Genomic DNA, 144,179 nt, shown 5'->3' with positions numbered 1-144,179 from the left:
TTTGTGCGCCTCTCTTCTGTGTCACTCACTGTAACCATTTCTGAATGTCTCCCATTCAGGCGCCTTAAAAGAGGGGCTCTGATTGGCTGAGGCTGTCACTATGTATTGTAGAATCCTCCTGCCTGGGCAGAGCTCTGGTGCCAACTGTTTTAGAGGTGATGCGCTAGATAATAGATAGCTGCTTTCTGCCACATACTGATGCCTAGTGTAGGGCTCATACAAAGCCAATAATTGATGTGTTAAAAAATCTTCAGGTCTTTGCCCTAAAGGGGATCCTGTTCGATGCTACTCAAAACATTTTATGTTGCATTCATTCATTTTTTCCTTTAAGACTCTAGTTAAGTTGCTTTATCTCATTTATTCTCCATTTGTAAGGCCTTCATGGATTTCGGTCTGAACAATTTCATACTTACCACATAATCCTTAACGCCGAAGATGATCAAATGTGTCATCTTTGAATACGAACACTCTTTCTTTGTAAAACACAACAATGATAATTATAATTGAGTTCCTTCTCTACCACACATTTTACATACATTCCTCTCTCATTTAATTGTCACAACCTCAATACAAGGTAGATATGATTAACCTCATTTTGCAGGTGAAGAAAGTCCTAAAGAGATTAAATAACTTGTTTATAGTCATAGAACTAAGATTTCAACTCAACTCTGATTCCAAAGCTCATGCAATTTCTTCTTTACTCGTGGTGCCTTTCAAGTCTCTTATTCCAGCCTCTTTTTTTTTTTAAATTATTTTTTATTTTTTACAGTAGGTCCTTGTTGGTTATCTACTTTAAATATTGCGGTGTGGATATGTCAATTCCAAACTCCCAATTTATCCTTCCCCCAACCCTTCCACCCGGGTAACCATAAGTTCATTCTCTAAGTCTGTGAGGCTGTTTCTGTTTCATAAATAAGTTCATTTGTATCATTTTTTTTAGATTCCCCATACACATGATATCCTATGGTATTTGTCTCTCTCTGTGTGACTTACTTCACTTAGTATGATAATCTTCAGGTCCAACCATGTTGCTGCAAGTGATGTTATTACATTCTTTTTAATGGCTGAGTAATATTCCATTGTATTATATACCACATCTTCTTCATCCATTCATCTGTCAGTGGACATTTAGGTTGTTTCCATGTCTTGGCTATTGTAAACCATGCTGCAGTGGACATCAGGGTGCACTTATCCTTTCAAACAATGTTTTTCTCTGGGTATATGCCCAGGAGTGGGAATGCTGGATCATGTGGTAGCTCTATTTTTTGTTTTTTAAGCAACCTCCATACTGTTCTCCATTGTGGCTGTACCTTTTTACATTCCCACCAACAGCTGGTAAGAGGCTTCCCTTTCCTCCACACCCTCTTCAGCATTTATTGTTTGTAGATTTTTTGGTGATGGCCATTCTAACTGGCATGAGGTGATATCTCATTGCAGTTGTGATTTGCATTTCTCTAATAGTTAGCAATGTTGACCTTCTTTTAATGTGCCTCTTAGCCATCTGTATGTCTTCTTTGGAGAAATGTCTATTTAGGTCTTCTGCCCATTTTTTGACTGGCTTGTTTGTTTTTTGGATATTGAGGTGCATGAGCTGTTTATAAATTTCAGAGACTAATCCCTTGTCAGCCGCATCATTTGCAAATATTTTTTCCCATTCTGTAGGTTGTCTTTTTGTTTTGTTTGTGGTTTGCTTTGCCATGCAAAAGCTTTTGAGTTTAATTAGGTCCCATTTGTTTATTTTTGTTTTTATTTCCATTACTCTGGGAGATGGGTTGAAAAAGATATTGCTGTGATTTATGTCCAGCCTCTTTTATTTATCTTTCATTTTCTCTAATTTCTTCCGAGATTTTTTTATTGTATTATTATATCAGAATATATGCAGTGCTATAATTATACAGCAAAAGTTCTTGAGATCTTGACTCAGTTGAATAATAGTTCATATATATGTTTTTTGTGTTTTCACTCATTTCTTGATTTAAATTTTAGTGCAAAAATATTCATTATATATTTTATCTCCCCTTCTACCTGAATCTTTAACCTACTTCCTTTTACCCCTATAGGACAACTGGGTAAATGCTTCCAGGAAAAATTCTGTTTTAACCTTGCTGGTGGCATGTACCCAACCACCTCCAGCTCCAAACTACTCTTACTGTCCACAAGGCTGTATGAATCTTTGGAACTTCTGGATATTTTTAGAGTCTTGATCATTTTGCCTGTGATAGCAGTGAAACCAGGCCTAACTGAGAGGTAATAAGAGGAGGCTGGTTTTACCACAGAAAGGTCATCCTAACATTACATTTTATCATCCCTTCAGGAGATGCTAGGGTAGAAGATGGGGAAGGTTTAAGGTGAGACATAGGCTCCCCAGCTGACAGCTATTCACTGGTTATCATTCTTTTAAATATCTTTAGAAACCTAACTCAAACTGGCTTAATTGGGGTGGGGGGGAAGAAAAAGAACAAAAAGAGAATTTCGTGTAACTGAAAAAAAGGTCAGCTGATAGGGCTTGAACCAGAAGCTTAAAGAATGTCTTAAGATGCATTATGTCTAACTCTGTGCACTGCTTCTGGCTGTGGGGGATTTACTTTAAGCAAAGTATCTCTGTGTGTGATGGAGATCCAGGGTTAAATCCTCTGAGCCCCAGATTCAGAGAAAAGAGAGAACTTTTCTCCCCCCAAATGCAAACAAAAGTCTGGTTCCAATTGGTCTGTATCACTTGTGTATCAACGAGCAAAATGCTGTAGCCAAAGGGTTGGGCTATTTTGATGGGCTTAAGCTGGCACTTCTCTTTGCCTCTCTTCTTAGTTTGCATTGTATTTAAAAGGGGCAGCAATATGCAAAATACACAAAGGCCACGTAGCTACCCTGAGAAACAACCTTAACTTAAAATCTCTTTTAAGGTTCTCTCTCAGGGCAGGAACATGACCTTTTTATAGAAAGGTCACTATGGGCCCCACCAGGGAACAAATCTTGGGAGGAAAGTTTGACCTGGGCTCAACAGTAGGACATGGAGGTTGGTGGCTAAACTTTAGAAGGTCCTCTTAACTTCTAGATGCTTTGGAGACAATGGTTGAGCCAGTGGGTATGAACGAATAGCTGTACCCTAGAGCCTGAAATGGACTAAATTGTGTCTTCCATCAAATTCTATGAAGTCCTAATACCCAGTACCTCAGAATGTGGCCTTATTTGTAAATAAGGTCAATGCAAATGTAATTCATTAAGATGAGGTCGTACTGGCATAGGGTAGCCTTTAATTCAATATGACTGGTGTCCTTATAAAAAGAAGAAATTTAGAAATGGATGCACACATAGAGAGATGTTATACATGTGAAGACTGGAGTTATGCAATCACAAGTCAGAGAACTACCAGGCCTGGAAAAGATTCTTCCTTAGAGCCTTCAGAGGGAGCACAGCCCTGCCGTCCCCTTGATTACAGACTTCTGACCTTCATAACTGTGAAAAAATGCATTTCTAAGCCACCCAGTTTTATGGCAGCCACAAGAAACTAAGACAGAAGCCAAAGTTCGGGCACCTCTGTGACCTGTGAGAGACTGAGATTTAGAATCAGTGGGTATCACTGCATCAGGGGATAAAGGTCCTGTGACCTATGCAGGACTGGTGCTTAACAGATACATCATGAGACAGTAAGAAAATCTGTGGTAACTGTGGGTTGACCATTTCCATCTGGTGTTTGAAAAATGGATGGCTTCTTTTACAATTAATTAAGAGGGAAGGTGATTATATAGGATTATATTAATAATTGGAAAAATGCATTTCTTTATTCATCAAATAATTTTTGAATATCTAATATGAACCAAACACTGTTCTAGGTCCCGAGAATGTAGATGAACAAGATAGATGAGGTTTCTGCTCTGGTGGTGCTTAAGACATGGAACCCTATTTCCTCAGTAAGCTGTAAGGTAGGTGGTAAGTTACCTGGGTCCTTCTGACTCCATATAGATGACAGGCCAAGAGAATTGTAATAATCTAGCAAGCCTAGTCATAAGACTTCAATCATAGAGGTATGTGTTTGAAATTAAAATCTGATTTGAAAAAACATGAATGCTGCACAGACTGTGAGGAACAACACTGGCTATTGTGAATGAATGTACATATAGCTCAGATTTTCAGCACAAGATGATCATCCAAGAAACTTTTTGAGTGTGATACTGGGAATTTTACTCCTTTGGCAAAAACCAAACCAAAATGCGTTAACATTACAGCAGAACATTCATATAAAAAATAAACATTAATACCACGTACTACTGCATATCACTTAGGGGATAAAATACAAAAACAAGTGATTAAAGTTATAGTAGATTGATGAATAAAATACTTTTGAAGAAGGTAATATGTACATGCTAAATATGGTTTAATTGTTTTAAGTAAACAATTCCTGATGTAAGGAAGTCTTGCAATCCAGATGATTATGTTTGGATTTATGGATTACCAAAGTGTAAAAATTTATATATTTGAACATTTGGGGAATTTTTGTCCAGTAGATAATAGAACTAATAATATGATGTTTTGATATTCCCACTATGGCTTAAAGTTCAGTGATGCACTAGAAAGACTCGCCAGACTCAGTAGCAGGTTATACTGATGGATAAGGTTTGTTACAGCAATGAATACAGAGTCAAAACAGCAGCGGGGAAAAGTGCTGCATTGGTGGAATACAGTTAAGCTAGGAGGGGCTTCTGAATCTTTCCTCATCTAAGACCACACAGGATGTGCTTTCTCTCTGGCGGAGAACTGTAGTGACACTCGGGCAGTGTCTATGCCCAGGAAAGCCCGTTCAAGTCTCAGGGTCTGAGGCTTTCATAGTGTGCTGACCACATAGGCTTATCCTGCTACTCAAACAGCCATGGAAACTGAAACTCAGAACCCCAACAGTGAACACAGGCACACCTTATCAACCTTGATATTTGTGCAAGGCAACGTGACAAGCTGGTATAGGATGATGCATCAGTCCAGATGAAAACAACAAAATCATCAATCACTGGCATAAAGAACATCCCGAGGGCCACATTCCCAGGGGTTGGCCAAGGGTCAATCATGGTTCCAGGTTCCCTTGGAGGCACTCAAAGAGTAAGCAACCAGATCTGTGTCAACTTGTTCCTCATATGTCGTCATATACATATACCGAGAGATAACTAATAATAATGCTGGAAATGTAAATTTAAAAAAACAAATTTTAGTAAAAGATCTCTTTAAAATTATTAATTTTAGGCTACAATGAAATGCTAGCCTGTATGTAATAACACTTAACAGACGTACATTTGAAAACTTTGTGTAAAACACAATTGGAAAATCACCACCAAAAAGCAAATAGTGGCACTATGCAATGATCTTTTAGAAATTATTGATGCATTAATAGATTCTAGAATACAAGCAAGAATAACATTTGAATAACATTTGAAAAAAATGTTATTAAATTTATTTTATCTGTTTTAATTTTACACGATATTTTAAGTGAAATTAGTGTTATAAGTAAAACAAGGCAAGAAACAAAATTCAGTGTAATAAAGACTTTGAAATCATCAAAGGCACTAAGAAAGTCTTTGAAGAAAAATTTAAAAGTTGTGTTTATGAAAAATGAATGACTGATAATAAATAAATGACATAGTGCATTGATATTAATGCCAACTTTACATAGAAAACACTAGAAATACTAAGATTTATCTCAACTGTAACTCACAAGTTCTGTCCCATCTAAAACTAAATTTCGAAATCAATTCTTTTCCAGCATTGAATATAACAGCACTAGTTTTAAAAGAAAGGGTCACTGAATCAAAAGAATATCATGACTTTATTGATGGCCAATGACCAAAAGAATTTGCAGAACTACACTATATGTAAACACTTCCAATTTAAATGGAATGCTGATCACAGTAAGGAAGGTGCTATTGATGGGCAGCCATGTATAGTTTTCTTTGGAAAATTTTTTTTAAGTCTTGTAATAGAGCAAAAAAAATTGAGTTGTATTTGGCATACAACATTATAGAAGCTTAAGGTGTACAATACTGGTTTGATGCATTTATATTGCCTAATACATTAAAATTTTGAAGGATAATTTTCTGGATGCATTTCTGAAAACTTTCTTTTATTATTACAGAATATACGTAACTTTGCCAAAACTGGTCAGCAGTGAAGAATATGGCTCCTCAAAATTAAAATTAATTAAAAGTGACAATGTCTACAATGTCACATGAATGTCCAATCTAGTAACCGTTTCTGTATGAGAAAGATATTGGAGCAAGTAAGCATTGACACTATCAAAAAGAATTTCTTTTTTTGAAAGGAATATATGTAATAATTTTATAATAAATCATTATATTCTACTAGGACTTTGAGTCCCTCCTTATTGCAAATAAAATTTAGATTTTATGTTAATTGACTTTATTTGCATAAGATATACGGAATGACTTCATGGTTTTTTGGGACTATTATCATCCCTTCCTCTACCCTCTGGTCCTCACCTCCTATATCCATAACCTTGGCAGCTCCAACTTAATTCTCTGATGGGCCTAATCTTTCAAACTAAACAGGGTAGGGTTTTCTTCAGCAAAATTCCTAGAAAATAAAGAAGTTCAAGAGTAGCTTTGTGGGGCTTCCCTGGTGGCGCAGTGGTTAAGAATCTGCCTGCCAATGCAGGGGACATGGGTTCCATCCCTGCTCCAGGAAGATCCCACATGCCGCGGAGCAACTAAGCTCATGTGCCACAACTATTGAGCCTGTGCTCTAGAACCTGTGAGCCACAACTATTGAGCCCGTGTGCCACAACTACTGAAGCCCATGCGCCTAGAGCCCGTGCTCCACAACAAGAGAAGCCACGGCAATGAGAAGCCCGCACACCACAATGAAGAGTAGCCCCTGCTCGCCACAACTAGAAAAAGCCCGTGCGCAACAACAAAGACCCAACACAACCAATAAGTAAATAAATAAATAATTTTAAAAAAAGAGGAGACCATGTAACAACTACTTAGATTCATTCATGCATAGGCACGTGCACGCACACACACACGCGCACACACACACAATCATCCTGATAAGAGTAGTTTTGTGTTTGTTGATAGCTGGGGGCAGTGCAGAAGAATATATCCCCTAGGAATCAGAGCCTTTACTTTTTCCCAAAAAGTGGCAATAGGGTGGAAAGATTTATTTCTTCTTTTCATTCTGGTATAAACAGCACTGCCGATTATCATGGAACCAAAATATTTAGCTTCTCTTGCTAACAAAATACCATCAAAACAACAGAAAAGCTGCAAGAATATGGTAGAAAAGGGATGCCATCAATGGAACAGAAATTTCAAGGGTACCATTAATGGAACAGAAATTTCAAGGGTACCATTAATGGAACAGAAATTTCCTAAAAGAAATCAGATGGGCTTATATTGATGAAACGCTTAGTGAAGAGAAGCCACAAACCAAAAGAGATGTAGCTGTGAGAAAGGACATTCACAGAGATTGGAGCTGAATTTCCTAATAGTGCCTTGGGGGAAACGACAGCTCCCAGCTTCTCTGGATTGGATTAGGTACAGCAAAGGTCATGAAAGAACCCAGGACGGGGTAGTCATCTCAACCCACTCCCCCACTCCCCTGAGAGACTGAATATGTATGTGACTGGGTCACAGATATTACAGCATGGACGCATCCCCCACCTTCCTTCCCATGACCTTCTGAGGAGGACTCTGAAGGGGACTGCTGCTCTCTTGGGCCTTTTTGGTATTGATCAAAGTAATGGATGAGAAGATTTGGCAGGTGCTGAAAGAGAGGCAGTTTTCCATTGGAAAGAGCATGAGCCTACAGAATAAATCGTAAAGTGAAGAAAGGGGACAAGATGCCTAGTGGGAAAAAAGAAGCCATGTGGCAATGTCACAGTGGCCCTCAGTGAATTTCCAATCCGAGACTGCAAGGAATGCCCAGCTGTTTGCCTTCTGTAATAACATCCATATTCTAGAAGCTCTTCCTAGTAAGTAGAGACTGAGTTTCCCAAAGCATTACATATTTTTTATTTGTTTATAGTTATCATTTTCAAATTTTGTCACCATAATAAACTGGGTTTATAGAAAAATATAAGAATTCACTGCTTATTAAAAAAGGAGGCAGGAACCTAAATGATCCTCAATCAAATATATTTTATGACTGAATTATTTCAAGAGATCGAAATTAAAACTTCAGTAAAGACTTTCCATTATCTTCTCCTATTGTATGGTTATTGAAACAAGCAAACAGGTAAATGGGGAATATCTTGGAAATCAAGACTGTTCCTAGAAAATAATTTAGAAGTTTTCATTCAGATTTGCCTTAAGAAGGAAATAATAAGAGCTAATTTTCATTGAACACATATTACGTGCTAGGCACTGTTCTCAGCACTTCCATTTTATAGATGAGAAAGCAAAGACCCAGAGAGCTTAAGTCACTTGCCAAGGTCACACAAGAAATAGCACAGTCAGCGTTCTTAGTCACTACACCAAATTGTAAACTTCTTTCAGGAAGAAAAAGAAACCTTCTCCTCCCATGACAACTCGAATAAAATTCAAAAAACGAACCAAAGCAAAAGCAAAAACAAAGCCTTTGCCATTCATCGACCAAAATTTCATTTTGTAAAATACTGTAGTAACTTTACCAATAGATGGCAATATTGACTGGAAAAAGTCTGTCTAGCAAGCTACAAATGATCCTTACAGAAAATTCTGGCACTAAAGCAACAAGCAGATTTTTATGGCTTTTTCAAAGAGGATTTTTGCTTTTGTTTATATAGTGACACTGTTGTTTTATTATTATATGATTTTTCTCCAACTTTCAAACATTAAATTTAGACTTGGCACAAAGGAAAATTCTAGAAACTTGAAATTCACAAGATTTCTGAAGTAGCACTTTGGTTGGACTCATTTTATCAGAGAGAAACAGTGCAGACACGAAAACAGAAACTAAGTATGTACATATGTCATTTCAAAAACTTAAATATTTATTTTTATCTTATTTACTTGAAATGAGAAGCAAAACACATTTTCCCCAAAATTGAAGAACTATAAAGTTACAGGTTTTAAAGGCTAGAGGATAATTAAATTTTAAATCCCTTCATTATTCCAGATTTACTGAGGTGAAGCACCACAATTTAATAAAATCATGTAATAGAATATCCCTTAAATCATTTGTCTTACATAAGTGTTGTTTATAAATATTTACTTGCTTGATTTTCCAGTGGTATTTGATTTTATTCAACCTATGTTTTCTACTAATAGTAGTTAAAATCACTTTGTATTGAACAAATGTCAACATTGCTATAAATGCTGAATATTAGAGGAAACTTCCCCAAGGAGCTTTGTCGTAGGGCTCAAATAGTAATCTATATGGAATTACCTGCTGTTATGGAATTACCTGCTGTCACGATTTTTTAAATCATGAACAACTTTAGACAGGGAATATCTCCTTTGACATAAGACTAATTTGGTTTTTTTTAGCCTATTATACCTATTTTGAGGTTAATCTTTCTGGGGTTTTCATTACCTCTGTTGGTGCCACCAAATAATAAACTTGCACAGAGACTTGTCAGTTTCTAACACAGATGATAGAAACCAATGTTCTACCATCAAGGAACTTATGTTAGGATTGGTTTATATAAAAGCTAATATTTAAATTAACTGTAAGGCATACTTGCTGTTATCGTGGCTTTATACTGACTGCTTTAAGTGATACTCTAATCTTCTCAATAAACTTATGAAACTAGTGCTAATTTACATGAAGTGACTAGTGAATTGGCTTGATATCAGAAGAGCAGAATATTTTGACCTTGGACATGGGTATGAAATTCCTTCCTCGGTTGCCAAGAAATGACAGTTGGATAATTAGTGATTGTTTATGGTTTAGAATCAAACTGATTTTATCCATTGAAGAAAATTCATTGAACAACCACTATAGGCTGATACTATGTTATAAATTAGTTAAGAGATGTGAAATGAGTGTCTGCCCACAAGGGACATATACTTTGGTTGTATCAATCCCTAATTTAAATGGCACCTACTGAGGAGCCTCTGACCTCTCTCTGATTCTTAATAAATTTCTTAAGAACAGAGAAGTATAGGGGCTTCCCTGGTGGTGCACTGGTTAAGAATCTACCTGCCAATGCAAGGGACATGGATTCAATCCCTAGTCCAGGAAGATCCCATAAGCTGCAGAGCAACTAAGCCTGTGAGCCACAACTACTGAGCCTGTGCTCTAGAGCCCATGAGCCACAACAATTGAGCCCACGTGCCACAACTACGGAAGCCCAAGCACCTAGAGCCTGTGATCCGCAACAAGAGAAGCACCGCAATAAGCCCGAGCACTGCAATGAAGAGTAGCCCCTGCTCTCTGCAACTAGAGGAAGCCCACACACAGCAACAAAGACTCAATGCAGCCAAATAATTAACTTTTTTTAAAAAAGAGAGAAGTATATGGGGAAAGAAAGAAATATGTGAAAGCTCACAACACTGAAAATTAAGATTCTAAGACAAATTTTCTTAACTCTAATGGGTAACCTGGGTGGAAACGCCTAGCCCACACTGTGACACAAGAAACTGCACAACCCTAATATCTTTCAAACCATCAGCTCCTGGCCCAGAAATGCAAGGACTGAACTAAAAAGAAAACCAGGCATCTCTCCCTTCCTTCTGTGGCTGCTGCTTTTGTAAACTGCCAAATTGCCATTTCCACCTCCATCCACCAGATCCATGCTCCTTTTAGTACCTTTCTTCTTATATCCAGTTTAGGGACGGCAACTTAAGGAAGACAATTGGACAAGAAGAAGGGAAGGCATTGAGTCTGGAGATATGTCATTTCCATAACTAAAGTGTTATAGTCAGAGAATGTCAGCTCTGGAGGGAATCATTTTTCATATTCTCTTTGTGTTCAGTGTCAGAAAACTGGTAGAGAGGACAGGATAAAATTCCATCAGCGCCACAGAACAAAGCCAGATGAATGTAATTTGTTAGCTGCTAGAATTTGGGGTAGGAGCTGAGTATACCAACCAATTAAAAATTACAAATTTAAAGACAAATTTTAGCTAGCATCCAATTGTCAGAAAGTAACACTAGAGGCATCCATCCACCCAATTTGGTAGAGTCTATATAAGGTTAGTTATCCCCATCGACTATGAATATGCAAGTAAACAAATGAGAAAGCAAGGTGTATCCATTAGCTAGTACTGCATAACAAACAACCACAGAATCTTAGTGACATGCAACAATTAATATTTATTCCCAGGGATTTGTGGATCAGCTAGGGATGGCCAATCTAGGCTGGACTCAGTTGGATGTATCCCTTCATAGAGGTAAACATTTTTTAATAATAATCTAACCTAGTATATACACAAAGTATAGAGATTTTGAAAATGTATTACAGAACAAGAGACTTGAGGGACCTCCCTGGTGGTCCAGTGGTTAAGAATCCACCTTCCAGAGCAGGGGACATGGGTTCCATCCCGGGTTGGGGAACTAAGATCCCACATGCTGTGAGGCAACTAATTCCGCACCGCAACTACTGAGGCTGCAGGCCACAACTAAAGAGAAGCCAGCACATCACAACAAGGAGCCCACGTGCCACAGAGGAGGATCCCAAACACCGCAACAAAGATCCCGTGTACCGCAACGAAGACCCAATGCAGCCAAAAATAAAATATGTTAAAAAAAAAAGAACAAGAGACTCGAAAAAAGAGACTCATGATATTGAAAATTTTAAAAAGAGGAAACCTATAAAAATGATTGATTACAGAACCCGGAAGAAAAACTGAGAAAACTGTTTGAAATTTTCAGTAAGATTCAAAACGACATGGCCTGTAAGAAATAAGACCAGAAAGTTATAAGGAGAGAAAAGGGTAAAATTGAAAAGAAAAAAATACGCTAAGACAATGAAAGTAGAAAGACAGTGAAACACTTTATAATTTGGCAGGGGGTGCACTGTGTGGCATGTGGATCCCTGGTCAGGGATCAAACCCGTGCCCCCTGCAGTGGAAGCACAGAGTCTTAACCACTGGACCACCAGGGAGGTCTGTGAAACACTTTAAATGAGCTTAAAAATGCAGAAACACTTGAAAAATTCACATTGGAAGCAGACTTGTTATTAATAAAATCCAACCAGTGATGTGTAGAAGCGTTTTTACAATGCTGGAAAGGTATTAGAAGATAGACATTCATGTTATGAAATTAAGGCTTCCCAGGTTGGGGGGGGTGGGGTAGGGTGAATTCTAAAGCAACTGAAACAAGCAATAATTATACACATTATTGGGAAAAAAAAAAAGTTTCCTGAGTTGCGTCACTGCCTTTCAGCCAAAGGCCACCAGGAACACAGTTGTCAAACAAGTTTACTTTTATCAACTTATTGCAGTGAAGGAAAACACACACACCATGGGGAACTGTGGTAAGAGGATATGAGAAAAGACTTTAGGATTTGGGCTTGTGTTAGGTGATTTTCAGGAGAGTTCAAGGAAGTCAGGTATTCCTCTGGATTTGATGCTGCCAGAAAAAAAGAATTCTATGTTTGGGCATTTATTCATTTCCTAGGGTTGCCATAACAAAGAACCACAAAATGGGTGCCTTAAATGAGAGAAATTTATGATCTCAGGGTTCTGGAGGCTGGAAGTTCAAGATCAAGGTGTTGGCAGGGCCATGCTCCCTCTGAAGGCACTGGGGAAAGCTCTGTTCAGACCTCTCTCCTGGCTTCTCCCTTGGTCTGTGGTAATGTAATACCAATCTCTACATGATGTTCTCCCTGTGTGCATATTTGTGTCCAAATTTCCCATGCCTAAAAGGAAACCAGGGACTTCCCGGGTGGCACAGTGCTTAAGAATCTGCTTGCCAATGCAGGGGACATGGGTTTGATCTCTGGTCCGGGAAGATCCCACATGCTGCAACTAAGTCTGTGAGCCACAGCTACTGAAACTCGCATGCCCAGAGCCCATGCTCGGCAACAAGAGAAGCCACCACAATGAGAAGCCTGTGCACTGCAACAAAGAGTAGCTCCTGCTCACCACAGCTAGAGTAAGCCACGTGCAGCAAAGCAGACCCAATGCAGCCAAAAATAAATACATAAATTGAAAAAAATAAATAAATTAAATAAATTAAAAAAAAAAAGGGAAACCAGTCACATTGGATTAGGGGCTCATTCTACTTCATCATGATCCCATCTAAACTTAACCATTTCCATGTGCAATAATCACTTTTCTAAACAAGGTCATGTTCTGAGGTACTGGGGGCTAGGAGCTGAAAAACAGGTATCTTAGTGAATCTTATCTAGAAAGAGAGAAAACAACAGGGCTGTAATTAGTAAAGAGGCAGCAGTCACTTCTACAAACCAGGGTAGGGGGATGTTCGGTCTTTTTTGTGGTTTGGAGAACATTTATGTGTTTGGCTGTGCTCAGGCATGATTACTTCGTGAACCTGTTTTTGTCCTGAAACATCATGGTCACAGATGGCCTTGTTTGGTGTTGATGTTCTGTGACATTGTTTTTGTTCAAGAGAAAAAGACAAAACTTAGCTATGAGTGCTAGCAAAACCAAGACCTAATTGATAGTACCAAGTCAGCTCCTTGCTACCAGCGGCTGCTTTTCTCACTCTCAGTCTACAGTTTTGAGGAAGGGCAGATGAAATTAGGTCACAGGACGTTAACCCATGATTTGCAAATCTTCACCATGGCTGAAATTTTGCTGATTAGGGGGTTTTCCAGAGAACAGAGTCCCTATATTCTGTCTTTGAACTGTTTAAGACGTCAAACTTAGTTCTTACATAATTCTCCTTTGTGTGGAGTTCTTTTTCATTCCTCCCCAAAAATGCCAATTTTACCCTAGTTTAAAAATTGCCAGTAGAAAGACAAACTAGATAATGCACTTTCAAAATATATGAAGTAGTCAATCCCTGTATTTTGTATAGAGAGAAAGGCTGACTCCATTCCATGGGAAGTCAATGGCAGAGAGCTATACTTACATGTCCCTTAGATATATGGAGCTTTCAAAACCCCATATATTTTTGTTGCATTAAAGAAATTCTGAATTTCTGTGATAGGGAGAATTGTTTCTAGTGTTACAGCATGGGGAAGGGGTAGATGCTGGGTTTGGTCATTGTTGAGAAACTTTTAGGTCAAAACTGTGCAAAGCTCCAGATTTATCTGTAGCCAAAAGATATATAAATCTATTCGAAATCAGGATCAGGAGAATGAGTTTTATTTTATTACTAAGTGCTGAATCTACTGCTTCATCTTGTTTCAGCTATAGATTAAATAAAAATATAATTTTGAACAGACATTCTCTGGTTTGATCAGGAGATTTATCAACATGGGACATTTTAGGAACAATGGGAGAGTGTAGGATTAAAGGACATTCATAATCAAGACATTGTTTCTAGAGTAAATTTCATTGTTATTATTGCATTGTACTTAGTATTCCCTTAAAATATGTAACTAGGGTGAACTTCATCAAACGCTGAAAATCAGTTCCCGGGCTTCTTCATTTATGTCGTATTCCTTTCACATTATTGCTGACAAAGGACCTGGTACCTCTTTAGTAAGACGTAAAATGATGGCTCTTCTGTTTAATCCCACATGCTTCCTCCGATCCCTCCTCCCCAACCCACTAAGGAAGTTCTGTAAAGGACTTTCCAAAAGCCAAACTACTTTTCAATCTTCTATTACGTACTTCTGTAGCTAATGAATTTAAATTCTAAAAACCAAAGCAAGATTCTGTAAATTCTAACCTTGATCACCCCCTTTCCTTCTGGGTTGAATAACTTTTTATCAGCAATTGGTATGTGATTTCAAAATTGATAGATTCATTTTACCATTGAGCTGAATTAAATACAATAGCGATGGTAAATATTCTGCAATAAAAGTTTTTAAATCGTAATATAATCTAATCCTTAAAATAAGCAGTTTTGTGCTCTGTAAGAGTAATGCTGAGTAGTGTGATGTACCTGAAAGAATATGTCCTTGGTTCAGATTAGGCTTTCATCCTTTACGGCTTCTATGGCCTTAGATAATTTTTCAGATACTCAATTTCCTCATCTATAAAGTGGGGATATAAAGATAGTTTGTGAGGATCCAATGAGACAGTGGATGCCAGACATCCAATATTACATTTTAGTTTTCTGCTTTTCTTCTTCTTCGTTTACGTAAGTATGGACTCGTTATACTAATCCTGTAACAGAATACACTTAAATAGTGCCCATTGTACTAAGCACTGTGAAATATACGTTTCATTCAAGTAGTCAAAGTTCATGTAAAGGAAGGGGATAGAAAGGTGCCTGAATTCTGCTCTCTCGTCTTTTTGCCTAAGCTTTCCTATGTTCTCGTTCCTTCCTTTTCCAGGCTGAGCCTCCTCTTACTGTCTCGATGGGGGTCCTGTGGAGCCCATGAGTTCTTGGCCGTCAGCCCATCCTCTGGTGGAATGGTTCCACCATCCTCGTGATGTCCCGCACATTTTTTTAATAGAGTGGACCATAATTAAGTTGCCCTGTTTTTATTTCAAATGGAGAAAATTTTTTTTAAAGCAACAACTATTATCAACAGACATTTCTGTTTTTTAAAGGATATTTTTAAAAAATTTTTCTTTGGTTTTTTAAGGTCTTTATTGAATTTGTTATAATATTGCTTCTGTTTTATGCTTTGGTATTTGGGCCACAAGACATGTGGGATCTTAACTCCCCGACCAGGGATCGAACTTGTACCCCCTGCAATGGAAGTTGAGTCTCAACGACTGGACCACCAGGAAGTCCCTTTAAAGCATATTTTAATACCAAAAATAGTTAGAAGAGCATAATCTCAGAATAAAGGAAAGCCATTTAAATTGAGTGACTACCTTCATGAAAAACTCTCTGGATGGTTTTTATTTTTCTTATTGGTTTCAGTCTGGGTCCAGAGGCTGGCTTTTAAATTTTCCTTCTTTTTTTCATTGTCTTCTCCTTCACCTTCTTTTTTCTTTCTCTCCCCTATGTCTTATAGGCTCATCTAACTCAAAATTTCCAAGGTAGGATTGGTTTGACTTGTGTTCAAAGATGTCATTAAGAACTTGCATCTCTCCTTTCGTTAGTCTAGCTGCGTAAATCTGACACCCCTCCGCATTCGCAAGATTGTAGCAGATGCTATCTGGGTGACCTGTTTCTTCATCCACATCCAGGGAGAAAGCCTGTTCACCATTGTATTTATCATTATATTTTGCTGCTGGCCTTCCTGGCAGCAGAACTATCCTGAAAGTCATATTGAGTCAGACATATCTTTCAACGGGCAACTACCTGTATCACCAGAAAGCCCATTCTGAAGAAGAATATTAAGAATTAGCTATTTTGGGGACTTCCTGGTGGCCCAGTGGTTAAGAATCCACCTGGCAATGCAGCAGACGCAGGTTTGATATCTGGGCCGGGAAAATCCCACATGCTGTGGAGCAACTAAGCCTGTGTGCCGCAGCTACTGAAGCCCGCATGCCTACAGCCCAAGCTCCACAACAAGAGAAGCCCGCACACCATAACGAAGAGTAGCCCCCGCTTGCCACAACTAGAGAAAGCCTCCTCTAGCAATGAAGACCCAATGCAGCCAATAAATAAATACATAAATAATTTTTTTTAAAGAATTAACTATTTTGTAACTGGCCAGAGTCCCATCTTTCCAAAAAAGACTTCTTTCTGAGAAGGTACAACACCTGAGTTTCTGTGCTAAACTTTCAGTGACGCATTCAGGGAAGGACAAGTTAAACTTTATGTTATCTTTCTTCTCCTTTATCGATGAAGAATTTTAAACCAATTCACCAAAAATGCCTATTCTTTAAATTGAAAATGTTGTTTTAACAAGATGAAGAGAATAAATTTTAGAATATTTATTTGCATTTTATTCTTAATTCTGTAAGAAACCTGAGGAATGAGAGTTGCTTTTCCTCCTCTCACATCCTAAGAAACTAAATTCCATGTGCTCCATGGCTTCAGGGATATTTTTTATTGCAGAAAAGAGGTGGAAGGCACTCAGAATAAGCCCTTCCCTGCCCCACCAGCCCTTCTATTCTGGAAGTATAGCCCATTGAGAGTGTAGGAGCCAGGACTGGCCAGACAAGGATGCTGGGGGTATTAGTTCCAGAGCCTGAGGAGGAACGGGTAGTTTGGGGTCTGTGATGGATGGGTGCCTGAGCCCCAAGAGGCTAAGACATCTCTTAGGAAGTGGCTCAAAACTGGTAGAGGAACTGAATACTGATGCCATGGGGAGTCCACTTACTCTTTTTCTTGATGATTCCTCCCATATGAAGAGACCTCCATAGGAGTCAAACACCTGACCTCTCTCCATTCATAACTCTTGGTCCCCCAGGGGAGGAGAAGCAAAAGCTCTGATGAATGAGTTAGGAGAAGGAATTAGGCCTGCACATCCCAGGTCTTCTCCATTTTTCTTTGCTCTGTTCTACTATCAGTTTTCCAGGATTTGCCCCACTGGAGGCAAACTGCAATTGCCCGGAGCAGCCGTGGCTGGGTGGGTGAACCAGTCCAACTGGGTGGGTGAACCAGTCTAACTAGATGGGTGAACCAGTCTAGCTCTAGAGTTTTAGTATTAGCAAACCATTTGGCCATTTTCCTCAACATAGTTCTATCAGTATCTAAAGTGGTATTTTGATCTCCATCTGTACTATTCCTGAACTTAAGCAGAGGGCAAAAGGGGATGCTACGTATTAACCCCTTCAGACACCAACGACTAAGAGTCATAACCTTGGGCACCTAGGTCACAGATCTTCCTGTCCACTTTGAATAACCATTCATTCCCATATTCAGCAAACTTTAACTGACTATCCCCCATGTGCTAGGCAGAGTTCTCAGCAGTGGGAATGTAACAGGTGGGTATCTCAACCATGGCGACAATGTGGTGAAGACTAGAAACTTTTCTATGTTGACTCACCATGTGAGTCTTCAGATCCTCAATGATACTCCCCCAAGCATGGCTGATGTATTTAATTTAGAACAAATAATACAATCTTTCCCACATGTAAGTACTGTAGATCATATTCATAACTGCTGCTAATAATAATTTAAGTTTATCTGGAAAGGGTAGCTGTTATTGAGAGATTTGGAGCATAGGATGGGAAGGGGAAAGCTAGGGCCTTCCCTCAAACTATGTGACAGCTACATGGACAGTGTAAAAGTTGATCATCTTTTTGCACAAAACTATTACTTCAGGAAAAAAATCCTAAACTCTAGTAAATTAGGTTTAAAGAGAGGAAGGTTGAATGTTAAAAAAATAATAATAAAATAAAAAAAATGTAGCATTCTGTTCTCTCTGTACAAAAATTGTTAAAATTATTGTACAGAGAAAGAAATCAAAAAATGCTAATTTAATGGCTGTCAGATTTAATGTAATCTCTAAATAGCTAGTTAGGCAAAATACCATATTTCTGAGGAATGACTATTAATTAATATGACAGAATAAAAACCAAAAGTTTATCTTCCTCAAGACCTTTGAAAAATGCATTGCAGTCCCTATTCCCTCACTTATTTCAGAATCTCCAAGGAAAAAGACTTGAAGATGCTAAAAGCATAAAGATTATTCTTATTGTCACTTCTAATTCTTATTTTTGACTTGGGCCAAATGCCAAAAGCATTTAAAATTTTTTCCATTTTCTTCTCATTCACCATAATATTTGCCAAACCCAAAAGGGGAGTGTGAGAAATAGCTTTAGTTAAGATTTTTTTTTTTAATATGTGGTAAAAAAAAAAAAAAAAAAAGACATATGACTATGCCAGTTTCTACCATGCACTAATCACAGAACGTTGGGTTTAATTTGCATAGTAGCTGTTGTACAGCTTGTTCCTTGGCGAGTAGCTCTTGCTCTCAGCAAAGTCGTGAAGTGGGCAAACACTCTTCTGGTCCAAACTTCTTATGCCCTGGGCCCCACTCCACCCCTATTCCACTGTGGTCTCTCTATTTTCCTACTAGGGAATTCCAAATTTAGGGTTACTGGATTTCCCCAAGCAAATTTCGATTTTAAGGATATGCAAATAGGAAATGCAAATGAGCAGTGTGAGCTAGACGATGGCTAGATAATCCTGCACCTATGTCTGTATATATGAGATCACACTGAGCCGTATTTGTTTGTTTGCACATCTGATGCTCCCACTGGACTAAGAATTGTGCAGCACAGGCTCCTTATTCACATTTGTAAGCTTTGTCTCTAGCTCGGGTCATGGCACACAGTAAGTAATCAATTTACTTCTGATGAACTCGTGATGAATGAATGTTCTCACATTTGCACACTTTGACAATATATATTCTGTCTTAATTCACCTCAACCGCTACCTCTAATTCCAATTACATCTTTCCTCAAAAAGTACATTTTAAAATTGGATCTGAGTAAGAAAATGGAAATGTAACTCCCACGGAGTGTAAGCAGAAAGCAGCTTTATCTTCCTCTTGGTCACCTTTGAAACTTGCCCTGGTTGAGGTGGGGGCTGGGGAGGATTTCTTCTCTGCCTGTTGAATAAAATTTAAGGAAGATCCTAAGAATCTTATAATAACTCTTAGAAAATTAAAAAAAAGAAGAAGACGTCTAGTTATTTCTAATTATAGTAACAGCTTTATTTCAATATGAATATTTTTTGTTCCATGTATAGTAAGAACTCCAAACTTACTAAGTATAGGCTTTTTCTTTACCAGCTCAGGCTGCCTGGGGCTGGAGACTTGCGTTGGGAAGGAGGAGCATGGCCAGTTTCTTCTATTTCCTTGAGCTTCATTCCTCCCCTCTACCAGCAGATCTGGGGCTCTAATTGAGGATGGGTGATGGAGGCTCCAAGATGACTTTTTTCTTGGAGTGCACCTGAGGGTTCTTCAGAAGCCCCTCATGAGACTTCACATCGCCCCATCCGCTGACATAGGTGATGCATTTCCCAACTGAATGGTTGTGACAGCCCCTACTCTCAGCACCAGATCCAGGGAGCTTCTCTTGCCATGAGACTGATGCAATTGCCTCACTGGGCTGCTCTCTTGTGTAGGTTTCCTTCTGGATGGATTAAGTTACAATCCTCTCTGTCTACTTGGTCCACAAAATATCCTTGGGTACGCCACCTGTCCCCACCACAGTCTTCATTCCTTTCCCTTTATTCACACGTGCCTTCAGCAAAGCCTTTAAGCTTTATCTTCCTATGTATGACCCAAACACGCTCCCGAACACTAAGAAACACTCACCAAATTTTCCAAGTGTGTCTCTGAAACCCTTCTCACTAGGCTTGAGTAAAGAGGAAGTAGGCTTCTACTTTCCATATGTCTGGCTTCTGGGAAGGAAAAGAGACTCAGCTTGACAGCATTTTTTTCAGAGGAACTCCCTCTTCAATCTTAACTTCTTACCCCCTTTGGTGGATGTTAAGATGGGAGGGTCACAGAAACAGCTTTTGATTACCTTCCTTGCTAGCCTCACATAGGAGATGCAGCACCTCACTTAAGAATGTGGGAACATTTGTAATCTATTATTACATGAGGCTGTCAGAATTGAGAGCAGAAGTGTCCTATTTTAACATCCTTTACAAACACAAAAGACAGAGTTCACAGTCACCTATTGTTTCAAACCCAGACTCTTTAAAATAAAGGGGTTAGGTTTCTGGTTCAAAATGTTAAGTGAGTGTATAGATTATGAATAAAGAAATACAGATAGGAAGAAACAGGCAATGAGATTTTGACTGATTTATGGAATACGGCAAGAAGACTGGAGACTGAATGTCAGGCCATTCTGTGCGCCCTCAGGAGAAGGCAACAGGAGAAGTGGCAGCTGTTCTTTGCAAGCTCTGGGGAGGCTAAGTTCAGCGTCAGCGGGCCCAGGGCAGGAGCAGCAGGCAGCAGGCGGCATTCATTGGAAGGCTTTCTGCAGAACGTGGAGCTGGAGGCTGCCTTCCCATCTGTCTTTCCTAACCTCACACTTAACAAGCCACTGGCCAATACTGTCTTTAACACTTGGGGGGTGGAGGCGGGGAGAAGAAAGCATGTGGTATCTAAAGAAAGGGATGACCTATCACACTGGGTTTAGGGCTCCAAGAGTGGATACTAGCACATTAGAGTGAAGCCCTAGCCTTTTTGCCAACAAAATTAGCCTATGTGTTCCCTACAGGGCTTCCACCCCAAAGTAAACCCTATCATTCAGTGCATGTGTGTGCATACACACACACACACACACACACACATACACACACACACACCCCTCCTCCATAACATGCTGGTTTCAAGAATAGCCTGGTTGGGAGAACAGACCTACTCAGTGCTTTTGGAAACCATGACAACCACTTCATTAATCAGTCTAACCCCTCATACAGAAACAGGAAAGGACAACCAAAGACCACCAGACCACAGCCAAAGAGATCTGGGCAGACCCCAGAGGCTGTCTGCAGTGGAAGCAGGGAGGACCCCAGTCTCTCACATCTTGTAGAGGGACCTGCTTGATCTGGGGAACAGCTGAACACATGGTGGGGCACCCTAGCAGGGACCCCCTGATTCGTTTTGCTCGTTTCGTATCAAGTGAGCGTGACAGTGATCTTGGATGTGAAAAATAAACATTTTGGCCTGGAGTACTGAGAAGTCTGAGCTTAGGAGCTGGTTATTAGGAATCTTCTGGGTAATGCTAGCTGTCCACATCTGGAGACTTTTAGGGGCTGCTAAGTGAGAAGTTGAATTTGCCTACCAGGCCCCCACCCCGGTGGGGGCAGGCAGAGCCCTTGATTACAGAGGAGACTTCAGGCTCTGCCCTGCGAGGAGTGAACCACCAGGCTCAGCTAGCTTGTTGCCAGGTAACCAAGAGCAGCTCCCCAAAATTAGTCATCAAAAGAGAAGGACCAGGAGGAATAAACAGAATGACTAATTCTGGAGAAATCAAAGTTTACTCAGGGAAACAAAGAGAATTGAAAAAAAAAAAGACCTTATTGTGCCCACCACCCTCCCACAGGAACAGTACCCACCTACTCGCCTTCAGAGTAGAAGAGCTGAATTGTCAAAGCCGACTCACTTGAATCACAGATCTCATCTAGCACCAACCTTCACTAACAACTGAAAGACTACAGGCAAGAAACAGGCACAGATGTGGCACTTCTTTTGGGAAGAGCCTCAATCTGTCAGACACAGCTTTTTAAAATGCCTCTCCCCCCCCCCCCCCCCATTAGAATGCATTTTGTTTTCAGATTTCTTAACAAGGGACATGGCAGAGTTGTGCGTTGTCCATCACGCAACCAGTCGTGCTGCATAATTCCATACGTTTCAGGCTTATTTACAATAAGCAATCTTAACCTGTTACCTTTTCCTCCCTGGGATTCATTTTAAGTTTGGCTGAGATGTATCCTCAATATTTTTTTTCAGAGGGCAAATGGTAGAACATCATCTGAGATATGCATGTCCGAGAATGCATTATTTTGCCTCACATCGGAGTAATGGTGTAGACTGTCACCTAGCTCTAGGTTGTCTTAATCGGCCGCCTTGACACCTGGCAGCTCTCTCTCTCTCTGTGACAGTAAATATCATCAACATATTTACAAGGAAGTCTTGTCAAGGTCAACCACCCCCCTCCCATGCCCCTCTGTTGGGAATAGGCCACATTCCTGCTCCAAACCTTTCCTTCCCAACCATCAACCTTCTTCTTACTATAAACTATCTATGCTCCCGTCTAAGGCCAACCTTCCCCCCGGTGCATCAGAGCCTGTGCTCCCTTATCTATTAAAGGTTATTGCTCCAGCTGTTGTCCCCTTTCTGTCCTGCATAACTTTATTTTTTGCTTTCTCTATTGGATCACTGCTACCAGCACACAAACGTGCAATAACTTCTCACACCTTAAATAATCTCTCTCTTTTGATCCTGCGTCCTCGTCCAACTACTGCCCCAGTTTTTTGTTTTGTTTTGTTTTTCCGGTTTCTCTTAATAGAAAAACTCCTCATAGAGCTGTCCACAGTTCCTGACTCTAGTCCCTCTCCTTCCAATCTCCATGAACCTATTTGAACCTATTCCAAATAGGCTTTTATCCTCATGATTCTACCCAAACTGCTCTTGCCAAGGTCACAATGATCACATGCTACTAAGTCCAGCAGGGGAATGATCAGTCCACATCTTCCTTGACTCATTAGCAAAAAAACCATAACTTTAACATGACTGACTGCTCTCCTCTCTGAAACACACCCTTCACTGGACATTCAGGGCATCACACTATTGTGATGTGGACATATCTACTTCACATCTCCATCATGGGCCTCTTACTCTCAGGGAGAACAAACGAAGATGAGGAAATCTTTCAGAGCAGAAATTAATGGAAAAAATGTTTAAAAATAAAAACTGTGTGTGATTGAGACCTGAGATGCAGCAGACAGACTCTAGTGTAGCTCCCTTCATGATCCCCCTCCTGGTGTTCAACACTCTGGTATAACCCCTCCCATTGAGTGTGGGCTGGACTCGTCACGTTCTTCTAGTGAATTGGCTATGGTAAAGGTGATGGGGTATCACTTTTGTGACTACATTAACTTACTCAAGACCTTTCCTTGTTAGAAGACTAGTGCTAGGGATTGTATCTCCCCAGCTGGCTTTGAAAAAGAGAACAGCCACATTGGGAGGTGCGTGTGGCAAGAATCTGAGAGGGGCTTCTAGGATTTGAAGATGGCCTTCAGTCAACAACCCCCAATAAGCCAGGGCTCTGAGTTCAACAGCGTCAGGGAAATGAATTCTACCAAACTTGGAAGCAGATTCTTCCCCAGTCAAGCCTCCATTTGAGACTGCAGAACATTTGACGTGATTGCTGCCTTTCAATATCTTGAGCAGAAAAACCAGCTAAGCTGTGCCAGACTTCTGTCCATGGAAACAATGGGATGGTATATGTGTTTTGTTTTAAGCTGCTGTTTAAGCTGTGATAATTTGTCATGAACCAGTACATAGGAATACATGTAGATTAAATGAAAATCTGGTCAATGGGAGATCCAGAAATAGAAATAGAGAATATAAAGGAAAGAAAATAATAAATGAAATAATACAAGAATATTTCTGAAATATAAAGAAAAATTTAACTACTTAGACTGAAAACTGTTGTGAGGGATTAATAAGCAGGGAGAAAAAAGATTCATACCAAAATATAAAATTTCAGAATACCAAGGATAAATAAAAGAGCTCAAAAGATTTTGAGAGAGAGGAAGAAAAAATATCTCAGTTTCTCTAAAAGGAAAGAAAATCAAGTGGGCATCCTATTGCTGGATGCCTTCAAAGTTCTTATTTTAACCTAGTTATATACTAACCCACATCATTACTCCAACAAAGTAATGTTTTAAAGGCAAAACAAAAGTATTCTGAGACATGCAAAGCTCAGAAAGTTTTCTACTATTTACCTTTTTAGGAAAAAAAAGTATTCTGGATATACTTCAAGAAATCTCAAAATGAATCAAAAGAAAGTATAAGGTCAAGAAAGAGGACTAACCCATGATGAAGATTATGCAGTGGACTTGGAAAACAACCTGTTCAAATTAAAACAAGAAATCAAAGAATGTCAGTGAATTCACCTTGACAAATATCATTAAGAAGCTGGATGACCTTAGTGAGAAGGTAAAGGCATATGCTTCTTTTAGGAAAACATAAAGGCAATTACAAGCTAAAAGAAAAACAAACATCTATAAGAAATTCAAGTTTCAAAGATGGTATATATAAAACATGGTATAATTCTGAGCAACTGATAGAGCATAAAACAACAATTTATTTGATTTTAAATTTGGACATTTTTTTTTTCTCCTAGTGTCACAGCTTTTAGTGACATATGAAAAATTTCTTTACGTAGCTTGTCTCATCACTTCACTTAGTTCTATAGCAAATAATATACTCATAATCATCTTGTTGTACACGTTGTATGGTGAATACTAGTTTTTTAAATCAATCTATATGTTACCAAGGCTGTTGCCCCAGAATCACACCCCTGCCCCTCCCTTGAATGGAAACCAATTACTCTTACCTAAGTTTCAGGAGGAAGCTGCAAAGAGAAAAAAAAAAAAAAACAAGAACTGGTTAGAACTACCTAGGCCCAAGATGGTGGAAGATTTAACTTCCAATGGACCTTGAGCCTCATTATATGCTCCTTGTAATCCATTAGCATGCTCAATGACACACCCACCAGCACCTTGACAGTAGACACTTGCCATGACAACAACTGTAAAAGCCCATACAAGGACTGAAAAAGAGAGTTGCACCAATTCTGGGTCCAAACTACACCTCTGTTCTTGGTTAGTCATGAATACTCCTACTCTTTTCAGATGCCTCCTTTTTACTTCGACTCTCCTATACATTTGCTTTCTCCACCCGAATTGTGATGAGAAGCTGATTTGTGAACTAGGTTTCTGCTTCTCCGTTTTTTGACCATTGAGTAAAGCTTGTGCTGTTGAAGTCTCAGCCTTGGTTTCATTATTGGTGGCACGAATCTGATTGGAAAAAGAACCTCCCTGGCTGAGACAAGGGGTCTCAACCCCAGCTAGGACCCCCACATGGGTCCAGTTGACCAATTCAGTAACACATAGACAAATCATGAATACACTAATTAGAGCTGAAGATACTAAAAACATAGATGCTATAAATATTGAGAATGTAAAAATTCATTTGGTTATACAATTTGGGAGGTGCTCTAGTGAGAATTGCAGGCCTGTGGAAAAATCCCATAGGAGAACTGAAAATAACTACAATGAATTGGGAGGAAAGAAGAGAGTTGAGGAGATTTGTGTAAGTGAAGGAGCCAGTGGGGACTGAAATGCACGCTGCACTCTGCTCACAAACTCCTGTGCGTGAGAGGGACAGCTTGAGGTGACTCCCCCCTCTGCTTTGCTCCAGGACCCGGTAAGGAGAGGAGAAGCAGCCCCTCTGGGTGAACCCAGAATCTGTTCCTCTGAGATTCTGCCAGCCCTGCCCCCACATGCTCAAGACTGTGAAGATGCTGGAATCAGGGAGTGCTGCTTCTCTAGGTGTGGAATCACAAAGCCCCCATCCCCTCCCCAGTTCTGGAGGGGATCTCTCCCTTACAGTCACTTAGCTCTTTTCATTCCCGAGCACTGACTCCATTGGCTCTCCCTCTCAGGCAGTGCAATTCCCCTGGATCAGCCCAGGCCCAGGCGACACAAAAGCCAAGAGGAGGGGTGTCTTCTGGGTGCCTGGCAACCGCTACTTCCTGCTGTGCCACACAAAGCAGGCTGGCTGGGAACAGTGGGGCCTGGCTATCTTCTGGAATGGGGGAGGTAAACACACCCGAGCAGCAAGACACAAACTGCTGTGTGCAAAGAAGCGTATCATTCTCCTCTCTCTCCTACCTTCCCACATAATCTGAAAGTCTCTGAAAAGAAAGCACTATTCCCTGGTTTGTCATCCCTCTGAGAGGACCAGGTCTACGTTTCCCAGGATGTTAGCTTCCCCACTGGAAGCAGCTTACCAGTCTGTGAGAGATCGTCCCTAGATCTACTCAGGACTACTAGGCTAGGAGCCTGGGTCTGCAGCCTGTGGACAGGGAGGCAACTCCCCAACTCACTATGCATCTCAGGCTTAGAATTTTCTTAGTCTGGTGAGGCCCCTAACAAACCTCAAATTTGGGGGAGCAATGTTTGTCTTAAAGGCAGCCGGAGAGGAGGAGAGTCAATTTTCGACAAACCCAGATCTGGTCCCCTAACTGGGGACGGGGCACTCTTCTTCCTCATTATTCTTCCTTCTTTTCGGGGGACCCCTGTAGTGTGGAGTAAAGGGAAAACTGCAATAGCCAGCTGAGCCTAATCTCTTTTTTTTAATTAATTAATTTATTTATTGGCTGTGTTGGGTCTTCCTTGCTGCAAGTGGGCTTTCTCTAGTGGTGGCAAGCGGGGGCTACTCTTTGTTGCAGCGCACGACAAAGATCAATTTCTAATTTTTTACTGTGTGGAGCGACCCCGCTCCCTGCTTCCCTCCCTGACTTGCCAAGATCACCGCAAACACACCCCAGTTTCCTCTGTGCAGCTGTTTGGTCATTCCTGGGGGCGGTCTACCCTAAGAGAAGCAAACGCTGGACAGTTGGGCTTTCCGAAACCCTTAGGGTCTTGCTCTGGATCTTCCCACATTGGGCTAAGCAGGGCTCCTGGTCTCCACTGGGACCACTGGGGGCTTCCTCCACATTGTGGTCCCTTCACTTGGGTTCTGGGCCATTCCTTCAAGGACCAGGGAAGAACCATGTCTCTTGGATGGGCTCCCAAAGCAGAGGGCACTCTCTATGCCTCAGCACCCCCTCCCAGGAGGCCCAGGAGAGGATGCTACACCGTGCTCCCTGAAGCCTGCATGAAGGCAGTCAGGGCTTTTCATTGCTGTGGTATATTCCCATTGGTCACAGCAGGCAAGATACGGCCCGCTGAAGTCAACCCATCCATGTCTGGCTCCTGTTTTCTGGGACGTAAGCAATCGCCCCCTAGTCTCTCTCCTCCCCCTTTCTTTCACCTGATTCAGTGGATAGGAGAACATTTGCGGAGGGGGAGGGAGGGAACACAGGGTCCAGTGGGGGTGAGTATGCAGCAGCATTTGAGGCATTCAGCTGTGCATGTGCACATGTCTGGTTTAAATGAGCAAGTTCTGAGCTGCACGTGTCTAAATCTCCCAGGCCAGATGCTTCTGTACCAAAGTCTCTAATTCCAGCTTAAGTACAGACCCCAGCCTTTTCAGCAGCCTTCAGGAGGGGGTCTAAGGGAACGGACCTGCAGCATACTCTGATTTTCAGTGGACCCTAAATCCTTTTCTAAAGTTCTCAGACATTGAGGCTCCATGTCTGAAGAAAGGTTTCTCCAAGCAGAGTCCCAGTTGTATCCACCCCCCAAAATTCATATATTGGGGTCCTAACCCCCAGGACCTTAGCATGTGACCTTATTGGAAATAGAGACTTTACAGATGTCATTAGTTAAGGAGGTCATCCTGGAGTAGGAGGGTGTCCTTATGAAAAGACTGATGTCCTTATAAAAAGAGGACATTTGGACACAGACACACACAGGGAGAATGCCATGTGAAGACAGACGTTATGCATGGCCTGCTGATACCTTGATCTCAGACGTCTAGCCTCCAGAACTATGAGACAATAAATGTCTGTGTTTAAGCCACCCAGTTTGTCGTACTTTGTTACAGCAGTTTTGTTAGTTTGCTAACAAATACATCTGGGATATTTCATCAATTGATATCACTTGTGGCCTAGGAAATCTGTCACCGTGGCATCTACTTAATGCTCCCACTCTTCTCAGCCTGGGACCTACAGTCACTTACTTCCTGATTGATTTCCACAGTGGGCTCCCCTGCCCCCCCCCCGCCACCCCAACCAATTTCAACAGCTTAGCCTGTAACGCAGACTGTCTGGCCAGGCTAGAAGACACTGGGGTTGCTCTTGTTTTTCTAGGAAAGATTAATTTTTAAAAGAAATTCAGAATCTGAGATAGGCCTCAAAGATCTCCAACGACATCCTTCCCTTTTATGATGTTTTCCTGGGTTATGTAGCAAAATAGATCTCTTCAGTAAACTTAGACAAGGCCATCTTTGTGTTCTCTTTCTGGCTTTTTTGGTGAACACCTAGCCTAATGTCTACACAGGAGTTTTGAAGCATTTAATAGGTTTTCTTTTTTTTTTTTTTTTTTAAGTATTAGTCCAAAATCCACTGTTTCCCCCAATCAACAGTGACTTATAAAATTCCTCACTCAGCCCTGTTGACCAATTCTCCAAAAGAGTCAATGCCTTGTCAAAAAAAAATCAAAGGCAAAGGCCTCCAATTTTATGGGTTGTAATCAGCCATGAATTATTGGACAAAAATTTAAATAAATCCTGGAACTCTTTTTCTCATGTAGTTGTTATGAATTTCATTCTACATCACAGGGCGTAAGAAATGTCACATTTTTCAAATGCTTATAAATCAACTCTATAAACCCAACTTGGCAGAACACTCAGTCTCAGTCATCTAGGGGCTCTTTCTCTCCCAGGTTGGATGAATGATGTGGCGTTTTCACATGGTTCACAGTGTTGAGAAGGACCCTCCAGTCACTGGTCAACAACAATCACTGAGGAGCCCTTTACCTTGTAAGCCCTGTAGTCCCTTTATGGGATGGTTTCGATGCTTTGGTGCCACACTTGGACCTAGAGATCTTTGCTGAAGTGGTAGTTATGGCCCTTTCAAGTGCACCAGGTAGTCATTATGACCCTGGCCCTGGCACCCCTCTGGGGGCCTATGGAGGAGACATTAGGAATCCTCACCCATCGGGGCACCACCAAACCCTCTGTCTCTTCCCCAAATTCTCAAAACCCCTTTTGTTGAGGGTTGCTTCTGACTCTTGAGGCCTGTTCTGAATTAAAGAGTACCACTCACCCCTGCCCCCCACATTCATGTCTTTTCTGGACCCTCAGAATGTGACCTTATGTGATAATAGGGTTTTTGCAAATATAATTAGTTAATATGAGGTTATATTGGAGTAGGGTGGGCCTTAATCCAATATGACTGGCATCCTTGTGAGAAGAGCGGAAGAGGACACAGACATAAAAGGAGAAGGCCAAGAAGAGAAGGAAGAGATTGAAATGCTGTATCTACAAGCTAAGGAACACCAAGGATTGCCAGCCATCACCAGATGCTGCAAGAGGCAAGCAGTTCTTCCTTAGAGTCCTCAGAGACAGCATGGTCCTGCCAACACCTTGAATTCAGACTTCTGGCCTCCAGAGCTTTGAGAGAATATATTTCTGCTGCTTGAAGCCACCCAGTTTGCACCGTGTTCCAGGACCCCTAAGAAACTCAGAGAAGCCCCAGGCAGTGGCCCATCTTCCTGCTGTCTGCTGGGCCGTCCAGCATCATCCCCCTCCCTCAGCAGGGACTTTAGCAAATCATAAACCAGCAGGAGGTCACTGCTGCTTCCAGTCTGCTGCTTAACAACCCCGAGTCAGGGCACTCCAAGCCCTGCTTCCCTCTGGGAGCCCAGGTGGGGATGGGCCAGAGGTGGGGACGTGCTCAATACCTTCATAGATCGTCCATATGAACTTCATACAAAATTTCTAAAACTGATGGAAAAAGATGAATGACTCTTTAGATAGGAGTCTTTCCATCTCCATGTATACTCAGACCCTATGTGTCTGATATCATCACCCACCCCTGAACAGCTCAAACTCAGACATAAGCACACACAAAAAATGGCTTCAGCCACTGAAAAGAGCTCTCACAGATGCACGTTGTTCACCAGAGGAGCAGCAGAATTCCCCCTCCCTTTATCAGGAGCTGAGCCTATTTACTTATACAGATGCTTGGGGGGGGGGGTGGATGGTATCTGTTTTCCTTCAGCCTGAGGTTCCTTCCTAGGCTGCGAGTGGGGAGTGGAGGTGAAAAGAGCACGGTACAGGTACGGGAAAGAGGGTGAGGAGCCACAGCCCCTCAGGCCTCCCTGGAACTCAGTGACGGGTCAGCGTCAGAATTTACAGAGGAGAGAAGCTGGCCTAGGGGCCCTCAGGCAGCCCTGCTTTCCTGTCCCCGCCTTTGTCCGGAGAACGTGCACAGACCGTGAGCTCAACCCTCCGGAGGGAGCTGAGGCCAGCCCCAGCCCCACGGTTGCTGCATCTGTAGGCAGCACAGACACAAAAATTACAGCCCCGGGGCTCAGGTCTGGCCCCAGGCTAACTTCCTGCTTCCTGTTCCAGGAGCCAGCTCCTCCTCCCACCACCGAGCCTCCAGCAGGAATTCCTGGGGCACCTGCCTCTCCCTCATTCCTGAACCTTCTTCCCCAAAGTCCTAAAGAAAGGACTTTTCCCTCCAAGCCCACTCAGTCTCATCCCTGACCTCCAAGTTTTCATTTTCGTTTCCTAGATCTGCCTCTTCTCAGGATGACTGTGGGAATTTCCACTTGCTTCCTGAAGTTGCATCCTTAGAGGGGCTGACCTCCTCTGACCCCAGCAAGACAATGGAATCCATACACACAGGACAGTGTTGGCACGGTTCCCCAGGCCAAAGTTAACCTAGTCTTGTACCACACAACCTGTGAGACATTCCCAGACCAGTTCAGATTGAGTTTGGTCAAATCTAGTTCAGTTGTACTAAAAAAAAAAAAACACTTTATTTTTAAGAGTCAGTTTAGGTTCACAGCAAAATTGAGCAGAGGGTACAAAGATTTCCCATACTCCCCCAGTTCCCACTATCACATCCTCCACCAGACTGGTACCTTTGTTACAATTTATGAACCTACGTTGACTCACCATTTTCATCCCAAGTCCACGGTTTACATTAGGGTTCACTCTCGGTAAACAAGGCACATTCCATAGGTTTCGACAAATGTGCAAAGATGTATCCACCATGACAGTATCATACAGAGCAGTGTCACTGCCCGGAAATTCTTCTGTGCTCCGCCTGTTCATCGCTCCCTCCCCCTAATTCCTGGCAACCAGTGATCTTTTTATATCTCCATAGTTTACCTTTTCCAGAATGTCAAGTAGTTGGAATCACACAGAAAGTCGCCTTTTTAGATGGCTTCTTTCACTTGGTAATATGCACTGAGGGTGCCTCCATATCTTTTCATGACTCGGGGGTTCTAGTTGCTTTTTTTTTTTTTAATTAATTTATTTATTTTATTTAGTTATTGGCTGCGTTGGGTCTTCGTTGCTGCACACAGGCTTTCTCTAGTTGCTGTGAGCAGGGACTACTCTTCATTGTGGTGTGCGGGCTCCTCATTGTAGTGGCTTCTCTTGTTGTGGAGCACAGGCCCTAGGCACGTGGGCTTCAATAGTTGTGGCACATGGGCTCAGTAGTTGTGACTCACAGGCTCTAGAGCACAGGCTCAACAGTTGTGGCGCACGGGCTTAGTTGCTCTGTGGCATGTGGAATCTTCCCAGGGCAGGGCTTGAAACTATGTCCCCTGCATTGGCAGGTGGATTCTTTACCACTGTGCCACCTAGGAAGTCCTTTTTTTTTTTTTTTTTACAATTTTTCCAATATGAGATGGGCATTGGGCCTGCCTGCTCCTCCTGCCAACTTCAGGTCTCAAGTTCCAACTCATGCAAACCTCCCTCCTTCTTTTCATCTATCATCAATCTATTTCAGAACAAGAATTCAGACATGAGAAAATTGCCACAAAAGATGCACATTAATGTGGTTATGTGGTTATTTGAACTTAAAAATGAGTTGAAATATTTCCTGGTGGAAACTAAGTTGCTATTTGACTGTTTGATTTGACACTGAGGCTTATCACGGTATATGACAGATGTTATCCACAGATTGAATCTATAGTTCCTTGTTTTTAATGAATATATTTAAAGAATATATACTTCTACAGTAGAAGACATAGACTTTGCAAATATTTAAATTTATGGTAAAACATTTAGATGTCAGCTTAAAAATGTATGAAGTACAGAATTTTTCAAGAGTTTTCCTTTTTTTTCTTTTCTTTTTTTAAATTTGTGTATTTATTGGCTGTGTTGGGTCTTCATTTTTGTGCAGGGGCTTTCTCTAGGTGCAGCAAGCAGGGGCTACTCTTCGTTGTGGTGCACAGACTTCTCACTGCCGTGGCTTCTCTTGTTGCAGAGCACAGGCTCTAGGCACATGGGCTTCAGTAGCTGTGGCTCGTCGGCTCTAGAGCTCAGGTTCAGCAGCTGTGGTGTACGGGCATTGTTATTCCGTGGCATGTGGGATCTTCATGGACAAGGAATCAAACCTGTGTCCCCAGCATTGGCAGGCAGACTCAACCACTGTGCCACCAGGGAAGTCCCCCAATTTTTTTTGTAATGTACTAGAGCAGAAATATTTGAGGGGTATCAACTAGAAGCAATTGTGTGAAAGAGCAAAATTGGCTTCATATTTTTGCCCATCAGTTACTCTTCAGGACATCATCGTACGACAATGCAATACTCTCATTACCCAGAATAATCCAGAAAATATTTCATCTTCTTCCTACTCTCTCAGAAGTTTCGTCAAAAAATTTGATTACCTAATTCCCTGACCGTAGCAAACTTGGCCATTCTATGTGGTTTTTTCTTCCTCTCTCTTTTTTTTAAGATCTTTTATTGAGATACAATTGACATACAATAAACTGCATATATTTAAAGTGTACAATTTGATATTTTTTTCGTATTAGTAATGTGTATATGGTAATCCCAATCTCCCAATTCATCCCACCCCAACCCTTCCCACCCTCCCTCACCACCCCCCTCACCCTCTCTCTCTGTAGTCTCTTTTTCTTTGTGTTTTTTAATTGCCCTCCATGGTGTTTAAATGTTTCACCATATAGAGTAGGAAATGCAAAGAATATATCTGAGAGAATAAGGAAGAAGAAAATTATATTTACTAAGGCTTAGTGCCAGGAAAGAGATGGAGGGACTAGAAACTGCCTCATGAATGTTCTTTCCTAAAGAAATTCTAAAATGTTTCATTCATTGTGAGCCACACTCAGGATAATGACACTTTCAGATCTTTTTTTTAATTAATTAATTTATTTTTATAAATTTATTTATTTTATTTATTTTTTTGTCTGCCTTGGGTCTTCACTGCTGTGTGAGGGCCTTCTCTCATTGCGGAGACCAGGGGCTACTCTTCATTGTGGTGCGCAGGCTTCTCAGTGTGGTGGCTTCTCTCGCAGAGCGTGGGCTCTAGCCTCACGGGCTTCAGTAGTTGTAGCATGTGGGGTCAGTACTTGTGGCACATTTAATATTTCCGTTTTTTTTCTTTTTTTAAATTTATTTATTGGCTGTGTTGGGTTTTCATTTTTGTGCAAGGGCTTTCTATATTTGTGGCTCACAGGCTTAATATTTGTGGCTCACAGGCTCTAGAGCGCAGGCTCAATAGTTGTGGCACACAGGCTTAGTTTCTCCGCAGCATGTGGGATCTTCCTGGACCAGGGATTGAACCCATGTCCCCTGCACTGGCAGGCAGATTCTTAACCACTGTGCCACCAGGGAAGTCCTGACACTTTTAGAACTTAAGAATACTATTAGAATTTCCTTTCTAAGAGTGAATACCTTTTGTGCTCAAGATAGCTTCAAGTGGTAGATTCTGTGATCTAGATTCTTCCTCAGATCTCAGAACAAGTAAGAATGACATAAGAATTCTGGAGACAGGGACTTCCCTGGTGGTACAGTGGTTGAGACTCCGTGCTCCCAATGCTGGGGGCCTGGGTTCAATTCCTGGTCAGAGAACTGCATCCTGTATGTCGCCACTAAGAGTACGCATGCCACAACTAAAAGTTTACATGCCGCAACTAAAGATCCCACATGCTGCAACTAAAAAAAAAAGATCCTGCATGCCGCAGGGAAGATCCCACGTGCCACAACTAAAGAGCCGGAGCAGCCAAATAAATAAATAAGTAAATATTAAACAAAAAAGAATTCTGGAGACAGTGAAAATTATATGAACCCAAGGAGCCCCTTTATGACTATAAAGCAAAGTGTCCTTATGAAATAGTTATCTGGGTCTGGAAAACTGGGAAAAAATGGCTGTCCTATGTGAGAAGAAGAAAGAAGCCTCAATCAAAGGCTTCATTCTCTGAGAGTCACATCTAGAGAGGAAGAATGTTAGAGTTAAAATGAAGGTCAGGCACAGGTGCAATGAATGTAGTTAGATCAACTGGGAAGGTCTTGGGTTCTTGCACAAGAGGGCCTTGTTCATTCTTCTACATCGTCACTGTGCATTGGGCCAGGTGTATAGTAAGCACATAATGAATATTTGAGGACGGGTGGATGAGTTTTTGAATGAACGCCCATGTTCCCTTTACACCAGGCAGGCAGGCAGCACGAGGAGCTACCAGAGCCACAAAACTGCACAGAGCAGTTAACAAAAGCAACTCCCCGGATCCACGTGGTGCTCTCTCTTTTCCCAGTAGACACTGGCAGCTGCTGTTGCGGTCTCCTGCTCCCTAGCCCCCTTGCAGCTGGAAACCTGCTATTCCCTCTATCTATCAAAAGGGGGCAGCAGAGAGGAGCTAATTCAGGTACCAGGCCCCCGGTAAGCAAAACCCACACCACTTCCAGTATTTTAATGCAGATTGCCCAAACTGTGTCCTCCTATAAGTTCATGTTTTTTTTAAACTTATTTTTATGAATAAATTAAGGATTAAAATGAAAGAAGGGAGAAATCTACCTTAAAATTATTTCATGTCTATACTGAAAATTTTCTTAAATATAAAATGTTTTTTGGTGTCCCAAGTACAACACATAATATGGGGAATTTCTCAAGCTTTCGGGCCGATGAAAGAGCCCCTGCATTTTGTAATTCCTCAGAATGTCTGTTAACAACTCAAAGCTCCGTGGAAGATGAATTAGGAAGTGCTGTCCTAGCCAGTTCATTCCTGTCCTACTGCCGAAGTTGATTCTCTCCGCTTCAAGGTATCAACTCTCTTTACCAACAGGGAAAGAAGGACAGGGACATTGACCCCTGCCATTTCATGGAGTAAACACTCTAAAGATGGGGCCTGAAAGATATAGATATACCCCCAATCCTTTATATTCTTGGTGCTCTCTCTTCTCCCCTTCTCTCCTATAGTAAGACCAGCCTCCAAATTTGTCCGAGAGTTAAAGATCTCACTAGGGGCCTCCAGTTGGGTGTGTGGCTCTGTGAAATGTTGAGTCAGGTCATGCTATTGTAGAGGCTAGAGATTCGTGGACCTTTCTGGTTTATCCCCACTGTATCAGTTGCCAGTCTAATGTCATATGCTGCTTGCATCCTTATTTAGAAAGAGAGCCTGCTCTGAATGGATAAACAACTAGACTGAGCACTAACTTGATTCTCTTCCACAGTGGCTATTGCTGTTGCATTAGAAAGTAAATTATACGCACATAGCACCTGAACAGTTTTCAAAGTGCTTTCAAATATTTTCTCTGATTTTATCTTAACTAAAATCTTTGAGAGAGTTTATGTTAGGGAATCTTTGGGCTCTGGTCAACATTAGCCAAAAATAAATTTGTTGCTGGGCTTTGAAGTGGTTTATAGGACTGTAGAAAAAAATAGGAAGAATGAAATCTTGGGAGAAACCAGAAAGTTCTGGAGAAACAGGTAATAAGTAACAGTGGGCAGTGCTTTCTGTTCTGCCGTCAGGAATGACTGATTGTTCCACCCAGGTATTGACCTTGTGTCACCTTTCAAGTCTCACATTCCAGGGAGAGGACATCTAATTGTCATGGCAGGTGGTTACAAGCCTACCCCTTGGCTAGTGGGTGGTGCACATTAGTTGGCAGGTCCACCAAAATGGCATGTCATTTCCCAACAGGAAATTACAAGGATTTTGCCAAGAGAAGGGAGCTTGACTGCAGGGCAAAAAAAAAAAAATAGTAGCTTTAGGCAAAGCAAGTATATGTTTAGAGATAAGGAAAGAGCCAAGATGGGTTATTTGAAATGGCCTAAAGTCATATGGATAATAAACAAAAGATACGTTAGAATTTATATGATCTTACTCTTAAATCGGTATTTTTCTAGTATTATCTATATGTCCATGGAGCCCGTGGGTGCAAAACAGCTATCATTTACTGAGGATCACTATGGTCAGATATTTTTCTAAATACTTTCTTTACATTAATGTATTTAATCCTTACAGGAATCCTATGAGATGGGTGCTATTATCCCATTTTAGAGATGAGGAAACTGAGGCATAAAGGACTTCCAGAGTCAGTAAGTGGTGCAGCCCGAATTAAAACCAAGACTAGTCCAAGAACCTACTTTCAAAATGATGCTGTAATGAAACAACATGAGATCAATTTGAAGTTTTATTCTTTACACCCTCTTCTCCATCCTTTTCTTTTGCATTTCTTTCTGCAGATATTTAGTGAGTGACTCAAGGTTTCAGACACCATGCTGGACTCTGGAGAAGTGGCAGTGAACAGGTGGTCACAACTTGCCCTCACAGTGGTTACAGTCTAGTGGGGAGACCAGGTTAGGAAATCACCACAGTGCTCCACGCTTCCCCCTAAACCTGTGCTGCACTCTGTGCCACGGGAGCAGAGACAGGGGTCCTGGGCCAGGCCCGGGGAGGGGAGGAGAGAGAAGACTGAAGCATCTGGCAGGGGCGATGCGGAGGGAGTGGGGAGGGAGGGAAAAGATCATACCACAAGTATAAGACAAAGCCTGACCTCATAGAAAGCCAAAAGCCAAGACCATTCTCTTGGGGCCTGCGTTCCACCTCTCTGCTTCACTCTATGATTTTTCATTCTCTTGCTCTCTTTCTGCCAAGCTTTCTCTTATTTTGCACATCTCCTTTGCTCCCTCTACCATAACTCTGGCTTGCACAAACTTTGGCCTGCTATGGCTCTGACCCCCAGCCTTACTTCACATCAACCCAAACATTCACCCACCATTGGTATAAACAGTTGAGTGGCCCTCTCAACCTCCATTCCGCCCTCCTTTCTTGTTGGGCAGATTAGAAAACTATATTTCCCAGACTTCTTAGCAATCGGGCTCTAGATATCAGTTAGAAGCATCTGCAAGAAGGTAGGTATGATGGGGAGGCTATTTTCTCTGCCTCTTTGAGGAGTTTCTGCTAGCCTATGAGATCAGGCGGATATGAGATTTTCCTGAGGCAGCGTTCGACAGCTATGGCCTCTTGGAGAATGCAATTGTGGGGGTAGTTGTGTTTAAATCTGAATCCTAGATTTAAACAATACATCTTGAACTCATTGCTCCATTAGGTGGCCTTAGCTATAGGAGCTCAGCTGACATGTCCGCTCTGTATTATTCTGGAAGTCATTTCTGAATGCTTGGAATCTGATCTTTCAGGCCTTCCAATGATTTTATAAGCCCCCAATTCCCGTGTTAAATTCCTTCCTGCTTAAAATTCCTACACAGAACTCTGACTGATATACAACCAGCCTCTAATTTAATTTCGAGAGAGAAGACGCTCAAAGAGAGGATCCTGGCCCATCCTTTTGGTTCCCTGATCATGAGAACTCTATTCCTGCTTTAGTCGGTTGTGAGCAACCACAGTGAGAAGTGAGACAAGAGTGCCTAAAAGGGGATGAGGTCAAGGAGGCACTGATCGGCTGGCCCACCGTAGAGTCCAAGAAGGGACTACATTACAGAGCTTCGAGTTAAGAAGCAGCAGGAGGTGGGTCCAGGGAAGTCAACTGGAGCCAGACCAGGCTGGGCAATTAGGTCTCATTAAGACATTTAGACCAACTCTAAGAACAGCTGGAAGCTGGTGAAAGGTTTAAAACAACCGGATCCACTTAAGGGTCTAGATTTTAGAGAAAAGCCTTGGCTGTAGTATGGAAAATGGGATTTGGGGACCAGAATGCAGGCAGGGAGACCTGTTAGAGGTCATTGCAGCTGTTCACATGGGAGGTGGGGAGGTAGTCTGGATTTAGATAGTGACAGTGGGGATGGGAAGAAGGGAACGGATCTGAGAGATTTTTAGCAAATATAGTCATCTGGGAAGACCTCGACTTCCCAACCATATTCATAGGGTCATATTCAACTTTCGTGGGACCAGAAGTTTATTGGGGTGCTCCAATCTTTAAAAATAGAAATATACAATTGTTTCAATATTTATTGAGATCAATTACAAATGTTTAAAAAGCTGCCAAGTATTACGAATATCACACGATCCAGAAATTACCCAACACATCTCTATAATACTTTTTTCCCTCTGGTTTTTTCATAACAGGAGTTTTTTGGTGATATTTCTTTCTACAGAGAGAAGAGAAAGAAACCAATCTGCTCTCTAACATGGGCCTCCTCCATGACCCACATACTCATGGCACTGGGAGCCGTATGACACAGACATAGGACATTGATAGACAGCCTCCAGTCCTGAGCCCCTTCGTCATCGTGCCACATGAGCAATAATGTGGAAAATGTGCAGTGTGAGTTGGCACAGTAAGTAAGCAAGAGAATTCCTGGGAGTCCTTCCTTTACCAGGAGAGATAGCAAGAGCTTAACTACTCACCAAAGTGCCTGAGAGTCATCTAATGAAACCCAAACCAAATATTTTTCCCACTTAACTGCCCCAAGCCAGATCCCAAATATTCCATGACCGCGCGTATACACCTACACAAGGAAAATGTGACAAAAGGTTATCAGGGTCAGAGTGCAAAGAGCTGGTGGTCTCCACTGATTGCAGGTAAATATTTTACTTTTGCAAATTTTATAAAAATATATGATCAATGTATTGCTGCCCACCCACCCACTCCCAAGCCCTTGGAAGGGCCCATGTGAGCAAGGGGCCCTGAAGCTTATACATTGCTAGCTTTGTGATTGACCTGCCTCTGCACACGTCAAAAAGGACTCAGCTAGATGAGTTCAGGAACCAACTCCAACCTGGAGACTCTGCAGTCGAAAAGCATTCCCAAAGTCCTGCTCTGAGCTGACCTAGCCGCCCCTGGGCACGTGCCTCACAGTGTCTATCCAGCAACCTTGAACACAGGGACATAGTGGCCAGAACCATTACACCATTTTGCCAGAACAGAAACATCAAATCCTGTTGCTTCTGCCAATCCTGTTGCTTCTTCCAAATGCTGCCAGCTTCTGATGCAAATCTGGGGTGTGTAATCTGTTAGGCAGAGCCTGGCCCTAGGTGTAAAGGAAGCTACAAGAAGGGTCTTTCCAAGTTCTGTGTGGGGTACAGTCAATTTTTTACGCAGTGCCCTTCTCATTGACCAGCAGATAGGAGACAAGTAACAAAGGTGGACCAGTCTTTCAAGACAATAAAGACTGCTTTTATCACATAGAATTGGGTAATTTTTTCTGTCTTTATGGCATAAAAAGGATAACCTAAAGGAAAGGCTTAGTCATTGAACAACTTTCTGTGGATACCTCCATCCAAAGAGCGTGGTAATAGTACTGAGGAAAATTTAAAAACTGGAAATAATTCATTTGGAAAAACAGGTAATAGAATAGAGAAGAGTACTCATTTTGTACATTTGTAGCCATACAAAAGCAGATGTAAGCCAAACTAATAGATAAGACCTTGAAATTTAGACGAAAATTATAATTTGAACAGCCCCATTAATTGCCCAAATGCATCTTTGTGCAAATTACATTGTAACTTTGATTTTCTGGAAAACTTGTTTTATAAATAAATAAACTTCTGTCTAAATGAATGGGAACGGCCCACCTATAGTTGTACAATGTATGAATTGCACAACAGTGTATGGCAACCCTAAATTTGAAGAACTTTTCTTCAAATATACATTAGATATACAGTAAATTAGTAGTACAGTATTATAACAATGTTAAAAAAATATTTTTTCAGAAATACTTTTTACACATGATTTACCCATGATTAGGATTAGTCTAAATTCCTTATACAATCTAAGATTACCATCTCAATGTATTTGTTATTTTCAATTTTTCCAAGTTCCCTTGTAGTCTCTACCAATATGCATATATATTTTTAAAAATTATTATAATGGTAATCAGCATGCAATCTTTGACTCTGATTTTTCCATTTAAAATAATAGAAATAATATTTTATTACACTGCTCTATTGTCTTTCTTTTAACAACTTATTTTATAATTTTATATCATGTGAACATATAATGAATTTAACCATACTTCTTTTGTAATGTGAGAAACTTTAATCAATGTTATGATTAGTAATATTCTACACATCAAAAAAAGTTATATTGAAAACATTTAGAAAAATGAGTCATTTGGATAGTATAAGCATGTAAAATAATAAATATTGTTCCAAAAAACTGATATCAAGATGAATATTTTACTGGAGTATGGCTAATAAAGACCTGAATTTGTATCTGGATATTTTTTATCTAAAGATTGTATTTCCCCATTTGTGTTTATGCTATAACGAACCATTTTAGGATAAAGGTACATTCCACATAAACACAGGGCAACGGGATGCACCACAGAGAAGCAACAGGGTGTAGCGGAAAGCATGTGAGTTTTGGAATCAAATGGACTTGGACTGCTGTGCTTTGAAATGTTATGTTCTGCAAAAGGATTTGTGCAAAAATTGCTCGTAACAGCTTTATTTACAATAGCCAAAACAAAACAGTCCAGGTGCCCGTCAGTAGGAAAATGGATAAACAAGCTGTGGTATATTTACCCATGGAATACTAGTCAGCAATAAACAGAATAAACTACTAATACACACAAACATAAGGATGAATGTCAGAATTATACTCAGTGAAAGAAGATTTACACTTGAGTAGTTACTCTGATTCCATTCTATGAGGAGCTAGAACAGGGAAAAGTAACCCATGTGGAAAAAATCAGAACATTGGTTGCTTCTAAGGATTAAGATGGAATTTACTTAGAAAAGACATAAAGGAACTTTCTGGATGATAGTCATGTTCTGTAACTTAGTAGAGGTTTGGAGGGTACATATGTATGTGCTTTTCTGAATTTATGTAATGGTACCCTTGGGATTTGTTTGGAAAATGTTTCAAAGTAAAGAAAAAAACCAAACAGAACCTAAACAAGTATTCGACTCTAGTTAATGATACACATACCAAAGTATTCCAACTTGCTTTGAAATGCATAAAAACTAAGATGGATCAATGGATGGATAAAGAGATTAAAACACAGATACACAGATGAAAGAACGAGCATAGTAAAATGTTGAGTATAGAATCTAGGTTTTCCTGTATGATTGAACAGTTTCAGGAGGAAACATTGGAAAGTGCTTCTTTTTTTTAAATCTGGGACATGTTTGATAAACCTCTCCGTTTCCATTTCTGCGAAATGAAAGTAATAGTGTTTACTTCACAAAGTTGTTGCGAGGTTTCAGAAAAATGGCCATAAAAATAGGCCTGGTATATACATAGCAGAGGTCCACAGCCTTGTGGAGCTATTTGCCTTCTCTTTCATCCTCTCTTATTTGTCTTGTCAGTTTATAAGCCAAAATATATATTTTTGGATTTGGTAGCATTGCCTATGAGCAGGTGCTCTGAAATACTAGGTAGCAAGATTATTGGAATTATGGGAAATGAACTGTCCATCTCCTGATTATATATTCCTTAAGTGGAGGAATAGCTTTTAACAATAGTAGTGGCTCAGACTCTATTAAGGAGGGACAGCCTGTGGTGATACTTGCTCTAAAGAGAGTACCAGAAAGGAGAGAAAGGACAAAGTGTTATAGACCATCATCAAATGGGTTTTTAAAAACTACATGTTTTTTCGGCTCACTAAAAGCTCCATTTGTGAGCACTCACTTATTTATTTATTTTGCTTGTAGAAATTTTAATGGAATGAAGTGAGGAAAAGGACTTTGTTCATACCCTTCAGCTCTGGCTGCCCATCATCTCTCTTCCCAAAGTAGTTTGCAGGGTAGGTTCTTCCATACACTGTAATTCATTCATTCATTCATTCATTCATTCATTTATTTATTTTTGGCTGCTTCCGGTCTTAGTTGCTGCGGGTGGGCTTCTCTCTAGTTGTGGTGCACGGGCTTAGTTGCCCCGCAGCATGTGGGATCTTAGTTCCCTGACCAGGGATGGAACCCATGTCCCTGGCATTGGAAGGAGGATTCTTAACCACTGACTGCCCGGGAAGTCCCTGCACTCTTATTTTACATGGATTTATTGAGGGTCTGCTGCATGCCTGGCACTGTGCTAAGAGCCGGAGACACAGAGATGGAGGAGCGCCCAGGACAGACATAGGCGCCCGCCCTCGTGGAATTTATATTCTAGTCATGCTAAAGTTAGTCGGATTTACAGGGACCAGTGTGTTAGCCAGCAAGCATTTGCTGAGTATCTACTCTGTGCCGACACTTGGAATATTCACGATGAACCAAAGAGACATGGAGCACTCTGTCATGGAGCCTGCTCTCCAGCAGAAAAAGGCAGATTTAATCAAATCACTGCATGTGACTATAATAAAACTGTAACATGATAAGTGTGTAAAATACTGTGAAGGAGAAGTACCGGGTTCTTCAGGAAACTTCGGCAGGAGAATAGTCCCCATCAGCTTGAGTGAAAAGAATTTTTCTCCTAAACTTTTCTTTGAGTTTAAGAGAGTAAATTGAGCATAGAATAGAGCTTGGGAGAGCCAGTGGCCTCCATCGGGTCCACAGTGGATTGAAGAACAGAATTAGGGGCACCAGGAGCCGGGTGCTCAGTCACACTGTGTGCCTGTTCCTTTGGATTTCTCCTTGGTTTACGCCTTAGGAGCTTCCTGTGTGGTTCGGCTACAGAAAACAAAGTGAGCATCGTTGAGCTGCTCTTCACCATAGTAAGGGATTCTGGAATTAGCTTTACCTTCTACTTGGTCAAAGATTACAGCAAACACCCCAACATGTCCATGGTGCCGGGAAGCTGCTGGAGACACAGGGCCTGAAATCATTAAGCAAAGCAATTATACAGCTGATCCATTGCAAGAACGTGTCCCCCAACTGAGGTCATTTAATTCCCAGCAGAGAGAAGATAGAAGCCGAGAGAATACAGAGAGCTGATGAGAAATAGGTGTGTCTTGCAGATAAAAGCTGTTGCTCCTACAATGATAACACACCCTGGGAACAAATAAAAACCAAAACATTGGGGCTTCTCTGGTGGCCCAGTGGTTAAGAATCCACCTGCCAATGCAGGGCACACGGGTTTGAGCCCTGGTCCTGGAAGATCCCACATGCCTCGGAGTGACTAAGCCCATGCACTTCAACTACTGAGCCTGCACTCTAGAGCCTGCAAGCCACAACTACTGAGCCTGAGTGCCACAACTGCTGAAGCTCATGCGCCTAGAGCCTGTGCTCCGCAACAAGAGAAGCCACTACAACGAAAAGCCTGTGTGCCTCAATAAAGAGTAGCCCCCGCTCACAGCAACTAGAGAAAGCCTGCATGCAGCAACGAAGACCCAATGTAGCCAAAAAAGTAAAAAATAAATAAATAATTTCTTAAAAACATATTCTTAAAAATTAAACAACAACAACAACAACAACAAAGCATCATGGCACCACACATTCTTTAGTGGGGACAAGTTGATCTGTTGGAGTTTGAACTACTCACCTCTGAATCAGAAGAAGGCTGGGCTATGCTTGAAGAATTGCCATTTTCTAACGCTAGCAGCAGACATAGAACAAGTACATAATAAATACTAGTTGAATCGTTACAGGTTTGTTTCCATTTGCTGCCTGATTCCCTGAAGAATAAGAAAGATACAGAAATAGTCAGTGATAAGCAAAAGAAATGTACAAATGATACCTTAATTTAGAGCTGTGTTAGAATCCAGCCAAAATGCCGGAAGTGAGTTCTGCATAGCTCAGCTTCTACCTATACAAGCAGAAACTCGTTTCTCTGTCTAGAGGAATGACTAGGATCAAAAGCTGCATTTCAGGGCATCTTCTTAAGGTCAAGAAGGGCTGAAAGTGACTGAAACCAAGAAAATCACAAAAGGACAAGGCTGGGAGGTTGGGGACATAGGAGAGTTATGGCACTAGACCACCTGGCTTCCTGGTCTCAGCTCTGCCACTGACTAGCTGTGATTTTGAGGCAAGTTACTTTGCTTCCATTTTCTGCCCTGTAATATGGATATGTGCCTCACAAGATTTTTTGTTGTTGTTGTTGTTTGTCTGTTTTTTTCCCCCTAAAAGAATCATTTGAGGGGCTTCCTAGGTGGCACAATGGTTGAGAATCTGCCTGCCAATACAGGGGACACGGGTTTGATCCCTGCTCCAGGAAGTTCCCACATGCCGCGGAGCAACTAAGCCCGTGTGCCACAGCTGTCGAGCCTGCGCTTTAGAGCCCGTGAGCCACAACTATTTGAGCCCATGTGCTGCAACTACTGAAGCCCACACCCCTAGAGCCCGTGCTCTGCAACAAGAGAAGCCACGGCAATGAGGAACCCGCACACCACAACAAAGAGTAGCCCCCACTCACCGCAACTAAAAAGAAAGCCCACACACAGCAAAAAAGACCCAACACAGCCAATAAAATAAATAAATAAATAAATTTATAAAAAAATAAAAAAATAAAAATAAAAAGCATCACTACCAGAATCATAAAAAAAAAAAAAGAATCCTTTGAGTTAATGCCTTTAGCATAATTTCAGGCACGTGATAAGAGCTCCATAAATTTTAGTTTCCACTCCTAATTATTTTCTAAAATGATCCCAGTTTCTTCTCTAAGCTTTTTCAAGAAACATGGTTTGATAAAAATCAGTATATAACTAAAGGTAAAATGTCATAACTCTGTAAGAACTTTTATAGAAATATATTTACAAATTGGAAGAAAAAAAATCTTCCTTGTCAGGCACTGATTTTGTTTCAGATTGGATGACACCACAGCCACACCATGGACCATTCAGTCTGGCTTCTCAGAAATACCCCTCTTCCTACAATCAGGTTGTCAGGCGACCTGACAGAAGATTCAGGCCTGGTTCCTCCCTTCAAGACAATTATGTGTAAATAAACTGGATTACTTTGCTGCAACCTCAGGGTACAAAAAGTCCAGAGAACCTGTGCATTCTGAGTTTGTGTTTGCTTGGTCTCAGGCCTTGATTTTTCTGACAGGCCTTTAGAAAGGGAGAGTATATATGGTACTCACCTAGGACAAAATCAGGTTGAAACAGTGAAGAAGCTTCATGCTTTGTTGAATTTGCTAAGTGTCAGACTTTTGGAATAACAGTCTTGCTGAAAAATAGACACACTTTTCCTTCTGGTATGTCTTTGCATAAGTTCTTCCTCCCTCTGCAAGATTAACTAATACCATCTGTGAGTATTCTGGGCCCTCACTCTCAGCTTGCGCTTGCATCTGCCTGTTCCTTTTCTCTGCCTCTTTTCAAAGGTGCGGGAATACAAGAGCTTCCCCCCAGCTAAGGGCCAAACACTGTCAGAGCTCTGGTTCCCAAGCCTTGAAGTCTTTTGCTTCCAACTCTGCATCTGAAGGCAAAAAACAATCCTCCGGAGATTCGGCCCTCCCACTGCTTGTGATAGGCTGCTTGGAATAGCAACAGCCTGTGTCACCGAAAAGGGCAAAGCTTTCGGAAATAGAAACAAAGTTGGTCACAAATCACATTGGCTTTGCCCGAAGTTTTTTCTTTCACCTTTCTTTAGCATGAGACCATGGGGAAAGTGACCGCTCGTGTCAGTGGGGGAAGTCGGGGTGGTTTGGTGCCCAGGGAACGACTGTAACTTCTACGTGACCATGGTACCTGTTGAAAACGCAGAGGGCCCCAGTCTGCTGAAACCGCAGGGGCGAGCGGCCGAGACTGATGGCAGCGACAGAGCCAGCGGCGGCCGGCATCCTCCCTGGGCGAGAGGTAAAGCGAGGCAGCCGGGCTCGGGGACCGCGAGAGGAGCGAGCTGGGCGCATGTTCTCACTCGTGTGCGTGTGTGTGTACGTGTGTGTGTGTGTACACGTGAGGGTGCTAGGTGCCTGGAGACAAGGGGACAGGATCTGCTGGGAGGAGTGACAAGGAGCTCTAATGTGAAGACTGAAGTCCCACTACTCTTAAGCCGGCTCCCCTCCGCTGTGTTGACCCTATGATGTATAAATCTTTTTCATTTGGAGAAATTGACTGGCAAGATAATCACACGTGTAAACACACCCCCACACACCCCCACAGGCACACACTTTTTCATTTATTGTCACAAATGGATAATCTGTAACAACTGCACATTGTAACCACCATTTAAAAAATTAGCATCTTAAGGAGGCTTCATAAAATTATTAGTTATATAATCAATAAACACAACTTTCTTTTTAAGTTCCCAGCGTCTGTTTGTAATGAATTTGAGCATTATTTACAGCCTGAAACCTCTGCTTGGTTGCTCCTGCTTTCTTTGAAAATGGCTTTTCAGACTGAGGTTTGTTTAATGCTTTTCCTCCTGGAGGTGAAATTTGGAAAAGTTTTAATTCATTTCAGTTATCTTTGCTAAACCAAATGCCTTTCTTCACTCCCACATTTACAATTTTCACAAATGCACTGCACACTTTTAGTTGCCTCTTCCTATTCAGTTAATTTTCTCTCAAAGGAATAGAAACTAATCATAATATGAAATGAAATCAAACACAAATAATGCCTTCCTTCCCACTGCTTCCCTTAGCTCTGCTCCGAGCCTCTCATCGTATGATACGTTCCCAGGCCGTATACTAGAATTTCATGCATAACCAAAAACACTAAATGACATGAAAGGCATCTTACCTTTCACCTGTTAACATACTTATCTTTGCATGGCAGGTTTGTCTGATCTTGGAAATGAATACACAACCCCTCTCAAGGAGGCACTGAGCAGCCCTTCCTTGGGCATTGAGAAGCTCTCCTTCTCCCCTGCCCTCTCCCCGCTCAGCCTACCCTTGCTTCCCTCTTTCTAGTCAAGACTGAACGTCTGGGGTCACCTTACATTATGGCTCAGCCCTCTCTTCAGCAGAGCTGCCGCTTCTCTAAGGGTGATCTTTAGTTCCTAAGTCTAAGAGCAGACAAAGGTAACTTGCATGGGGGAGGGGCGGTGAAGAGAAAGAGTGGCAAAGTTCTTTCTCTGAATTCCTGCAAGATTGAGCTGTAGGGTGAGCTGAGGTGGTGATATCGACAAAGGGTTAACTATATAGAGTCAGTGATAAATGTTCACAAAGAAGACGAAAAGAAACTTTGTCCTGGAGGGGACTCCAAGGTAACAATCAAGAATGGACTATTAATTTTGATATGTCTTTGAAAGCACGGTGTAACTACTCGTAATAGGTTAAAGTGCCCAAATTACAGTGATCCCAAAGGAAGGTAACATGTATGTGTGCTTGTAAAGGTTGAATACACACACAAAATTCAATTTAAAGTGCAACTGTTTATGCTGTTGAAAAGAAATGATAAATAAATAAGTACCATAAATTATCTTTTACAGAAGATGCACAAAGAAATGATCTTTATGCAGAAGAGGAAACCTAAATGTTTTCCTTAAATCCTTAGTGAGTACAGTGGGTACTCACTGATGGGTGCTATATGTTGTTTATATTCATACAAATATAAACCTTTTGTTATTACTTTTGTAAATTTTCCTAAATTGTCTTTAACATTCTTGGTACCCAAAGGCAATTACACAGATCTATATGTCATGAATGTGTGGGACGGACTTCCTCTATGGTTTTGACAAGTTGCTTCACTTCTCCTGTTGGGATTGTATTTTTGTATGATTCACGAAGATCTTGAGATTGAATGAAATAGTCAACTTCTTTACATTTTAAACTTCCATAGTTTCATCCAGGAAGTTCTGAGTATTTAAAATATGCTTAATAATTATCCTACGTTTCCTGCATTTGATGGTAGCAAGTTGTGTTCCTAGGTGAAAAAATTAATGTGCAAAGAGGAATGAGTTACACAACCCAGGACAAGGTCATTAAGACATTTGAGGTACTGAAAAATGAAGCAAAATGAAAACCCTAAGCTCTTTGATTGCACCCCCTTCATGCTATTGTGCAGAATGAAAAGCGTTGGAAGGTTTTCCTTGGCCAACCTCTCTGAAGTGGAAAGAATGCTTTGTTTCAATGGCTAGAAGCTAAGGAATTTAAATTCGTTTTCAAGAAGCTATGGGTCAAAGTGGGTACATTTTTCAGTGTTCGTAGACATGTTATAATTGACCTTATAGAGCAGGGTTGAGAGTTCAATTCGAAATCTTGGTACCTAGAGCTAACAACAGATATAGGTGAAGTAAGAAACATGGACGGCTGGGGCGTCTCACACCAGGAGAACGTGAGTCCAGAAGATGTGTGATTGGCTCAGGTTCATGAAATGGCTGGTGCAAAGCTGACCCTGGCAGCCTCTGGCCCAGGGGGCCTGCTCCTGCATCTCAGGAGCTGGGTCTCCCAGGCTCTTCTAATTCATGATTCAGACAACTGGCTAGGAGGAGGGTTTCCAAAAGGTCAAACACGAAGAACAATATTCACTGTATGAGTGCAGGTTCTCCGCGCTGCAGATCCAGCTGCCAAATGCACAGGAACCCAGATCACTAGAACCAGGCTCATTGAACCAGCTGAAAGCGCTGCACTTCGTCCCCTCCAAGATCCTCTAAACCCCAGAGGCCATAGTCTGAGATTTAAGAAATGCACACTTCTGCTAATAAGGTGAATACCCTGTAGTAATTGTTCTCAAACTTGTTTACGAAAAGCAGTGAACTCCTTTTTGCAAATGGAAGCTGAGTAGGTGGTCAATGTGTAGGACTGGTAAACGTGGCACCTCCTTAGTGGAAAGGGTGGGGAGGTGGAGAAAGAAAGACCTGCAGCCTGGCTGCTTCCCTGCTCCCCTCTCATCCCTTGTGGCCCCGAGCTGGCTCCTGGGTCAGAATCAAATTAGCAGACCTCAGGTCCGTCACTACTCTGGTTATGCAGGCCATGTTTTTGAGGTTAGGGTTTATTTACTGTGCTCCTACTGTGAGCCTTGGGCGCTCAGGATTAGTCTAAACCAGACCCTCTTGAATTGAGTCAGGTCTGGCCTTCTCAGGCAGCCCCAGGGGAAGTCTACTTTAAGACAGACCGAGGAGACTTCGGGGAACAAACTTATCACCGGGGAAGAGAAGGTCAGACCGACCAGCTTGACCTGATAGCAGAGCTTTGGCTGTGAGACCAACAGACCAATCACTTTGGGGAGACCCCAGACCGTGGCCATTCCCATTTTTCCAAGCTTTCCATACATTAAAAAGTGACATCTGAAGCTAATATAATGTTGTAAATCAACTATACTTAAAAAAAAAGCATAGAAAAAATGTTAATAAAATATATACAGTATGTAAGCATCAAAAGAAAAAGTAACAAAACCCTTGACAAAAATTGTGTCCTTAAAAATGTATGTTTAACAAATTGATGGCAATTAACAACAGCAAAAAACATGTTGTGTAGCTTGATATTCCCAAGGAAATGACAGCATTTATAGACATTTGAATTTATGAGGGACCATAGACTTTTTTGACTGGAAATAAGACCAGATTTAAAGATAAACATCTCCCCGTTCTCTTCAATCAGCTTATCTCTGGGGCTGTGCATGTAACCTCACTTGGAAATCATATCAAAAGTCTAAATTTGAGGCTTTTTTGTGACAGTGAGGCCTGGGCAAATGGCTTCTCTAGGATCCAGGAAGGGAGGAGGCTCTAATCCAACGTGGTGGGAACTGTTTCAGCACCAACTCTGGGTGGCCTTTGGCTCACGCAGCAGGGCTCTTTTCCCCTTTAAGATCGCGTCACCTAGAGAGAGCAGAGAGACTGCTGCTCGCCACAAGCCACCTCTAGGCTTTAGCAGCGGACATGTGTTGGTGAGAGCCTGTGGTGGCAGGGCCTGGCAGACAAGGGCCATTGGCCCAGAGGGCCTGAATGAGCCAGCAAACACCACTGTGCCTTGTCAGCTGCAGTTGGCACTCGCCACTGGCACTTGCCATCTGCCTTTACAAGGATGAAACCTTGTGCTGTTGCAGCTGCTGGTGGTCAGTAGCCCCCTGAAAGGAGCTCACGGTGGAGAGCTGAAATGAGGCACCCTGTGCTCTGGGGAAAACTGGCAGAACAGGTCTTCCGTTAGTCAGATATTTTCAGGAATAGATTTTATGAGCCCCATTCTTGTACCTCCTCATAGCTAGAAAAACACTAAAATCCCTCATGGTGATGACTGCTCCTCGTGACTGGCAGAAACCTTCTGCAAAGAAATATGTGCTCCATTGCATGTACTGCCCCTTCCCCAAAATCACATGTACACTGACCTTCCCTCCTGCCTTGTCGGAGCAGTTTCGCAGAGCTATCTGGGATGCTGTCTCCCAGGCTACAGTCTTCATTTGGCCCCCAATAAAACTGAACTCACAACTCTCACATCGTGCGTTTTTTGTAAGTCTACAGCCTGAACAGGTTTTATAGCCAATGTCTATTCGGATAGGTCAGTGCCTTTATCCAGTTGTTAAATATTTTAAACACCACCCTTCTGTCTGGTAAGATTGCCAGCAGAACCCGAGCAGCTGCATTCTTAGGAACAAGCCTGGTGGTAGCTGGTAGGACCCTTCTGTGATCCCTCAGGTATGTTCTTTGCGAATTCTCAAGGAGGTGCTTTTTCTTGGTCTAGACCTTGTAGTAGCTGATAAAAACAGAACTCAAAACACAATGAGTGCCCCTCGGAGCCGCCTGCGGAAACTCCAGTTTACATGTATGTATCAGTGGTGAATTAGCCAATATTAAAATGCAGTTCTTAATTGCTGTAGATGTGTGGGATGGTGCTTTTCATTCAAGAATAGTTAGTTCTTGAATCTGGTTTCATAGCATCATCTCACTAGGAGGAACTGAAGTACTATTTAGCCTCAGGGTTCAAAAAATTCTAAAAGCTCCAAACCGGCCTCCATTAGTGTGGAATCAGCTTGGGCTTTTAAAGGTTCGAAGCAGCTTTTTCTTCAGGTTGTATGAGCAAGAAATGGTTTTCTAAGATTCTTAAATTGAACGAAGTTTGGGGTTCCCAGTTTCAGTTTTCTTCTCACGAACAGTCTTCCCTAAGAGGATGAGTTACCTCCATAAAAGTACAGCAAGTCAAGGTGGTGAGAAAGGAGAGACGTTGAAAGGAGCTTCTTCCCAAGGTGCTACTGGACCAAATACCAAAGGAGGATACTTTCCCGTCCCATCTTCCACAGAAAGTACCCAATCTCTGGGACTTCCCCGGTGGGCCAGTGGTTAGGACTCTGCACGTCCACTGTTGAGGGCCCGAGTTCAACACCTGGTCAGGAAACGAAGATCCCACAAGCTGCACAGCACAGCCACAACCACCACCACCACAACAACAAAAGCCACGGGACCTGAAATCCCACCTAGCATCTCCCAGCTGAAATATTGAACAATTATATGACCTCCATAGTAGATCATAAATTCACATGAGTTTGTTTTCTATTTTATTTTGTTTGTTTTGGCTCCTTGGTGTCCCTGTTCTTCCTGCCTTGCAGCATGTTCATTTGTGTGCTTGCAAAATGGCTGTGCCTCAGTGACACACTAATTTTTCTATGCAATTTAGGTAGAAGTAATAAGACTAAAATAATTTATCACATTATTCTCATTTTAGGAGTTTTCATTCTTTTTGAACATGACTCACTTTATGCTGTTCTACTGAAATATCAGGGAGAAAATCACAGTCCTTTGTTTGACGTCTAAGGAGGATTTTTTCCCCTTACGTAAATCAAGTGTTATTTAACTTTAGACTGTTAAATTGTGCTTCCCTTGGAAGTCATTGTTTCTCAGAAACATTCATGACACAGATCTACGTGGCATTATTAGGCTCTGGTGTTGTTAGCTGGGTCTGTATTATTTTATTTATATTTTTATTATTATTTTTATAATGTGTTGTTCCTGCATACACCTGTTTCCACACACTTTGTGGAAGCTGGGGGCCACGTGCAATGCTCATTTAGATGTGGCATCTCCACCTCAGATGTGTGAGGCTTTTTAAGAATAGGGGAGGGACTTCCCTGGCAGTCCAGTGGTTAAGACTCTGCCCTCCACTGCAGGGGCAAGGGTTTGATCCCTGGTCAGGGAACTAAAAATCCTGCATGCCATGTGGCACGGCCAAAAAATAAAACTGAAATAAATAAAATAAAATAGAGAAGTTAAAAAAAGAGAATAGGGGGAAAAGTTATAATCTTAATCAGTTGATATCGTGAAAGAACATCCTTAAGCTAATGAATGTTTCGTTTCTGTGGGGAAATAAAATTGTGGAAAGCCCAAGGCAAAATCACAGGAAGGATTTTTCATGATGTAAGTCCAATTGTGTAGGTATTGCCAAAAACAAAGGAATTCAAGAATTTATGAAATGGCAGAATTGTTACACTAGAAACAGGGTATCATTTTACTTCCTTTGCTCTCAGTAAGAGACTGTTTCAAAGTTATACTTCCCTGTTATGGAGATTTCCCCCCATAGATTCAGACTAAACAAATCTTTGTTGAATGATTTTTGTGGGCAACTAAATGAGGTAAAATTACCTCCAGTTCACAGATAAGGAAACTGAGGCTAGGAGAGGATTAGCTAACATTTACCAAGCACCAGCATGCACCAGCCACTCTTCCATCACATGTATTCTAACAACTTTGAGATATGTAATATTATCTTTATTTTAGGAATGAGGAAGCAGAGAAACAGAAAGATTAAGAGACATGTCAGGGTCTAGCTGGTAACTAACCAGGCACTCTGACTCCAGACTGCTCCTTCAGCATTGACACAAGGTACCTCTGGGAGACAAACAAAGTGACTTGCTCCATGTAGCATGGATAACAGCCCAGAGATCTGAACCTCAGTATCCTAAATTGAAGCCAGGGTTTTGCCCACTTGAATGATAATATCATCTAGCACTGATGTCTCTACTTCCTGCTCTCTTCCGTGATCTGATCTGTGAATTTGGGTACCCATTATACTCATTTCAGAACTTTACTGCATTCTGTTTTAGCTATTCCCTAATTTTCCATGTGACATGTCTTTTTCTATAAGGTAAATTCCCAGATAAAATATATATTCTTGTACCTATCAGAGCTCTGGAGCTAACTGCAAGTGTCTAGAAAGTAGCTCATAGGAGGTAGGAATTATGCCTTTTCCTCTGTATTTTCATCAGGGATCATGTGCACATGGCATAAGTACCGCCATCTTCTAACCTAGGAAATGTGTCAGCATCATGCTTGGATTGACCACCGTGCTGGTTGCACTGTCCATCCAGATGAACCTGTCTGCCATCTGTGTCCAAGACAGTACATGCTTAATTGTTAAATCCGTGAATGAGTGAAGAAGTGTTTGTTGAGCTGAACTAAAGAGCATTTAATTTTGCAGTACTTATTGATCACCTACTGTGTGAGAGGCACAGTGCCGGATGCTTCCAGGGTGAAAAGAAAAAGATATCTAAGACATTATCTGGGTCCGTAAGTTTACCAACTCATCAGAGAGATAAGAATCTAAATAATGACAAGACAATGGTTTAGCAAATATTGAGCGTCTCCTAGAAATCAGATATGATGCTAGACCCTGGGTCCAAGGGTGAACCAGAGACATCCATGTGATGCAGATGCTTATTACCAATTGATGATGAGAGAGAAGAGATCAGGAAGCGAACAGTGGAGGAGGTGACCCGACACGGTAGAGTACAGAGGGCAGCTCAGCCAGTTTTTGAAGGATCCTGGAAGACAGCATGGAGAAGGTAATTCAAGAAAGTATCTCTGAGGCCAATAGATGTACAGAGAACATTCTAAGCAGAGAAAATAGCTTGTATACAAGTGTGGAAAAGAGAGAGTGCAACATTCCGGAAACTATAAATATTTTTGTCTGATGAAAGTCAGAGTTCAGAGTGGGAGAAGGAGGATTATGAAAGAATCTGAAGATGTAAGGAGGGGTCGTGTTATGAAACCTCTGCTTGATAAGTATCGTGAGAGGAGGAGTTCTTAGGAAGAGATCCTATTGGTTTACAGAAATCAAGAAAAGTTTCTGAAAGTGATGATAGTGGTGACAGAATTAAGGAGCCTTGGAAAACTCCACCTGCATGGCTGTAAACCCTTCAGCTCTGTGGGATCACCGTTCTTTTACTATTTAAATGAAAATAGCTCCAGCCCCCATAAAGTTAAACCCACATGCCCTCTGCCTTGCTCCCCTGCCCTTTGCCCATCCTCAAACACACCTGGGATACCGGTACACCTTGGGAGTCTTGTGGTTTCTAATCACTTTTTGCACCAACTTCCTGTGTCCCCTGGATTCTTGCCCTTCAGTTCAAACTGCAGCGGCTCTTTTCTCTTATCCCTGCTCCAATCCATGCATGGGTGACAGCCCTTTTCCTTCATATAGTCACATCCCATCCACACAAGTTCTTTGTCGATTCTTACTGACAATTCGAAGAGGGCTATGGTGCAATTAAATATTAGGTGGGCTCGTTCATAAAATTCTCCTGTCAAATCCACCACAGGGAATTTCTTGTAAATCAACTCTTCTGAAAGCTACAGGCCTCTTGTACTATTGTTCCCTTGTCTCCACCGCTCCCCCCCCCCCCCACAACCTGGCCAACTCTCCTGACCTTTTCTTTCATTTCTCTTATTTCTGGGTTTTGTTGGCCATTCTCTTTTGTTATATGTCTCTCTCTCTCTCTCTTTCTCACATACACACACACACACACACACACACACACACACACACGAAAATTCTTGCTTCTTGGCCTTTTCTCCTCTTCTCCCTCTAGTCCACCTCTGTTTTATTAACATGACCCACGGGCTTTCCCCTTAACCCTGAGGTGGCCATCCAGGTATTCATTTTTAGTAAATAAAGCGCTTTCCCTAAGAACTTTACATCCACAGGCTTTACAATATTCTTTTGTCCCCATTTCATTTCCTTAATAAAAGAATATTTAAAGCACTGGGGGTGATTCTCAACCATATGTGAATACCTAGACTCCTTTTTAAATAGAAAAACAACTTCAAATTCTCACATAATTGTCTTCACAGTTTTATATTTATTGATTAGAAAATATAGAATGACAGAAAGCTACTCTGCATTCACTCGCGCTTTGAATTAAAACCTTTTTTTAAATCATATCTACGTGTGCATGACATCTTGAAGTACAGATATGTATGTTCCTATTTCTCCCAATGGTTAAGAACCATTGATGGGATGAAGATCCTTTCTGAAGACTTTGCCAATTTTCAAATTCCCCTCGCTCACCACAACTCACACACGTTGAGAATCTCTGAGATGTCAGAGGCCTCTGGGTAAAATGGCTGCTGGTTTGTTCTCAAGACTCACCCCCTCTTAACTGTCTATTGAAAATGCCCTTGAAAAGATGCAAAGATGCAAAATTACAATAGCATTAAAGCCAGGTATATTCATCCATGAGTTAGAACTTACCCCTAAATAGAATGCAAATGTGGGCCTAATGTATAAACTAGGGCAGTAATATTTTAGCGTTCCACAGACTCTCACTCAGCACCTCTAATGAGAGAATTTTCATCAATCAAAGGATGACATCTCCACAGATGGCCCCCAGAACTGCTTTTTCAGAGGGTCAGATGATTTTGCTCCATAGTCCAGTTCTTCCCCCCCATCCTGTCACCATCACTTCTCTTTCTATATCTCTTAAGGGCTATAATTTCCAAGATTTCAGCAACTCTAGCGGAACAGAAAAGACAGTAGCTTGTTGCATTCTAGAATGTGAAAACAGTGTTAAGGAGAGACAGCCCAGATGAGCTGCTGGCCTGGTACATTCTAAAAGTTGTAGTTTTGCATGTACTGTTTTTGACAAGCAAAAAATGACAGTCTGCTTTAAACAATGCAGAGATGATATCCCCTGTTCATAGTCAGGGGACCAAAAAGTGGAAGCAAAAAAAAAAAAAAAAAAAAAAATCCTTTCTCAGCCCAGTGGGGTCACACCAGAAAAATAACTTCTGGACATCAGAAATTTGGCTAGCAGCTGTGCATATCAACTGCTCCTTCAAGTCCAGCTAAGAGAGTTTCCAACTGCAACTGGGTGGCTAGACGAAGGTGTGTCAGACACTGAAAACCCCAACTCCCTTCTTATTTCTTTGTCTTTTCCATCTGGGGAACTGGAAGATTCAGATAGTCTCTCTTGCAGTCAAGTTTAACTATGGAACTCACTGGTTCTTGTCAACGAGACATTAGGGTAAGTCTTTGTTTTCCTCAACCTTTTTAAGGCCTGTGGCTGAGTCCAAAAATTAAACTGACAAAGACAGATGGACAGAAAAGCATCCACATTTATTTCATATAATTTTATGTGACATGGGAACCTTCATAAGGAAATGAAGACCCCCCCAAAATGAGTATTAAGCCTGAGTATTTTTATGCTAGATTTGATGAACAGTGGACAGGTATGAAAATATGACAGGTCAAGGAGTATGAGGTAAGTGTAGTAAACCAGAGAAAACTTAGCAAGGCTATTTGTTCAAATTTTTCTTGGTGCCCCTTTAAGGATGCTCTTTTCCTCTGGGTATAACAGAGAGCACCTCTCACATGAGGGTTTTACAACCTGCTTCAGGGAGGAAGGGCGTGGGGGAGGCTAGAACCACCTTCCTGCATCTGGCATTTTCTCAAATTTCTTTAGCTTAAAACATTCACTATACCAAGGGGCTGTATTTTGGGGTAGCAAGTCCTGAACCCCATCATCTTCCAAGGTGCTTCTGGAAAGTTTCTTCCCTGATAAAAGGAAAGAGGCACATGGGGATAACCCCTTGCCCCAAGCCTTCTCCCATTGCCTCCTGCCTTTGAATCTTGTTGTGAGAGCACCTAATATCTGGAGCGGTGACAGCCACCTTGCACATATGGTGACAGATTGGGGACAAAAGTCAACCCTCTGAAGAGACACGAACAGAAGGATGGATAGAGTGTGAATCCTTGGAGACACCAAATGCAACTTGGTCTTCTCACAAAATAGACAATAAATGCCCTTGTTTTTTAAGTTTGGTGTTTCCTGCAGTCAAAAATATCAGAACTGATTTGGGGGCTGGGTAAAGAGAATGTGGCAATCTGGTTATTTTTAAGTATATTTTAAATATAAAGGCAAAGCATGCATTTTAAGATTTCTCTTTACAGGACACAAATACATTTTGGACAGCATCTGATTTCTGTTCTCTATAATTTTAGAAAAATGGACTCTGTGAAAAAAGAGATGGAGGACAACATCTGGTGATAAGAGTAAACTGAGGTGAAGATGGAGCCAGCTGAGATCAGAGATGCTAATAGACTAATATAAGATGTGTAAAGTGTCAGAGTCTAAAACTGCAAGAGCAGAATTATTATCTGAAATCTGTGATGCGGAGGATAAATGAGAGAAGCTATTCTAGGATGCACATAAAAAGAACAAGAAGATAGAGATGAGAAAAGAAATGAATAAATTTAACTAACATATAAATAATTATTCCAAGACAAATGGGGAGGAAAAAAAAAAAAACCCAGAATACTAGAGGAAATCTTTTCTGAGTAGGAGAAAACCAGTAGCAAAACAAATTTAGAAGAAACAAGTCCTCAGACTTGTCCTGGTGAAAGTTTCAAATTGAAAGAAAGATGAAAGAGAGGAAGGAAAGAAAGAAAAGAATGAAAGTCCAACAAGGGATCAGGCAGAAAAGGAGAGTTAACAACAGAGCAAAATGCAGGGAAGTGCTCTTATTCTCCCTCTTTACACCTCCCTAGCCAATAGAATTTGGAGATTAGTTTCAGAAAATTGTGTCTGTGAAAGTACTACCCGGGGTTGAAAAACTAAAAAGGAAAGAAAGCAAAGTTCCTACTTTTTTGTCCTAGAAAGTCCAAACAATAGGTGAAGAGGAAGGCCACATTTTCTGTCGTTCAGAGCTTTACTGCGTGTTCAAGAGAGGACGGGGGTACGGGGACGAGGTGGGGGGGAGAGCGGTCAGAGAGAGGATAGTGCCCGATGTTGACCACCACAGGGCGTACCGCACATGGTCCAAGGCCGAGGCAGCATCTGGAAACTTTAACAGCTGTTGGAAACACCACAACACCACAGTCTTCTCATACCTTCTGTGCATGTGAGGGAGCTTTCTAATCAAGCCAGCGCTCCCCTTCTTGGGCATCCAATAGCCTCTGTGGAGCTCTGGCATCAGGCCCTGTGTGGGAAACACTCCTGCCTCTCTAGGAGCTCCCAATCTAAGCAGGAGACAGACTACATATAACCCAGGGTGCCGTGAGACAAAGTCTGGAAGGAGAAGAGAGATTAATGCTAACCACAGAGAGGGGATCTGGAAGGTTTTGTAGGGGGGTTGGATATTCGAGCTGGATCTTCAAAGACGATTGGGCTTCCCCAGGCTGTGAAGCAGGGAGGCCAGCCTTGCCGCGAGGGACAAGAGCATGAAGAGAAGCACAAGTCCGGGAAAGGGCAGGCATTTTCCAGGAACAGCCAGTGGTGCAGAAAGCCTGGAGAACTGGTACCTTGAGCCTGTTGTTGGGACCTGAAACCCTGGTCCCCAGAAAGGAGACTGCTAAACATGGAACCCGAGTGACTCGTGACCAAGCCTCGTGCATGGGGCTGACGTTAAATAAAGCATAAATTTATGAGTGACAGTGAAACTTTAGAGTCCCGCCGTGGTGCTACATTAACTAATAACAGTGCTGAAAGCGCTATAGAAATGCTGATAGCATGCTGTTCAGATGCTAAGCATTTGTGTAGATATAAAGTTCCAGGTGCTAACCCTCAAGTAATACTAGGTATTAACCTTAGTTTGTGGACCAACCATGGGGAAGAGTGGACTGAGGATTGGCATTTACAGTGCTGTTACCAGTCATTCATTCATTTATCCACTCAGCAGATATTTCTTGAGGACTGATCTTGTGCCAAAGACTAGAGATAAGAATACAGATGTAAAGAAAACAGGGTTCTTGCCTTGAAAGTCTTTCTGTGTAAGAGGGGAAGACAAACAGGTCAATAAATGAGTGACAATAATATGCCTTCACGTATCTGAAACCCCACATTCCGTGCACAGCAGGAGTGCAGCGGAGCTGGGAGTGGGGCAGCAGAAGGTGGCAAAGCAGGGTGGTCACCATGGGGGAGGTGGCACTTGAGATGACTCTTGAATGATGGGTTGGAATTAAAGGTATTCAGGGAAAAGGAGCAGAGAAGGGGGAGAACAAATGCTAAGACCATTTGTGGGCCACTGCAGGTTTTTCTCAAGCAAAACATGAAGTAGGAGGTCTTTAAATGTGTGAAGCCTTCACAGTTTGTCAGGCTGTATAATGACTTGGCTACCTGCCAAGGAAAAAAAAGATAAAAAAAACCTATGTATGCATGCTGCTTTCCAGTCTGTGGTAGGAGTCAGTCCTCCGGCAAGTGTTTGTTGTGTGTCCATTATGTAGCTACCCTATAATAGGCACATGGGGAAGAAAGGAAAGAAGAAAGTAGGCAGAAACTCAAATAGTGTGAAAAATGGAGTGTTTCGTGTGCGCGCCAGTTAAGTTGTGGTTTCATTTGAGTCACCGTGAGCAGTAGACAATGCAGCTATTGTTGAGAAAGCGTCTGCAGCCTCCTAGCCTGGGGGGGGTGCCCGTCCTTTGTGCCCTGGATGTGGGTCTCAGTGCTCATTTGCATAAAGGCTCTGAGTTGTGATCATATCTTCAATAGGAACAGTTTTACTTTATGATCTTATTAAGGAATTATCATCACATCAAAAGGAACATGGCTGGTCTAACAAAGCAGCCAGACCCTGAGGGTAGGCATGACCTAGCGGCCTGTGGGTACCAGTTGCAAGTTTCTAGGTAGTTTCTATTTCTGTGATGTCCACAAAAGACTGAGAATTCCCTGTGGCACCTTTGAGGGGACACAGGGATGTAAAGAAGGGCCCTCGTGAATCAAGACCATGAGCAAAATGGCCAGGAATGCTGAACCTCACCATGAACTTTAAGTGCAGACTGACTTCAGGGCTGGATGTTTATTGAAAAGACTCTAATTATGATTCCTCACCCTCTCCTCTCCTGGAGCGCTGGCTGCTTCTCCTCAGTCCACCCAGCCGCCCCAGACTCTGCCATTCACGTTTAGGCAGACATCCTCTCTCTTTCCTCCCGTTGTCTGCCAGAGTTCTTGGAAAAGTCATCTCTACTTTCTGGCATCCATAGGATAACATCCTGCTTTTATCATCATCAACCAAAAAGTAAACACAGGGAAAAAAAACCCCAAACCCACTCTATGTCTTTCTTCATTTTATTTATATAGTAAAATAGCACCAGGAAAATTTCCTGTGGGGAAGTCCTAAGGCGTCACAGGGTTAAGATCTTGGAAGCACTAGGGTCTAGCCTTCCACATTGAATTAGAATTCCAAATCCTGAATGGGGAGCTTGAGGACTGTAATGGAATCTCAGTGATATTAAGCAGCAGTTGTAGGATGAGCGGGGAAGCTGGTTTAAGGCAGTAGCCCTTAAAGTATATAATGGAGAAGACATATTCTTCAAATAAAATTCAGAAAATGAAGACCTTAGCTTAATTCTGTAGCATATAACCGGTGTTGGTATCCCCCTGCCCCATGTGAGTATAGAGTCATAGAATGTCCTAGTGCAACTCTTTAAGCTTTTGAAGGGAAATTGCCTAGATAGATGACAGATAGATAGATGACAGATAGATAGATAGATAGATAGATGATAGATATTGTGATATATAATTTTTTAAAACTTGTACATTTGTAAAGAGAATTTTTTGTCAGTTCACATGGAGACAATTTTATTATATCTCTAAAGGATTATAGTCAGTGCTAGCTGCTGGGTCTCAAGAGGGACATTGGCAAACCGGGATGGTTTCCAGACCCTTTGCATACATCCCAGTGCGTAAGTGTCCTATGAACCCTGAATAAAAGAATTAAGCATATGAAGCTAAGTCCAGAAAGCAGAAGAAAAAGCTGGGTCTCTCTTCTGTCAGGGGATATTTCCCCCAGATCACAAGAAGCTGGCTTTGGGACTTGCACCACCCCCATTCCCCTTCCTCTTTAATCCACCGCCTTGACTCTCTCTACAGTAGGATAACAGAGCATCAAAGGAAGGAACTCTTGTATCTCAAGGGGGTCTTTCTTTTGCAGGGAAGCACTATTTCCCATCCAACAAAAGGGGGAAACCAGGAAGGGGAAGGACAAGGACAAGATGGCAAAGACCATCTTCTGCTACTCACACAGTTCTGGCATCTTTTCCCCCATGTCCTTGACTCAGTATCCCCATGCCACCCTCTGTCTCTCTAAATCCCCTCTGGGATGCCTCACTCAACCTGCCTCCCAAGTGCATCATTCTCCAGAGTCACTTCTTTCTCCAGTCTGAATATTAGAGACCAGTTGCCAAAGCACACACCCTAATCAACACATCAAACTTAGATAAAATGAACAATGACAAGAAGAGATATGGAGCAATACTATTCTTATCCAAATGTGAGCATCTGATTCAAATTTCCTTGTGGTAGAAGAATTTGTTGCTGAGGATTTCAAGGTCACATGGGAAAAGAGAATTTGTGGAAACTGAGGGCATGAGAGTACTTCAAAGTCATTTTGCATGTGAAAATTAAAAGAGTATATAATAAATAATAGAAAATAGAGATATCACTAGAATGTTAAGTTTCTTAGGGGGCAAGAACCACATCTGTTTTGTTTCATTGTGATACATATAGAGAGATATCTGTACATATATACAGATGTCTCCCAGGACCTAGGGAAATGCCTGCTGTGTAATGACGTTAAATATTTGTTTTCTGACTAGCTGGATAAATTGCTGATGTAGTTTCAATTTAATGGTTTGTGTTCACAATACTCATACATCAACTTTATTTTATTGTGGATTATTGCATTTTTATTTATTTATGTATTTGAATTAATTTTTTGGCTGTGTTGTGTCTTTGTTGCTGTGCTCAGGCTTTCTCTAGTTGTGGCAAGCAGAGGCTACTCTTCATTGTGGTGCATGGGCTTCTCATTGTGGTGGCTTCTCTTGTTGCAGAGCACGGGCTCTAGGTGCATGAGTTTCAGTAGTTGTGGCACATGGTTCAATAGTTGTGGCTCACAGGCTCTAGAGCGCAGGCTCAGTAGTTGTGGCGCATGGGCTTAGTTGCTCCACGGCACGTGGGATCTTCCCGGACCAGGGACTGAACCCGTGTCCCCTGCATTGGCAGGCAGATTCTTAACCACCACGCCACCAGGGAAGTCCCCACTACCTGATATTTTAATCTGAACATCTTATAGGAAAAACAAATAAACCATTTTAGTAAGTCTAACGTGGAACTTTTGATTTTCGCTTCCCCTTCACTCCCACCCACAGCCAGGTCCCTTCCCCCTCTTCCCAAGGTCAGTCTGTGGCCCATATAGTACAGGAGCCTGCATACAGGATACTGGATGTTGTAAAATCACCCCAGTGGCTGCTCAACCAGGCAGCCATCTTGGATTCTGACCCGCTTCCTTACGCTCCGATGCCAATTCGTGAGCAAGTGTCATTTTACCTCCAAATGAACCCTAGAATCTGTCTGCTTGTCATCAGTTCCACCCCTCACAGCCAAACGTAAGCTGGCACAGTCTCTTGTCAAGACTGAGGTGACAAACTATGCCCCTACGATCAGTCTTGCCTCTTGAAGAACTCGTCTCTACACAAAAGCGAGGAGCTCAGAATGCCTTCCCTCTTACTGCTCAGCGGCCATGGACCCCACTGTACTGGGAATACAATAAAAAGTTGTCCCTGTGATCTGCCAGGCCTTGCGTGAAATGTCCCTCTGTGCCCACCCAGGTTCACTGATGCCACCTCCCACCTCCCTCTCCACGCTGACGCTGGGCCGCACACATGACAGGACATCCTGGTGTCTCGTAGTCCCTAAAACAGGACACGAGCTTCCCTGTGCTCGGGCCTTGGAAACTACCGCGTCCTCTGCCTCCAGTCCTCTTCCCTCTGCTTTCTGTCTTTTTGTTTTGTCTCCTCTCTGTTCTGACAAGTTACACACGTAGCAAACACCTATGTACCTGCCACCGAAACTTCCTGACTTTTAACATTTCGCCATTTTCCCTCAGATGTTAACTTTAAAAGAATGGAACAATACAAAGCCCCTTTTGTTCTTCTCTCCCTTCCCCCTACCTCAGAGTGAGTGACGGGAGCTGTCAGGTCCTTCCCCTGCACTCACTTTCCCCTCCTTTTTTCTGACCCAGCCCTGACTTCCTTGTACGGGCACTCACACCCCGGCCTCCCTCAGCATCCTCAGGTGTTTCAGCAAAAGCCAGCAGGGGCCCTACTGTGGCCAAGGAGACAGGAGGGCAGGTTTCCTGGTGGCTGTGCTTCCTTCTGCCCCAGCTTCCACACTGGGAAGCCTGGGGCCCTTCTGGAGGTGGCTTCACTCTCTGTCCTGCCCTTGAGGGTTTGCCTTAGACAGCGGGACGCAAGGAGCCACGTTCTTGTTTGTTCAGTCTTCATCATCTGTTACCTGCTTATCTCGCATATCTGTCTGCTCAAAATGAAAACCAACAGCACATCACAAATAGAAGGAAATAACGTTCTAAATGTCTCCACCCCTCTCCTCCCCAGAAGTGAAAGAAAAAGGATTTTTCCTTCTTTATCTAATCATGTTTTGGTTAGTGTATGATCTGACTATAATTATATGTGTTTATACTCAGTGCTATGAAAAACATACTTAGACAAGTTTAAGACTCCATCAGACACGATTCAGAACTGACCTGTTTCTTCTCTCTCTGCTCATAGGTTGTGGTATGTTTACTCTCCTGTCATCTGTCACGGCTGCTGTCAGTGGCTTCCTGGTGGGGTATGAACTTGGGCTCATCTCTGGGGCTCTTCTGCAAATAAGAACCTTGTTAGCCTTGACCTGCCACGAGCAGGAGATGATTGTGAGCTCCCTCCTCGTTGGGGCCCTACTGGCTTCTCTCATCGGGGGGGTCCTGATTGACAGCTATGGAAGAAGGGCCGCCATCATCTTGTCGTCCTGCCTCCTTGGACTTGGGAGCATGGTCTTGATCATCAGTTTATCTTACACGGCTCTGATAGCAGGACGCATTGCTATCGGGGTTTCCATTTCACTCTCCTCCATCGCCACTTGTGTCTACATCGCAGAAATCGCTCCCCAACATAGAAGAGGCCTTCTTGTGTCACTGAATGAGCTGATGATTGTCATTGGCATTCTTTTTGCCTACATTTCAAATTACGCATTTGCCAATGTTCCCCATGGCTGGAAATACATGTTCGGCCTTGTTATTCCCTTGGGAGTTTTGCAAGCGATTGCAATGTACTTTCTTCCTCCAAGTCCTCGGTTTCTGGTGATGAAGGGACGCGACGAAGCTGCTAGCAAGGTTCTCAGAAAGCTGAGAGCCATCTCTGATACAACGGAGGAACTCACGATGATAAAATCTTCCCTGAAAGATGAATATCAGTATAGTTTTTGGGATCTGTTTCGTTCAAAGGACAACATGAGGACCCGAATCATGATAGGCTTAACACTGGTATTTTTTGTACAGATCACTGGCCAGCCAAACATATTGTTCTACGCATCCACTGTTTTGAAGTCCGTCGGCTTCCAGAGCAACGAGGCAGCTAACCTGGCCTCCACGGGGGTTGGGGTCGTCAAGGTCATCAGCACCATCCCGGCCACCCTTCTTGTAGACCATGTTGGGAGCAAAACCTTCCTCTGTGTTGGCTCCTCTGTGATGGCCGCTTCATTGGTAACCATGGGCATCGTGAATCTCAACATCCACATGAACTTCACCAATATCTGTAGAAACCATAGTCCTATCAACCAGTCCTTGGATGAGTCTGTGTTTTATGGACCAGGTAACCTGTCAGCCAGCAATGACACTCTTAGAGAATCCTTTAAAGGGATGACTTCTCACAGCAGAAGCTCACTAAGGCCCACAAGAAATAACATGGATAAGAGAGGAGGAACAACCTTGGCATCCTTACCAAATGCTGGACTAAGCCAAACTGAATACCAGATCGTCACAGACCCTGTGGACGTTCCAGCTTTTTTGAAATGGCTGTCCTTAGCCAGCTTGCTTGTTTATGTTGCTGCATTTTCAATTGGTCTAGGACCAAGTAAGTATTTTTTTTTTTAATTCTTCCTTCTCTCCCCTTGTGAATGTTATGTATTACTTTTGACCAGTAAGAGCATCCTACTGTTATAGTACCTCATACGTGGAACTACTAGAAGCAAGATGGGGATAATATTGGCCACCTGATGTTTTTGCTAATGAGGAAGGGACGGTTGGCTTATATCTACTTTGTGAAATGTGCAGGGCTAGTATTGAACCAAGGATTGGTTTCCTGTTATCTGTCACATGAGGATACTTTAACACAAGTTGATTGGGAATGAATCAGACCTTGAAAGATATTTGTTGCTCAAGAGAATATATTGTTTTAGGAAAGCAAAGTTTACTGGGGGATTTTCCTCCATATCTTCATAGGTGAAAGAAAAAAAAATTGTGGTTAGATTTTCTTAAAGACACAATAGTGGGTGAATTCCAATAATGAAGAAGAAGGGAATTAAGAAGGAATTATTACGGGAAGGATGATGCATTATCGAAGTATATTTGATTACCAGAGTAACCTCCCAGGGCGCTTTACTCTGTCTGTTTAACAGGAGAATGGGAGTAAATGTATTGCCATTGGACACAGCACAAACTATCTACAGGGAGGTAGCCACAAGATTGTTTTATGTGATACAGTCAATGACAAAGTTTAATCACTTCTCTTGAGGAAACTCTAGAGTTTTCTAGAATAGATTGTTTATTGTAGTTCTTTCATCTTTTAGCCTCACTTCCAAAGCCTAAACCTCTCTGTAGGGAAATTGCGGAGGCTCTTTTTCACATCTCACTAGAAAATGATGTGCTTGAAAATCAAGGGTATTCTCTCTCTACCCGCCTCAACTCCTGCCTGTCATTTCTTTCTCCCCATCTCATTCCTCACCATCCTTCTCCCTTTCTTCCTCCTTACTTTCCTCTCTTACAGAGTTGATATTGAAGCTTTTGTTTACAATGATTAAGGAGCAGACAAATTTACTCCAATAAAGGGAAGAGCTGGAAGTTCACAATAATGAGAAGACTTAGGCTGTGTTGAAGGAGAAGGAATTTCATGAACATGTGCAGGATCCTGGTGGCAGACACTGTACAGTGTTTCTGGAAAGGGCTTGTCCTAGAGATCCACTCCTAGCTCTTCATTCAAATGATATTTGTCAAGTGACAAATTGCTTTAAAAGCCAGGAATTATGCTCAGTGCTAGGGAAATAGTAATGGACAAGACAGATATTGTCTCTGTCTTCAAGGAGATTTTGGTTAAATGGATTGAGCTGTGCTCCCAGTGTCTACTTCTTTCTGGTCAGTAATCAGCGGTTTGGCCTGCTTAATCTCAGTTAATTAATAAATGGACTTGCACGTGGCTGATGAGGCCTCTCCTTTAACTCTGCTTCCTCATCTTTTAGTTTCTACTCCCACTTGTATGTGAGATCACTCTCTAGATATTGATTCATTCAAATTCCAAAGAGGGAATCTGATCTACACTACTCTTTGCTGTGCCAAATCATAAGTGGTTGTTCTAGTCTAAGCGGCCATGGCTATCTTGAACCACATGATCTAAAGCATTGCTGTCCGGAAGCTGGCCCTTCCTTTCCCACTGTGAGTAGACAGATTTCCCCATAAGGGACTGTGCATGGGCAGATAGAGGAAACGCTACAGCACCATCAGCCTCTGATCTCTCTGACCTGTTCCTGGACCCTGACCCTGCTTCTTAAGACTGAAAATGATAGATATCATTAATGAACAGTTTCCTGGAAACAGGTTTCTACCATTCTTTCAGGATTCAATTCTGTTGGGTGTGCACCTGTGAGACACTTGTTTTAACCAGTTTGGATTGCCATGGCTTAGAGAACAATTATTTCTCACAATCTGGAGGCTGGGAAGTTCAAAATTAAGGTGCTAGGAGATTCAGTTTTTGGTAGGGCTCTCTTCCTGGTTTGTAGAGGTAGACTTTTTGCTGTATGGGGAATAGAGAGAGAGAGAGAGAGAGAGGAAGACAGGTAACTAGACCTTGTGCATCTGTTCTCTTAAGGGTACTAATCCCATCATGAAGTCTTCACCCTCATGACCTAATTACTTCCCAAAGGCCCCATCTCTAAATATCATCACATTGGGTATTAGGGTTTCAACATATGAATTTTGGGGACCATAACATGCAGCGGTAACAGTACTTATGTGGTCACTCTGATACACAAAGCTCTGATACACAAAGCTCTGATACACTCTGATACACAAATGTGAGTAAGCACCTTTTTTGTAAACTGTTATTTTCAGAAACTCTTTACAGTCTATTAGAAGAGCAAGATATGAGTGCTACCTTGTACCAGGGAACAACTTAACCTTGTCTGTGAACCTTTCTATATCAATAAGTACAATAAGCTTTGCTTACTTGACAAAGTTCAGGTGGCATTTATCATTCCATTGATTTCCTTTGCTGGCGTCTTGTTTCCCCCCTATATATTCAACAAAAAACTAAACATATTTCCTTTTGCATCAATTTGCTTGATACAATCTTTTGAAATATCACAGATCAATTAAGAATCTAAGAAAAGGGTGCACTTTTTGTTTTCATTCAGAGAACCTCTCAAGTTGGCAAAGTTTATGATATGGCATACATTGTAATATGAGAGACATTGATCTTAAACTTCCAGAACCAACCTATTCATGGTAAGAGTCCTCCCGAGCTTATGCTATGCTTCTTCTCTTTAGTTTTCAGTTAACTTTGAAGTAAATCCTAAGTCACTCAGATATCATTTGATACATTATTGTATTAGAGCAAAAGTTCCCCTTTTCAGGAAACTCAATTTCATTTTGGAAAAAAAATATTGGAGGCTGTTTGTTATTTACTTCTAGAATTCCTTAAGTAGTATTCTATATTAATTTAAAAATATATATAATTTAACCTTTGATTCAACTCATATTTATTGGCGCCTATTATGTCAAACACTGCTCTAGGAAGTTTTTAGGTACTTTGGAATACTTCATTTTATCTTCACAACAAGCCTGGGAAGAAGAATATTCACCAAATTTTATAAATGAAGACATTGAATCTCAGAGAAGTTAAGTGACTTGCTCACATGAAAACAGCTCTTGTCTGCTGAAATGGTCAAGACAAGAATAGGCAGAACTGTGTTGGTCTTGATAGTAATTGTTAATTGTTAGTTCAGTCCTCTCCTTGAAGCTATATTATAAATAAGAAGGAATGAAAATAATGTATCATTGTCCATCACTTGAGGCTATTAAATGGGCCACTGCATTTTATGCCAGCTAGAGACAGTCTCTCTTCTTCCGAAGCTCTGCTAGCTAAGTGAGCATGTACCTTTTTTAGAAGGCTGACTTATAAAAGAGGATAAAAGAGAGGGAAAATAATGAAGAGAAGGCAGAAGTTTTTGACGTGTGTTTACTTGAAATAACTAAACTTGATTAAGATGTTTACTGTGTATATTGGTTGGCATCTAAGCTCAGCTCTAACAAAGACCAAAATAACAGTGGCTTAAACAACACAGGAGTTTCTTTCCCTCTCAGGTAACAGCTGGGACTGCGGAGGCTTCCAGCCCAGGCACCAGCAGCCTACAGATAGTGTCCCCAGACCTCATGGTAGCCTGCACTTTAAGGTTGGTTCCCAGTCTATCATGATGGCTATTTAGAAATGTTAAGATGCATTTGAAAATTTCATCACCCTTTTCTGATAGCTAATGAGCCCTTGAGAATAAGTGAAATGCACAAAGCACAGTCAGTTAAAGGGAGGCTGGGTATAGAAAGGCCTGGATGAGAAGACAGTGTAAGTAATTCTACCAGAAAAGCAGAACCACTGTGAGAGATACGAGATAAGGCATTTTCTACAGAGATTAGACATCACATAACTGTGGGAGCCACTGAGCAAGCAAAGGTCTGGGAGGGGGTGGTTGGAGGAAAAGGAGAAAGTCACTCATCAGGGCCACAAAGAAAAGCTGGTGGAGTCTGTGAAGCCTGTGGCCTCTGCATCTGGTGGCAACAGGGCAGGTGGGAGGAAAAGCTGGACTCAGAACAGGGGGAGCAAAGACAAGGGACCTTGCTAGGACGAACTGAAATCCATAAGAAGAAACTGGAACCCAGATCTGTCTCTCACCATGTCAACTCCGATGACAAAGGCCACCTGAAGAAAAACGGGTGTCCTTCTTCACAGAGCCCTGCCCATGTGCCTGGCCTGGTACTTGGAGAAGTTGGAGGAGGAGATCTGGGCACACTGGCTGCTCTCCCATACCAACAACAACCAGCAGATCACAACAACGTGTATAACCTGCACTGATGTCCAGGGCACCAACCCCCAAAGCACAGGGCTGAGTGTCACTTTGGCCTTCCAAGTCTCAGGCAAATTGCTCTTCTAGGCAGCCCTTTCCCAGAACTACACAGGGAAGGGAATTCTGGGAAATGTAGCTCCAGCTTAGCTAAATTGACACAGTACAAAATGGCCAGAGTGATAAACTTGCCTAAGAGAATAGATGTGAATCTGGAAAGAAATATTTCAGAAGGTCAAAGGCTCTGTATTCTGTCTTCAGTTTCTGTGATTTATTTCTTTTAATTAAAACATTACTTGTTAAACTATAAGACTAGCTTCCATTCCATCTAGTTCTAAAAAAGAGGTGAGGTCACTTCATTACTATCTCTTGGCTTTTGTTTCTTTAACTATAAAACCAAAAAACACTCTTTTGCTAATGCATTATAAAAGCTTTCATATTTTTTTTCTCAGGAACGTTAATTGTCTTCCTTGAGCTGACAACTGTCACATATCTCCTCTTCCATTGCCTCATGTGACTTCTTGTTCCTTTTTCCCAATGAGTGCCAGACTTTTCCATTTTGATGCTTCACTGTCAGCTGAACACAAAGAAGCTGATGCTGAATTCCTATTCCCCTCACGCCAAGGGGACTTGTCTTCCTTTTCCATGGGGTAGTCACTCTGCCAGTCATTCAGGTCTGATGTTCTGGGGCCATTTCCCAATCCAGTCAATGATTGAATACTCTTGGATTTTCCCTTACAAAGGGTTTCTGTGTTCATTTTTCCCTTCCCATTTCTGCCATCCTAGTCTACCCCTTTTGATCTCATTCCTAGATTACTGGAAGACTCTTCTTGTGGTTCTTTCCCCTTCCAGGCCTTTCCCACAGCCATCCATCCTCCAAACCAGTATTCCCTAAATAACCATGTTCCTCATGTCACCACAGCTCACAAATCTTCTATGGCTTCTCACTGTCTTCCATGTCAGAAAAATCAAAACGCCTTTCAAGATCAAAAGAAGATTAGAAAGTATCTAGTCCTACATTTTCCTTTTATAGAAAAGAAACAAGAAACTCCAAGAGACTGAGATCACACAGATTTAGGACTAGAACTCTGGGCATCTGAAGCCTAAGTCCATGCTCTTTCTACAACTGTATCACTCATCCTAGAGGGAAAAGAAGTGTGATTTTCAAGGTCCTCCATCATCCCACCCAACTCCATCAGGGTGTCTGCACAGCTCCAAGGGATATCCTAGACTACAGAGTTTTCTTCCAGGGCTACCATTCATATAGAAGTACATATAGATTCCACATGGGATACAGAGAGAATGATGCCCCTGGCGCTGTGACATGAGGCAATACTTTGCCTCTCTGGGAATTTTTTTTTTCCCTACTGCTCCCCATCCAGGTCAAGAGACAGAAAGCATTTGTTGTGGCCTCTTTACCTCCCCCCCTATATTCTACCCAAGTTCCTCCTATCTTGAAAGTTCAATGAAAGTCTTATCTCCTTAATGAATTCACTCCATTTCTTCAAGGTCTTTTTTTTGTATGAACTACTAGTTATTTCTAGTGCAGAGTAGTTCAGTTCTTCTACAAAGAGTCTGAATTTAAAACTCACAAAACCTAGGTTCTTATCTCAGTTTTTCTGCCTATTGGTTATATGATTTTAAGTCATTTATCTTCTCTGAAGCTGTTGCTAAATCCATGAATTGGGCATAGTAATAGATACCTGTCCTATCTCACAGAGTATAGGTGAGCATCAAGGTAGCTCAGGCATATGCAAGTGTTTTGGATGTTATAGATTGTGATGTAAATGGAAGTTACCATGTGATAACACAACTTAGTCCTTAATGATATACTGTACTGCTTTTGTATGTTTGTTTGGTTTATTAACCAGAATGTGGTTACTAGATTGTAAGATCTTTGAGGGAAGACATGACATCTCATATTTTTTCCTTCTGTCCCTTTAAGTCAGCACTGTGTAAATTTGTTTGAAAACCATGCAGGGGTACATTTATGTTTCTAAGGAGGAGAGGGAAAGAACTTTAAAACTAAGGTGAATATACAGGAAAAATCTTGAAGTGTGCTTCTTTATCTGTGTCAAGCTATCCAGTGGGTAGACTAAGTACCACAAAAGCTAGAAACACTAGGTTGTCAGAGAAACTCCTTTTCCTCCTGAAACCATCATGTTTTTGCAAAACAATCCATCACTTTGAAACCGCACACCTCAGTTTGGGACTTGAACCCACAGTCTTCTAACCTCATTCCTTCGGATGGGACCCGAATCCAGATGCACTTCAGCTGGGACTTGAACCCACAATTTCTGGCTTGGGGGGCCTCAAACCCACAATCTTCCAGCTGAAACCACACACCTGGTCACAGGACTTAGTGGACCTCAAGTTCTCAGCGCAAAGGAATTCAGCAAGAGGCAAAGTAATAGGACGCTTGTGAAGGATACAAGAGCGCAGGCAAGAGGACTCTGCCGTGAGAACTAACTGGGAAAGCAGGTTTATTTAGGGAGATACAAGCTCCATAGACAGAGTGAGCCATCTCAGAAGGCAAGAGGCCCTGAAATATGGGATAGTTAGTTTTAATGAGTTGAGTAATTTTATAGGCTAATATGTAGGAGGGTTATTCCAACTACTTTGGGGAAGGGGTAGAGATTTCCAGGAATTGGGTCACTGTCCACTTTTTGGCTGTTTAAGGCTGGCCTCAGAATTGTCATGGTGCCTGTGGGTGTGTCACTTAGCATATGCTAATGTATTATAATGAGCATATAATGAGGTTCAAGGTCCACTGGAAGTCGAATCATCCACCATCTTGGGCCTAATCTGTTCTAACCAGTGTTCGCCATACCCTCAACAGCTCTGTCATTCTTTTAAAGGTTGTGCCCTGCCCCCTTCCCTTCTGTCTCAACTTGGGCGTGAGTTCTACAAATCTCTTTCTCTTTTTGCCTCCAAGAGAAGATGCAGGACGTGCTCAGACATAAGAAGTTGGAGGCATTTAGGGCATTTCTTTCTCAGGTCATAAAGAGTTATTTGGGAATTTCGGACACAGAGTATCTAAAAGTAGTCCTAGATTTTTTTTTCTGGACACCTCTGCTTTTTGATTTCACGTGGAGATGAGAGTCTTTTCAGCATCTCTTAGGACAAAAGCAATGCTAATGAGATGGAGAATCTCAGGTTTGAAGGAGGTTTTGGGTTTAGGAAGGGGAAATAGCCCTTAATCTCATGGTTTCTTCAACCTGTAATTGCTGTTCCAAGCACTGATCCGGATATTCACGCTTGAGGGAAGAAGGAAAGCAGCTGGAAACAGAATTCCAAACATTCCCTCTAAGGAAAACAAGCAGTTAATTCACGTCAGTGGCTTGGGACTATCAATTCTCCTAGGGTTTTTAAAAGAGATCTGAATAATTACTCTTTTTTCTTCTTGCTAAGAGTTAGTCATTTCTGTCCATGTTCATGTTGTAGTTTATTTTTTCTTTTCTAAAGAAAATATACCATAAGAATTCCAATTCAATCACCAAAACTGTATTCTAGAGCAATTGACGTGAACCATTGGGAATTTAAAGAAGATTTTTATTAAGAGCAAATTTTCATACCAGATCATGAATTCATTATGAAACTTATTAACCTGATGCGATTATTGCTCAGGTATTTCATTTAGAGAGTTTATTACTTGTCATAGAAGCAAATCCTTTGTGTAAACAGGGGCATAAAGGGAAAAGTACTTGCTGTTCCAAAGTAAAATCGAAAGCAAGATTAAATGATCTTTATTAAATCTTTTAAAATATGGGTTGGCTTAGAACAACATTCCTTCATTGTATTAGATCACAACATAGTTTCTCTTGTCAAAAAGTATTTCTATTTTTAGATTAAAGTGTATGCCCTGCATCATTTTACTTTCTGGTCCTCTGTTTCCCTGACTCTAGAATAATAGGGGCACCCTGGAATCTAGAATTCAGGAGGGGGCATAAATTTTATACCAAGTAATCTTATATATTTTATTTTATACATTTAAAATATTATTCTTTGAAGGAATCTGTAGGCTTCACCAGCGTGCTGAAGGGGTTCCTAGCCAGAGGTTAAGAACCTCTTCCCTCCATTTCTCTGCAACTAATACTAAAACTCTTCTATCACATAAAATCACAGCATATACCCCACTGCTTTTATTGGGGACTTTTAGGAAACATTCTGTTTTCCACGCCTCACCTTTTCACTTTAAAATATGTTCAAAATCTTAACTTGACTCTCCAGTCTTTCTGGGGTGGTCCTGATCATTTTAGCTCCTTCTAAGAACTGAACACTTTTCTATCATGGTTCAAGTTTCAGGGTAGACCAAAGAGTCCTGACATTGTAAGGACATAGAGCCACATAAAGATTTCTCTTCTTCTTACGTAAAGCAGAGATGAACCCAAACCCAAGGGGTAAAGTTATTATCTCATGAGTTCATTTGAGGTAATACTTGTGTAGCTGCCCTCCTTAAAATAGCCTCTGTAACTCAGAAAAAATGCGTGTGACTGTTCTTTTCACAACACTTATTAGAGCTTCTTTTAAATCCAAGAATTCCTATGTCCATAAATTAATTAACCTTCTCTTCCATCTCATGACTAATATCTTTTCATTGGAGCAGATGGAAGGAATTTGTCCAGGGTCACAAATTAAGTTCCATAATGAGGCTATGACTGTCATCCTTTAACTGCCTTTGTATTCTCAAGTTCAAGCGGAACTTTACACTGAAGACTGAATGACAAGTGACACCAAATCACCTCCCCCGATGCCATCTACCAAATAGGCAGGAATTCCAGCAAGAAAGCATCTTGAAGTGACCAGAAAGAGAGAAGAGAGGCAGAAAGTGGTGCTCACTTACTTGTCCACCACATGTGGATTGCTCACCCACAACCTACTGGGCATGGTACCCATTGCTGGTGATTCAGGGATGGATAAATGAGAGCCACACCTCGCTCCAGTGGAATTAGTGGTGGGGACAGGCGATAAGCCAGAAATGAATGCATGTATAATACAACTGCAGGAGGAGAGAAGTGTCAACGTTTATGTGGAGGTAAGAGTGATGAAGAAAAATAAAGAAGGATCAAGGATAACATTAAATGGCCTTAAGGGGGACATGAGCTTGGACATTTAGGAGAAGAGCAGAAAGCCTGCTGAGGCTATACAACAGAGTGTGTGAATTTAGAACCAGGCTTTGGCATCAGGCCGCCTGACCTTGAATCCCAGCCTTACAGTATAGGACTCCAGGCAAGTCAATCCATCTCCCTAGGCTTCAATTTCTTAATCCACCTCACAGTATAACTATGGGGTTGAACAAAGCCATTTGTATGAAGTGTACCTAGTGCCGTGCCTGGTGTGTGGCATGGACTTAATACACTTAGTTTTTAGTGCTATTTTTAAATATCTGGCCATGGTCTAGACATGAGATGGATAGTTCTGGTAATGCCAGCACTGACCTCAACAGGCATTTTTATAAGCCGCATCAAGAGACAGAGCAGATGCTCCATAGCCCCATATGGAATTATGATGCCATGGTCCTCTTCTCCTCCCTTCTATGCACCGTTCCAGTTAGGTCAAGACGAAAGAAAATACATGTGTTGCTTGAAGTATGGTTCAATTCTGCATTACCTACAGTCAAGAGAGCTTTCTAGGATATCAGACAGGTGTTATAGAAAATCCTGAGGCTTTGGTGAAAGGTGAAAGATGTGATTTAGGCTGAGAAACACCCAACTGTCTATTCTTCTAAGTTGGTGCAACTAATTTAGACTGTATGTCCTGTGTGCACACAAACGTTGTCTTGTTCATTGTTGTTTCCTTGAGCCTAACCTAGGGCCTGGTCCACAAAAGGGGCTCAAGAAATATTTGTTAGATGAGTCAAAAAAAAATTTCTGGAAGTCTCTCTGCTTCTGCGATGAAGGGGAGCTCTCTCTCTAGTCTAGGGTTGACATATCCTAATTTCCTCTAGTATGAATCTGTGTCAATCTCTAGGGCATCAGAAATAGAAGTGTTTGTGTGGAACCTCATGCACATGTGACCAAAAGTTGTATCTGAGTAAAGCTACTCAGTTGAGGATGCAGGACCACCTCTGATTCGTTTGATGACTAAAGAAGTTTTTTCATGTTTTAAATTTACTAAAATTAAGGCCATTTACAAAAAAGTATGGTGTTAGACAAAATATTCATTTCCAAATTTCCATTATTTTCTACAAATACAAGATTCAACTTTTCCCCTGGAGTGGGAAAAAAAAAAAAAATGATTAAGATTAGCCATATCATGGGATAATAATTCCTACCTTGGTTTAGTAATTGAATGTTTAAGAACTTGACTTTTTCCAAAAAAGATTTGAGACAATTCCTTCCTGGTTTTCCTAAGAGAAATATCTAAAAGTCCAATCCTGGAATTTGTTTACTTAATTAGTGTTAGAGTTTATAGAAATACTTCAGTGGATTATCTCAGGCTTAAGAATCATGTTAAATTTCTCAGATGTAAGCAGAAAGTCTAAAGCTAATAATAGTAATAATAAAAGATCTTTGTAGAAAATTCATACCATAGCCACAAGTAATCAAACTCTCAAGAACTGTAAACTGACTAATATTTGACCCCACTTGCAAGCTTACAAGTTAGCCTGTCTCAGTTTCACGGATTTTGGCAAAAGACACAAGACTCCTTGGTCAGAGACAAAGGACAATTTATTTCTCTTAGCAATAGCGATAGCCAGAGTATCAGTATTTGAACGAGTTCCCCAAGCCCCAATACCCGCAGGGCATCAGGAACCAGGCCAGGTGACACCTACACAGAAAATGCGTTATTTTAGAGGCGAGCAACCCCAGCTTAGCGAACCCAAATCTTTTATAATAGACAGTAAGCCAGCTTGATTTTTCCCCTGGAGGGAGACATTATCTTTAATTTACTAGATAGTAAACAAACCTTTGCTCCAGAGGAGACACTCTGTCTTCAAGGCTGTTTGTTGTATGAATATCCTTAGAAAGACAGCCTGGAACAAAATCAGTGTCTTTTCTGACATGCTGAAATGAGAGACTCATGAAAAATTGTCTTTCAGCTCAAATATTCTAAAAAGGCCACTTTTCTGTTTAAAACAAGAAACTGGAACTTTTCAAGGTACAAAGATTGTACAGCCTAGCTTTTTGTTTGGTTTGGTTTTATGGAGTTTAACCAGTCTTTTGGAAAATAGGTATCAGTAGGAAGCATATGACTCACCTGCCATAACATTTAAATTTAGATTTTATACCTAAATAACTGTAGCTCTTCCAAAAGCAATTGTTTATGTGATGTTTGCATAGCTAAAGATTATGACAGTCCAGGGGTGTGGAACAGCAGGTTCTAATTTGGAAGTTTACTTAGCTGCTTCACTCCAAGATATATACAGGGTTTAGAACAAAGGCTTGCAGACCAGACTTACATCAAATGTTTCCAAAGAGATTTTGATATTCTTTATATTTCCTCCGAGACTCCAGGCCTCTAATATTCAAAACCATCACAGTCAAAGACTTCTCTTAGTGCCCATCTTCTTTTTCTACCATCGTTATGAGATAATCATATACTTTTAGAGAAAAGGCATATTGATTAAATTATTATTCTTTAAACAGAAGAATTTTATTATCAGATGTAGCCATTATACAGTTGTATTCACACAATGGGTTTGTGTTAAATGTGTCTAACTTTAAGATCTTTCAAATCTTCTCATTTTCCCTTTGAATCTTAAGTTTCAGTTATCATCAATATTCACACCAATACTGTTCCTTTTTTTTCCACTTAATTATGTTAAAACTTATTTAACTTGATTAAAGTGGTGATTTATTTGGTCCTCTGGTGTTAGTTACAATAATTACCATAATGCAAAGGAAACAAAGAATAGCATCTGGATGGTTTTATACTAAATTTGCACGCAAGCAAAAGAGGAGAAACTTGAAGAAATATGTGCCCTTAGCTAATTAAATCTCAGTTTCCTCTTTGGAGTTAGAGGATGCACAGTGGTACCTAACAGAATCAAAGAGTCTAAAACTACATTTTTGCAGCATAAGCATAGCTAAATAAAAAGAAATAACACCATTTATTACATCACCATCAGCAAATGTTCGTATAATGTAATACATCGGTGTTTAACTTTCCTCTCCATCCTGCACTGTAATCATAGTCCCATGCCCTTGAAATTGTGAATATCAGACAGTAAAGACATTAAAGAAATAGTCTGAGGTTTTAACACTGTCTTAATAAACACAGAACTCACCTGTTCCTTTATTGTTTTTCAGAACACAATGTTAAGCATTTTTCCATGGAACACCTGTAACATTGAAAACTATAATACTTTTCTTGAAGCCTGAAGCATCCTTCATGAAAAAAGCACAGCATAAAATGTTACATGTGAAGCATGACATTCAAGTTATAGTGTCAACCAGAAAGACCAATTACTTGTAGCTCCTTCCCTTTTGTGTGTTGCATTTTGAACTCTAGTTCAGTGATCTGCAAATTGGGTTAAGCATAATACTGGGGGCTACTTTCTGGAATATTCCTTCAATGATACACCCCAGGAAATCAACTTCTTGATTTTTAGGAAAAATCTGTTTTCTAAAATTTCTTCTTGCCTGTCTTCCCAGTAATAACTATTCTTCCACTTAAAAGAGAGCACGCCTATTCCCCACCAGAAATCTTATTATGATGTATGTCCCCAGTTATAAAAACCTTAGGAACACTAATCAAGAAGACAGTTGGACATATTGGTGTAGGTCTGTCATGGAAAAATGACTCTAATGACTAGATAATAATTCTCTCATACGCCTAGATATTTCCAGTAATTTGCTTTCAACAAAGCTATAGGATGACCTAATCAGGTTATCAGTTGATATATCATTACAGCAAACTTTTGTTGTTGAAGAATGTAGTGACACTCCTATTATAAAATTTTTTCAACTCCCCATCTATTTTTATTATTCTTGAGAACAATACATTTCATTATTTTTTTATTCTTTTGGCGTGGCATGTGGGATCCTAGTTCCCTGACCAGGGATCTAACCCATGTCCCCTGCATTGAAAGCATGGAGTTTTAACCACTGGACCACGAGGGAAGCCCCCCGCATTTCATCTGTTTAAAAACAATGTAAACTTTATGTTAAATGCCTTATTGCTATTTTTTTGTAAATGGATGGAGATGACTATCAAATAGGTATGGTATTTAAATTCCACTGGAAATATTTGAGTGATATAAATATTATCTACTCTAAATGTAGAGTTTAAAAATACCATGGAAATTGCATCTTTTGTTATCACTTAAATTTATGGTAAAAAAATGTGAGATGTTGACTTATAAATGAAAGAAAGTACTTAGTTTTTTTGAATTACTTTAAAGGCTACACAAGCAAGGAAGTTTGGAGACCACTGCCACAGTTCTTATTCCCAATTGGTACCTGATCACAAAAGGGTTCCATTTTTAACTCTAGCATTTTTTATTAAAGGTTATTCCATTTAATCCAATTTCCCTGAAAATATTTTAAGAAATCATTTCAGTCAATTCTAGAAATCATTAAGATAGAAAGATTGGGGAACACTGAGGCTTTATTTCATTGCTTTTCTTGGTTTGTTAAGTAATTCAAGATAATATTCTTGAATAAAGCATTTATTTTAAAAGAGGCCAGGAGTGAGCAAAACTCAGAGAGACTGAGAGAAGGGAGAACACAAAAAATAAAAATAAAGTACAGCTATGATATCATTGCTGATATTGGGGATGGTGGCCTATGGTGGAGTATATTTTTAAAGGACAAGATTTTCACACTCAAGGAACTTGTAAGGCCGTGGTTTAATTGGCTTCACTCCTACAAGGCACAGCACACGGCTCCATCAAGTTGCTGAGAACTCTGCAGCTGAAGTGCAGAACTTCCTCCAAAGTTGCTAGGAGTTTCCTGGGAAGAGTTTTAAGCCTCCATGAGTCTCTCAGGGCTGAGGCTGCCATGCGAGGTGGTTCAGGAAATGCTCAAGCCAAATGGAAAGCATGCCTGAAATGCTGCAGGCTTTCAATCTGAAAGCACAGGGAGAGAAATGATAGCCTCAGTGCAAAACAATGTTCAGCAGTGGCAGAAATATGGAGGAGGGAGGAGCTAAGCGTGGCTGCTGACCTGTGGTAGAGCTCAGCCGTTTCCACGGATTGGCCCCATTCATTCATGTCCTTCACTGCAAAGACACTTCAGCCTGTTTGTCCTTCATGGTCTTATTATGATACTCTGTGTAGCCATAAACACTGAAGATTTCACCTGGATCAGCAAGTTCTGACGGGTAGCCTTGGTGATTTAATACTATGTGAAATATGAGTTTCAATATTTGTGGACAATTATCTCCAGCAAGTCCAAAATTTCCTCAATGCTTGTAACCTAGAGAAGACCTTAAAGACACGTGCAGACTCTGACATTTATAGAGGTACATATTGGTGAGGTGGTCCTGGAATAATGGGGTTAAAGGTGAAATAATAGGCCTTAAGGAGAACTGCTGCAGGGCCTGCTAACCTGCAGTGAGTTGCTTTGCTCCGTGTGGAAGAGTTATTGTGTCTCCAGCTACTCTGTGGATTCCTCACAAGCAGATCGCACAAAGCACCCCCGGGGGCCTATCATCAGGATAGGGGATAATGAGGACAGCCAGAGAGAGCCACCACTTTCCTGTGGCACGTGGTAATGACTAGATTTTTGTTGGAGAGAAATTGGGCCATCTCATTGGAAAAACATTAAGGATTAAAAAAAAAAAAAAACCTTCCATCTATTATTATTAAATATCAATATATTAAATCCCCATGTGATGATTTATACCTCTTTGCTCTTTACTTATGAATTGAAACAGCCTCTCCATCCTTCTGCTTTGGGTACTCACAGCCCTTTTCCAGGGAATATGGAGGCTGTAAGATTCTAGCACCATCTTGCTCCTAAGTCTGCCATGGAAAGACCCTACCCTTTCAGTAAGTTCTATCTTGCTGCAAGTACCACTTTCAGATTTTTACTTCACTCTCTCTGGATCTGAAAACCTGTGATTTTTATGGCTCTGAGATCATTGTTAAAATTATTTTAACATTATTTATTTATTAATTATTTATTTAAGTTAATTTACAAATATTTATTAATGATTTATTCTCCTTATTTTTGACTTGACAGGTTCTATACTGGGGGTGTTGAACCATCCTTGTCAAAACCCTTGTCAATTGCTGCAACATCCAGTTTGTCAACATTACATAAACCAACACATCAATTCTTAAACTTTTTCCACTAGATCAAAAAAGTAGATGCTTTCAGCAGTGATATGTTACTTTTGGAAACGTCAGGTGTAAGTTTTGCCTGACAACAGGGGCCCATCAGAGACTGACAGAAGTCTGTTTTGCAGCATTCAGTTTGCTGCTCACTGACTGGTTAAACTGCCCAAGAACTTGGCTCAGCTGCCACATTGAATGCATGCCTAGGACAGGCTTCGGTGTGGATGTTGGGTTCTTTTAGGTGAGCCCTTGACAGTTCAGACTGAGCACTTATAACTAGTGCTTTGTGCAGCTGTCCCATCTTCTTGTTGGCAAGGTCCACCACTCTCTGTAACAGCAGGATCAACTCGTTCGTATCTGAGGACAATGTGGAAATGATTTTCCCCAAAGCCCACCAAATAATTCCAAGAAGCCATCATGATGCAAGGTGGGGAGAGGAAGAGGGGGATATCAGGGGTAATGAAGTGGGGATGGAAGTAGGTCAAGAAAACCAGTGCTAACTCTTAGCATCAAAGAAAATGAGCATGTCACTTCCCCCACCTCTTCCTCATGGCTGTTAGAGCAAAAGACCATAAGGAATCCTCTGCTCCACCCCTACCTTCATCAAACACCCAGGCAGGAAGGGGCCTGGGGGATTGGCCTGCAATATAGATTATTTATCTTCAACAGAGTGGACTTACATACTTTTATCTTGTATTTGTCCAAGGACAGGTCGTTACAAAGACTTCACCAGAATTATGCAGCTGTCATTCTCCTCAGATCCAGATCCCCAGTCCTGCAAAGCTCAAGGCAAGATTCCTGAGCTTTGCACTGGTCTCCAAGGATATAATCTGCAAGACCCTAGTGAAGGTCTTTTGAGGGAAAGAGTGGAGGGGAGGGGTCTGGAATGTTATTTTTGAATCTCTAATTAATTAGAACAATAATAATCATGTTCCTTCGTTTACAATTCTCTTCCACACCCTGAAGGTAACCCAACATAGATTCACTTGGAAAAGACAATCAAGAGAAAAAAATGTGCTTCCAGCCCTCTTCTACAATTTAAAATTTTTTCTTACTTTAAAACAGCAAAGTTACTCCAAGCAGGTGTTTTCTCTGCAGAGCGTGATATTGCATAAGAGATAAATTTTCAGTCAGAGACACAGGTGACCACTCTGTGATTCTGGCACAGGCAGCCCAAGTGGTTGCTGGCCTCTTGCTTCTTCCCCCATCCCACCGCCTCCTCTGGGGTTGGACCATGCAGCTGGTCTGTATCTAAACACTGGCTCTGCAACACAGTGTGACTTAGCCACCAGGGAGCAGGGCTGGAGCAGCTCCTAAGCCCTTCTTTCTTCAGAATTAGAGGTGCGTGTACTCCATATTCAAGTATTTCATTAACAGATACCTGCTGAGCCACCTCCAAGAAAGCAACAAGATGAAAATGCATGAGTTCCAGAGACTGCCTGGGCTCCATGCCATCTCTGCTGCCACCTCTGAGCTCTGGGACCTTGGCAAATTATGAACTCCTTCAAGCCTCAGTTTCCTCTTCTGGAAAAGAGGGAGAGTAGTATTAGTTCCTATCTGGTAGGAATTTAGTGAGGATCAAGTGAGAAAGGAAGAACTTGTAGCTATTGGCAAACTTAATTTGATAGGCTGTGAGCAGAAGACACGTTAGTTTTCTCCTCTACTGCCTTTTCTAATCCCATCAGGCAGGTCCTATAATGTTCTGTGTCACTCTCAGATCATAAAAAAGTCCTCTGATCAGTTTTTGTGCCAAGAAGAGTCTCCTTTCAGAAAGTCAAATGTTTGGTCTGGTGTAAAATCAAACCCTGGACTTCTATTTAACTGAGAGCTTCTCTCCACCCACCTTGCCACAGGCCAGGAGCCCGAGTAGGGGAAGGGGGAGGAGCCAGCCTCCTTCCTCTGCCCTCCTGGCTCTGTCTCCTACCCACTCAGTAGCCGTGATGTTGGACTCCTCCAAGGTCGGGGGCAAAGGAGATGACAGGAAAGGGCCCAGGGGAACGCAGGCAGAGCTGGGCTCTGGCACTGAGGCTCTGCGCTTGGCAGGAGGCTCAAAGCTGCCCCTTGTCGTGGGCAGTAGCCCCAGCCACTGGCCCCCTATGTACATTTCTCAGGCTGGGGTCACCTTCCAGCCCTTTATGTCCCTCCCCCTACCTCCAGGACCCTGGTCAAGCTCTCTCGGTGTTTCTCCCGAATCCCTTCTCACTTGGTTGGACGTGAGGAGAAAGCACGTCTCCTCCCTCGTCCTGTCAAAGGACATGGCCCTGCTCTCCAACCACAGATCACACGGGACTAGGACAGAGGTCCGTGGGCTGGCCCTCAGCTTCAATGGCTTTTTGATCATTTTGCTGTCCCTCACCCACTCTTCATTTTCTTTCAGTGCCCTGGCTGGTGCTGAGCGAGATGTTTCCTGGTGGAATTCGAGGACGAGCCATGGCTCTAACTTCCAGCATGAACTGGGGCGTCAACCTCCTCATCTCTCTGACGTTTCTGACTGTGACGGGTAAGAACTCGCTTTGCTCTAACGCCCTTTGTGCTCTCAGGACCCGTGGTAGGGCAGCACACTCACCTGAGAAACATGTTCTCCTCAACATGTGCAAACACACTCAAAAGTAAAGAGAATGGCAGGGAACCCAATGTACTGACTCCTCAATTTAAAAAGTTATCAATCTTAATTCATGTCTGACTTGCTCTGCCCCCCAAATTATTTTGAGTCATATTCTAAACATGTCATTTTGTCTCTAAAATTTCATCAGGGACCTCTAAAAGGTAAGACATTTATACACGGTAACTTCAATATTTTTATCACACCTAGAAATATTATTAATAATCCTTGGTTTCAAGTATCCAGTCTATGTTCACGTCCTTCCAATTGTCTTATAATGATTTTTTATACCTTGTTTGAATCACAATCCAAATACCTAATTTACAGTTGATATGTCTCATAATGTGTGGGTTTCGCCTCCATTTCACCTCCCCCTATGCTTTATATCTTTAATGAAGAAACTGGGTCGTTTGTTTCATAGAGTTTTCCCCGGAGTTGGATTTGCTGATTATGGGCACATCACATGACCCTTGGTCCTTTGTGTTTCCTGTAAACTGCTATTTAGATGTAGAGGCTGGAAAACATTTAGATTTTCGTGCTTATTTGCAAACTCCTTCCCAGGTGATGGCGTGTGTCCTGCCATCAGAGGCACGTCCTGTCTGCTTGTCTCCCACTTTGTCATGCCTGCGTCCTTTGAGAATCATTGCCCAGATCCGTTATTTTCATTTCATCATTCCTACTAAGTTTTTATCAGCAATACTTCTCTAAGGAGAAATTTCTTCTCATTAGTTACTTGCCTGCCCTGAAGTATGAATCATATAAGAAAAGCAAGATTAATGTTTGAAACCTTCTCTTTATTTTCCAGTTTTCAAAATAATGAGGTAGTTCCCCAGCATCCTCCAAAACTGACCAATGAGTTGAGTTTTCTTTCCTTCCTTTATCTTATATGTATATGTATATATATAATACATAAATATTAAATAGTATATATAATATAATATAGACATAATATATTCTGATACCTTTTCAAAAGTGGATGTATAGTCAAAAAAGTATATGTCTATATGATATAGTACTTCTGAATCTTGTTGACTGCTTTTTTTTTTTTGAGTTCATCTACTTTTGGAAGTAAACTTTTGGAGTTACTAATTAAGCACAGTTTGGGTTTTCACATAAAATTTTCAAATATTTATGTCCCACATTTTTGGAAATAGCCCCAAATGAAAGGAAACAAAGGAACTGCTCATTTGCACTAAGTATATGTCTCCTGCTCAGATCACACACATAGACACATGCCCTTAACCTTCACACACACACACACACACACACACACACACACACACCCTTACCTGCTGTTTATATGGAGAAAGAGAAATATACAAGAAAGAATGGAAATGATGAAGAACGAGTAAAGAAGACAAATCTCTGAGAAGGATAGATAATATATGGGATGAGCTTGATGAAAATTCAGAAGTTTTGCGAGGCACTTAGAACAGATGTTGGGAAAGTATATTCATTTTTAAAAACTCCTGGAATGAGCTCAGACCTGTAGCTGACATTTTATTGAACTGTTTGAAATTCTATACTTCTTCTCAAAAATCAGTTTTCCAAGTAAAAGATATGATTCCTGCTTGGCGGCAAGGCTGTGGACACCAAATTTTAGCGCAATTTCGGCTGTATCAACAAGAGCAGAGTGTTGCAGAGACACAGACATACTCTGCTGTGGTCATAATACAGCATCAGTATTGCTCTCAACTCCGAGTAAAATATTTTAAGAGAGTTGCAGTGTGCCCACCAAGGGAAGGCAACCTGGATGACATGGGCATGTGATCTATGGTCTGTGAAGAACAGTTGCAAGAGTTCAGGGTGTTTGACTTGGACGAGGGGATGCTCAGGAAGGGATGGAGGTGCATTTAAATATTTGCGCTGCTGTCGTAAAGAAAGGATGGGGAAGCCTGATCCAGAGGACAAAGCAGAACCTCTGAACCCAGTTCCTGGAAGGCAGACCTGCGCTTAGGAACGAGGGAGGAATATGTTTGAAACAGACAGGGCTGACTCACAACACAGTGCGCATCTTTTGATTAAGTGGTGAGCTCCCTGTTACTGAAAGTATTCAAACAGAAAAGCGGACAAGTTTGATGAGATGACCTTTTGTTTTTTCTTTCACTTTTTATTTTCTGGTTTTATGAACCAGAGAGGGAAGAAGGACTCATTCTCCAAGCACCTTATTAAGCACTCACTTGGGCAAAACCCTGTGCCAACAGCAAGAAAAGCACAGAGGGAGCGGACTTTAATTAAATTTGCCAGAAGGACTGCAGTGCTGTTCCTTCTCCCTTCTCCCTTCTCCCCACCTCAGCACAGCTGACCTATGAGTGATTAATATGCATAGTTCCTTCCACTCTGCATTTACCAAACTGCCTCCCTGCACACCGGCTCGGTCGGTGCTCCTGACTGACCAGTCACGAATTGTGGCTGCTAAGGGCTATTTGCACTGTTTCAGTCTGTGACTGGTCTAAGCCCGTGCTCAGAAAAACCCAGTCTCCTCCTCCCTGCTCCCGGCCACAGTGGACTTTCTGCTGAGTGTGGGGTGTCACAATACAAGGGTACACTCAAGGGCATTGGGGGCCACCTCTCACCAGCTAACATACCTTGACCTTGGTCAGTACTGCAAAGGGACTGTACCTCTGACTAGAAGCAGTTGGAGGGACAACCAGGCTGGCAGGTGAGATTCATTAAAACCTGGAGGATCCTGCTTCTTGCTGATGCATCTTAGCGAGTAAACGCCTTTCATTCAAACCATTATCACTTTTTTCCCTCTGAATCCAGGAAGCAGCATCACAAATACACGGCCACCTACTAAAAAGATGCAATATTGCCCACATGAAATGATTTATTCAAATGAGAGTAAAAAAGGGGGAGCTCATTCCAAGAAGAGTCCATCTGTGTGAATATGTCTTTAAAAATGTCTGTCAAATAGAAAGCAAACTGCTACAGCAAGGATTCCCAAGAGAGGAACTGTAGAGGGTGAGGAGAGAGGAGATAGTTTGCCTTCTGCTTTATGTGTTTCTGTGTTGTTCAAGGGTTTTTTGTTTTTGTTTTTTGGCAATGAGCATGTCTATTACCATTTTGAGAACGAAAAGTATGTTCACCAAGAAGATGGCATTGGGTTTAAATTGTGATACTTATAAGACTGTTATTCACATTACCAGAGAAAGCTGGGGTTGTTTGTGAAAATGAAACTTTCAGAGGCTGGGTATATTTTAAATTTGGGATTGCTATTTCCCTGGATACTACTGGCATGTTTTGAAAATACATGTTTTCATATATGCTCTAAGAAGCAGCTGTCCACAAATGGGACGAAAGCAACGCAAAATGCTTCTCTAACCACTTTGTTTTGTCCTCTCTAGATCTCATTGGCCTGCCGTGGGTGTGCTTTATATACACAATTATGAGTCTAGCATCTCTGGTTTTCGTTGTTGTGTTTATACCTGAAACAAAGGGATGCTCTTTGGAACAAATATCAATGAAGCTGGCAAAAGAGTGAGTATTCTGTGCATTGCTCTCTGAACAGCACTCTTTGGTAAAAAAAATCAGCTTTTATATACAATGGAATAATAATAATATCTGAAATTTTTTAGGATATTCCCTTTGGTGGGGAAGCCATATCTCAAAGCATAATTCGAGTTTCTCTGCCGTGCGTTTAATTTGGGTAATTCAGCTAAGGAATTAGAATAAGCAGAGCTTTCTAACAAGTGAACTTTTCAAAGCTCTTTTCAGTAATGACTGAAGATCCTCTCCCATCTCTGGCTCCCCCACCTGGGGGGTGGGGGTTGTTTGGGGTTTCAGGTTGGTCCTGGAATATGCTGTGCTAGAACCCTAGGCTTCAGCCTTCTACCTCTATCACACTTGTAGGTCTCTAAGCCCTAAACACTTGTTAAGGTTAAGATTACCAGGAAAGAGACTTCCCTGGTGGCCCAGTGATTAAGAATCCACCTGCCAATGCAGGGGACACGGGTTCGATCCCTGGTCCAAGAAGACTCCACATCCTGCGAAGCAGCCAAGCCCGTGAGCCACAACTACTGAGCATGCAGTCTAGAGCCTGTGAGCCACAACTACTGAGCCTGAGTGCCACAACTATTGAAGCCCATGTGCGCCTAGAGCTCATGCTCCACAACAAGAGAATTCACTGAGCTGAGAAGCCCATGCACAGCAACGAAGAGTAGCCTCCACTCTCCGCAACTGGAGAAAGCCCCCCCCCCACAGCAATGAAGACCCAACACAGCCCATAAAAATAAATAAACCTTAAAAAAAAAAAAGATTACCAGGAAAACTCTTGGGCTTAAATGTCTGCAATTATTCCAAATATGGCACAAAGTGCATTAAGAAAGATGGAGTTTCCTACATCAATAGACAGTTAGAACACTGGTTAAATAAAATTCATATGGAGAGACTGCTTAAACAACTTAACATAGCAGTGGGCTGTAGAAAATTTCCCTTTTCTTTAGGAGCAGAACTCATAGTTCTCACTGTTGAGACTGTGGCCTAGGGGAAGAGGAGATGCACAGGGGCCAGGAAAGAAGGGGAACTTGTTGCTCTTTCTAGGATTTAATCATTCTACTTGAAAATGTAGGGATACTTGTTCCTGGACTTTAATATAATGGGAGGAAACTACATATTTACAGTTTATGCCTTTCTACTAAAAATACTTTCAATACACTAGAGAGAAATGTATGATGGCTACAGAAATTGGGGGCACAGTGATTCCTCAGCTTTTGTCTGAAGCAAGAATAAAACTGATAGGTGAAGTGATGGTTGGTATGTGTACAAATATATAGACTGAGCTGTTAATCCTGGTTTATTAGTATTATATAACAATTATTTATTATTATTAGGGTATAAAGTAAGTAGAAGTACGGAAAATTTTACTTTGTACTTCATATACTTTAAAATGGTTTACAGGGCATTCCCTGGTGGTCCAGTGGTTAGGGCTCAGCGCTCTCACTGCTGGGGCCTGGGTTCAATCCCTGGTCGGGGAACTAAGATCTCACAAGCCAAGTGGGTGGCCAAAAAGAAAAGAGAAAAAAAAATGTTTACATTTTTAAAGACATTTCATTTTAGTAAGCAGAAAAACTTTTCTCTTAATTCAAGGTAAGTATCAACTGTAGGGGTAATTTTTGATGTAGATAAGGTCCTTTTTTAAAGCCTTCAATGAAAATGAAAATTATTCATTTACAAAGAGAAATATAGTAGTCAGGAAAGCTGGCTATCCCCTCAGCCTGGCCAGAGCATTGCCTGGCTCTAAGCAAGCTGAAGTCACATAATAGGATTTCTTGGAGAGCACAGAATCTGAATGACAATTAATTACACATACATGATTCAAAACCTAGTAGCCTCAGACCTTGATAACGCAGTACATTCATCTGTAAACTGGAAACCTGACTGACAGATGCAGGCCTTTTCCAGAACTAGATGCCAGGACACCAATGATGCCCACATCTGTTGGTCACCCTTTATTTCTCATCTTCCCTAGAGCTTTTTTCACATAAGTGGTCTATTTAGATATAAAACACTCTCCTCTAATGTAGTGGCTCAAAATACACTCTTTCCATGATTTCTTGGTTTGGCTGGGTGAGGCCTCTGCTCACCTCATCCAGGCTCACTCATGTGACTCCAACATGAGCAGGAGGGTCAGTTGGACTGGAAGGTGGTGACACAGCGGGGAGCTTCAGTTCTCTTCAGGTGGCCTCATCCTCCAGGAGGCTACCGTGGGTTCCTCACCTGTCAGACTCTGGGCAGCATTACAAGGTGGTGGAGGCAGAAGCTGCAAGGTTCCATGAGGTTTCTGTTCTGGAAGTCAAACTGCATCATTTCCATCACTTTCTATTGTCAGTACAAATCCCAAGGCCAGCCCAGATTAAAGGGATGTAGAGACTGACTTAGGTCTTGATGAAATGAAGGGCAAAGTTTTTTGGTTTTGTTTTTTACGACATTTAATCTACCACACCACCTACTCTTTCTTGAAATTCTTTTACCTCCTAAGAAGCAATGTTTTGGCTTGGGGCTTCTCCTACCTCACTAACCCTTACTTGCTTATTTCTCCTTCTATTCCCGCATGATACTTACCTTTGAAGATTTAGCCCTACATCCTTATGCCTTAAGGGCCAATGCAAATCCTCATCTTCAAAGCCTTGAGTAACCCTAGCCCTGGAGAGTATCCTTTTCATTCGGATCTTCAATATTTTCTAGCCCCATTTTTTTTTTTCTTTTTTCTTTTGCTGAGCCACGGGGCATGTGGGATCTTAGTTCCCCGACCAGGTATCGAACCCGTGCCCCCTGCAGTAGAAGTGTGGAGCCCTAACCATTGGACCGCCAGGGAATTCCTCTCATTTTCTTTTTATATTGCCGTAGAAAAAACTCTTGTGTTTTCACTTCCTTAAGTAGGTTATAAAGTTTTGGCTTCCAGGAATGGTCTCTGTCCATTATCTTTCTTATGTAACCTCTACAGTGCCAAGCTTAAAACTGATTCCTAGGAGATGATTAAAAAGTATCCACTGTTCAGTTGGATGCCTTGTGGTCAATCCAATGCTGAATTCATTGTGTGTCGGGATTCCATTATGGATGTCAATATAAACCACAACAGGTTTTGATCTATGGATCATAGATCTATGGATCATAAGATGAGATTTAATCTATGATCTAACAATCTGTACAATGGGAGGAGGAAGAGGTATGTGTTCAGAAAAGGGAGATATATGGGTTCCACCATACTGCTCCCTTCCCATGACTTCAGAGATTATTCATTCAACTCTTTGTTGATTATCTACTATGGACTAGACACTGTATTAGGAAAGAACTGAAGATACAGGAGACAAAGAATCCACAGCTTCTTTACTTGAAGAGGCAGACCATAAAACAGACCATAGCAATGCACTGTGTTGGCAAGTGCAAAGGCAGATCACATGTATTGGGGAAGAGAATTCCTTTAAAAATAAAGGTTTGTTACAATTCTTGTGAATAGTACTAACTGAAAAATTGAAGCAGGGAGAAAGTAATAATGAATTAGTTGAATGAAATTAAGAATCACTCCTTATTGCCCTCTTTTTAAAAAAAAATCTAACTTGAAAGCAAAATGTTCTCAATGGATTAAGGTTAAAAAACTTTTAGATCTTTTTCTTTTTTTCCATATGGGGCTCTCAGAATGTATCAAATTTCAAACCCAATGAAAATATGAAGACAAAACTTAAGCCAGTGTTTCCACCCAGTAGACGTCCAGAATAAGACATTGCGTAAGAACATAGTGATTTGGGTGTCTAAAACTCAACAAAATATATTCATTCAGAATTTGGGGTGGGGAAGAAATCTGTCTAAATTAGCAAAACTCGGTATTATGAAATGGTTTTGAATTACTCAAACTTAAATCCAGACCCTCTCCAAGAAAGTTTTAAGTTGCAAATTAGGAGAGATTCAAAAGCCGAAGTACTACCCACCCCTAGACAGACTCCACAAGTAGGAGGAGGTTGGTGTAGAAGATCAAACAGAGATAAGGGCACAGGTGTGAATTATGAAAGATGAGGTGGCAAAACAATTCTGCATTTTTATTTCTAGCAGCAGGTAGCAGCAGTATCTACTAGGTATGCATTCTTGTGGGGAAGCCCAGTACCTGAGGGCAGAAAGGAAACAGTTGACTTCAAAAATCTTGGCTAACTCTGATTTCTGCAACACCAAAGAGCCTGGGACACGTCTTAGCTTGAAGCAGTTTGGCAAATGCTTCAAAAATGAAAATGTAAGCAGCCTGAATGGTGTAAATTGACCAGTTATGTATGAAGTATGTGTGTCAAACAAGGTTCCCTGGTGGGAAATGGCAGAGACAAAAATAGAAATAAAATGCACTGTGTTGGCAAGTGCAAAGGAAGGTCATATGTATTGGGGAAGAGATAATTGTATTGAAAAGTTATCAAATTAGCTAAGTGAACATAGGTCGATGGACACCTGGGGAACTTGCAAGGACATGAAAACTGAAGTGAACTTGAAGATGGGGGAAGGCTACTGCTGAGCTAAGGAAGGCCTCATGAATTTAGAAGTTAATGAAACAATGAATCAACTTTTGTCCTCTGGGAAACAGAGTCCAGATGTGTATGTCCCAATGATTTTCCAAGCAGTAAGAAAGGAAACTATTTACATATCAAATCAACTTCAAATTTGATACTCAATACTGCTTGATATTTTCCTTTCTCATATTTGGAGTTGGCTTCTTTTCCTTCTATTTCTACAAGGCTGAGAAAACAAAGATTCTTCCAAAGTTGTTAAGTTTCTTGTAAGATAAACAATGACTCAGCGGAGAGGTCAGAAAAGATCTCCGCAATAATGTAATTTGAAAAGATTTCATTTTGAACTTGTGCCCTGCCAGCTACGAACACAAAATGGGACATTTGCCACATATGTGCTGTTTCAGCTGTGACTTTCATTGTTTTCCTCAGTTTAAGTGGAAACAATTAGAGAAACCCAACAAGTTAATGTTTTGTAAATATTTTAGTTCTGAGGTTTAGATTTTTTTTCAGTTTTAGCAGCTAATTTTATGTGGTCATTCCTTTGTTCATTCACCCAAGTTCATTTATTTGCTAAATATTTACTGACAATCTGTTACGTGCCACGCACTGTTCTTGGTGCTGTAACGTTAATCAGTGAGCAAAAATGCCATGAGAATTAAGATAGTAAATGTGTGTGTGGGGTAATTTTGATTGGTGCTCTGAGAAGGTTATCCTGAGAGGTAACATTTAAGGTAAAATCTGAGTAGTAATAAAGAGCCAACCCTGCAAAGGTAGGGGGAAAGAGAATTCAGGCAGAGAACAGCTAGTGCAAAGACTAAATCAGAAACACACTTGACCTGTTCCAGGAACCAAAAGATGCTTAGGAGGCAGCGATCTTTGAGATCCAGTGAGAAAGTCGGTGGAGACTGATATGTGGGGCTTTACAGACTGAGTTTGGATTTCATTCTAAGTGCAATGGGAAGCTACTAAGTATTTTAAGCAGGGGAGTGACGTGACCTGATTTACTGTAAGGCGTGCCAAACCATTCTCTGCAGGCACACAGCTGAATGTGGCTGAGAAAGCACACGAGCCCAGGGCTGGGTCCCAAGTTCGGTCATCCTCATTGACCTCAGGTGGCCCCCTCCACGCTGCCTGGCAATCATCCATGCCCCTCGTCCATGAACTGCCTCTCCTAGACAACGGCTCAATACCAACCTCTCTCTCTGGAAACCTCCCACCTCCAACATTTACATCTCTAGCTTCAACATCTCTCCTGAACACAAGGCTTGTCTATTCAACTGTTGCTCTATATCTCTTTTCAAATGTCTAACAAATATTACAAGGTTAGCATGATTTAAATTGAATCCCGATATCCCCCAAACCTACTCCACTTGCAGACTTATCTACCTCAGTTGATGTCAACCTTATCTTTCTACTTGCTCTGGCTACAGACCTGCGAGTCTCCCCTGACTCTTTCCCTCCCACCCCATGTTCAGTCTTTCAGAGAACAGTGTTGGCTCTTATTTCAAAATAAATTCAGAGCCTTGCCACCTGCATTGTTCCTCCTCTGATCTGAGTCACCGTGCTCTCTCCTGTGTTACTGTAGTAACCACCTGCCTGGTCCTGTTCTCAGCCTCCATCCCCTCCAATCTGTTTTCGGCACAGCAGACAGTGATCCCTTTAAATATGATCAAGCTATTCCTTCACGCAAATCCTCCAGCAAATTTGATGGCTCGTACAGCCCTACATATCCTACCACTCTCCCCCTCTTTCACTCTCATCAGCTGCACTGGCCATTTTGCTGTATTCCAAACACACCAGGCAATGCTCAAGACCCAGGGTCTCTGCCCTGGTTTCCTCTGTCTAGAATTTCTTTCCCTTAAATATCCATTTGCCTCACTGTTTTATCTCCTTCAGAATTTTCCTGTAATCCTTTTAAAAATCACAATCATGTCCCAACTCTGTATCCACTCTCTTCTTTCAGTTTTTTTCCCCAAAGCTGGTACCCTGTGTATTTTATTTGGTTTCTTGTCTATCTCCTCTCACTCCATTAAGTTCCTTGAAGGCAGGGAAGTTTGTATACTTTGTTCATTATTATTTCCCCAGCGCCTGGAATAATTTCCTTGCATATAGTTGAAGCTCATTATTGAAAACGAATACATGAATGAATGACTTGGATATAGGAGTAAGGCAATGAAGTACTCAGGGTGATACCTAACTTTTTAGCTTGAGAAACTGCATGGATGGTAAAACACGGGCCCTTTCAGAACTAGGTTTCAAGGCTGGAAAGATTCCAGAGATGTCCATTAGACATCAGACAGATATAGTATTTGTTGGCAGCTGGAGGTGTAAGTGTGAAATTCTGGAGATATTCAGAGTCAGGGTCAGATTTGGGAGTAAGTGGTATTTAGGTTCTTGAACCAGATGAGATCATCTAGTCAGGGAGCAGAGAGAAGAGCATGGAGTCCAGGACCAAGCCCTAGATTATGCCCACACTTAGAGAACAGGCAGAGGAGAGTGAGTATCGAAAGGAGTGAAAAGGAGCCAACAGTGAGGTTGGAGAGGAGCCAGGAGAATATGGTATCACTGAAGCCAAGAGGGGTGTTGTTGGGAGTCTGGACCAGGTGATGTTGAATGCTGCTGAGTGGCCAAGTACAAACAGGGGTGACCACAGGTCGTCAGGCACAGTCTCAGTGGGGTGGGAGGACAGAGGTGACAAAGGAGGGTTGATGAGAGAGCGGAAATTCATGAAGATGTCAACTACAGTCCAGTTTTGATGGGAAGGGGAGCAAATAGGATGATAATAACTTCGACTGTCTTTGCCCATCACTGGTCCTTTCACAAGCATCCCACTCACCCTCGGACCACTCTGCGTTTCAGCTGATTCTCTCAAGCACCTACCAGGACCGGGAATCCACTGAAGAGTCATCACCCATATCCTCACTTTCTTTCTTACCTTCCTTAGATCTCATGCACCACCCCTCCCTTTACCCTGCCCTCTTTCCTCCATTCAGGCAAAACTTAATTCTGATTAAGCCAATTCTTAGCATGTTTTATCCCTGCACCCGAGGAACTACGCGTGGCTTAACTACACACCCACCTATGCTGACAAGTCCAGTTTTAAACTGACGAACGTGAATCTCAAGTAGGTCTTCAGGAATGTCCTGCAACCTACCACAGGGCCCTGGTGAGTTGATCTTCCTGTCATCCAAGATGGCGACCTTGCATCCTGTCCTCTCAAGCCTCCAGTACTTCCTCCCACTCCCTCACTCTCAGCTGATGGTCTCAGTTTTTTAGTTCACTGAGAAATTCGAAAGAGCCCACCTCATCCTCCATGCCATCTACTAAACTACCTACCTCTATGCCCACCTCCTCTGCCTTGGTGCAAAGGCCAATTCTTTCATGTGTCCTGAGTCTGTTGTCAATTTCCCCCTTCTGTGGGATTATCATCCCTGGCCTCACACACACACGCAGCTGCAGTACTTCCCGTCCTAAACAAAATACCTCCCTAGACCTCAAATCTCAAACTCCCCCAAGTACCCACCCATTTCCTGCCCCACTCTTCATGCCAGAGTGCTCTATGTTTGTTGTCTCCATGTCCTCACCTCCCATTCTTTCTTGAACTTACTCCACTCAGGCTTTCTTTCCTGTTTTCTTTCTCCCCAGCTACTAATGACTTCTGCTGAGTTATCAAACCTCAAGGTCAGTTCCCTTGTTATGTGACTTTCCAGCAGCATGTGCCCAGTTCCTCATGCCCCCCTTTTTTCTTTTTTAACATTTTATTTATTTCTTTGGTTGTGTCGGGTCTTAGTTGCAGCAGGTGGGCTCCTTAGTTGCAGGAAAAGAAGTCTTCTTTTTCTTGTTTGTTTTCTGGCCATGCCGCTTGGCATACGGGATCATAGTTCTCCCACCAGGGATCGAACCCACGCCCCCTGAAGTGGAAGCTTGGAGTCTTAACTGCTGGACCGCCAGGGAAGTCCCCACGCTCCCTATCTTTAAACATTTTTTTTTCACTTGTCTTCGGGAATATTACAGTTTCCTAGTTTTCCTCCTTCCTCATTAGTCACTCCTTGGTCTCCTTTGCTTCTCCATCCTTCCTCCCTCCCTTCTTATTTCCTTTCCTCCCTCCCTCCCTCCTACCAAATACCATAATGCCCACGGCTCAATCCTTAGATCTCCCCCTACACTCACTTCTTGGATGTATTCCTCTGGCTTTATAAGCCATCCATAAATTGATGACTCCCAAATGATTAGTCTCTGACCTTTTACCTGATTTTCAAATTCCCAAATCTAACTGTCCACTTTGACATCTTCAGTTGGAATGTCCAAAAGGTATCTCTAATTTAGCATGACCTGCACAGAACTCTGATTCCCAGTCCCACTGACCACCCAGTCACATTTCTTCACAGGTATTTTGCTTGGGGGAACTTCTGAGGTCAGAGGCTTAGGATTCATTCATGCTATTCCTTACACCCCACAGCTACACTATGAGTAAGTCTTGTTAACAGTTAACAAAAAATAAGAATATACACTTTTCACCAGTACTATTCTATTCTATTCTATTTATTTATTTATTTATTGGCTGCATTGGGTCTTCGTTACTGTGCACGGACTTTCTCTAGTTGCAGTGAGCGGGGGCGACTCTTTGTTGTGGTGCGCGGGCTTCTCATTGTTGAGGCTTCTCTTGTTGTGCAGCATGGGCTCTAGGAGCGTGGGCTTCAGTAGTTGTGGCACACAGGCTCTGTAGTTGTGACGCACGAACTTAGTTACTCCGCGGCATGTGGGATCTTCCTGGAGCAGGGCTCGAATCCATGTCCCCTGCATTGGCAGGCAGATTCTTAACCACTGCACCACCAGAAAAGTCCCTCCATCAGTACTATTCTAAATCCAAGCCACCATTTTTTATCTGGACTTACTAAGCTCCAAAGTGGTCTTCCTCTTTCAACTCCTGCCCTCTGCAGTCTATCCTCCATACAGCAGTTAGATGGATCTTTTAAAAACGTCATTCCTCAGCTCAAAATCCTATGGCTCCTACTGTATTCTGAATAAAATTCAAGCCTCTTAACTATAGCTGCTACCCTCCCCTCCAACCTCACTTCTGTCACTCATGTACTCGTCATGCTCCAGCCATACTGGACTTTTTGTAACACAGCACTTAGTTGCAATCCTTCACGTGGTTCCCTCCCTAACTTCACTCCAGTTTCTGGTCAGATGTCACCTAATCTTGAGACGCCAGAAGTATGATACAATCCCCCACACTCCAACTAAGTCATTCTTTTTCCTTTTCTTGGTTTACTTTTCTCCTTAGCACTCTTACTACTTGAAATTATAGTAATTTATATGTGATGGTCTCCTCTGTTAAGATGTAAGCTCCTTAAAAGCAGGAGTCCTTACTCCATCCACAGCAACTGGCAAGTTGTAGCCACTTGATGAACTCGTTAAATTATAGGACAGGATATTTGAAAGGGGCGAGAGCGGTTCAAAGATGGTCTTTTTTAAAATAAACATAGAATACTAGAGCATGTTTTTATGCTGATGGGAATAAGCTTGTAGAAATGAGTTTGTTAATGCAGGGGCAAGGGGATAATGCAGAAAGCAGAATATGTAGATATAAATATAGGCATATTGGTAAGCAGAGTTTGAGAAAAGGGAAAAAATTAAAGAGGATTTTAGATGTAATCTCCATTAGTTCCACATAAGACTACCTTTGGAATCCTCCCCTACAAACAGGTATGCCACGATTATGTTCTAAGAAGACACCCCATCTTACCCTTTGCATGAGGTTGATCAAAGGTCTGTGGTGCATTGAATTCCATGACACATGGAAACTTTGCAATAAACACTGGTCTTTTTTTGCACAACTAAAACATTAGAGCCCCAGGGTGATTTAAAAAATAACAGCCTGCACATTTTTTCAAATACTGTAAATTAAGAATGACATTTTCATTAGTGCCTCTTTCTCTTTCAGGAACTATGTGAAAAACAACATTTGTTTTATATGTCATCACCAAGAGGAATTAGTGCCAAAACAGCTTCAAAAAAGAAAACCCCAAGAACAGTTCTTGGAGTCTAAAAAGCTACGGGGTAGGGGACAGCCAAGGCAGCTGTCTCCAGAGACCTAATGGCCTCAAAATCTTACAAATGTTAATAGAGTATGAGAACACTTAGGGTGTCTTCCTACCAATACATACTGGCCACTCCCATGTTTTTTTCTTGTGTCATGGAGCTAGTTTAAATGGGACACCCTGAAATTATACAGACACTTTAATCTCTACCCCACAAAGGAACCACGAAAGGTAGATGAGGAACAAGGTCCCAAGTGATTTCTTTCTTACTCTGAGCAGAATATCAGGTTAAAAAATAATACCAGCTGGTTCAATATTTTCCACCTTCTTCAAAGAGTAGCCTTTGGAAGACTATGAACTAGTGATGAGAGCAACTCTTACCTTAAGGTTTGTATGCAAACAGGCATGTTGCAGCTTTCTTATTTAGACACAGTTGTCTGACCATAAGCTTATGGTTTTTTGCCTACCAAGACACTACCTGCACTGGGTCTTGTGTAAAAAAGAACCAGGACAAAATGTGGACAATTGCACACATGTTCTAGGTTAGGACAGGGTCCTGGTTAGGATTTTAGTGATAATTTCTAATTAGAGTTTAACAAGTATAAAGATTATACATCTTAGGAATTATGAACTATAATTCAAAATATGCTTTTATGAATTTGATGTTAGTATTATAAAACAGTAAGCGAAACAACTCTGCAATAGTTAAGAAAAATAAGGATTTTTCCATCCATTTTTAAAAAACACGAATAGAAAGGACAATTTCAAAATCCTGGGACCATATTTATTTAGAAGTAGCTGTTAGTAAAACATGAGAAAAGGAGCCAGGCCATTAGGTTATTTATCCAAATCTATAAGTAATTAGGTTTGAGTTACTAAGTCAAACACACAGTTCTGTCTTTGTAAGGCTTTCATGATAACAGCAACCCACAGTTTCCTGTAACTCTTTGCACTCCTCAGGAATATCACTACCTCAGGTTATGGCCCACAGGCTATAATTGATGCTGACTTTCAGATGCCTGCAGACATAATAAATGACAGCCAGACATCAGGACAATTCCCTCAATATGTTCTTCTCTGTGATGAAACAGAGATCACCAGCTGTACCAGACAGTTGGGTTTTCACCCACACAACGCACTTCTCTCTTCTGTATTTCACCAGTTGAATTTTAAGACATGGGGAGGCATTTTACCAATAGAATTTGGATACAATGACAGAAAATCTACAATAAAGAATCTCAAACCATTTATGTAGTAACCCATTAAATGACTAATAAGCTATGGAAGACGCACATAAAAAGTACTGAACAACCTAACCTGAAAAAGAATACAGGGAGATCAACTCGATGATGGGTGATGCCTTAGAGGGCCAGGACAGGGAGGGTGGGAGGGAGTCGCGGGAGGGAGGGCATATGGGGATGTACGTATAAATACAGCTGATTCACTTTGGTGTACCTCAAAAGCTGGTATAAGAGTGTAAAGCAATTATATTCCAATAAAGAGCTTAAAAAAAAAAAAGAATACAAAAGTATGATTAACCTGAAGAAAAGAGAATCCTAAGAGTCAAAAGCCCTTTTTATTTAGCTTGAAATTTTTCTATCAGCCCATAACAAACTGTCCCAGTTTGATAAAAGGAAATATGATCTACTGCATTCCCTTATAATGAAGTGGTCAGACTACAGTCTATGTAAGCAATAGTAAAACTGTATTATCAGAAACTCAGGAGAATGATTGAAAGTCCTGGTGCTGAAACACCAGGACTAAAGTAAAATTGGCAGGGGAAGGTATGAGGAAAGGAGATTTCCAATCTCCATCCTGCAAGGCACCTTTCATATGCAAGTTAGAGCACGCATTGTTCACTTGTTTTGGAAGGAGAAGGGAAAATATGTTCTGTAGAGGATCAATTTAAGAAATTTATTATGAACCTTCATGGAATTATATGCTGAGATTAAAAAAAGGTCAAGACAGGTAGTCAATATGAATTTTTTTTTCTTTACCAAGCATCACAGACTGTAAGATATTTAACACAAAATTGTTACATATTTCCCTGGGCAGTTCAAACACCGTATATACTTTAGCTATTTCTTGGCTCAGCCATTGTAAATGGGCAGGAAATTGTTTATAATCCCAGTAGGTTTATCACTAAGTGATTTCAATGTCAGTATCTTAAACACTTATATTTTTCTTTTATTATCCAGAATCTATAATGAAACAGTTCTGTTTTCAAACTAATTTTTACCAATACCCACCCTCCCCCCAATTAGAGCTTTTTGACTTTCAAAAATAAAAAAGGGGGAATACTTATAATTTGTATGTATATATTCACAGTTTTTATTTATAAAAAAAATGTACAGCACTTGTGAAAAGCCAGAAGACATCAGACATGCTCATTTCTTACCAGTTTTGTTAAGTGTAGTGGGTCACCTGTGACACTTTGCCAGGCAATACTCAAGCAAGCAGCCCTGAAACCAGACCCGGTCAGATTGTCTTTCTTCCTATTTTCTGAGAAAGCATTTTGATGAGCTACTGATCTACCTAGTTTTCAAGTCACTTGAATACTGAAAAATGTTACAACACCTGGATCTGCACCTTGGCTATATAATCATGTTTTCCCCCTTCTCTATTTCTTTTTTTTTTCTATTTCTTTTTTGGGAACACTGCCGAACAGGCGGTCACTTAATTACTGTTAATTAAATCAAGTGGAAAACCTCAAATTTTTGAAACAGTCTGCCCAGAACCTATAACTTTTATTGAATTTTATTCTGTATATCTTATGAGGCTGCCTATTCCACTGGATCTTAAAATGAAGCAAATAAACACAAATGTAAAAAATGAGAAGGAGGTCTGAAAATAACAATTAAGTCTTTCCCAAGAAAGAAAATATAAAAGTTAGCCTTTGCCCCTCACGTATGAGGGAGTGAGAGGCAGGGCAGGGGAAGGCATCAAGAAGAAAGAAGATAAAAATAAACATAAAATAATATGTATTGTTCAGTGTAGTTTTCAAGACTTTAGAATAAGGGAAAAAGTACTAGAGTATGGAGGTTAAGATGTTCCAATTTTTTACAAAGGTTTCAAAACATTTTGGAAATTCAAGGTTTTAGTGGAAGATTGTGTTGCAGTATTATCTATATTAATTCTAACTGAGAAGCTAATATGACTCTCCACTCAGCTTTATTTCTAAGTAAAACCACTGTTAGTTATACTACACTCCTAAACACAAATGGCTGAGCACCGCTGCAGCTTGATCCTGTATTACCATTCCTGGGCTCATGGGTGAGCCAGAGAGCCACTGTTTCACAAATGCATATTTATCATAACTCTAAGAGGAGCCATCCCATATACTGAGCAGTCGCTCTTTAGCTTCATTAAATAAGACACAGCAAGGGGAAAGACATATCTTGCAAAATGGCTTTCAAGTTCAAAATGAACTGTAGTATAATTACACTGTGGCACAGAGTCAGCTTTTGGGCACTTCTTGCTAAAACAGCACAATGTTTCAACTTCTGGCAAGACTCTTAGTATAGCCTTGAGTACCTAAGATTATTACTTTCCTAGAACCAGAGTTGAGTCTTTCCAGAATAACAAAGGTATATATGAGGTACAACCCATCACAGCTTCTTTCTCATATTCATCTTGTAGATAAGAGGTTTCTCTTTTTAAAACTACAATTTTGCGACTTTTAAAAGATAGTTAACATTTTCTATCATGTTAAATTCGCAACATAAAACATTATGCTTAATCTATAAAGTTCTAATCCAGTTCCCTAGAATTTATATACATGTTTTTATTTCTAATCTGCAAGAAAAAATTCCTATTTGATATTTGGTAACAGAGCATTAGAAGATACTATACACATGTGGCATATATATATTTACAAAATACACTTCCAAAAGGAGCCAACACACTTTAGCAAAAGTCTAAGCTTGCATAGATTAAAAAAAAAAAAGAATTATGAATACAATTTTTGTTAAAATAGAAAATGGGGAATAAAAGTTATAGAATGGATATGAAGAGAGATCTTTTCCAAACCTTTATTTGTGCACATTCAATTGAAAAAGATAACTTTTACAGGTTCTTTGGTGCCCATATTCAGCATACAAAAATGTAAAAGACTATTCACAAATAAAACACATTAGCTCAAACTGGAAAAAGATAATGACAACAACAAAACAATTTAAGGTAGTGCACACTGTGACAGCTCTGCTCATGGGGACATGAAAATTACTGCGAAAATAAATAGAATGTCCTTTTGTAAAAGCAGCAAAGTCATGTCTTGTAAACTTCCTTTTTATATTACAGCAAGGTTTGAAATAAAATCCAAAGGGACTGGAGCTTACACTGTAGCCGTGAATGAATAAAAGAGTCTATTTCCTCAATTACTGTTGGTCCAGTTTTCCTTTTGTTTTGAGTCCAATGTGCAGCAGGTTTTAAAAGGTGCTCAGTTAGGGATTCTAACCAATTCAGCGATGAATTATAAAATTTCTTTCCTGCTTTCAAACACAAACGGGTAAATCTGTTCTACAGCAGTGGCAACAGCCTTTACATTGGGCCCTGTAACAACACAATGGAGGAAGGGGTGAGAATGGGCAAGAGAGCACTAGGGAAAGCTGATTTCCCAGAATTACAAATAATCAAGTACGTTAGAATTTATCAGGTTATGTAAAAAAAAAAATCTACACTTACATACTTATACACACGGTCACAGCAAAAACCGAGAGAATAAAAGTTTTTTACAGATAAAGGGAATCAAACACAAAATGATGATATTCACCTTGTTTTAGGAGACCACTGTGAAAAAGACAGTATATAAAAAAACCACACAGACAATCACAAAGTGCTATAACATGCTTATTAAAGGAAGGACTAACAAACGGGACTAGACAACTATTATTCTTTTGGTTGCTGTAGTCTGGCTTTTGGTTAGGCTACGACTGAAGCTCATAGGAGTATTGAGGAACCCAGCAGAGCTAAACAAAGCTGCTACCAGAGAGTTGGGAAACCAGAGGGCTGTTACACACCACACGGTCTAAACATCCCCACAAATTTACTACTATGTGGTATTCACATGTTTATTACTAATCTGGCCACTCATCCTTACAGCTTACTCTGCCAATTAAAAAAAAAAGCACCAGGGATAATGATGCTATGTATTAATTAATCCATATAATGCTAGGAATAACTTTTAAAATATGTAACCTTTCATCTAAATAGCTAAAAAAAATATAAAAAGGACAATATAAATATTTTTATAAAATTTATTTTAAATAAATATGCTTTTTCTACTAATGTAAACTTACCTTTTGAAAGATCCTAGAAAACACACATATGCATCCACTGTGAAACCTTTGAAGGTACTGACCATGTCTTACCCTGGTCCAATCCTTCCTCACTCACCTCAGTCCCTACACAGAGTACAGAGCTCTGCCCATGAGAACCACTCAGTCTATGTCCACTGAATTAACATTTCATAGGGTATTCCAGATGTTAAAATATAATGCATACTAATTAACCACATCAATGGTCTTCAGTTTGCTGTTGTGTTGTTAAATTATCTATTAACTTTATACTTTACATATGCATAATCTTCTTCCATACTTAGTAGGGATTTGTCAATATTTTGGAGGCCTCTGTGAAGTCCGGGTTCCAAAGTGTAGAAACGGAGAGTCCAAAAAAGGAAAGAAAGAGATTTGTTCCGCACCACTCCATTTTTAAGATTCAGGTATGACCCTGACAAAAGCCTTTAAAAGTCTCCAAGGAAGATGTGAAAATCCATGGATGAATCAAAACTAGAGCTTTTTTGTTGAAGGCTTACAGGTGTCAATTATTTTTATTTTCCTCTAAGGATTCAAGGAATAGAAAGAAAATTCAAGGACACTAAAGAAATTTTCCTTAATTTTGCCAAAGTCCAGCCTGATTCTCAAGTAACATCTCTGAACAACTTATAACCCCAGTACCGTTAAAAAAATCATCCTGCTATCCTTGGACATCTATGTCTACCTAGTCTTCTGAAACCACCCCTTCCGAATAATTAAAACGACTCAAAAGATATAACAAAATACACATTAAACGTAACAGGTACCAATTATATTTGAATATTTTGCTTATGTAAAAACTCTATTAAGTTCATAAAATGGTTTCTCTTGAGTATTTTAAGTACAAGCCGTCATAAACTTAAAAATCATACATGAAAATATATACTAGAATATTCTTAATTCCGAACTGAAAACCACCCAAATGGCCATGGAACTGGATACTGCACAGCAATAAGAATGACTGATCCATAGCTACGTGGAACAATACACATGAATCTCACTAATGATGAAGATAAAGAAGACAGACACAGAAAGAGTATTACATAAGATTTCAAAATAGTATATAAAAGCAGGTTAAACGAATCTATTGTATTAAAAGTGAGGAGACTGGTTCCCTTACAAGGTCAGAAGTGGCAAAAAAGGGACAAAGCAGACTTTAACCCTGTCTTGGTATGGACACCTCTTATCTCATTCAATCAATATAATTGACAAGCTTAGTTTCAATATCATAAAATACCTGTTACTGTGATACTTCCTGTTGAAAAAATCTGTAATGTAGCTCTTAGAGATTTTATCCGATAGCACACAGCAGGATGAAGTTCAGGTTCGTAACTATGCAAAAAAAGCCACAATTAATATAAATATTTATAGCCTGACAAGTGATTTCAAATTTGGTAAGTTATCTTGATTCTTCGAAGACCTACCTGGCATGAGGTCTATTGTTCTTTGTGAAATCTGGCAAACGGATTTCAAATGGCATGTTACACACTGCCAAAACATTAACAACCTTAAAATCTGTAAATATTACCTTTAGGAGAGAAGTAAAACCAAAGAATTATTTTGAAACAAACAAAAAACTTCCTCATCATGGCAAACTCAATCATTAAATTTTAATCCTTAAAAATAAGAGCTAACAAGATAAACAGAAACATTTAAAGCACGGATTTAGTATTTGAAGTTATCAGGGACTCCTTAATGTTATAATTAAAGGGCAGGGGAAGCTCTAAAACTTCATTAAAAAAATAAAGCCTGAGATAACTGCATGATTAAAACAGTATATTGGGGGGCTTCTGAATCTTATTTCCATTTAATTTTTTAATGTTTTAAATGGGATGTTTAATCTACTGGGATAAGAGGGAGAACAGTGAAGAAAAAAAGCAGAGTCCTCCTTGAAGTGTCAAAATGGAAAAACTGTCACTTAAAACTCAAAAAGTGGTGGACACTAAGCTCCAAAGGCCAGACTTTTTTCTTATATGCAGTGAGGTAAAATGGCATTTTTGCAACTTTAGTCAGATACTTGTTTCTTTTGGGGGATAGAATGAGGAATAGAGTGATACAACTGTGTTTTTAACTTACTGGGATTTCTCGCAACATTTCTAATGTTATGCTAAGAAAAGAGGCTCCAACGCTAAAAATAATGTCCTCTCAACATGAATAACTTCGGCCACTCCTACCGATATTTTAATGGCTTTACCCTGTTATCTTTTCAACTGTTCCCAGTAAAACCACAAATGTGGATGAACTATCCTCCAACTCACTAATGGCACAAAGGAGCGGGAGAAAGTCACAACATGTGCACAGTGCCGTCAATCACATCAATTTCTACCCTCCACTGCCGCCCAGCACCAACACCCCCAGCCCCTCAGTGCCTTCCTAGCACCTTCCACCTCAGAGGAGACTGAAGCCATCAGAGAGAAACTCGACCTCCCATCACCTCCCACCCAAATCCCGAACTGCCTATGCCCACCTCTGCAGGAACCACAGCTCACCTTTTTCTTTCATTTCCTCATCACTTCCAAGTGACCTGGCAAGGCCAGGATATGTATTAATTTTATTCAAATACATGCGTCTACTAAATTATATTTGATAAGGCTGACCTGCTAGTGACAGTCACTTTACAAGCGTGAGAGCCTGCTAACCAGTGTGTGTGTGTCAACAGGGTCCTACAGCTCTTGCTCATCATCCTGACACAGCATTCTTGTGAAGACCAAAAACAGGATTTTGTGTATGTGTGTATGTGTGTGAGACGTGAAAAAAAGTAAAGAGCTGAAAAGGCAGTTAATCCGTAAAGGAAACAAGTTTCTCTCTCTAAGGGAAAAGGATTTTGGAAAAAGCCAGGATCCCTTACAAATACCCACATGGGCAAGGTCTGCCACTAAATTTTTGTGCTGAAGGACAGTATTATACAATGTAAAAAAAGGTCACTCATAAGAGGACTATCTGTGGGGATCTCTTCAGTCCATTACATTAAAAAAAAAGTTAACTTTACAAAAATAAATCCTTGACTATTTACAGCTTGGATAGCTTTTGAAAATGATACCTGAAATCCTAGTTTCTGGAGGCTACGGGCTAAACGCCTGGCACCAAATTTAGCTTCTTCTTCACTATGGTTTGAAAGAAAGAAAAAGATTATCACTTAAAAAGGAAATAAATGTCATACTGACGACCACAACAAACTGTACACATGATTTTGTTTTTAAGTCTAGTAAAATGTCCTTCTCATGAGGGGAAAATTAAAAGATAATATTAAAAACCCAAGTAACATTTACCTTGTTGCTCCAGTGCAAATAATTTTTCCTGAGGACCAAATTGTTGCTGTAATTCTAGGCTTTCTAAGCTTCATTAATACTTTCTGCAAAAGAAAAAGAAAAAAAAGAAAACCAAAAACCCAACAACCTGATTACATAATAAGCGTAAATTTTCACACATGGTTCTACTCTCTGTGGCCATTTTATGTTTAAATACCACCTCAAGCTTACCCAAGACTGAAATAACTGTTCTCCAAATCACCCATCCTGAAATCAAGAACCACGTTGAACACAAAGAACATATTAATCCAAAAGGACATTTAATTAATTAAAAATTCAAGGCCTGTATAAATCTCTCACTATATACTTGAAATCAATGCACCACAAGTATATATACATTCCAAATCTCATTCCACTCTGTTCACATAACTGGAATTTGCAATTTGCACAGATTCTCAAACATGCCAAACTTGTCCATGCCTCAAAAGCTTTGCATAGCTGTTACTTTCATCCGGAAGACTCTTCTTTCAATGTTCTTACTTCACTCAGGTCTCTTACCAATGTCATCTCCACAGAAAGGCCTTCCCTGATCATGCCACCAGAATACCCATCCCTTCACCCCTCTCTGACTTCTAACTTTTCTTTTCTCTGCTTCTTGGTGCCCGCCACTACTTTATACTGTATCTTAGAGCTGAGATGCCTATTATGTATTCAAGGTTAATGTGCAAATCTTGAATGCGGGAGGAATGTTGGAGCTGGAGATGTAATTTTAGATTCCTTAGAAACGAAAGGCACTTAAAGCTACGCCTGCGGATGAAATTACCTACAGTTTGAGTATAAATAGGTCAAGGACTAAGGTCCAAGATAACATGTGAATTTAAATTTTCATTGCAACTTTTCACTTATGGGAATATTTATTATATGGCCATTATGTATAAAAGAGATAAATGTTTCTGAATACGTAACAAATAAATGAATCAGACATTTCTTCTTAAAACTCTTTTTACATTTTGAGCTCCTCCTTTTCTCTGTTATATGACATCAAACTAGAAAGCTATTAAATCTGGGGAGACAAAATTTACCACAGATCCAAAATAAAATGTGAGCTAAAATACATTACAGAATTTTACACATAAGTGGCTGAGAAACAGTGAGTTTATTCTAGGTTTAATTGTCTTTCTCTACCAGCTTGTCCATCAGCTCAGAGTCTTTAGTTAACTAACCTTCCTAGGAAAAATGCCTTGTCTGCCATATGGCATCCTAAAGTTCAAAAGCAGCATTAAGCCTTTTCCTCTCTTTTTTAGCAGATGTATTTACTCCTTTTTTAAGGTGAAGTTGGTGTTATTGATTAACTCGAAAATCTTTAAGTGTGACTCACTGAGATTTTTAATTGAATGTAACTCAAGATCTTCACTTAGTTTCCAGCATGAAGAACTAATGAAAATTTACCAAGGTACACTGGCATCTAATTTTTAGAGTTTAAACAGAGCTTTCATACACATTCTTAATTTTTATAATAAAGGTATCAGGTACTGTCATCTTTCTTTACTTAGTATGTCATTCACAGCACTATAAGATTAGGCTATGTAGCACACATAAAATTCAGATACTTACTCCAACATCACGCTTATAAATTACGTTTGCTCCCTCCAAAGCAATCTTCCTTAAGTTCAAATGGCATCTTGTTCTAAAAACACAGACTACATTTGTAATTAGAATGTCCAATGCAACATCACTGTCTGCATCCATTGGGGTAGTTTAAAAACTTCGCTTCCCACCACGAAGATCACATCCTGAGAAATAAAAAAAATAAAATAATTAAACTCAAATGTTTTGTTAATATATTGTTCATAAGTAATCTCGAATACAAAGTAGATCTCTACTATTTATTTTCTCTATTATTTATTTTTCAGATGTTACTCAAATCACGTCCTTTCCTTTCCCTGTGAAAACTGTCACTTTTTAAAAGATAACATGTCATATAAAATCCTTCAATAACTGGACCTAACTTTCATTCCTTAACATTAATCAGTAACTTTTACATGCCAGGAGATTGCCAGACTTATCTCCTGAGACTAGACTTTACAATCACCATGTTCCAGGTGTATCGCGGTCTTATGGGGATTCTCCAAACATAACCAAGTTCAAGGGCTGGACTTTGTGGTCCCAATGTCCAACCATTAATGGTACCATAATCCACCCCATACAACTTGCAAGGGCTATAAAAAGAATGACCTATTTTTCTTCTACTTCAGGTAGAGCCACTGACTTAAGTTTAAAGAGGCAGCAATATTAATTATGACATTTATTAACAAACTTTTCTCTTTTACTAGTCATTCATTCATTATTCACTTACTGAACATCTCTATACACTAAGGATACTGGAGGAAAAAAGGAATAAGGTGAGGTCTTTTGTCCTGAAGGAGTTCACAAACCTGTGTGTATACAGGGGAGCTCTAACAAACAGTTACTTAGCACAATACCATTTTTATCAAGATTCCAATCTTCCAAAATATATATCTTCTCAAAACTATGATGAGTATTTCTAAAAACAAACAAAAATGAGCCCTAGTTTTTACTAAGCACACGATCCATATCCAGCTAAAATACTTTCTCTTTGACTAAGTTTCCACAACTTAAAAAGTAAGTAATGGTAATTCAGCTTACCTACCCCACAAAGAAAAGAATCAGAAAATAGTAACAATACTATTATAATTATCTTCACGATTCCTCGAAGCCACAATATGAAAAACAATTAGTATTCTTTATAAGGATTCAAATTATTATATGATTAAAAAAATGAAGCCAAGAGTCCAAATTAAAAAAGTTCAATCTTGTTTTTCTGCCTTTTAGTTTCTGATAGGGCACAATGAGAAGTCAGACAGAGACTTTTAGCATCTCTATAGGATCATACAGCATTGAACTCTGTGTATCACTTGAACCCCAACCTCATTCTATTTTCTCACTCTTACATTCTCTTCAACCTGCTTATCTTTTTGTTTTTCTGTTCTTTGTGCAAGTTTGAGCAATCTCAAATGATTCTTATGTACAAAAGGTGGGACAGAGGTGGCAGTGGGGCCTGAGGGATAGATATATAGCTGGACAGATTAATAAGCAGAGGACAGAAGCAGTTATTACTGGTCATCTTAAGTGGAGACTCAATGTTCGACTCACCACCAACTAGTTCTGAGGACTTAACGCCAGTTATGCAATCTATCTGTGTCTTGATTTTCTCACCTGTGACATGGAATGGACAGTGCCTACCAGACAGTGTCATGGGAATTACATAAAATGTATGAAAAATACATTACCACATATACTTGGAAAATAATAACACAAAAGTAACAGTGATCAGTGATAAAAATACGTTCAAATCCACAGGCAGAGCAGAGATTTCTTAGCATCACTTCCCGTGATTACATCATGACCTGCTATTTTCCTATTAAAACTGGGAAATAACTGTGAGGTAGAGGCTCCTGGCTGCTCACCGCAACACCTATTCCACCCTTTCTTCACAATGAACAGAACCCAGATGCTTAGCTGGCTATATTATGGCAGAAAAAAAATTCTATACATTTTAGCCTCCTTGGCAACAGATACAGCCGAGAGGCCACATAACTCTGTACTGGTCAAAGAAATGTAAAATGAAATGGTTTCGCGTCTTTTGAGAACTCTGCTTAGAGGGACCAAATTAATCAGCGAAGATTCTCTTGCCTCTCTGCTCTTCTTCATTCTTGCTGCATGGAGTCTGGACGTGAGAGCTGGAGCTCACTCAAGAAGCCATTTGGGGTCATGAGATTATGAGATGAATATGGAAGAAGAGTAGCACAGAAGCAGCCCGAGTCCTTGATGATGTGAAACTCCTTACTAGCCCTGCACTTTCTAATTCTAGAGTTTACAAATGTGAGAAAAAAAAAATCAATTTCTATCTTAAGCCCCCTTGATAGACTTTAGTTACATGCAGCCAACCTAATCCTGACTGATACATATCCCATGATAAGAGGCCACAAAAAGCACTACTTAACAGAGAAATTCCATATGAAGAAACTATGTCAAATTTACCATTTCACATAGACTTTTTACATCAAATAGACTAAAACAAATCAACTCAGATCTACTACTCTGAGTATTAAACTGCTGAACTGTCTGGGAGAGAATACAAGGATAACATATAAGGTAAAAAATAGGTCAAGAGGGCTTCCCTGGTGGCGCAGTGGTTAAGAATCTGCCTGCCAATCAATGCAGGGGACGCAGGTTTGAGCCCTGGTCTGGGAAGATCCCACATGACGATGAGTAATAAGCCCGTGAGCCACAACTATTGAGACCAGGTGGCACAACTACTGAAGCCCGCGTGCCTAGAGCCCGAGCTCCACAACAAGAGAAGCCACTGCAGCAAGAAGCCTGCGCACCGCAACAAAGAGTAGCCCCTGCTCTCTGCAACTAGAGAAAGCCCGTGCGCAGCAATGAAGACCCAATGCAGCCAATAAATAAATTAATTCATTAAACTAATTAAAAAAGACAAGTCAAGAAAGAAGAGGCAAAGCAAATCTTTGAGAATGCAAAGAAGCCTTGAAATTAATTCAAAATTGATGATTGCTTCTATACATCAGCAACTCAAATTCTAAAACTGAAGTCATGGGTCATTATTGTAAGTTAGGAATATTCACATTTTAAATGAGTAACCTGGCAAACAGTCTCAGAAGATATACCATTACTTTAATAGGTTTTAAATCAAGGATAAAATATGAAGAAGTCAGTACTGAAGAAAAAAAAAAAGAGGCAAAGCATACTACATGAAAGACTCCACATTTTTCAAGCAATACTAAAAAAAAAGCCCATTTGCCAACATGTAAGACATGTTGCCATCTTGTAAGACAAGAGTAGTACTGAATATTAACAAAGATTTACTTCTTAAAGCTAAAGCGTTTCATATCACTTAAATAGGATAATTCAAATGGCAATCTGGTTAAAGAGACAAATCTTAATTTCTGACAGCCTATCATATACCTTTCAATTCTGAGTGAAGCTAAATCATTTATCAATGGGTAAAAAAGTCTACCTGAGTAAACTTTATTCTCAGCATTAAAGAGGGATAAATTGATTACTTCTTAAAGTAGCTCAAAAAGCTTAGCTTATTCCTAAAAATACACACACATAACTTTTTAAACAGTTTAAACACACACACACACACACACACACTACTATAAAGAAGATGGGGACAACTGATTCCCATTAGGGAAGAAATATTCCAAATTCCTTGTAACTATCATGGTACCTACAGTTAAACATCTGGATCATTTATTTCACCTACTAAATTCTAAAGTCAAAGACCACACCTTAAATGTCTATATACACCCATGGTTCAGCACCATATCTGGCACATAATAAATGTGCTACTACTATTTGGTGAATGAATGCTAGAAAATTCAACATTTCAATCTGCAGTCTATATTAAATTTCTCAACTACCTAGAATTCCAAACTATTTCTTTTAATACTAACCATGGAAAAATTTTTAAAAGACTAAAAGCCTGAAACTACTTCCAAAGCCATTCATTTTCATATAAATGAAGGAGAGCTGAGTCATTTTCTTCTCTACATGCCCCTTAATATAATATCCATGAAAATGAATATGTAGTACACTTTCCTATATTTTATGATTTTACATATAAAAATTTTTAAATTCATTTGTATAGTTCAAAGGGAAATGTGTTTAAGCAATTCCACAAAAAAGAATAGTATTTTAAAGTGGCATTTACACCTACAAAGCTGTTAAGCCTGCCAACACTATAGCATGAAATACTTAAGGTACATAAATGGCAAAAACGAATATCTATGTACCTACTACACAGCTTAAAAAATAAAATTTACAATACAACTGATGTCTCCTCATGCACTTCTTCCAAATTACATCCTCATCCCTTCCCTCTGGAGAAAATCTCTACTTTCGCTGAATTGGTGTTTTATCATTCTCATATATTCCTCTTAAAGTTATGACATATATATTAAATCCTTGAACCTAGTAAATCATGTTTTTTAAAAAAAATACACTGATGGATTTGGTTTGCTAATATTTCATTTAGGATTGATATGTATACGTTTGCAAATAGAATTTGCCTATAATATTCCTTTCTTGGACTGTCTTTATCTGGCTTGAGTACCAAGGTGATACTAGACATATTAGACAAGTTAGGTTGGTTTATTCTTTTTTAAAAAAATTCTCTGGAAAACAGTTTAGAAGATCTTATCTGAAAATTGTCTGGACCTGTTTCTTGTTTCCTTGGTGGATTTTAAAAGATTAATTCAATTTAAGAGTTTTAAGACACCTGATGTCTTCTATTTCTTCTTTAATCATTTTTCCTAAATAAATTTTCTAGGGAAAATTTCCATTTCTTCTAAAATTTAAAATTTTATGGCATACAATTTTTCATGGTTTTCTTACAAATTTTAAAAACTCAACTTTAGTATACTTACTTCTCTTTTTCATCATAGTATCACTTATCCCTGGTTTTTTTATCTAACATCAATCTTGCTGAAAAGTTTTTCTATTTTTTGTTTCTTCAAAGGACAAACTATTGGCAGTTGGTTGATCCTCTTTATTAAATTTTTTGTCTTACGTTCATCATTTCCTTCCTTCTACAGATCTATTCTTTTCCTAATTTTTTATATCAGAAAGTAAGTTGGATGCTTAATACTTCACTTTTGAACTTTTTCTTTTTTCCTGAATGAACATTTAAGGCGATTATAACCAAGTGCTTTTGGTACGCCTGAAGTGGGATATATAATGTTTTCATTATCCCTTGATTCTAACAATATTTACATTTCCATTATTATTTTTCTTAGACTAGTTATTTATTTAGAAATTCTTTGCCTTTAGACATGTGTAGTTTTTAAATTCACTAGTAATGAGGAAGTGCCAACTTAAAAGAATGAGATACCACTACTCATCCTGGTAAATACCAAACACTGCTGATGAAGATGTAAATAAACCAGCATCCTCATATAATTTGGAATAAAAATTTCTATAGGAGGTAACCTGGCAGTGTGTATTCAAATAATTAAAAATACGTATATATGATGAATTGCAGTCAACCATTAAGAATGCATCTTGAGAAATTTATCAACTGAGCAAAATATAAATAAGACTATACACTGCAATTCTGTTAACAGAAACCTACGTGACCATCTAGATGGGACTGATTAAGTAAAGTACAGCACAGTCTCATATAACAGACTACTGAACAGACTTTATAAATTACAACTACAAGGATGTAGACAGAGGTTCACACTATGAAACAAAATGATAGAGTTTATTTTGGTTTATATATCTATGTATGTACTAAAAATGCCAAAATGTTAACAACTATTCTGTTCAGAGAATTGGCAACAGAGTGACTTTGCTAATTTCCCCGCTGCCCAAGGCCTCATATTAAGACATGGTTTAATAAAGTATTTCATCCTGTTTCTCAAGTAAATGCCTAATATGAATTTGTCAAATATTTCCTTCTAATAAAAAGCAAAGTTGAAAACTGAACCTGTCCTACTTCAGGAAATAACGTATTTCTAGCATTGTATTAAAATGCACTATTGAAGCAGCTTCTTCCCTGCTCACTGATTTTTATGGACAAGTTAGGTAGTGGTAGTCCAACTGCAACCTTAAAGCATCACCTGGAAAACATTGCCACCTCCTGGTTTTTAAGACAAATTACATCTGAGACTACTACATTAAAAATTTTCCATACCAGGAAAGGTATTTTAAACTGAAAGGGCACAATAAACACTGTTATAAAAACAAAGCAAAAATAGCCCTAAAATCTAACTAAAAGCCAAAAGAATAAAATAGACCTGAGAATACAGAAAATTAGATTCTAGCTATATTTAAGTGTACTCAAGTTGCATCAGAGGATACTGTGGGTAGGTCCTCAAAGGTTTAACCACAGAACTACTGTCCATGATTTGAGAAATGGCAGAAGGAGCGAAAGACTGGGTATAGTCCAACTGTAGACACAGTGTGAACCCAGGTGGTGTCCTAGAGATCATTCTTCTACAAATAAGACATGCCATTGAAACTAATCTCGTATTCTTTATAAAGCTCACAAAATAGCAGCCCAGGAAAGAGACATTTTGTGTTCCTGATTCCAACAGATTACTTGATCGTCTCTCAGCACATGCCTGTGACTAAGATGGAGAAAAGCTAGTATTTTGCCTTTTAGAAAGAGGATCTTCTTTCACATCTGCTTAATAGTACAGCATAAACCTTAACAAAAGGGGATGCCGACCTAATGTTTACATTTAGGTATGTGACACTGGGTTAAGTCACCTAACCTCTCTCTAAGTCTTAATTTTCTCTTATGAAAATTGGTGATATCACTGCATCTCCCTGGGTGCTTTTAAGGATTAAATATGATTATGTATGTCAAGCATACAGCATACAGCATGTGTTTCCTAAATGGTAGCTATTACTGTTTAATGGATTCATTGGTAGTAGAATATCATAACCAGATAGTATGACTTAATGAATTGACACAAAACTTGTGAAAAGTCACATTAACAGATAGGGAAAAACAGAGATCATAACAAGTTAGGCAGGGGTCAGCAAACTACAACCAATAGGCCAGGGCCTGATTTGTGTACTAAACAAACAAACAAACAAAAAAATGTCTTACTGAAACATAGCCATGCTCAGGTGTTTACATAATGACTATGCAGAGCTGAGTAGCTGTGATAAAGACCAAATGACCCATAAGCCTAAAATAGTTACTACCTGGTCCTTTAAGAAAAAGTTTGCAGATCCCTAGGCTAATGCAATGGGGCCACAGTGATAAGATAAAATTTAATGCTAATAAATGTAAAGCTCCCATTTTTATTAAAATGAATAAGACATCTGAATATCACGGTCCTTGATTGGCTCCTGGTTCGAAAAAAACAGTTTTAAGAGGAAATTTGAGTATGATAGATGATATTAGGAAAGTACTGTTAATTTTGTTAGGTGAAATAATAGAGTGGTCATGTAGATATTTATGCTTATGTTTTAGATATACATACTGAAATATTCAATGGGGAAATGCCATGTCTATAATCTACTTTAAGGTACAGGAATCTTTCACTATCTGAACTCAGTAACAAATAGACTTGGATAAAGTTTCAAATGAGTCCCTCAATATCTGGAATCTTACCACAGGAAGCAAACAAATTTGGACAATCCATTCTGAGGTACAGAATGAATCTGGATAGTAGGTATAATTTTATTTTAAGACCTAAAAATGCCATGCTACTGCCTCATCTCTTAATAATGATTAACCCTAGGCAATGGGATACATGGGTATTCATTTTACTACTCTCCCTGCATTTCTGTCTAAAAATTTCCATAATAATTTATAAAAGCTGTTTAAAAAGAAAAAAAAAATTCCTCACAATAGGTCACACCAAGACAACATGGGTTTTATTTATATTACTTAAAAAGAAAAAGAAAAAAAAATTAGGTTATGTAGGAGTATTCAGAGCAAAGGAATTACTAGTCTCTTTACTACTGAAACATCTAGAATATCCTGACCTTATCATTTAAAGAGGGCACTGATATTCAGATATCCAGAGGAAAGTAGGATGGCATGAAAAATAAAAATAGTAGTGTGAGGAAAGTCTCAGGACATTTAGCACAAGAAAGGAAAGATGGCAGTTGCTCTCAAATGTCTGAATAAAAAGGAGACTGAAAGACCCAAATAAGGTTGCACGGAAGCAGACCTCATAAAGCCACACCAAAAAGCGCATACTTGCAAAGCAGTAGACTCCACAGAAGGTAACTGTCCAAAAAAGGGGGAGGTAGGGCAAGGTAATTAACCATGTTAGGAATGTTATAGAATGATTCTTTTATTAGGTGGAAGATGTGACTAGATGATTTCTAAGATCCCATCTAATTCTCAAATCCCAAGAGTCCAACATCCTAGATGAAGACATACTACAGACAAATTTAGAAATTTTATACTAAATTTCAATTTTCATTCTAGAACTATTATGTGAGTTTTGTTAACATCCCAATTCTGAACTTCCCACTTTCCTTTCAACAAGCATTTGTGTTCAAATGGGCAGTAAAGGGAAAAAGGTAGAGGCACTGAGGGGCAACAGCAGAGGCAGATGACCAAACTGCAAAATCTTTGTTTGGCCTGGTGACATCACATCATGAGGACATTTCTGTGCATGGCCCAACAGCTTATACTTTATACCAACCGTCCTTTGTGTTGGCATTTTTGTGTTCTAGCCATATGAAGAAAATTTTATTAACAGTATGCCTGGCCACAAAAACCCTTGTGTATTCCAAAGGAAAGGATTTCAGAAGAAAGGATTATATAGTATACCACTCATATAAAACTAGTTAAATGCTTAAATAAATGCAAAAATATTTGATGTACAAAACCATCATTACATTAAGTTAAATAGAAAGCTAAACTATCTTCATTATGTATGTCTCCACCTTCTATCTCTGACTTAATCTAAATACCAATTCTGAAGACTGGTATCAAAATGGTTATTAAAATTTTTTAAAATCTACATTAAGAGAGTTACAAAGGTACTTTTTTTTTTTATTTTACATTGGAGTATAGTTGATTTACAATGTTGTGTTAGTTTCAGGTGTACAGCAAAGTGATTTAGTTTGTTGTTTAATTAGTTTAGTTTTTATATATATCTATTCTTTTTCAGCTTCTTTTCCCATATAGGTTATTACAGGGAAAGATGCTGTTTTTTAATCAACTCTGAGGGTTGCCAGCAACTATCTACTAAAAAAAAACAGTAAAGAGGAATATATTTTATCTTTCAGTCAATAAAAATATTTGTAATGATGCCGAAAAGGTAGAAGATTTAAATGATGCTGATTTTCTGAGTGAGTGCTTAAGGAACAAAGTCAATGGTTCACATTGTAAAGGAAAAGTTCCAGTATAAAAATGTATTTTGCAATTTAAGAATACATAATCTAATACTTATCCCATATTAATAATGTTTAAACGGTAGCCTGCTTAAGAATTTTACTATTTTAATATGTACTAAAATGTATCTGTAAAGTAAGAAAACTTGGATGTTAAGATCTGGACTCTAGTGGATGCTATGCGACAGGGGGATGACTCAACTGTTCTCCCCTTATTTGCAAACAACACTATTTACTCACCCACCATATGATTGATTTGAGGGATTAATGAGCACCTCACAAATTATAACATGCTCTATTAAAGTATTGCCACATTAGTCAATGCTAACATTAACTAATGTACTATTATTACAAGAGAAAAAAGTATATTTTACTGAAAACAACTTGAAATCTGTGGATTCATATTCAAAGATGAGAAATCTAGCATACAGATTCCTTATTATGTAAAAGCAAAATTTATTTTGGATAGATTTCTTAGTATTTCAAATAAACAGTCTTAATGCATGATTTTAAAAGACTGTATGTCATTTTCTAATTACATAAGAAATACTTAAAGAAAAAAAAGTCATCCACAATCCCACCACAGTGATAAATACTGTTGTTTTTCTATGCTCATATAGGCACGTTTTGAGGCTGCTAAATCCATATATTTATCTGTACATATTAAAGAAGACTGAGATTGAGATCATATGCATACCCTTGTTGTTTTTAGTCAACAAAGGATTTTGTAAAAAATCTTTGACAACCTGAGACAAGAAAAACAGCAATACTGAATTAATTGATTTTCCCTGAATACTAGTGAAGGTGAACTTTTCAAATATTAATACTTGTATTTATTCTAGGTTAATTGCCTCATATGCTTTGTTCATTTTCCTTCTGAGATATCTTAATGAGTTATAAAAGCTCTTTTTTAAAAAAAAAACTTCTTTTAAACACTATATTTATTTATTTATCTATCTATTTATTTTTGGCTGTGTTGGGTCTTCGTTGTTGCGCATGGACTTTCTCTACTTATGGCAAATGGGGGCTACGTTTTACTGTGGTGCGCAGGCTTCTCACTGCAGTGGCTTCTCTTGTGGAGCACGGGTCCTAGGCACACGGGCTTCAGTAGTTGTAGCATGCAGGCTTGGTAGTTGTGGCTTGAGGGCTTAGCTGCTCAACGGCATTTGAGATCTTCCTGGACCAGGGATTGAACCTGTGTCCTCTGCGGTGGCAGGTGGATTTTTTTTTTTTTTTCCTTTAAGAACTTTTATTGAGATACAACTGACATACAATAAACTGCATATATTTAAAGTGTACAATTTGATATTATTTTTTTTTCTTATTAGTAATATATATATGGCAATGCCAATCTCCCAATCCCCCTCCCCCCGGCCCGCTTTCCCCACTTGGTGTCCATATGTTTGTTCTCTACATTTGTGTCTCTATTTCTGCCTTGCAAACCAGCGGCAGGCAGACCTTAACCACTGCGCCACCAGGGAAGTCCCTATAAAAGTTCTCATATGTAAAGAAGTATCAACCTTTTGCCTGCTTATGCTATTCCTTCTGCTAAAAATGATCAATCCCGATTTTTACACCTGGCTCATTCCTATTTGTTATATAGCTCAGCATCACCTTCATTCAATCAGTTCTATAATAATGAAACAGAAATCTAAGCATAAGGCCCCATTCCAGCGGATGAGGGTCCAGCAGTGACCAAGACTTGGCAGAAGGAACAGCAGGTGTCCTCAGCTCTGAGGTGAATGAGGAGTGTGAACTGTTCAGACATCAAGAAGGGCCAGCCTGGCTAGAGTGGGAAGAGGGAAAGTGGCATGACACGAGGCTGGAGATGCAGGGAGGGGTTAAATCATGCCTTCTACGCCATGTTAAGGATTTCCATGTTTATCCCAAGATAATGGTGGGTTAAAGAGAAGCTAGAAATGACATAATGTATTTGCTTTTCATGAAAATCTATCACTGCCATTTCTGTAACAGGAGAATGGACTGCAAGGTAAGAACAGGCAGAAAACTCAGGGTCTAGTGCAGCGGGTCCTGGTGAGAAAGGACAGTAGTGGGAGCAGGGTGGATGAAGATGGAAAGAAGTAGACTGAAGAGAGATATTTTTAGGAGACAGAGTGAACAGAGCTTTGTGACTGATATGGGAAAGAGGAAAAGGGAGATGGAGAAGGACTCCAGTTTTGTGGTCTAAGATACTAACTACTGGGACAGGAATACTGGAGGCAGAAGACGTTTGCAAGAGGAGATGGGAAAAGGAGGAGGGTAAGGATTCTGCTTTGGACATGCTGACTTGATGGAACTTGTGAGACATCCAAGAGGAGATACAGACAATCAGATAAGAGTCCACTGCTCAGGACAGGCCTAGGTCTAGACTGGAGACAAAAACTTGGAAACTCTCAAACAGAAGGTAATTAAAACCATGATGGGTAAAATAAGAAATCAAAGGAACTAAGACATCTGATCTCCAAGACTGAGCCAGGGCATCCATTGCCATGATGGATGCTCAGAGTCCCGTGACCATGCTGCTAGGCGTACTACTGCACAGCACTTTCCCATACTGTAGTGAAACTGTGTATTTCTACGTCTCTTTGGTAGACAACAAGCTCCTCCGACACACGATCAATTCTTACTTATTTTTGTACCCAAGTCTTGGCATAGTTCCCAAGGCATGAAACACATGCAATAAAGTGTCTGTGAGAGGTTAACTGTTAGCCTGAGATGATTAAAAAGCAATATCTCCACACATGCACACACAAACACAGGTTTTAAAAGCGTAGACTCTGGAGCAGATTACTTGGGTTAAATCCAGACTCTACCACTTATCAGACATGTTACCTTGGCAAGTTATTTAACACTTTTATGCCTCAATGTACACATCTGTAAAATAAGGCAGACAACAGCACCTAATGCCAAATGTTGGGAAAACTAAAATTTCATGCAGAGCATCTAGCATAGTACTTGAACACAGTAAGCATTCAAATTTAGCTATTCTTATTGTTACTATTATTATCTCCTTTCTTCATCGTCCACAGATAGAGAAATGTTCAAAAATGGAAAGGATTTCCAGTTATTCATTGCGGTTCTCCAGCTTTGGAACACAAAAACAGATCATGTTGCTTCACGACTAAAAGCAAGGGTAAAAATAAAGAATACAATTTTGAGGTATCTGGTAGATGAAATCAGTACTTAAAAAAACAACTAAATTTAACAGGGAATTTAAAAGAAACAAAAAACTAACAACAACAAAACCATTTTAAACCAAAACAAAAAGTAGTTGTTGATTGTGTGGGTTTTTTGGGGAGTCTGGAGGATGAGGAGACAGGAAGGGACAGGGAGAAGAGAGAGTCTGACCAAATCTACTACAAACTACGAAACAGACATTTTGCCTACATGGACTCAGCTGGGTACCTGCAAAAACAGGAAAACTGAATGTTGCAACAAAACTGTTCATCATGTTCATCTCATTTAAAGTGTAAATTTATCATGTTCATTTTAAGCGCAAGGCCTCAGGTTTCCCCAGCAGGTCTTCCATGCGTCCCTATTTTCCCATATTATGAGCTATCACTTAAAAAACTACAAAGTTTATCTCTTTATACAGAATCTTGATATTTGTCCTAAGTTACCCATAAGTAACTACAAGTTGTGAGACTAACCTAGCCATTAAGCTGATGCTAATCACACAGCAGAATTTTTTTTTTTTAAGATTATCATTTTCTTTGCAAGTAAAAATATTAATTCATTAGGTTGCTAACAAACTGAATAAACCCTCTTTCAGCTTGTGGTTGGTGTCAAGGTTGGCATGCATAAAGTTCAATTTTTTCCGTATTCTGATTTTTATTTCAAGAGTGTGAATGCAGGATTCAAACTTCAATTGCTGACAGCTCATCAAGAATTTAATCCAGAGAAACCACCACAAGGTGAAAACACCACAGGTGGAATTTCCTATTTTGACAGTTTCCTTTCAAGTGCTTTTATAGGTTTACCTTTCATATAAAATGTCTTGCTCTAATGAAGACAACCTGTTTAAGGTCTAGGTCATGTATGACTGTCATTTTAAAAAAAGGAGGGTAAGATTGTGAAATTAGCTACTTGGAAAATAGTGTACAGAGTTCAAACTTTTCTAGTTAAAAAATAGTTTTTACTATTTAGTAAAAAAATGTAACATACTTAAATAAAAGCAATTAGGACTGCAGAATGAATACTCTTTCCACATGTAAACACCATTAAGAATTTCTTGTTTTACTGAGAAGTGGGCAGATCCTTCACCGATTGAGGGCTGTATCACTCAAAACAGATAAATATGTAGAACTTGGCTGAAGATCAGAAGAAAGTCATAAAATTTTTCAAATTGGAAACTAAGGTCTGGGAGAAGAACTAAAGGGCACTGATTTTAAACTAGCAAAACAGTAAACTGAATAATTGATAATAAAGTACAAGTAAAAGAAAGTATTCTAACACAGAACATACAACACAAGTGATAAGGAGGTTTTCTGATGGGAACATTGGTTCTTAACTTTTAAGAAAAAGCCAAAACAAAACAAACAAAATAAAAGCTATAAAGAGGCGCAAGCCCCAAAGATATTAACTAACCTTTGTAGGGCCCTGATTTTAAAAACATTTCCAAGTTGTTTCTAATGGGGCAGTCAGTTAAGAACCACTGGGCTGAAACGCCACAACAGGTCAACAAAATAATGGAATTTCCCTTTCAGTAGGTCCTTAAAATGGGCTATATTCTCATATCAGGGCTGTTTATCACAGAGACCATTAAAATTTCTGCACTGTTTCCCATGCATTGTTTCCTTAACTTGGATTCATGCATTAAACTGTCACAACCTGCCTACTGCCTCTGCATGGGATGAAATGTTACAAATGAAATGCTCACTGCTGAATCCAGTACCACAGCTGACACTCCCTCTTACGGACCTCTCCCAGGCATAAAGCCCTGGGATCCCTTGATTCCAACAATTCTTCCTCACCATCATCTATCCTTGGCTTCTGTGCACCTTTCCTAGGTTCTCCTTCCATCTCAAATACTACTCTGCCTCTTAAGTCATAAACTCTTCAGGGAAGTCCATGCCAGTCCTTGAAAAGCTCAACAATTGGTTCAGACGTGCAAACCTCCTTGAGATCATATCCACACAGATTTGGATGTATATGTGAGGAGGCCATTGTTTTCTTCACATTCTCAAATGAGTATAAGATCCTTGAAGGTTATAAACCACTGCCTTAAATCCTTTTCTAATTTAAGCTTTCCAGGCTCCAATTGCTATCCATAAATTTATGGCTCTTACTTCAATCCTGACCTATCAGAGATTTAAATATATTCCTGTCTGTTAGGCATATTCATTAAGTTAAACCAACACGTCTAAAACTAATAATTAATCCCCTCAGAAATACTTGCTCTCTCCAGATTCTTAATTTTAGTTAATGCAGCCACCACCCAACACTCCCAAACCTGAATCGGAAATTTCAGAATCATCCTTCATTTCTTCTTTTTCTCCTATACCCAGTTAACTTCTCATCTAGCTTCTTTTCTGCATCCCAAGCATCAGTGTTTTATATTAGGCTTTCATGTGTCATTAAGGCTACAGCCTTCTAGTGGAACTCTCTGCTTGCAGTCTCCACAATTTAGTCCATCTACCAAATAAGCTATGAGATATGTCTTCCTAATTGTGCCTCACCCCTGCTTAAAGAAACATCTCTTGGCTCTCTTACACGGACAGCTTGGAATGCAGTGAGTTTCATGTCTCCAAATTACCTTCTGTAACCTAATCTTCCACTTCCAACACACCTTAACAGTTTCAAAACTTTTTACCATTCCTTTTGCAATAGCAGACCCTTTCCTGATTTTATATCTGCCTAGGAAGCCCCTTCCCCACTCCTTCAACTAACAAACTCTTACTCATAATTGCATTCATTAGCATGCAACTGATGTGAACCAAGCACTATGGCTGGACGCTGGGAATACAGCTCAGAAAAAAAGGGTCAGGTAAGGAACCCTCATGGCAGTTGTATTCCAGTGGAAAAAACAGACAATAAAAAGACAAGCAATGAAAATAATTAGAGAATGTGATCTATGTTATAAAGGAAACAAGATGACAAAGAGAAAGGAAGTGATCCAGGAAGGCCTCAACTTCCTTGGAGATGAGAAATTATTCTTAAAATGAGATCTTGAAGGATAAGAAGGAGCAAGTCATATGAAACACTAAGAAAAGAGACCCCAAGCAAAGGGCACAGCAAATGCAAAGGTACTGAATGTATTACAACTGTCTACTAGATTGTAGGCATCAAGCTCCTTAAAGAAAATGGTTTAATATAAATGTGTGTCTTTAGAATGTGGCTTAGTGGCTGGCACTTGGTCATCAACTCAATGGATAGTTGTTGAATTAAATGTGTAAGGACAACTGAAAGAAAGAATTGTGGGGTTGAGTGGTTGCTTAGGGGGGAAGGGGTTGGGGAGGGACGGACTGAGAGTTTGGGGTTAGTAGATGCAAACTATCACATACAGAATGGATGGACAACAAGGTCCTATTGCATAGCACAGGGAACTATATTTAATGTCCTGGGATAAACCATAATAAAGAAGAATATTAAAAAGGATGTATATATAACAATCATTTTGCTATACAGCAGAAATTAACACAACACTGTAAATCAACTATACTTCAATTAAAAAAATGGGGGGGGGGGGGAGAGACTTCCCTGGTAGCGCAGTGGTTAAGAATCCACCTGCCAATGCAGGGGACACGGGTTCAATCCCTGGGCCGGGAAGATCCCACATGCCATGGAGTAACTAAGCCCATGTGTCACAACTACTGAGCCTGCTCTCTAGAGCCCTTGAGCTACAACTACTGAGCCCACGCACTGTAACTACTTAAGCCCATGTGCCAAGGCCCATGCTCTGCAACAAGGAAGCCACCACAATGAGAAGCCTGCGCACCGCAACGAAGAGCAGCCCCTGCACGCCAGAACTAGAGAAAGCTGTGCGCAGCAATGAAGACTCAATGTAGCCAATAAATAAATTTATATATATAAAAAATTGTGGGGTTGGGGAATAATTGGAAAGAGTAAATATTTTCCACTAAAACAATAAGAATCTTAGTAGCCTCAAGTTCTACTTAGCAGCCTCAAGAACTACTCAAGTTCTCCAACAGTATCCTATTATTTCCTTATTTTAATTTCTAGTGTGTTCCACTTAGTGCTCATAACAAGTCATTACTGGTTTTAGTTCAGACCCCCCAAGTCCTAAAGGGCAACTATGTTCCACGAGTTTTCACAAATACAGAAATATAACACATTTCTGATGTAAGGAAAGAATAATTTTGATTAGGACATACATACAGATCCTTAGCACTTTTGGTATATATTCCCTTTCCCCTTTCCTAAGCTACACTCTCCATTTCAGTCCCAAGGGTCCTAATTCATCCATACCCTAAGTTCATTCCCTGAGAGCCTGTTACAGACTAGCTGCCCTGTCAGCTACCTTTAGCATAGCAACCACCCTTTAAACAGGGTTTCATAATAAAGCCATTATTCCTTTTTTTACAAAGTGAGAATGAAGACACAATACAGACAAATTAAGTTAAGAATATAGTTTCAGACATTTGAAACTCTTCCGATTTACCAGGCCCCAAACAAAAAGCCTACGAAAAGTAACTTAAAAGGCACACGTTTTTTAATGTACAGACAAATTAAACAATTATTCAAGTAGGTTTACACTATGCCTTGAAGCAGAATTTTCAAGATCACTGGCCAGACAAAGGTTTTCTCTAAAAATTTATATTAGCAATATGCTGCTGAGATGATGAAAAAGCTCTATATTATTCATAGAGCTTTTTATCAGTTGTGAACTGCTGAGCCATGTCACATCCCTTACCTCAGGTCCTACCCCACCAACAAAAAAGAGGAGAGAACTGAGTTAAGAAGTCTGGTGGATCTTTAAGATGAGCACACCAAGTTTGTGCTGAGAAGTTCTAATGGACTGGTGATGGTGCCTTCAACAAGGCTGTGGCTCCTGCCACCACCTTAAATTGCCACATCCTGGGATGTGGTCAACCCATGAGCAATTAACGGGTGCTCATTACAACCTTACTAGGTTGCACATGCACACAAGAAACTGGAGATACCCAAGATGCTCACTGTAGCCATCAAGCAGGTGAAAGAAAAAAGGCTTTGTGGCTCAACAAAAGTATCTGGCAAATGAAATAGAATAGAAAAGCTGCAGGTTTATCATGAATCTTAACAATAACAGGGTCTGTAAGTGCTGGCCATACTCATAAACCGAATGCCCATCTTCAGATTTGCGCTTTTGGGTTACACACTGGTTTTATTATCTTCATAGCTGAAAGATGGCAACACCTGTCCCTGAAAAAGGGTGGTGTTAAGAATACCAGGGAAACATTAACAATGTGTTAGACAGAATAAAACACCCAGGTTTTATTCTGGACAACAGTATTGACACCTTGGAGACCTGTTATCCAAAAAATCTCCCAATACAGCCCTCAAAATATCTAAAATTAAAGGATATATACATATGCAAGTAAGTGTATGAAATAGCCATGATTGTTCCCTTGCTTTTCTCAATATTTTTTTAGATCCAGAATCCATGATAGCTACAGGAACTATGTTAACAATATTATATCAATACCTCATCTATTCTGGCCAACATAATTATCAATGAAATCAACAATATCAACTAGATGTCACTCTCTTCAAACAGGAAAACAAAAGTCACACCTTTAAATACAAGCATATTTGCCAATCTTCTTGAGGGTGTGTGGTTATAAAATCCCAACTAAAATAAAAACTGCACAATATGGAAGAAAGAATTATAAAACTTTATAGCCCTGTATATTTCAAGCAAAACATACTTTTAATGTTTTATATAAACTTCTATGTTCTATAAAAAGTATTATTTCAACTAAAAACCAAGACCTAGATATTAGCCAAAATACGAAAGAACAGTTTGCGATTCCCTGTACTTAAGCAGAAATATTTATTCTCTAGTCAACAGTTTCAAAGGTCCATACAACTAAACTAAAACATTTGGACTTACCATTAAAAAGTTAGCCATTTCAATAGCAGCCTAATAAACAAAGCTGTAATTATCAGGTCATTCCCTGATTAGGCAGCCTCAGTATTTGGTGTCAGCCTCACCATAAACAAATAATCCTGCAATAGTGTGCAGTCATTCATGAGCCAGTTGAATTACTGGAGCAGAGCAATCCTTTCAGCTACCTCTAAAATTACAAGAAAGCTACTATGTAGAGCACATTTATAGTGACACAGAAAACTCAAGTTAAATGGCTTGACAATGACACCAATAAGTTTCAAGTTTACCATCACTAAGGTTATACAAGTAAAAAATAGTGTCTTCTAAAGAAAGACTAATTCTGCTAAATGAAACCATTGGGGTCTATTCCTTTTATTCAGAAGTACCATACAACTAAACAAGCAGTCAAGTCCACAGGGAAATAGCATTTCAATAGCTGCATCATGGTGCCAGACCGGGCTTTGTTGGCCTTCCTTTTCCAAGAAACAGAGATGTCTCTTTTTACTGAGTCCATCTGCCATAAGTGATAACCAGATGTCTGTGTGACAATTCAAAATTAAAACAAAAGTGCTTCCCCCTCCCAAGACCTAACAGCAGAGATGAGTCCAATAGGCAGCATCACAAAGAATTTCAATGTTTTAACAGCCTGCAAAAGAAAGAAACAAAGCATTCAAGTAGTCTAATGGTTCACCTTTAATGTTCTACACCTCATACCACTGCAACAAGCACCAGCTAGTACTTTTCAGCTAACTCTGCAGAACGCTGTGCTAAGTGCTTTACACTAATGTCTCGCAGCAACACTATGAGGTGGTACTTATTTATTTTGCAAATGAGGAAATTGGGGAATGAAGGCAGTGAAAAACCTTGCTCAAGGCCATACCACTAACAAGCAGCATCGCCACCACGCTGAACACAGGCAGCCTGTATCCAGAGTCCACACTTTTAAGTGCTATACCAACCCTAATCCCAAGAAAGCCTAATTTATTTTGATCAAAACTGGTTTTACAATGAAAATAATTGTAATTTATCAGAAGGAAAAAGGTTAATGCCTGATTCTTTGGAACCATTTAGTTAAGAAAAACAAATTTTGACTTCTTTTAAAATGGTGTGAGTTCTCACCTAGTAAGTTAAAAAGAAAAGCATATCATGGATCAAGGTTTATGGACAGAAGTCTATAATGGTAAACACAATTACAGTACCACAAGTCATCCACATAGGTCCTGAGAAAGCTGTCCTTACGATTCAATGGGATTTTCAGTGTTCTTCCTTGATGGATGAATAATGCATGGTTAAAATCGCCAGCCAAAGTTTTGTACTGCATTTTTTGGGTCAAATTTTAAACAGCGTCATTATGGACTCCCCACATAAATGCTGATTTGAACTATCCCAGAATTCACCTTGTGTTTTTTTTAGCATTTAATGGGATCCCCAGCAGCATACTTCCCATTACAAAATAAGCCATTTAAACCAAACTGTGAATTTTTCCCTCTTTAGTCACAAGATAAGACAAGATGAGTGCAATTTTTGATATGACTTGATTCCTTTCCACTAATGACATACTTCTGGAATCTTACTTTTTTACAACTGTACAAACATATACACTCCATTTTTCTTCCAAATAAAAGGTTGAACGTGTCACAATACAAAAATCAAATTTGTCTACGTGGGCTGGAAAGACCTCAGATAAATACATATATATTCTTTCACCCTTTTGAAATTACCCAAAGTGGTAGTTATGTGACAAGAGCAAATACTGGATCAACTCAAGGCCGTAAACAATGATTTTTATTATCTGAATTAGTTAAAAAGAAAGAAAGAAAAAAAAAAGCCCTAACCATGTTTGAGAAATTTTGCTGCTTAGAATTGGCAGCCAGTATAAAAAGTTAATTTTAGGCATCAAGAATTAGATTCCTAATTAGATTAGATGCCAAAGGCTCCCCTCATCTACTAGGTAAGTCCCTGAAATGCAAGAAATAAAAAATATATATATATCCTTTTATTAATGTGTTAATCAAAATATACACAGACACAACATGAACATACAATATGATGGTGACTTACAGACCTGATCCCCAAGAAACTTCTAATTTAGCAGGCCTCATGAAATCCATACACCAATAACTATAGCACCAGGCAGTATGTCATAAAAGATTTGAAATTCTAATTTGTGTTTGTCATGTTTTGGTATCTATGTATGTCATTTCTCTGCTATCTACAAGTGCACAAAAAGCACCTTAAGAGAAATACCTTTCATCCAGCTTTCTACACCTGCTGCAGCATCAGACAACAAACATGAGTGTAAATTTCAGGAAATCTTTACTAATTCAAATGTCACAATACAGCTAAATTTTCAAAGCACTATAGGTTTTGAGCCATTGTGGGAACATTCTACTATCAATTCTACGATCAACTTAAACTCTATTTTTTCATAGCAATAATAATTCATCACATGGTCTATGATGCAACAGAAAGAAATTAATCACCAGGTAATTATGGGCCTCCTTCACCTAAAAACAGCACTAATACCCACTCAACTAGATTATACCATATTTGCTGATTTTTAAATAAGGTGCCACATCCATGCTAAGAAAAACACTATCCAAAAATATTCAGCAGTAGATTCTGCATGTTTTTATTGTACTTTACAGCAAACTCTGCACATTCTATATATGTATACATCCACAAAAATTTTGATATGACAATTTTCCACATGAAAAATATGTGGTACTCACTTAAATTGTTCCCTCTAATTTGGCAAAGTGTAATTTCAGTTAAGTATTCAAATGCAAAATGATCAGAAAAGATGTATGCTAAGAAAAGGTTTTTAGAATACAAATTATGAAAATCTAAGGTTCAATTAAGAACACACAGCATGGGCTTCCTAGGTGGTGCAGTGGTTGAGAATCCTCCTGCCAATGCAGGGGACACGGGTTCGATCCCTGCTCCAGGAAGATCCCACATGCTGCGGAGCAACTAAGCCCATGTACCACAACTATTAAGCCTGCACTTTAGAGCCCGTGAGCCACAACTATTGAGCCCATGTGCTGTAACTACTGAAGCCCACACACCTAGAGCCCGTGCTCTGCAACAAGAGAAGCCACAGCAATGAGGAGCCCGCGCACAACGAAGAGTAGCCCCCACTCACAACTAAAAAGAAAGCCTGCGCACAGCAAAAAAGACCCAACACAGGCAAAAAAAAAAAAAAAAAAAAAAAACAAACCCAAAAAAACACACAGCAGGCTCTACGATACTCTTTTTATCTTTAAAAAAGTGACTATAGCTCCAATTAGAGTGTTACCACTTGGACTTCTGAAACTCCTTTTATTCCTAAAAGTTCAAATATTTTCACATGCCTTATTTCAATACAGTCTTGATTCTCGGTGTAAGGATCTTACCTGTTGTATGGTACAAATCAACAGATGTTGGTTCAGAATGAATACAGAACATCTGACATGACCACTCCATTCTCCATATAAGGGGAGGGATACAGAAGGAAAATGCAACAAAGTAACATTAATGAAAAGGATATACAGGCCAAGGTCGTTTGTTGAAAACTCCACAATAAACAGAAATAATAAAATAGCATAAAAATCATTTTTGACTGGGACGTGATTAAGTAAGGAGAGGAGCTAAGACAACACAAAACGTTGGGAGTGTTGGAGCAGAGAGCGTGGAAAGCAGGGATTCTTAATAAAGGTGGAAGTTGGGGCTTAAATTCTTCCCTCCCTTAAGAAGGAGTAAGGGACAGAGACAACAGCAAATATGATCTAAATGAAATGAGTGTGATGGCAGCCCTGAGACTGAGGGAACTCACTAAGTCTCACATGCACTGAGAAAATCCTGGGCCTCAACATCCAACAGCCTCAAGTGTGGTCATCCCCCAGCACAACCTTCACAGAAGTACAGCTACATGAAAAGATTAAGAAAAAGTCCTTGATTCACTAACCTAAAGGTGACAATATTAGGTTTTTCTTCTTAAAAGGTTTAAAATGTAATTTTAAGTTTCCCAAGATTTATACTTCCCATCTTTGTTAAAGGTAACTAACTGCCCACCTCTTCGCACATATATGAAATTCCTTAAGAGATGCTACACCTCAATTCCATGAAAATGCGTAAGTCAAAACCGTCTTCTGGCATCAACCAATCACGAGCACAGAGCAGCAGATCGATACAGTTTCTGAGACTGATTTTGAGGGCAGAGTATGAAAAGAGGGGGTGGAGGACAAGGATGAAACCTTTTTGTTTAAGACAAGCCAGACTTAGCGAAAAAGGTAAGGAATAAACAGAAACTGTGGTTGACATCATTGCTTCTGTTATTTATTGATTTTATTTTCATCTTTAATCTCCAACTTTATATAAAGAGCTTTGTTTCCACTGGACAAAAAACAGTATTACTGTAGTATGCATATATGGCCATTTCAGCACGCCAAAGAAAACCTCGTTTACTGACCTGGAATGGTTTTGGAAAGCATAAAACCATTAAACAGTTAAGAGATGTAAGCCTTAAAAGAGACAGCATAAACTGGTATTTAACATATCAACTGCGAATAATTCTTTAAGTCACACAGTGATAAAAGTCCTTTCTCAATCTGAATGAACTGCCATTTTCTCAAACTTTCCAAGAGACTGCAGATTATGCTAGAAGAGCTGAACCTTCTCATGTTTCTCTTTTCCAATGCCTCCACGGAATCTGTCATTATTTCTTCACACAAAAATCACACCAAGCTTGTTTCGGTTTCTTTCTTTGAGTCAATTCTAAGGCACTGTTCTTAACCCTAAATACACAAGGCTACGCTGGTTAACTGCCAGTGTAGTTCTGGAACTGCAGGTGACAGATGCAGTCACAGAGCTCACAGATGTGGATTGGCTGCAGCCTCAATCCTATTGCAGTGAGCACACTGACAGAGCCCGCAGATGCACATCTCAGCAGAAGGGAGAGAGTTTAAAAACCGTCATTCCCAATTAAATTTACTTTTAGAGCTCTTACCGGCTATCATTAAGCGCTTATCCCGGACTCTCAACCCGGTGTAGCCCTACCTACCATCCATTTCATCTTCCTCAGTTCCAGATCCTTCTTCATCAAGTCTAATTTTGGTTAATACTACTACCAGTGACAAAAAGCGGGGTTGTTGGCACTGCCAGAAACAGGAACCGACGAAAATGCTTTTCGAGAGCCTTCCCACCGCGGCAAAGGCTTCTGGAAGTTTTCTGGGAAGCAACGGACCCCTAGCATCTTCGCACGATTTCTCTTCCCCTGGGTGAGGGCTCCACAGAGAGGACGGGGAATCTCCCCTAACCTGGCTTTCCCAGTGGTGGCTAACAGGAAAAATAAAATACCTCTTTTCTTATCCCACACCCCGCTGAATAACGCTCCCAGGCAGTGACGCCCCACCCCCACTCCGTTATCCCCGATGAGACCCCCAAATATCACCTTGTCCTCCTAAAAACTGGACCCTCCCTCAGCCCCGGGACCAATTTCCCACATCCGAGCGCCTCTCCCTCAGGCATCCGCCCCCGCACACCCCAGCCGCAACACCACCCCGGCTCCGCACAAGCCCGGCCCGCGCCAAGACGCCGGGCACCCGGCACTCAGGCAGCCCTGTCGCCCGCGCTCCCCCGCCCAGGGTCGCCGACCCGGTTACCGTGGGAAGAGCGGGCGGCGGCAGAGGACGCGGCGGCAGCGCTGCTGCCGGTGGCGGCGGACGCGAAGGATAAGCTGGAGGACAAGGATGATGATGAGGCGGGCGCGCTCCCCAGTCTCCATGGAACTCCCGCCCCGGCCCGTTGCTAGGAGCCCCCAAGGTTCGGGCTCCGTCTTTCGCGCTTTGTTGTTCCGGGTACAGGGCGGCCGCTGCTTCCCCGCGACAATAAATAGACGAGACGCGGAGGAGCATAGAGACAGCGCGCGGAGGCTAGAGCGCCGCCGGACAGGCCGCTCCTGGGTTCCTCGCTAGCCAGGCAGTTCCGGCTCTCACTGCTCCCGTCACTTTTCCCCGCCCCTTCCTCCACTTTCCCTTCCTCCTTCCTGGTGCCTAGGTCAGGCAAGGCCTGCCGGAGAGCTTGGCGAGGTGGGGCTGTTGGGGGAGAGGTATGGACTAGGCTAGGTTGCTTGAGAACCGCTTGGAAAGATTTCGAAAAAACTCTGTATCCCTTGTACATTTTTAGCTGGTAGCTAAACATGAATACGTAATTTCTAGCGTACAGTATAATATAAACGGACTTAAGTTGTTTTTGTTTGCCAAAACCTTAGAACTTTCGTTAGCTCATTCAGTTTACAGAAAAGATCCACCATTCAACATAATTAGCGAAGCTAGCCCTTAAGAACTAAATTTTTTTTTTTTTTCTTCTAACGAAGACATGTTCTGTGAAAAAGCCCTACTTAGCTTTTTCGGTTAAAATAAACGCGTTAGTTTACGACGTCGTGATCAAGCTCTCATATGAAGGAATTCTAGTCCTGAAATAGAGCGATAGGACATGATAGATGAAAGAATGGATACACGGATAAACTGATAGATTAGACAGATAGAGACATAGTTGATAGACAAGTAGATAGGTGATAGATAATATGTAGGTAGTTGATAGATTGATAGGCATAGTTGATAGATCGATAGATAACTCAGGGAGTTTAGGCCACACTTCTGTCGCCTGTCCCTTCGATATTCCTTACTCAGCTTGGGTTTGCGGTCAGGACTCTGCCTTGGGAGCCGGGAGGCACTTCAGAGGCTCTTAAGCCGCGTAGCCGGATCCAAGAAGGTTGGAGGGGTGGGAGAGGGCGGCTGCAGGCTGGGGCTGGGGCGCTGGCCAGGAGCAGCGGCGGCTCGGCTCACATGGAAGCTGGGCGCTTGGGGACTGAGCCCCGTCCGCGGTTCTGCGCCCAAGTAGACTTGGAATGACCAGGGGGACTCCGAGGGGTGCACACTGGCCAGTTTGAACGGCCGCGCTGGGGCCCTCGGGGGGGCGGGGGGAGGGGGTGACCTAAAAGGCGAGTAACGGCCAGGGAGCTCCAGGCAGCGCGGAACCCCGCGGCGCCCCCGGAGCCCTCCTCCCAGGCCTGTGCCGGCCTCTGCTCCAGAGCTGGGCTGCAGTCAGAAGCCTGTGGTCCTGGTTGAGGCCCGTGGGCAGCTCTAATTTAATACAAGTCCATGAGGCGGGCTCATGAGTACCTGGCCTCTGGTGTGAATTCTGGTTGAAAAATGGTAACACCATAGTCCTTTTGAAAGAGAAAGCTTGGGCTGACTTCTTGGGGATTTGGGAGTAGGCAACCATTTGAGTGTTTCACTACTTCAAGGATGTAGTGAAAGGCGTCTTCAAGGATGCCTCTAGATCTTTTGCTTCCCACTCTGACGGTTCAGTAAAATATCTGAGCATTTAAAAGCTCTGTAGGATTATGGATCTTCCATTTTGTTTCAGTTTCTGTGTTTTATTTTCTGAATAATATTAAATAATTATAGTTTGTATTAGGTGTAATGAAGAAAATGAACAAGAGGCTGGGTTAGAGAATAATGTGTGCGGGGTAGTGGGGAGATGACTGAAGGGAGGTAACATTTTAGCTGTTATCTGAAAGGGGTGGGTGTGGAAGGGATGCACAGCAGTGTTGCAGGCGGAGGGAGCAGGATAGGCTAGTGTTTGCTGTGTTGGTGTATTAGCGTGGGTGAGGCATTATTATCAGAGCAAGGGAGGAGATGAAGTTGGAGAGAAACTAAGGCCTTGAACCTTCAGTGCCTTGTAGAAGGGAGTTTGGATTTTCTTTCAAGTGCTAGGGGAGGTGAAGGGTTTTAAGCTGTAGAGTGGTCTGATTTACCAAGGAAATGGCAGGGGAAAGGCTCTCTTCCAGTGATGACTGCCACTGCTGAAAAGTCAGCTTTACAGCAATGGTGATTAAGGTCTTTATGAGGCAGCCTCCTTGCAGGAGACCAGCAATATACCCGGGACCAAGCATGTCAATTGCTTTGGACTCCCCTTTTGTCACAGGTCAGTCAACAATCTGTCTCATTACAGTATTTCCTCATTCTGGAATTGGGTTTAATTTTACTGCAGGCACCATTCTCCGTAGACTTATTGAATGATTTAGTTCAAACACCATTCCTCTGACCAAGGAATTCACTTCAAGATGAAAGAAGTAAGACAATGAGATAAAGCCCATGGGCTTCACTGGTCTTATAATGTGCTCCATTATTCAAGATTCAGGTAAGGTTATAATATTCATTATTCAGGTGCCAAGTAAGGTTAGAATATACAGCATATGTTCTGAACCAAGATTCTCAATTAATACAGAAATTGATACCTAAGCTGGGAAAACAGTAAGCTTTATCAGATCAATGCTACTTAAAATGTGATTTATAGACAAAAGCCAATTTGTAAACTGTACAGAACATAAATAAAATAGGTATAGAAATCAAGAGGAACATTTTGAAACTTTCAATAATCTGACATTACTGTGACATCTAAGCATGCAGTTTTGTATTTATGAAAATATTTGTGTTGGGTTGGTAAATAAAAACAAATCAGGAAATTGATCTTTCACCACAGTAATGCCCTCTAAGGCTCCAGCTTTATGAACTTGGTTAAAAAATCAGGCTATTGCAGTATGTTGGCTACTGCATGTCTCCCTTAGTGCTTTGAGAGAGAAAACTGTGGTTCAGCATAGCCTTTCTGAAGAGACAGGCAATAGTGGGGTGGTACAGCATTGTTAAGAGGAGTCCTTTCTGCCAGCGATTTAGTTATCCTATACTGGTAGGGATCAGATAATATCTACTGTGCCAATTGAAACAATGAAATTTCCTGCCCCACATAAAGTTAACACACAAACTAGGAATGCAGAGTCCCAGCAGAACTGTGGAGTTGGGGATCCTCATTTCCCAGGATTCTTCTCACATATCTCCTGCTGTACACTCTGTACCTCAAATGAAAGAGTAATTCCTCCCACTGTGCCAGTTGAGTAGTGTGCAACTTACAGAACAGAGTCTGATCCTGTAACCTGGCTTTTTGACCCCAGCTATTCCCTCCCTTTGTGCTCAGATAGCTTCTATGGCAAAGACGGTGAACTAAGATCTAGGAAGATTGATAGAGTTGCCAGGCCAGTTTCCAAGAGATAGAAGCAGGAAAGGCAGTCTGTATTCAAAGCTTTTGTCTCAGTGAGATTTCTGATAACAAGCTAATGGATTTCCCCCAAATGATACTGACTGGCAGCCAAGTAAGTTTGAAGGTATCGCCAGAAAATCCTCAGCCTGGCTGAAGGCATCTACTGGTGTGCTGTCTCAAAGACAATGTCCCAGTCCCTGTCTCTGTAGAAAGATGAATTTGGTTGCTGGGGCAGTCCCAGGAGGTTCCTTCTCACTACTCCTCTAAGGCAGGGTCTTTGAGGATAGTAGATAAAAGAAATCTTGGCATTTTGATTGGCTAACCCAAGATCGCAGTTCTCTGCTGGGGAAGAGAGGTGCTTCTTACCCTTATTTCTCTTGCCCAACTGGATATGGTATAATCTCACAGCCATCACATACTGCATCTCCTTTTTGCCCTTTCTCATTAGATTTTGTTATCCCACCCCCACCTCCTTTATTGTATATTTGTGCATTGGGGAAAATTTATTATTCATCATTTAGCTACATTTGGACCTGATCAAGATTGGCTACACACAAAGACCCTGAATTTGGTCTGGATCTGACTTTGAGTTTTTTCCTCTCACTGAGTAAAGACTGAGTACCTTGTCAGTTGCATATGGGATTATTACTTTACATTAAGAGAAAATAGCTATAGAGAAAACTCGTGTGTGTGTGTGTGTGTGTGTATGTGTGTATGTGTGTGTGTGTATACACTGAGCAGCCAAGGGTGATGTGAAGGGAACATTTATTGTTTTGTCAACCCAAAATTCTTCTCTTCTTTTGGGAAGTGTACTCTTCCGTCCTATTTGGGGCACCTACTACTCTTTACCTACCTCCAATCTAATATGGGTCCAAATGGAAGGTGCAGTAGCCACAGTGATTGATAGAACAGTGGGTTTCTGAGCTAAGCTAGGGCAATTATATAGTGTCTGTACTGTAATTGAGTTATGGCTCTTAGTTCCAAATTCACCCTTTGTGTCTGTTCTATGAAGGTGGATCTTGACCCATTAAATATTCTTTTGCTAGCTATCACAGGGTTAAACTTTGTCAGTAGAAAAGGTGCTGGAGTGACATTGAAGGAGGAAAAGATTTTACTTCCTGATTTCAGTGTGCTTCCCTGCAAGGCACCTGAAGCATGAAAGGCTTTTCTAGAACCCAGCTCCTGCAGCACAGGTGGCTTCCCCAGCCCCATCCAGGGGTCTGAAGGACAGTAAGTGGTGAAGGAAAATCTTCTAAGTGGGCATAATTCAAATAGTATACTTGTTTATTTAGATAAACAAATCCTCACCATGTCTGGGTGAGGAATGACCAGAATGGGCAGTTGCTAATGGTTGTTCTAGATGGAATGGGATTGGGAGATTGGAGAGGAGGAGGTATGGGGAAGAGGTATATGGATGGATTTCTCTGAATGGGCACAGACTGAAAATATTTGTGTCCTATTTGAATGTACACTAAAGGTACCCCTTGTAGAGGAGACGGTTAATAATCAGGTGGACAGAATGGCATACTCTGTGGCTGTCAGCCAGCCTCTTTGGCTAGCTACCCCAGTGCTTGCTCAATGGGCTCATGAACAAAGTGGCCATGGTGGTAGGGATGCAGGCTGTGCATGTGCTCAACAACCTGGATTTTCCCATACTAAGGCTCTCACCTTGTTGACGCTACTGCCAAGTGCCTAATTTGTCACAAGCAGAAAACAATATTGAATCCCTGATATGGTCCCGGTCCCCAGGGTGATGAACCAGCCATCTGGCAGATTGATTACATTGGACCTCTTCCATCATTGAGGGAGCAAAGATTCATCCTCATTGGAATAATTACATGTTCTAGAAATGGATTGGCCTTGACTGCTCACAATGTTTCTGACAACACCACTGTCTGTGAACCCACAAAATGGTTTCTCTACCACCAGTGCACTACACACACCAGTGCATCTGATCCGGGTGCTCGTTTCACAGCAAAGGAAGTGTAGCAATGGGTCCATGTCCATGGAATTAACTGATCTTACCACATACACCATCACTTGGAAGCAGCTGGCTTAACTGAAAAGTGAAATAACTTACTGACGACACTGTTACGATCCAGTTGGGAGGCAACACTCTGGAAAAATGGGATTCTGTTTTACCAGATATGTTTTGAGTCAGAGACCATTATATAGTACTCTCCCTCCCATTGTCAGAATACATTTGAATCAGGGTATGGCAGTGGGAGTGTCTCTTTTCACAATTTCACCTAATAATCCACTGTTAGGATTTTTCTTCCCTTACTTAAAAACTTTGACTCCTGTTGGTGTAAAGATCTTAGTCCCAAAGGGGAGAATGCTTCCTTCAGGAAATGCAATGGTTCCACTAAATTGGAAGGTGGGTTCCTTATAGCACCGAAACAAAAAAAACACAAAGCGGGTAATCCACTGGCTGGAGTGATTGATCCTGATTTCCAAGGGGAAATGGGCTTGCTAATTCTATACAATGGAGCAAGGAAGATAGCCTGGAACCCCAAAGATTATCTGGGTATTGCCTTAGTACTTTCAAGTCTAATATTAAGGTTAATGAAAAATCAAAGCAACCAAAAATAAAAAGTAGGGTTCTTGAGAACTCAGAATCTTTGAAAATGAATATCTGGGTCATTTCACCAGGAAAACAATTCCAACCAGTTGAGGTTCTGACTGAGGGCAAGGGAAATACAGAATAGGTAGAGGAAAATGGACGCCATAGATATGAATTATGGTCTTGTGAACGATTATAGAAACAGGGACTGCAGTAACTTTGTATATTATCTATTGACTTATTATATCCATATGTCTATTTGCATTTACTAATCATTTTCTTTTCTCTCCTTTCCATTTTTATTTTATATTGAAGTTGTCAATGTATTATTTATATTATTTATATTGAAGTTGTCAATGAAATGTATTCATTTCCTAGGGGTGCTATAACAAAGTACTTAAAGCAACAGAAATTTATTCTCTCACAATTCTGGAAGACAGAATTTTGAAATCAAGGTATCTGCAGGGTTGGTTTCTTTGGGAAGCTCTGAGCAAGAATATATTCCATGTCTTTCTCTTAGTTTCTGGTGACTGGCTCCCTGGTAATCCTTGGCATTCCTTGGTTTATAAAATATCACTCCAGTCTCCGACTCCATCTTCATATCATCTGTTCCTCTGTCTGTCTCTGTGTCTCAGATCCCCCTCTTCTTTCTCTTATAAGGGGCAGCAGTCATTGGATTTAGGGCCCACTCTAAATCCAGGGTAATCTCATCTCAAGGTCGTTAATTTAACTATATCTCCAAAGACCTTATTTCTAAATAAGGTCATGTTCACAGGTACTGGGGGTTAGGACTTGGACATATCTTTTTGAGGCCACAGTGCAACTCACTACAGAAGTTAACTTTCCAATTAGTCTTTAGGTAACAGAATAGTCAGTGGAACTGTGACTGAATTTGAGGATTGATTAGTATAGGCAGCAACGGATACAGTGACTCCTAGGACTCTTGTCTCCTCATCTTGGGGAAAAGGTGAGAACTTCACTTGTAAGAAGGATAGCAGTATCTTACTACAATACATAGAAACACAGCACTGATTTATCATAGACAGGTGTGTATGGAAGCTAAGTAGTCACAGGTTCCTGTAGTGCATGGGGCTTCTACAAAGTGAGCATTTTGAATGCCTGCTTTCTGCAACACATGCAGCTCTCATAGTGTCTAGCTCCTGCAGCTACCTCCATATCTCCTCCTCATCACATGGTTTTGTAGGATATCGCCTCCAAGAGACACCACCTTGTGAACTACATTCCCCAGCACCCAGGGCCAGTTTTCAGTGAATTTTGTCTGTCAAGCATCATAGCAAATTCTGTATCACCTGGTGAGCCATGGCTGTACCCTCTCCAACAAGGTCTAGAGCTCAGCCAAGGGGGGCTTTTTCTGGGGTGTTCCATCTCAGCCCTGGGGTAGTGCCTGCTCCTTATTTGCACTATTCTTGTATTCCTTGGAGTTTTCTTCATTTTACACTAGCCAGTTCCTCAATACTCCAATCCCCTGTTATAGATAAGAATTATTTTATACTGTCTCTGCTCAAATTACTGTGTGGTTTGTCTCTCCTAATTGGATTTACTACCCTCACTTTCCCGGCTCCTGTGATTGGTTGGGAAGAGAGTATAGGACCAAGCCAAGTCAAAGAGTTTAGTTTATTGAGATGCAGCTAGGAAAAAGAACAACTTCCTTTTTTTGGTAGTGGAACTGGGAAGGTGTGAATTGAAGGCAGCAGGCTGATGTACCCTGTTCTGTAATGCAGAGAATGACAATCACTAGGAGATAACAAAGCCGACATGAAGACAGAAGATGGAGAGAAAAGAGAAGCAAGCGCTTGGTTGGAAAGTTCAGTGGTATAGAGAAGTCAGTTCTCCTCAAATGTATCTATAAATTTAATGTTATCCCAATCAATAGCCAGCAATAATTTTTAATGAAATTAATCAGATTCTAAATTTCATCTGAAAAAGAAAATGCAAGAGTATAACATAGACAATTTTGCAAAAGAGAGAATATTAAAGTGCCAGATATAAAAACACATTAAAAAGGAATGGTAATTAACAAAGTATACGATTGGGCAGGAATGGACAAAAATATGAGTGGAAAAGAATAGAAAATACAGATCTATATATTTAAAGAAATCTACCAAGTTGATAAAGGTGACATTCAACTCTGTTGGAACAGGATAAAGTATCAACAGATGGTACTGAGACAGTTCGCTATCTATTTGAAAATATATAGTCATAGCTTTATTTAATAAGAAAAATAAATTCCACATGGTTTAAGGATCTCCACTGTCTCTGATTTTATCTCCCTTTTGAAGAAGTTCTTGACATTTGTCAAATGCATGGGTTTCAAAGATTGTCACCTCTGTTAGGTTTCATCCTTAAATCTCTATCCATATAGTTTATTTTGCAATGAGTATGTAATCTTTCATTTTACACGGGTAATACATGAATACACTTCTCAGTAGGAATTCAGACAATGCAAACATACACACATGAAGTGACGTCTCCGTTAGTCCCCCATCTCCTGCTATCCCATCCTTCCTCAGAATTAACACTGTAGTGTGACATCTCCCTTATATGGTTCAGAAATTCTCCCCTGTTGTAGTTTTCTGGCATCATAGACTCCTTTTTAATGCTCTGAATTAATTTATATTTCATTGGTTAATTTATGTTTCTTTGGTTAATTTAATTGAATTTTGAAAGGCTAAGGAGGTAAATATGTTTTTTATTTATTTATTTATTTATTTATTTATTTTTTGGGGGGGTACACCAGGTTCAATCATCCGTTTTTATACACATATCCCCATCTTCCCTCCCTTCCTTGACGCCCCCCCCACCCTCCCCGCCCCAGTCCTCAAAGGCATCTTCCATCCTCGAGTTGGACTCCCTTTGTTATACAACAACTTCCCACTGACTATTTTACAGTTGGTAGTATATATATGTCTGTGTTACCCTCTCGCTTCGTCTCAGTTTCCCCTTCACTCCCCGCCCCCTCCCATACCTCGAGTTCTCCAGTCCATTCTCTGTATCTGCATCCTTGTTCTGGTCACTGAGTCCAACAGTACCATTTTTAGATTCCGTATATGTGAGTTAGCATACAATATTTGTCCTTCTCTTTCTGACTTACTTCACTCTGTATGACAGACTCTAGGTCTATCCACCTCATTACATATAGCTCCATCTCATCCCTTTTTATAGCTGAGTAATATTCCATTGTATATATATGCCACATCTTCTTTATCACTCATCTGTTGATGGGCATTTATGTTGCAAAATTAAACAACAAAGCAAATTAATAATTAAATGGATATAAAGAAAGTCAGGAGAGAAAAAAACATAGTAGAATAAAAGAGATCATAAAATAAGATTGTGGAAACAAGTTCTAAATTTCCAGTAAACATAATACATGTAAATGGATTAACCTCACATGCAAAAAATCAGAAAATATAGTAATAGATTAAAAATAATTCAACTATATTCTGTGTATAAGCTCACCAGTTAAAAAATAGAGATTGTTCTGGTGAATTAAAAACTAAAAACATATAAAAAAAGAGAAACTCTATTGTTTCTAAAATATTCTTTATATTTAAAGTAGAGAAAGGATGAAAGCTAAAAAATGCAAATGATTTCAGAACAATACTAACCATTGAAAACTAGTAGCCATATTAATATTGGCAAGACAAAAGCAAAATTAATAGCTGTATGATGAGAAATTGATAAATTTATATCAGAGCAGATATGCTAATAAATCTCTGAATCATTGATAGATAAAGCAGATAAAATTAATATAGCTATAGAAGTTTTAACTAACACAGTTAACAAGCTTTTTACTTGCTTTAAAGAAGAAAGGCTGAAAATTTATGAGGGAAGTATCAAGTTAGAGAAAGTAAAGCAAAAGAAACTCCGAGAAAGCTGAAAAAGTGCATTCACCTCAAGTGGACCAAATATATATGAAGTGTGATCAAGACCTTATCTCCTAAACAGTGCTGCAGAAGACATTTTAAATTGTTCTCTGTCTCCTCTACTTTAGACACCATGCAGACCCTTATCTTTCTATTAACTTATTTTTTCTTTAGAGGAGTTACAATGTTATTGATTAGGTATTGTTTTCTCCCTGAAACCATTCCCTGATTGGATTGGAGTGTTTTTGTATTTCTCTTAGAGGCAGCTGTTAGAGTTACTTTCATTAGGAATTGATTCTTTCTGGTTTTCCTCTGAGATGGTAGTTTTATACATAACGATTAATTTTAGCACATTTTCTAGGGTATGGAAATTGAACACAACCAGTGTTTTCTAGCTCATTTATAACTTCCATCACAATCTTCCTGGAGACCCTCAAATATTCAAAGAGGTCTGCTGAGCTTGTTTTCTTACCTTCCATTTGGAAAATGCTGGGAATGCCTTACTTCACACCCTCCCTCACTACTTCCTTACTCTTTGCCTGTGCTGGTCAGCTTGTTCCTGAAGGTTCTGTCACATCATCCTCTTCTCACAATCTTAGTAGATTGAAGTTCAGTGTTAAGGCAGCTTTGGAATCAGAAATCAGAGCTTGAAGGGAATTTGGAGGTCAATTCTGTCTCATAGATAAGGAAACTAAGGCCCACACTATTTTTCTTACTAGTTTCCTCCAGAAACTTGGTTGTGAGTCTGTTGATTTCTTCCCAAACCCACTACTCATTCAGTAACAATGAGGATCCCTGCCTTGAAAATACAGAAGAGGAAACAAGAAACAAGGCTGCCACCATGTGGTGTGATACTTGAACAGAAAGGAGGAGTTTATACAGAGAAGTGTGTGAACTGGGGAAATTATGCAAGGCGCAATCTCCATTAATTAGAACAGTACTTACCAACTTTTGGTAATTACAACTTTTTGTAATTACAACTTTTAGACCTAGCCTGAAATCCCAGGAAGATATTATAATCGACCCATGTCCATAGATTGAAAGGTCGGTAGAAGGCACTTAGGAACCTATATTTTTAATTTAAAAAACAGGTCTAGGTATGCATAATTTTATTTGATAAAACAAAATATATGATATTAAATTCTTAAAATTCTCTTTGTCCCTACCTTTTTCACAATCAGATACTTTTAGCATGATAGATGTTATATAAATGAGATAATTTAACTAAACAGAATTTAATGAATACCAAGTGAAGCAAATATTTAAATAGATTTCCTCTAGTTTAAGTGTCACAGAAATGTGCACTGAGATCTATTTTTGGTTAAAAATAAAGGGGGCCCCAAGAGGAATCACTGCTTGAGTTGCATAGAGGCCTGCTCTGTGGATGGGATGCTCCTAATAGGCAGACGCAGGGTAAGAAGAAAGGCAATGAAAAAAAGAAGTTCACCAAAATATTTGGTATATCAGCTGCTATCTTCATCCTAGACAACTGTAAATTGCTCATGTCAAGTATCTACGGGTCTGCCCTACCTCACTTGGAATTAATGAAAATGGGCAAGGGGCACCATATCAGAAACTCTTCTTCCCCTGCTGATCTGACAGGGTTAGAAATGGGTTGACCCTTGTAAGGCTGCTTAAAAGTCTTAAAGAAATCTAATAATCTCAAAGGAGTAATCTGTTTTATTAATTGAAAGCAACTGAAAATATATTAATCCCATTTTATGTTCTTAAAACTTAAAAATCTAGAATATTTGAAATAAAGTAAGTGCACAACACAGGGTGACTGGATGGGCCTTGGCTCCTGATCATGAACTTGAGCTCTAGCGTCAGACCCATTTTGGATTCAAGTTCCAGTGCCACCACTTATGTGATGACTTGGTGACATTATTCAACGTTTCCAATCTTCAGTTTTCTTATCTGAAAACGAGGCTAGGAATCCCTACCCACTGGGCTGTGGCAAAGAACACAGGAAAAGACCTGCACAGAACTTAGCACAATGCCTAGTACTTACTGTTCCTTAGACTAGCAGCAGAGATCTGTGTACAGCTACACTTTATGTGTGATCACAACGAAGCTATCAAATTTCTTAAAACCATAACTTCTATCACATTTTTTACGCATTCTTGGAAAAGATGTCATCCTAAAAGTAACATATTCTTGCCAGCAGGATTTCTCAAAGGTAGGACTTTAGTTAAGGCACCACATTTTTGCCTAGAACATGGAATTTCTTAGCACATTACACAAAAAATTAGTCTCTTGGTAAGAAAGTCAGGCTGAATTAGTGAACAGAGCAACAATTGTCTAGTCAGAAATTTTAGTCCTAGGCTCAGATTTTTAGATTCACCACTTACTAGCTGTGTATTCTTGAACTTTAGTTTCCTCATATATTTGTTAAAATAAAAAGATCGGTAGTTTGTGTTTACATACTGCTTACTATGTAACATGGCAGAGCGTGTTGTCCTGCATCAGGGAAGCAATGTATGCAAGCATCTGTCCTAAACAAGTCTCAAGAACCATTTTTTGTTGTCTTGGAATTCTTTGATGATGGCGGTTGTTATCGTGGTGTCTAAACCTTAGGGTTTAGATACCTAGGAAGTTGATATACAAAACCATTTTGTCTGATGAACAGACAAATAAAAACACGGGAACAGAATGGTTTTGACAGTGTTCCAGTTATCAAGATATTTCCTCTCAGCTTCAAATCCACCCTTTTGCCT

General features: G+C 40.4%; 2 protein-coding genes across 2 annotated transcripts; one reads left to right on the top strand and one right to left on the bottom strand.

Moving 5' to 3' along the window:
* Positions 1-45,840: 45,840 nt before the first annotated feature.
* Positions 45,841-97,900, top strand: SLC2A12 (solute carrier family 2 member 12). The gene is made up of 5 exons (XM_057737632.1): positions 45,841-46,102; positions 63,955-65,295; positions 83,149-83,271; positions 86,721-86,853; positions 97,309-97,900. Exons 1-5 carry the CDS (start codon positions 45,988-45,990, stop codon positions 97,460-97,462), a joined length of 1,866 nt encoding a protein of 621 aa, XP_057593615.1. The 5' UTR covers positions 45,841-45,987; the 3' UTR covers positions 97,463-97,900.
* A 2,886-nt stretch (positions 97,901-100,786) lies between these two features.
* Positions 100,787-131,710, bottom strand: TBPL1 (TATA-box binding protein like 1). Its single transcript, XM_057739165.1, has 7 exons — positions 131,574-131,710; positions 107,580-107,758; positions 105,987-106,069; positions 105,758-105,821; positions 104,142-104,245; positions 103,955-104,049; positions 100,787-101,956 (listed from the first exon to the last, which is right to left on the bottom strand). Exons 2-7 carry the CDS (start codon positions 107,712-107,714, stop codon positions 101,877-101,879), a joined length of 561 nt encoding a protein of 186 aa, XP_057595148.1. The 5' UTR covers positions 107,715-107,758; positions 131,574-131,710; the 3' UTR covers positions 100,787-101,876.
* Between the last annotated feature and the right edge of the window lie 12,469 nt (positions 131,711-144,179).

The sequence above is a fragment of the Hippopotamus amphibius genome, chromosome 6, assembly GCF_030028045.1.
Source record: "Hippopotamus amphibius kiboko isolate mHipAmp2 chromosome 6, mHipAmp2.hap2, whole genome shotgun sequence".
Lineage (NCBI taxonomy): Eukaryota > Metazoa > Chordata > Mammalia > Artiodactyla > Hippopotamidae > Hippopotamus > Hippopotamus amphibius.
Note: the sequence above shows the minus strand (reverse complement) of the source record. Positions and strands in the feature narration are given on the sequence as shown.

What these genes read in the sequence shown, in the direction of transcription:
- SLC2A12 (XM_057737632.1), top strand. Translation starts at nt 45,988, where the DNA reads ATGGTACCTGTTGAAAACGCAGAGGGCCCCAGTCTGCTGAAACCGCAG. An exon ending in GCATCCTCCCTGGGCGAGAG is followed by an intron (nt 46,103 to 63,954) that starts GTAAAGCGAGGC and finishes CTCTGCTCATAG; the next exon opens with GTTGTGGTATGTTTACTCTC. An exon ending in TTCAATTGGTCTAGGACCAA is followed by an intron (nt 65,296 to 83,148) that starts GTAAGTATTTTT and finishes ATTTTCTTTCAG; the next exon opens with TGCCCTGGCTGGTGCTGAGC.
- TBPL1 (XM_057739165.1), bottom strand. Translation starts at nt 107,714, where the DNA reads ATGGATGCAGACAGTGATGTTGCATTGGACATTCTAATTACAAATGTA. An exon ending in ATTTGCACTGGAGCAACAAG is followed by an intron (nt 105,822 to 105,986) that starts GTAAATGTTACT and finishes TTCAAACCATAG; the next exon opens with TGAAGAAGAAGCTAAATTTG. An exon ending in AACAATAGACCTCATGCCAG is followed by an intron (nt 104,050 to 104,141) that starts GTAGGTCTTCGA and finishes TTTTTTGCATAG; the next exon opens with TTACGAACCTGAACTTCATC.